This window comes from Lytechinus pictus, chromosome 2 (genome assembly GCF_037042905.1).
Source record: "Lytechinus pictus isolate F3 Inbred chromosome 2, Lp3.0, whole genome shotgun sequence".
NCBI classification, from domain to species: domain Eukaryota; kingdom Metazoa; phylum Echinodermata; class Echinoidea; order Temnopleuroida; family Toxopneustidae; genus Lytechinus; species Lytechinus pictus.
Window position 1 is genome coordinate 25,839,029 of NC_087246.1, and position 144,179 is coordinate 25,983,207.

At 35.7% G+C, this 144,179-nt stretch overlaps 7 protein-coding genes across 12 annotated transcripts in view; 3 read left to right on the forward strand and 4 right to left on the reverse strand.

The window, feature by feature from the left end:
* Window positions 1-1,071: 1,071 nt before the first annotated feature.
* LOC129254503 (arrestin domain-containing protein 3-like) lies at window positions 1,072-22,961 on the reverse strand. Of its 2 annotated transcripts, none has more exons than XM_064114268.1 (7): window positions 22,323-22,961; window positions 18,731-18,865; window positions 11,497-11,729; window positions 10,251-10,433; window positions 9,317-9,511; window positions 7,679-8,060; window positions 1,072-7,016 (listed from the first exon to the last, which is right to left on the reverse strand). In XM_064114268.1, exons 1-7 carry the CDS (start codon window positions 22,441-22,443, stop codon window positions 6,787-6,789), a joined length of 1,479 nt encoding a protein of 492 aa, XP_063970338.1. In that variant the 5' UTR covers window positions 22,444-22,961; the 3' UTR covers window positions 1,072-6,786. The 2 variants fall into 2 exon arrangements, with proteins under 2 accessions (XP_063970338.1, XP_063970346.1); XM_064114276.1 differs by lacking the exon at window positions 22,323-22,961 and adding an exon at window positions 21,438-21,527 and having other exon boundaries at window positions 6,134-7,016.
* On the forward strand, window positions 22,300-40,023 carry LOC129254504 (N6-adenosine-methyltransferase catalytic subunit-like). Its single transcript, XM_054892967.2, has 13 exons — window positions 22,300-22,862; window positions 23,770-23,918; window positions 25,591-25,658; window positions 26,336-26,468; window positions 27,038-27,128; window positions 27,501-27,577; window positions 27,982-28,018; window positions 28,415-28,470; window positions 29,370-29,483; window positions 30,114-30,301; window positions 36,126-36,273; window positions 37,593-37,771; window positions 38,785-40,023. Exons 1-13 carry the CDS (start codon window positions 22,772-22,774, stop codon window positions 38,894-38,896), a joined length of 1,443 nt encoding a protein of 480 aa, XP_054748942.2. The 5' UTR covers window positions 22,300-22,771; the 3' UTR covers window positions 38,897-40,023.
* A 5,070-nt stretch (window positions 40,024-45,093) lies between these two features.
* LOC129273303 (aquaporin-1-like) lies at window positions 45,094-87,055 on the reverse strand. Of its 4 annotated transcripts, XM_064114292.1 has the most exons (5): window positions 86,570-87,055; window positions 83,710-83,845; window positions 73,643-74,211; window positions 48,091-48,171; window positions 45,094-46,698 (listed from the first exon to the last, which is right to left on the reverse strand). In XM_064114292.1, the coding sequence occupies exons 2-5, from the start codon at window positions 83,768-83,770 to the stop codon at window positions 46,507-46,509; spliced, it is 903 nt and encodes a 300-aa protein (XP_063970362.1). In that variant the 5' UTR covers window positions 83,771-83,845; window positions 86,570-87,055; the 3' UTR covers window positions 45,094-46,506. The 4 variants fall into 4 exon arrangements, with proteins under 4 accessions (XP_063970362.1, XP_063970366.1, XP_063970377.1 ...); XM_064114296.1 differs by lacking the exons at window positions 83,710-83,845; window positions 86,570-87,055 and adding an exon at window positions 79,880-80,107; XM_064114307.1 differs by lacking the exons at window positions 83,710-83,845; window positions 86,570-87,055 and adding an exon at window positions 77,634-77,776.
* LOC129254501 (aquaporin-2-like) lies at window positions 68,181-72,354 on the reverse strand. The gene has a single exon (XM_064114319.1). It carries the CDS (start codon window positions 68,892-68,894, stop codon window positions 68,304-68,306), a length of 591 nt encoding a protein of 196 aa, XP_063970389.1. The 5' UTR covers window positions 68,895-72,354; the 3' UTR covers window positions 68,181-68,303.
* Window positions 87,056-92,681: 5,626 nt separating the features above from the next.
* On the forward strand, window positions 92,682-105,572 carry LOC129282289 (probable E3 SUMO-protein ligase RNF212). Its single transcript, XM_064114338.1, has 16 exons — window positions 92,682-92,790; window positions 93,935-93,996; window positions 94,931-95,005; window positions 96,610-96,666; window positions 96,970-97,028; window positions 97,468-97,560; window positions 98,423-98,490; window positions 99,643-99,712; window positions 100,954-100,990; window positions 101,405-101,474; window positions 102,403-102,460; window positions 102,843-102,893; window positions 103,053-103,081; window positions 103,585-103,634; window positions 104,530-104,564; window positions 105,370-105,572. Exons 1-16 carry the CDS (start codon window positions 92,682-92,684, stop codon window positions 105,398-105,400), a joined length of 954 nt encoding a protein of 317 aa, XP_063970408.1. The 3' UTR covers window positions 105,401-105,572.
* Window positions 105,573-107,909: 2,337 nt separating this feature from the next.
* On the reverse strand, window positions 107,910-137,463 carry LOC129254500 (TBC1 domain family member 31-like). 2 transcript variants are annotated; one of them, XM_064114324.1, is made up of 23 exons: window positions 137,020-137,463; window positions 132,728-132,883; window positions 130,235-130,350; window positions 129,481-129,659; window positions 128,375-128,523; window positions 127,732-127,891; window positions 127,160-127,360; window positions 126,330-126,545; window positions 125,628-125,710; window positions 124,582-124,728; window positions 121,548-121,681; window positions 120,666-120,799; window positions 119,517-119,696; window positions 118,826-119,005; window positions 118,221-118,426; window positions 117,620-117,755; window positions 116,695-116,787; window positions 115,926-116,066; window positions 114,658-114,774; window positions 113,203-113,280; window positions 112,409-112,487; window positions 110,807-110,890; window positions 107,910-110,268 (listed from the first exon to the last, which is right to left on the reverse strand). In XM_064114324.1, the coding sequence occupies exons 1-23, from the start codon at window positions 137,094-137,096 to the stop codon at window positions 110,129-110,131; spliced, it is 3,186 nt and encodes a 1,061-aa protein (XP_063970394.1). In that variant the 5' UTR covers window positions 137,097-137,463; the 3' UTR covers window positions 107,910-110,128. The 2 variants fall into 2 exon arrangements, with proteins under 2 accessions (XP_063970394.1, XP_063970397.1); XM_064114327.1 differs by having other exon boundaries at window positions 110,807-110,887; window positions 137,020-137,461.
* The window catches only part of LOC129273293 (derlin-1-like), a 10,186-nt gene continuing 2,932 nt past the window's right edge, over window positions 136,926-144,179 (forward strand). The window contains exons 1-7 of the mRNA XM_054910312.2: window positions 136,926-137,586; window positions 138,193-138,304; window positions 138,919-138,983; window positions 139,898-139,924; window positions 140,420-140,568; window positions 141,065-141,175; window positions 141,807-144,179. The exon at window positions 141,807-144,179 is cut by the window's right edge and continues 2,932 nt beyond it. Coding sequence (XP_054766287.1) covers window positions 137,428-137,586; window positions 138,193-138,304; window positions 138,919-138,983; window positions 139,898-139,924; window positions 140,420-140,568; window positions 141,065-141,175; window positions 141,807-141,951 — 768 coding nt within the window. The 5' untranslated portion in view covers window positions 136,926-137,427 and the 3' untranslated portion in view covers window positions 141,952-144,179. The remainder of the gene's footprint in view (window positions 137,587-138,192; window positions 138,305-138,918; window positions 138,984-139,897; window positions 139,925-140,419; window positions 140,569-141,064; window positions 141,176-141,806) is intronic.

A 144,179-nucleotide genomic window follows, 5' to 3' on the forward strand; every position in this document is an offset into this window, starting at 1 on the left:
ACAATTTTAATTTCAGCCCAGTTGACACTGTAGTGAATTATATTGGTGACATAAATTGAGGTTATAGAATTGAAATTGATGAAGAAATGACATAGAAGCATTTTTTGTGATTTATGAATAAATTTCATATAAATTAAGCATAAATAACTTTCAAGTCAAAATTTATAAACTCTGTGTAGAACCTTGGTGAACCTCGTGTAGCTCTCAGGCCTTTGGGCCGTATGAGCTTAAAAACAGGCCTTATCCTATGAATTATACAGTGTGTCCCACAAAAAGGGAACCCATTTTCAGAGATAGATTTCACAATTAATAAATATGTTTTACTATAAATTTGACAAGAGTGGAATCTCATCTCTGATTTGAAACTAAACTAGCAATCCTTCACACATGGCAGATTATAAACAATAAATACTGAGGCATATCCAAAACAATTTGCACAGAAACTCATGTGTGAATCTGAATCCTTTCAAATTTCAGAGATCAGAGAATCTTAAAGAATACAAAAGAAATGCTAATGAGTCAATCGTCAAATAAGCATGTTCGTTCTATCACGAACCAATCTTGTCCAATTTTTCTTCGCAACCTGGTTTTGACATTAAAATTTCAAACCCGTATTGCTCATTAATACGTGAAGTGTTCGCCACATATTAGGTATCAAATAAAGAGGAATAATTGAACTACCGGTATATGATTATGTGACTTAGATATAATAATTCATTTGCCTTTGAAGAAAAAAAGACATGGGAATCCTGGTTACCTTTTTTTCTGGGATGCACTGTATATGTTGCTATGTCTGGCAAGACTCCACCTTTCAATTACATTGTAAAAATGTTAAAAAATTTGTTTGAACCGTTTGCTCTAAGCAAATATTGTTTAAACTCATAAACAGGTTGTTAAAACTTTTAAACAATTTGTATTTACAAAAATTTTAACAATTTTGTAAAAGTTAAAACAAAAGTTGTTAGAAGGATATGCTTGAAAAACGTGCTTTATTAGTGTTTTTACAGTAGGCCCCATCAGTAGATTGGTTTATTGCAAGTTGTAAGAACACACAATACATTCAACTATTGGTTTGATTAATATCAGCAATTTTTTATTACTAATAAAGTTCAAATCATGTATTCCACATGTTACAGATTTATGATAGTATAGAAACTGAAAAAAAAAAAAGAATTAACGTGTAATTCCGTGCTATTCAATATCATATACTTTAAAAAGAAAGGTACATGTATTTGATCTCTAAAAATATGACACTGATATGAACTAATGAAAGAATGGAATAGTTGTCAAGGTTCATACATGTATATCACTGTGACAACAATCACACTAAAGAGCACCAAATCAAGTACTTTCAAAGTTAGCCTCAACAAGAATTTTTTAGACAAATCATATTTGTATAATAAACAAGCAGAAATCATCACATTTAATCAAAGATGTTGCATACAAAAACTGTTCATGATTGTTTTAGCTAGAATTTTTTTCCTGATTCAATTTTTGTGAAGTGATAACAACCCCCCCCCCCCCAAAAAAAAAAAAAAAAAAAAAAAAAACATAATTTCTAATATCAGGGAACTGACTTTGTTTATCAAGACATTTAATTCATGGGCGGCTTTACAGGGGGAGTAGGGAACATATGATTTTCAAGAGATTTGTAAAGAAATGAAAAAAAAATCAAGATTTTTTTCACTTTAAGTAGTTCTTTTCACACCCCCCCCCCCCCCCCCATCAAAATACTTTGGTGGCATACCTGATGTCGTATCAGATTTCATCTTTCAAACAAAGAACATATGTCTTTTGTGATAAACTATTTCATTTCATCTGACAATAAATTCAACTTTTAAAATGAATAATATTAAGATTTACCCAAACATACCTACATGCTTTAAATAAGTCTCTCCATTTTATACTTAAGCACATACATACATGTAAGAGAAGCATCAATATCATATATGACCTTAACATGTCATGTCAGCATTTAATTCAACAATTTGTTTTTGTTTTATCAAATTATTCATGGCTAGCCTATTACATGTAGCTATATTTCAGTTGTGTTCAGCCTGTCTTTTGTTTGTACATGATACATTTGAATCGGGGGCAGATCCAGGATTTTCCAAAAGGGGGGGTGGGCAAATTTTTCAAAGGAAAATAATTTGACAACCAAAAAAAAAAGGTCTTCAATTACAAATAAAGTATATTTCGTACCCCAAAAATTTGACAAGAAAAAAAATAGGTTTCAACCACAAATTTTGGGTATTTCTTGCCAGAAAAAAAATGACAAGCAAAAAAAAGGTTTTCAACTACAAATAAAGTATATTTCGTACCATCCATTGTTTTTACATTATGCACAAAAGCATTTTGCAGTCTGATATTATGTTTCACTCGTAATGCATTATCTTTCATGCATTTGGAAGTGGTCAACTATAAAGCCGAAAGGTCGGGTCCACTTTACTCAATGTTTCGTGACAATTATAGCGAAATTCTCAAATAGTCGGGTAAACTAGACACGACATTTCGGGAATTTAGGTGGACCTTTCTTTGAATGGTCGGGTAGACGTGATTACCCAACACGATAACCAGATGTGATGACACAAGCCAAGCTGATCTCTAATGAAACCAACAGACATCGCAATCATAGATAGCACAAACAATAGTTGCGCACATTTATATAGTATTGATAGACCTTGAATTCCGAAATACATAAATTTAACCTTATCTTCTCTTTGTTTTGGATTAATTAACTGATGAAAGATTTTAGCCACAAGTTATTTCACTTCAAAAGCAGAATGCTCTCATGAACATGTAGTTAACAGTCTGCATATTCATTATCTGCTAAATTACATCTAATGCCATCTTTACATTTGGTCTACATTCATCATGGAGTGACCCTTAACTGATCATATAACTCTAATCACATGATCACCCTTGGTAGGCATACAAACATTAGTATATATACAATTATCATGATTTTGTTTAGCACAAGATTACACAAATTTTCAAAAACCTTAAGATTGTAGCCATGAAAGATATTAGGATTTTGTATTAGAATATATTCATATAACCTCACAATCTCCTTGCCACAATCATACAATATATCTGTACAATATCCGTATGGGCTCTTCATGTACCATTTCAATTCACCTGGGTTGAGTGCAGCACATTGTGGGTAAATTTCTTGCTAAAGGTAAACACGCAATGGCTTGGAATTGAACCCTAGTCCTTTGATTGAAAGACAATAGTCATAACCACTAGATCACAACACCCCCACAAACTATATTTTTAATCTGTAAAGCTTACATTTTAAAACAGAATAGTTCAATTGACTACATTCTATCAGCATGTATACACGATAAGTGGCACAAGGCATACTAGAGTATAACAATGATTTAGCACATAATTCAGCCAGTAGAAGAGAAAGTAATGACATTATTTACACAACAAATTTTGCCTTACAGAAGTAATATCAGCATCATATATACATATAAAGTAAAAATATATAGTACAGACCATATCATAACATTCCATCTAAAAAAAAAACTTTACACCTATGTGAACACAGGCAAGTCTGATAGTGGCTTGCCATAAGAATTAAAAAGTATAATGAAAATTTCAAAATAGTACTGACATTAAAAACCTCTTTGGTGAGAATATCATAATTTTGTAATATTCTTCAGATTAAAATATGATAGATAAAAAAAGGTAAGGTTTTATTTTCACACTGTAAAATAGAAGTTGTGATTAATACCCCTGCCCTCTGCTGCTACCAACACACAGAGTGAATATGTCTTGCCCATCTTCACCCAAGATCAATTTGTTACCATGGCAACATGATTTCCAACACATGCAAAAATGTTCTTGCATATCTTTACCTCAAAACCAATATGTGAGCCAAATTTCATGAGCATTGGTTGAAAACTGACAAAGTATAGTAGGGATATTAAAATGTGAACTGTCTGATTTGCATAAAAATCAGTCTTTTCAGAAAGTATGATTCACTTGAAATCAATCCCTGTTTGCTCTCATTTAAACTGGGTAATAATCAGGACTTGCTTCAAGGTAATTGTATTATTCTACTGACACAATCAGAGTAAATGTAAAGAACACTCTGAAATAGTTAACTGGCAAGAACAAGGTGTTGATTTCACATCTATAAATGACATCTGAATTTCACTCACATAACGATGCCCTGCACATCCATCTGACCATCCCCATCTCAGCCTTTTCAATTCGCTGATGATTTTGTTGCCCATGTCTTGCTACCATAGGTCATGCATTTCCTCACTCAGGCATCATGCAATTTCCCTTTTACTTTGGGGGGCTACCCTTGAGGTGAGAAAGGGAGGGAGTTCATGAAACTTCTTCCACGCACTGTGAGTTTGTGTGGCCTTAGATGCTGACTTGCTTCCTTGGGAAGCTAATGTATCACCAAGTTAGCAGAACTTATTATTGCTTCAAGCTTCCAGCCACGGAGTTCATGTCCTTTTGCAAAGTCACTAGTACCTCTCATTGATTGAAGCGGGTAATTTAAGTTTACTGTAGAATACATCTCAAAGCAAGTGAGAATACATCCGGAAAATAGTTTATGTATAGATCATTAAACACACATTAGACAGGACTGAATACTACACAAGTAATTATTGTATGTATTGATGAAAGATAGAAAATAACTTGATATATATTACACAGTACATCAAATTATTTTAAACACTAAGAAATTACTAGTAGATTGAAAACTGGTAAAGGCAAGATAAATACTGACCTTAAGTAGGCTACTAATAATATATTCATATCATGATTTTAGATTACTATGACATTCATGCACAATATGAAATATTAAAACATTATAACAAGCATATGAAAATAAAGGCATTTAAAAAGAGAAGTATGATATTACATAAATCTAAACTTTTCACAGTACTAACATATCATTTGATCTGATTTGTGCAAATACTTATATGCACCATTTCTGATTCACAAAGCATTTTGGTAGATGATGATGATGATGACAATAATGATGATGATAGTAATAATAATAAAGATCCAGACTTGTACAGTGCACATCACATTGTCATTTAACATCTTTATAGCTATGGAATTACCCTGGATATTACTTTGGATATTATTACCCTGGCTTTAGTCGGGCAAACCTTACAGTGCACAAGCATTTCGCAGAACTGATACCTGCCAGGTACCCTATTACTTTACCTAGATCGAGTGTGGCAAATGTAGATTAATGTCCTGCCAAAAGACATTATCACTACCGCAGTGATTTGAACCTGGTACCTTAAGGTGCAAAGACCGGAGACTTATCAACTGAACCACGGCACCTCTACTCTACATAACAGTATGACAGTGATCAAAACAATTATAACTTAATACAGGCCTGCATAATGGCATTGGCAAGGGAATACAATACAGAAATTTTGGTCAGCAATTTGAGTTTTACCTGAGGGCTAAGAAAGCACCTGTAGAACTGAAAGTATTAGACCACAGGACTGATGGCTGTAAAACCTCACTAAGGGACCTAGTAACAAAGATTTATGTGAGTCACCTAGCACAAGATCACTGCTCTATCAAACAATTGATATAAACTCATTGGGTGGTATATTGATAGCCATCGTTAAGTTACTTAGAACACACTTTTATGGAGTGCCACTTGTCAACTCATTCACCAAGTACAAATTATCCTCATCCTGTTGCAACAAGTTGTAAAAAAAATCAAATGAGGAATGAAATGGGGAGAAAAATAGAAAAATTAGATAGATTTTAATGAATTGATACATTATAATTGCCTTAAATATGAGATAAATTTTATGAAAACCAGCATTCCATAGAAGTGTGATTGTAATATTAATATTAATGAACAAATACACTCCTGTCAGGTTCCTACGTTCATCCATCTCTGGTTCCCTAGTTATTCCCATATCCGTTAAGACATGGGGGGTTGGGCTTTTGCTCAGGCTGGCCCTGTTCTCTGGAACGTTCTTCCCCTGGTTATCCGTGAATGCACTTCCATGGACACATTTAAACGTTACCTTAAGACAGTCATATCTACCGGTATTCAATGCTTCCTACTCTTAATTGTTCCTGAATCTATTATTAATATATTTGTACTTTTCTCTTTCTTTCCTTTTTTCACTGCGCCTTGAGCACTCTGCCGAGTGGATTTGGTGCATTACAAATCCCATATATCATTATTTACTATTTAAAAGTCTAGTTTAGACTAGGGTTACACGTGGCCAAATTATTTCCAAACACTCCCTAAATGAGTTTTTCTCTGTGTGCAAAATAACCCCCTAAACAAGTTTTTTGTGGGCTTTATTTACAAGCTGTCGCCAGAATATGACCCCGGGGACAAAGCTTGGGGAAAAAAAACATACCCTAACACGTTTGGCTAGTCTTAAAAAAAAGCTTTTGAAAAAAAAAATACCCTACATACGTTTGACCTTGCAATTGACCATTGACTAGTCTTTCAAAACTACCCCTTTTTTTCTTTTTTTTTTTGATACCCTTAACAAGTGCACGCGCGGCCCACGTCCAAAACTGCAATAACACCCCTTTAAACACGTTTTTTGGATCACGCGTGTGTACATCAATATATTTGACTGGCACATTTTTCGGACTAAAAAACCTTTTTTCATTTTCAGACTAAAAATCATCTTGGTATATGGCAATGCAATTAGCATTTTCAGAAGAAAAAAAAACCTTCAGAGTCTTCAAACCTTCCGAATAACGAATCTTGCTCTTAAATGCAGGGACCCAAAGGATCCTAGAAGCATTGGGGCACCTCTAAGGATTAAATTTGACCTGAATTTCTTCTGCTTGTGTTGGTTGTTGGCTGAACTGAGGCTGGGTCGTGACAGGAGCATTCGGATCCTGAGATAGGATAGGCGGAGAGATTGATCCTGGGTTGTAGTAGGGGTATCTTGGTGCGTAGCTCGTGGTCCCAAAATTTCCTTTCTTGCCTTCTATCTGGATTGGTCCCTCCACCGCCATCTCATAGCTTGGAGGAGGCAAAACTATAGCAAAAAAAAGGGTACAATATGGACACAACTCATATTACAACTGTAATCAGGAATTACAACTCTAAATATGCTGGTATCATTTTCTAACCAAAAACAAAATATCTCCACTTCCATGATTGTACAGATAAAAGACAAATTTAGAAGGTTACAAGAATGAAGATATTACACAATGCTGAAAAGAGAACATCATTTTATGTCCTACACATCATGAACAATCTCAGAGGACATAATTACTAACACTCACACCCCCCCACACACACACACAAATTAGAGTTTGGGAGCAAATGTTGTTTACCTTAAATGCAATAGGAAAACGTCTTACTGCTATGATCACTAGATTCATCCTGAAATCACTAGTGTCTTGCTTTTAATTACAGAAAATGTCACATTTATCACTTGTTTCCTTTGGCCATAGTCGAAGAAGGTATAATCACTTAACCCATTGAGACATACGACAGAAATATCTCATTGAAAATACCCATTCCTCCTCGTAGCGTCCATCCGAGTTTAATTTCATCTTTGAGACTTGAGGTTTTGAGGCTGCGGAGCCCTTTGAAGATTATTACAGAAGAAGAAGAAGAAATCAATAAACTAGGCTCTACAGTAACTATGCATTACACTGAAATCGCATTGTGTACAACGGATGGAAGACTTACCTGGAGACTGAGGTGGATATTGAGACGCTCCTTGATCAGGAGGGTAACCAAACTGAGCAGGTGGCGCGGATGCACCACCGGCTGGTTGGGGTGGGTAGCCGGCATGTGGTGGTGGGTAGCCAGCTTGTGGTGGGTAACCTGGTTGAGGTGGCTGAGGTTGGGTGTAACCACCTTGGGGAGGGTAGCCAGGTTGGGCTGGGTAACCCGGTTGGGCTGGATGACCTGGTTGGGCTGGATAACTTGGTTGGGCTTGGTAGCCTGGTTGGGCTTGGTAGCCTGTTTGAGCTTGTTGAACCAAGTGAGGTAAGGCAGGTACTGTACCTATGATTATAGGTAATTCAACGGTTGCATCGATGGGTGTGCCTGAGACATCTGCTTCTATCTGTTATAATAACAACAACAAAACTCAAAATTTATATTGACCTCTGAGATACAAGCTACCATAATAATATAGTATGAAAAGCTTGACCGCATTGGTCAGATCGTGTCATGAGGACGCGCACTACTGCGTATCTATCAATAAGATCGCGCGTTGTATATCACGTACACGTCTGCATTTGCGACTCAAGTCATATTTAAATCTTTGTGAAACTCCCCCCCTGGTGGGTGTTTCATAAAGCTGTTCGTAAGATACGAATGACTTTACGCACGACTGGTACCATTTCTTGTGCCAAGTGATATATCCCTATGTCATTGAGTTAGGACCTAAGATCATGTTCCAGTCATGCATAAAGTTGTGCGTAACTTTACGAACAGCTTGATGAAACTCATTGTGGTTTAACAACAGCCATCTGTGACACAAATCTCTAACAATTAACACAGGTTCAATTTATCATCTCATCTTTCACTCAGATCATTCGTAACTGTCTGGGAATAATAAATGTATAAGTTTTTCTCTCTCACTATAGCAGAATGAAAGAGTTTAGTGAGCTTAAAGGGATGGTCCGGGCTGAAAATATTTATATCTAAATACATAGAGTAGAATTCACTGAGCAAAATGACGAAACTTTCATCAAAATCGGATAACAAATAACAAAGTTATTGAAGTTTAAAGTTTAGCAATATTTTGTAAAAACAGTCGTCATGAATATTCATTAAGTGGGCTGATGATGTCACATTTCCACTTTCCGTTTTCTTATGTTATTACATAAAATCATATTTTTTTCATTATTTCATACTTGTGTGATTAATATGTCTCCCTTATAATGAAATAAGTTGCAGCAATAAATATCTAATGCACTATTCAGTTGTCAATCCAATTTTTCTAGTTCTTGGAGGAACAAATTTGAATAAACCTAATTTCATATGATAAAATACAAAAGAACAAGTGGAGATGTGACATCATCAGGCCATCTAATGAATATTCATGACGACTGTTTTCACAAAATATTGCTAAACTTTAAAATTCAATAACTTTGTTATTTGTTATCCGATTTTGATGAAATTTACGGCATTTTGCTCAGTGAATTCTAATCTATTTATTTAGCTATACATACTTTCAGCCCGGACCATCCCTTTAAGGAACATACAATGTAAACAAAAAAATTTGACATATTTGGCTTTCCATATTTTTAGCACAGAGTTAAACCATGGCCCAAGTTTAACCAGACCTCAGAATACGGGCCTATGTATACACACCTTCACATGGTACATGACTTCAATGTTTGGACAGTTCTCAAATGAATTAGGAGCTATCGGTGGAATGGCCATGGGTCTCCTCTCAAAGACCATTGATTCCTGGGCGTTACAGTCGTCAAACGAAATCTCACAGATCTTTTTGGTGTTCTTACGGGTGTGAGTGCTTCCTCCATGTTTGGCATGGTAACGAGATTTCTGAAGCAATACAAAACAAGATACAAAAGAAATAAGGCTCCATGGGCACAAACGACAATAGAATTCATCTTCGGCATCTTGAAGCAGCACTTCCACTGGAGGAAGTCTAATTCAAATATGATTATTTTTTAATATAATGCAAAACCTTTTCCGTTTACATTAAATATCCTTGTTGCAAAAAAATTGAATTATAATCCTACCCATGAAATAACTAATGTAAAATTCAAAGTAATATTTAAATTTCTCAGGAAGTTCGATCAACAGAAACATGAAATATTATTACCCTAATAATGAGAAAAAACACCATTTAAATTAATCCAATGTTTCCATCCTTCAAAATTAACACATCTTTTTCTTGAATGATATTCAATCTCATAAAACATTTTTCTTCACGTTTCACTATTACTTCTGTCCGTCAACAAAACGTGTAATAACCAGTCACCAGAGTTTTAGAAGAATTGTCTGAGTTAGTGTACACCCACCATAGTACTTACCGTTAGGTGGGCGGGTGACCCTCTCCATCTCACATCATGTGTTCATCAGAGTATCAAAAACATATAGCAGTTTGTAACTTTAAAATTACATAATTGAAGACAATTTACAGGTAAGTCATTGTAAGCTCTTTGGGCCTAAAGTGAAAAGCACAGTGTAAGTGTACATGTAACTTCATCTGTTCCTATTCATTTCAATCTTTGCTTGTCATACCTATCAACTATCAAACAAGATAAATTTCACTAACCTGTATCAGTGCAGCCTTGAGTGAGACTAACTCTCTACCACACTGATTATTGAGCTCTACTGTAACAAGGATATTCTCTCCCGGTGCGTAACCACCCTTATCAATAGATCCACGGACGTTGATTGGTCCAGATTCGCAGCACAGACAACAAACAGTCTTTTCTGTGATCCCAACTGGACTTGTCTGAAAATAATGAAATTCAAATCAAGAAAAACAATTATAAATATAAAATGGGGATATGAAACTCAATCAAATGATTGGTTGAAATTTTCCAGGTGACCGGGCATTTATATTACCTAACAGGAAAATTTGAAAGTGACTACACTAGTAAATGACTAGTTCGATTGACCGGTCATGGTTTTGAGATGTACTAGATGGTTTAAAGAAATGACAAGGACACCGTTCTCACTACCTTCCTAAAACTAGTTTACTGGAAACTAGTTTAACGTGTAGTGAGAACGGTCGAAGCAATCTTGAAAGCGATCTTCCAAACTGGTTCAGAAATCCACCTCGCGATGTAGTTCTCACGATCGCTTTGCCTCGTTAAACTGGTTTTAGCGTAAGTGAGGACACAACCAATATTGGGAAGCGATCTACGCACATTTTGAGCGCTCTACTCCACATACGACAGGTGTAGAATGCCTACGCTGCGGTTTCAAATTTCGCGCGAAAAGTGTCACCCCAATGAAAGCATTTCCATAGCAACAAGATCGCTTTATGTTAAGTAATGGATTCACAACACTATCTTATAAAAGCATATCTATAGGTAATACAAATCATTTTACTCAGGCACTAGAATCTGTAATCAGGCTGTAATCTTAGTAATTACGGCTGCCAAGCTACAGCTGGGGTAATAATATCCAAGTCCTTTGGAAGCGCATAGAGACATTATTCATAATCGTGATATGCGCTATACAAGAACTGTTTATTATTATTAGAATATAAATACACACATTTACACATACCTTTGAAACTATCCAAACATTACAGTCCCAAAAATGATCTGACAAGTAAAATTAACAGGTTTTTCACTATTAATGGGATGGGGAAGGGGGCAATTCACAAAGAAAGATAAAAGGAGACGGGACACAATATACAATTAAGTTTAAAAAGTGGCAACACATGTTATTTGGTTTATAAAAAAAATTGATTGGACCACATTTTTGGTGACATTAAGACATGCCTCTGAAACATTTGTGTTGAATTTATAAATATACCAATATCAAGAATTTCTAGATACACTTACTAATATATTAGGCAGCAAATTGAGGTCTTTCGTAGTCCAGATACTGAAGAAACGTTGAACTTTATGATCAAACTTCCATGGTCTATCTATGGTGGCCTTGATATAATATCTCACCCAGCCCCACGTGCCTTCAAACGGTGGTGGAAGGCCCTCTCTGGGTAACTGGAATTGAAACGGGAAGCGATGATCTCCCATGGGTAGTTTCATTCTGCTCGCTGCCTGGTTGTTCTTGCCTGGAGTTGCAAAAGAAATGTCAAGAATAACGATGAAATAATAAGGAGCATATTTTTAACCCAATTGGTTATTCACAGAACAGAAATGTATGTTAAGTACCTGGGCCCGTATTCCATAAACGAGATAAGCATGCTTAAGTCAAAAATCTAAGCATTTTGTCTTATTTTTCTGTCTAAGACAAAATGCTTAGCCAAAACGCGTATTCCATAAAGAATTGGCTAAGAATTTTGTCTAAGAATATGGCTAAGAAGTTTTGCGCGACTAAGACAGATTTAGGATGAATGGCTAAGTAACTTTTCTTAAATATGCAGAGTCTGTATTTCATAAATACAACATGGCTAAGAATTTAGCCCTAACTTTAAGACAGTTGTGAGCTGTCTTAATTGTTGTAGTTTCAAGGCAATTTCAGCCAACACAATTTTAGAATTTATACCTATATTGCATTTCGAGCTCCTATCTCATTTTTTAAAACCGATTTTCATGAAATTTGGAACACACATTAGTCTTAAGGTAAGGAGGTGGAAGATTTTGTTCTTTTTTTCTTTTTCAGAAATTGTGTTGCCATGGTAACAATATATTATGGCCCAAATTTTGCCGTTTAAAATACTTCATTAGTCAAGTTTATACCAATTCTCATGAAAGTTGGCTAACACATTGGATTTGAGGAAAAGATGTGCAAGACACATTTTTGCATGTGTCGGAAAATGTGTTGCCATGGTAACGGTATATTATGGCAAAAAATTATGTATAAATCTCGCTGTTCCAACTATTTCTCTAGTTTTTAACCAATTTTCATGAAATGTGGCACAAACATTTATAGTCATTATGTGAAAATGTGCAAAACATGTTTTTTGCCTATATAAAAAAATTGTGTTGCCATGGTAACAAATAAAATACAAAAAATAAATGAAAATCTTGTGATTGAATTACTTTATCAGTTTTCAACTGGTCTATTCTCCTAAAAATTTGGCATACACATTAGTCTTGAGTTGAAGATGTCTAAGACATATTTTTGCCTGTATCAAAAATCGTGTTGCCATGGTAACAACATATTATTTAACGAAAATAAGGTGAAAATCTTGTAGTTTGAATTCCTTCATCTCTTTTCAACCAATGCTCATGAAATTTGGCACACACATCAGTCTTGAGTTGAAAATGTGCGAGAATATTTTTGTTTGTATCAGAAATCGTGTTGCCAAGGTAACAACATATCATACGCCAAAATAAGATTAAGACAGTGGTCAATGCTAACTTTTGTTTGGCTACATAGAAAACTACATGTAGCTGTGGGCTTAGTTATCGTTTTTAATTTTAGGATGGGGGAGGGCTAGACCTCTAGATCTCAAACTACAGCCCCTAGCTTTAGATGTAAGCCAAAGATCAAGATCCTTCAGTCCTAGAAATAATCCAATGCTATATCCCTAGCTTACTTCCCTTTTCAGGCCTAATGTTAGATGAATAGATCTAGACTAGCCTACATTTACTATTTTTTAGAACTAGAATCTATATTTTGATAGAGTATACAAGTCTCTACTCTAGTTCTCGACCTATTACTTAGATTGATATAGTTCTACTTCTAGATCTAGATAGGGTCTAACTTTTAGTCTTAGTCATTAAGTCTAGATCTAGGCCTACGTTAGAGATTCCAGATCAAACAGTAGACTAGTCTGACTAGATCAGCCAACGTTAGGGCTACCGGCTAGGCTAGAAATAGAATCTGGAATGAATAGAAGAAAGTATAGCCATACTAGGCTAGGCCGCCTAGATCTTAACTAAATTTTTATATAAATCTAGCTCCCAGTCTAGACTGAGTCACTTTCACTGAGCTGTTGGTCTAGGTTTTAATTTAGGCCTGTTTTGTAGATACCTAGATCTAAACAAACTCCCCAAAATGTATATAATAAAAACTCCTCCAAACAAACAGATGGACCTAAAAAAGAAGTAGGCCTAGAATGCTAGATCTAACTTAGTTAGATCTAACTTTTTACATAGATTTCTAGGTCAGGATTATAAGTTTAGACGTAGTTGGCAAGCAATGCATAGCGATAGGTCTAGCAGTAGCACTGTAACTTGTTAGACAGGAATATCCATTGTTTCTAGGGATTTATTTAAAAGTTTCTGACATTTACTGTCATGTCACATTGGTGAGATTGGGGTCTAGGCCAACGTAATGTTAGACTGTCGAGTGTCTTACTCTTACTCGTAGTTTAGCAGAAAACCCAAAATACAGATGGAGACTGAAGCTTTTGGTCTAACGTTAGGCCTAACTCTAACTAAGTCAGATAGTGAGATAGGGCCTAGTCCTACATTGACATGTAAATCTATCCCTGTCCTAAGCTAAGTAAGGCTAAGCCAGGCTTAGTCCCGAATGTTGTTCTAGGCCTAGACCAATACTATTTAGGTCTAGATCTATGTACTATATGTAGCTTCAGTCTCGGTTGCTCCACTAAGTATGGCATCCCACTGGCACTAGACTAAATAACATTGTAAGTGTAACAGAGTTACGTTTTGCAGCCTTCCTTCATGAAAGTAAAAAAGTCAAAACAATGTTCAATTCTCCTCAAAACAGACATATATTTTATAGATCTTGGGCCTAGGCTAGATCTAGGCCTAATGTTAGACCCAAGGCTAGTCTCAAAAGTTACAAAAGTTTTCCCTTAGGGAGCCTAGGTCTACTTAAACTGAAGTTAAAGTAAACTGTCGAGAGGAATTTATAGTTTATATTTTGACAAATAACAATACATGAAAAGTAATAAATGGGACTGATACACAAAGAAACTGTGCAAGTCACTCGGTTTGGGATGAAATGTTTTGGTAATTAACAAAATATATATAATTTTAATAAAAAGTTCTTACCATATATGGGTGATAAATGCTCTTCTCTTACTACAATAGTTGTAATTAGTTTCAATAAAATCCAAAGTTTTAAGAAAAAACAACTTCAGTGACATTTTTGCAAGTTTGTTGCAGTCACCCCTGCAGCAATTTATTATTGAGAAGGTCGCTGAAGGTCATAGAATTTGAGACTTTGGCTTAGCCATATCGCCTGACTTGAGACAAATGTCTTAAAGTTTATAGAATATCGCTAGGGAAGATTTCTTAGACAAGCAAAATGCTAAGACAAATTGCTAAGACTTAAGCAAAAAGCTTATCTTGTTTATGGAATACGGGCCCTGGGCCCGTATTCCATAAACGAGATAAGCATGCTTAAGTCAAAAATCTAAGCATTTTGTCTTAGTTTTCTGTCTAAGACAAAATTCTTAGCCAAAACGCGTATTCCATAAAGAATTGGCTAAGAATTTTGTCTAAGAATTTGGCTAAGAATTTTTGCGCGACTAAGACAGATTTAGGATAAATGGCTAAGTAACTTTTCTTAAATATGCAGAGTCTGTATTTCATAAATTCTACATGGCTAAGAATTTTGCCCTAACTTTAAGACAGTGGTGAGTTGTCTTAATTGCTTTAAGACAACGTTTAAATCCAACAAATCATGGCCAATTTTTTTTTAGAATTCATACCTATATTGCATTTCGAGCTACTTCCTCAGTTTTTAACCAATTTTCATGAAATTTGGAACACACATTGGTCTTAAGGTAAGGAGGTGTAAGAATTTTTTTTGCTTTTTCAGAAATAGTGTTGCCATGGTAACAGTATATTATGGCCAAAATTTAAAATTTAAATTACTTCATCGGTTTTCTACCAATTATCATGAAAGTTGGCTCACACATTGGATTTGAGGAAAAGATGTGCAAGACACAATTTTGCATGTGTCGGAAATTGTGTTGCCATGGTAACAGTATATTATGGCAAAAATTATGTATAAATCTTGCTATTCCAACTACTTCCTCAGTTTTTAACCAATTCTCATGAAATGTGGCACAAACATTAGTCTTGATGTGAAGATGTGCAAAACATATTTTATGCCTATATACAAAAATTGCGTTGCCATGGTAACAACATATTAAATAACGAAAATTAGGTGAAAAATTTGTGGTTTTAACAAGTTTACAATATTTCAACCACTTCTCATGATGTTTGCCACAGACATAAGTCTTGAGGTAAAGATGTGCAAGACACATTTTCGCATGTGTCGGAAATTGTGTTGCCAAGGTAACGGTATATTAGGGCAAAAATTATGTAAAAATCTTGCAGTTCCAACGACTTCTTCAGTTTTTAATCAATTCTCATGAAATGTGGCACAAACGTTAGTCTTAATGTGAAGATGTGCAAAGTATATTTTATGCCTTTATAAAAAATTGCGTTGCCATGGCAACAAATAAAATAACAAAAACTAGATGAAAATCTTGTAATTTGAATTACTTTATCAGTTTTCAACTGGTCAATTCTCCTAAAATGTTGGCGCACACAATAGTCTTGAGTTGAAGATGTCTAAGATATACTTTTGCCTGTATCAGAATTCGTGTTGCTATGGTAACAACATATTATATAAAGAAATTAGGTGAAAATCTTGTGGTTTGAATCCCTTTATTAGTTTTACCAATTCTTATAAAAGTTGGCTCACACATTGATTTTGAGGTGTAGATCTGCAAGACATATATTTGAAAATTTGTTGCCATGGTAACAGCATATCAGATCAATAAATGTGTAAACAGCATGATGTGTATTGAACTACTTCTTCATTTTATGACATTGGCCTATATGTCCATGAAATGTAGGTTTTGAGCTAAAATAATCTGCAAGACACATTTTCTCATTCATCAAAATATGTGTTTGTATGATAACTACATGTATACGCCAAAAAAGATTAAGACAATGGTCAATGACAATGCTAACTTTTGTTTGGCTACATAGAGAACTACATGTAGCTGAGGGCTTAGTTCTAGTTTTTTTTTTTTTTTTTTTTTTTGGGGGGGGGGGGGGCTAGACCTCAAGATTTCGAACTACAGCCCCTAGTTTAGATCTAAGCCTAGATCAAGATTCTTTAGTCCTAGAAATAACCCAATGCTAGATCCCTAGCCTACTTCCTTTCTCAGGCCTAACGTTAGATGAGTAGAACTAGACTAGATCTAGCCTACATTTACTATTTTTAGATCTAGAATCTACATTGAGATAGAGTCTACAAGTCTCTAGATCTACACCTATTACTATGACCCTATGTACACCTAGATTGGTATAGTTCTAGATCTAGATAGGGTCTAACTTTTAGTCTAAGTGAGTAAGTCATTTAGTCTAGATCTAGGCCTAGGTTAGAGATTTCTAGATCAAACAGTAGACTAGATCAGCCAGTCCTAACGTTAGGGCTACCGGATAGGCTAGAAATAAAATCTAGAATGAATAGAAGAAAGCACAGGCTAGGCCGCCTAGGCCCTAGATCTAAATTCTTATATAAATCTAGGCCCTAGTCTAGACTGAGCTGTTGCCAGTGTTGGTCTAGGTTTAGGCCTGTTTTCTAGTCCTGGAAACCTAGATCTAAACAAGTCCTCAAATTCAAAATGTATAAAATAAAAACTCCAAACAAACAGATGGACCTAAAGCAGGAGAAGATCTAGATAGATGTCTAGACTACTACTAGGACTAGATCTAACTTTAGGCATAGGCCTAGTTGGCAAGCAATGCATAGCGATATATCTAGCACTGTTGACAGGAATAACCGTCGTTTCTGGGGATTTATTTAAAAGTTTCTGACATTTACTGTCATATCACATTGGTGAGACTAGGCCAACGTAACGTTAGACTGTTTAGTGTCGTACTCGTAATACTAAAATAGCGGAACAACCAAAATACAGTCGGAGACTGAAGCTTTTGGTCTAGGCCTAAGTCAGATCTATTCTAGACCTACATGTAAATCTAGATAGATCTATCCCTGTCTTAAGGCTAAGCCAGGCTAAGTCCTGCATGTTCTAGGCCTAGACCAATACTAATATAGGTCTATCGTTAGATCTAGGCCTAGTATGTAGCTTCAGTCTCAGTTGCTCCACTACGGCACTAGACTAACAAAGTTACGTTTTGGCTTTTGCTTCAGCCTTCAGGAAAGTAAAAAGTAAAAACAATGTTCAATTCTCCTCCAAACAGACGGATATTAGTTGTAGATCTTGGGCCTAGGCTAGATCTAGGCCTAATGTTAGACCCAAGACTAGTCTCAAAAGTTACAAATGTTTTCCCTTAGACCCTAGGTCTACTTCAACTGAAGTAGAATAAAGATGTCGAGAGGAATCTACCCTATCCCATTTAGATTTTGACAAACAATACATGAAAAGTAATGAATGGGACTGATACATAAAAAACTGTGCAAGTCACTCGGTTTGGGATTGAAATGTTTTGGTAATTAACAAAATATAGAATAATCTGAATAAAGAATTCTTACCATATATGGGTGATGAATGCTCTTCTTTTACTACAATGGTTGTAATTAGTTTCAATAAAATCAAACTTGTTAAGAAAAAACAACTTCAATGACATTTTTGCTATTTTGTTGCAGTCACCCCTGCAGCAGTTTAGAAGGTCATAGAATTTGACTTTGAGACTTTGGCTTAGCCATATCGTCTGACTTGAGACAAATGTCTTAAAGTTTATAGAATATCGTTAGGGAAGATTTCTTAGACAAGCAATATGCTAAGACAAATTGCTAAGACTTAAGCAAAAAGCTTATCTCGTTTATGGAATACGGGCCCAGCTGCCTGTGATTTTTTTTGGGGGGCAGCAATTGTTGTATATTTGGAGACCAATGAACATTTATTCAATGAATAACAAGTTATATATTGATAAAACAAACATAAATTTACAGTGTAAAGTTCACACATAGGCTATGCCATTTTAAAATGGATACATTATTTTTTAAATAATAAATTCTCTTATTTCTTATCTATGACAATGCATATCAGTAAATAGTTAAGTATACATGATCAGAAAATTTATTCATTTAGAAAAATGAAATATGTGTGAAGCAAAGGAACTGAGCTTGAGAGTATCTCAAATACATGTCCATTAAAAATAAATTATAGATGAATCAAAATTCAAATGGATGCAAAGAAATATTAACCTGCTCCACGGAGAATGACTTCTTGCTTGAAGAATGGAATTTTCCATGTGTAATGGATGGTTCTTCTGTGATCTCCGGAGCCTCGTGTTTCAGTCCAGTGAGTGTAGGACTTGCCTTTGCATATTACCTTAATACCTGCATGTAGTCATGAGAGAGACAGAGAGAAAAGGGGAGGAGAAAGAGAAAAGGGGAGCGAGGAAAATTGTAACTCTATCACTTTTTATTTCCATGAATGAAGTTTTTGTCAATTCCGCTGGTTACATATATATGCTCTGTAGGTATACCAGAATATGCAAAGCAAAGTATTCATTAATTCTTGTTTAATGCATAAACCTAGTAACAGTTAGGTCTTTCCTTTCTGCAAAATTTTCATTCTGTGATTGGCCTTTAGGCTTAAAAAAAAATACTCATCACTATATTTGCATTAGGAACATGTGTACTACCATGGATGGAGTAAGAATTGCACATTGGTGAAGATGCGCCGGCATGATGCAATTATTCTTTTTTAAACTTAGATCCATTTCCGGGGATCCATTTGTATTTTCAAGGGAAGGATTCAGCAATCAGTCATATTATAAGTTGGATATTTGTAATCATATTGGTCATGTTTTTGGACTGGAGCAAAAATGAAGTCAGATAAGTGCAGACTTTGTTCTTTATATTAAACTAAGTCAAAATTAAGGCATACCCCGTTACTAAGAGTTGATTGGGTTAAGAACTTTATCTTGATGTCCTGCTCCAGGGGTGGTATTGAGGTATTCTGAGGTAATTTTATCTTTAAAATATTTCATTTTGTCTTCAAAAATGAAATTGGTTTTCTGAGATGACATTTTATCTCTCAGATAAAATATGAAATTTTAGCAAACTTAACTTCATTAGATCTACATATCTAAAGATTATACGCGACAGAGCAGAGCCTACATAGAAATATCCATCGCGTATCTAGCCATTGCTACGCAGATGATGTGCGTGTACCCACGTTACTTTGAAGAAGAAACTTAAAAAGAAACTTAAAATAGGGTGGGGCCTCTTTTATCTCTGCGTCGTCCAATCCAGCATGGTTTCTAAGTGAATTAGCTCTAAAAGCTTGAAGACAAATTTGAAAGAAAAATTATATCATTGAGAGTAATAGTATAATACCTGAACATTACTCCTGTATGATAAGGAATTATTTCATAATATTTTCTGGACTAATAATTGTCTCTAAAATGATGCTGGTGATGATGCGATATTGACATTGGGACTCTGTGAGTATTGTCATATTTTTAAAAGAAATCTCTGTAAAAATGCCCTAGCGCATAGTGCAAGCGTATTTGAATTCAATAAATTGACATAATCTTGCTCCTTTGCCATACCTCCTGGCGGAATGGATATCAATGATTAGTTGAGTGAGATGAAAGTGCTATAATTATAAAACAATTGATGTTTCTCACTTTCTCATTGGATATTACTTCAAAAATAGACATGATAGATGTGTCTTACAGAGATTAAATGAAGATAAACTGGTTCTCAGAATACCAATTTGGAGAGATTTTATGGATATTTTATCACACTCATTTTAACGAAGATAAAATATTTTATTTTATCTGACTCTGAGATAAAATGGATATTAGAATTCAGAATACCACCCCTGGGCCCCAGTACAGTACCACTACAGAGCTCTGCTGACGCTGGACCCCAGGAAATGCGGACCTCTTTGTTGAGGTCCTGGGGACGATTCCACGAAAGGGTCTTTGCCAGAACGGCATTATCCTGGTTTAAGTAACCACTCCATCTCCCATTGACTATGTACACAAAGAGCGCACACACACACTGACACACACAAGAAGAGAGGTGACTTATTTCAAGATAAGGCTGCAAGAACCGTCTTCCGTGTCGCCCATTTATGATGCGCCATGTGAAACGCATCTTAAATAAATTATGATGGTCACCGTGGTCCCTATAAGTCTGCGCACCTAGCTACCGGTATATGAGTTAAGATTTAACACGAATTTCTTTCTATTTCACAAAATCTTTCAGTTAGCCGGTAATGATGTTCCTGATATTATATTAGGAGTATTAAAGTGTGCCAAATATCTCATAAAAATTTGAAAGAATATATAGGATTTTCTTGGAGAAATCAGAATGAAAAAAAAAATGGTACCCCATGTCTGCGCACCCCTTCACTTTGCACACCATTCGGGGATTTTGATGACAAAGGCTGCATTTTAAGGCCGTCACATGAAATGCCCAAAATTCATTATTTTTCCAATATTTTGAGTCGGATTGTTTGATGAATATCTGTCTATGTATTGCATTTGTAAAGTCTGTGTTCGTTGCGTATCTTCTTTTACTAGAATTGCGCAGATAAGCATGTGCGCAGACAAGGGGGACTGCATGCGCAGACTTGGGGGAACTTGCCATACCTGCAAACATATTTTATTCATCCGATAAAGTAAACAAAAATAATAATCTTTGTTTATGAAATGATGTGATATATCTTGAAATTGTATACAAATTGATTTAAATGCTATCTCACAAATTTTATTTGTTTATCATACATTTAAGAAATATGCCGCATACAGCGGCCTTGACCTTGGTCTTGGAAAGACCCTTTCGTGCAATCGGCCCCTGATGATCTGATCTGACATGCATACCGCAGTATGGTTGGAACTACCCCTTATCGACCATCTAATCTTCTAAGCATCGTATCTGCGATCAATTTTACCCAGTTTTCGTCTCATTTGTGCAGAAAATTGAGCAGATCAGATTCCCATGTTTCGCTCGGCGACTCCGATTCAATCCGCGTATATATCGACGAACAACGAATACGACGATTTTACATTTGCTCATTTGCACCCGTCTTTTGAAACCGACCACCCGCGGTACATTGAGTTTACGACCGATTCTTGTCGCGGTGGCAAAATATTTTTACTCTTCCAAATCAGTTCTATGATGTCAACATGCTAAATGATCGTCTCACTACTTCCACTGCGAGCTCCGACACATGATTGAACGATTGACGACGGATATTTGTTCTAGAGCCGTTTCCTATTGGATTTCTTGGTTTTTCAGCGGGGTTTAATTGGGTCTGGTCAATACAATTTTGATTAATTCTACTAAATTTTTACTTCTTGTTGCTTCTTTTTTTCTCGTAAAATCAATTCTTACCGTTTCTATGGACACTGCGCCTACTCTCCCGTGCGTATCGTTAGTAATACGCAATAATTTTAACGTGCGCAAGGTGGTCGGTTTCAAAAGAGGTGGTCGATATGTGGTAGTCTCACCATACCCCTGTTGACCAAGCCATACCCTTAGTTCCAAGGCAATTGGCAATTCCTCCTACTTTAGTAGGATGGGGGGTCGGGTGTCCGGACACTTTATCTTTTTGAAGCCTTCTTTTTTGTCTTTGGATTACACTAAAAATATGAATTCAATACTTGTAATCATCTTCTGTTTTGTTCTTTATAATATTTCCTAACGTTTTGTACTAAAAATTGATGAAACTTCGCTTGTAATTTTTTCCAAATGACTTTCTAAAATTGATCGTCCGGACACACAACCTGTCCGGACACACAACCTGTCCGGACACACAACAACTGGGTATACTTACCTCGAATGTCTCCCTTTTCTCCCGTCAAAACTATCCTTGCGTGTCCCTGGATGGTATCCCCTGGTTTGAACACTTCATTGCTACCTTCGAAAACAACCTCAAATACCTGCAATTTACCCATTATTGAGTAGGTCTAGCTAGACCAAAGTCAAAGACAAAATGATTTGTTGACGATAGAGATCGCGTCACGGCCACACCCAAGGTGGTTCCCCATGTTCCTCTCGATCTCGCGCTCGATCCGATCCGCACTCGCGCCGCGGTGCCGCTCTATCCCTCTCTTCAAGCCGTGCATGCGCAATGCAATTCTTATGCAGATATCACGATTCTGTGATCGCAGCTATTGAAATTACATGTGAGCTGAATTCCCAACTGAGGATTAGACTGTTGTTGAATGGCAATACTGTGATCATATTCCTCTTATTGTAACACTTTATCGCCAATCAAGGACAATGGCTAGTACTTTGGAGGCTCTTAAGAAAAAGAGAGAAGATTTAAAGGCCAAGTTGATGCGAAGGAAGGAAATTACAACAGGAATAACTGGTGAGTTGGAAAGGACTGCCATGACTGTAGTCCCATAAGTTGAAAATTATGTAAGGCGGCATACCGTAGATTATTCTGATATTGATTTTAATTTAATACATACATTTTATCACAAAAATATATTTTCCTCCCAAGGTTATGTGACTCAAGAGTCAAGATGGTTGATTGTTCGATCATGTTTCATCATTTGGAAACTGGATTCGCTTTTGAAAGTGAAATATCAATGTTCTTTTGTAGAAAAAAATGGAATTGGAAACTTTTCAATCATGTTTCATTATTTTGCTTTTGAAAGGGGAATATCATAACGTTAAATGTCGACTTTTTAATTAAAATGCAAAAATTATGTTGCACTTGCAGGGCTGCCAACTTTTGAGTAGCATGGCATTGCATTGACACTCGATCGCTTGTTGTGCCTCGCACAAAAACCCCGCTTCATAGTAAAATTTCGACGTCACCAGCTCTCATATACTAATATAGTCATACACGGGATACAGTAAGCCAATCGCAACTCAATGTCTTGTCTTTGCGCAGCAAACCGAAACCAATTCGCATTGATGGTTTAGCTTTGCGCTTGTGTGGTTAAAAACTTTGAAACTTTTGCCTGTCCGGGTTATAATGTTATTGAATATCCGATATAGGCTAATAAACTTTTTTCTCTCTATTTTCGGGGTTCAGCGTGAGAATCGGGTGAATTGTGTGAGACTCACGCAGATTGCGTGAGAGTTGGCAGCCCTGTGTTGTTTAATTTTTTCACTCTTGAAAGAAAATGCATGAAAACTCAGAGGAAAGAATATTTCATTTCCACATGACTGTATGAGCTTGGATTTAGATAAAGAAAACAAGTCCACACTGTAGTGGTTTCTAATGCCTCTGTATTGATATGTCCTTTTTCAATTATATTCGTCAGAGAACAAACCAGTTTCACTCAAGTTGGAAGTATCAAGTTCACCTATTCCACCTGATAGTGTGCCTGCACAGAGTAGTAGTACATGTACCTCATCAATACAAACAGGAATAAAACAAGAAGATGGATCAGCTCCAGTTCCTATTCCAAAGGTATTCTACAGTTGGTCAAGAAGGTTTAGAATTTATGGTAGTATACTGAATAGTGTTCTCATCGTTTATCGTATCATTTATAATCTTGGAAGTCAGCAGCAATTTCCTAGTCCCAATTTACTTGACTGAGTCAGAGCAGACATGGTTATCTATTTTTACCATTTGCAGTAAAATTGATTGTAGACATAGTCAGATTTTGCTGACATTGCATATTTGTAATGTTTGATGTATTTTCTAATGCAATACCTGACTATTCCCAATGTACTACCACAATAAATTTTTATGAAGTGGCCCTAGAGGCCAAAATCAATGAAAAATGTATTTGAACAAGACAGTCAAATATTGATAACTCTCAGAATAAATTCAGTCTTGCTTGATTCCTAAGATAATGTACTACCATAGTCTAAAAATTCTTTACCCTTAATTATATTTTAACCATCCAATATTGCCTTTAAACAAAGGAAATGTATGATTACTGCTGTAGATGTTGAATAGGCCCGATAGATATATTTAAGGAAAAAATGGTGTTCTTGTCAAACACAGCTCATAAGATTGGTTGAGTTTGTTGTTTTACTCTTTACACACCAAACATCAAATCAGTTTGTGTATTTTCCTTCTGTGCAATCAGAGACTTTGGAGGCATAGACTCAAACACAACTTACATTGCAGCGAACATTTCTGTATAAATGACAAAAATCCATTTTGCAGATATAATTGCCCCTATGCAAGATGCTTTACTTGGTTTATGGTGTAGAACTGGCCCTGGATAGATCACTAAAATATATTTTCTAGATATTTGTCAAGTTTCTGTCAATTTCTTTTTTAAATTGCCCATATGCAAGATGCTTTACTTGGTTTATAGTGTAGTACTGGCCCTGAATAGATCACTAAAAGATATTTTGTAGATATTTGTCAATTTTTTGTCAATTTTTATTGAAAAAACCCCATTCTTTTGCTATAGCTTCTTGCGGTAGATACAAATGATAATATAAAAGCTGATAATGTAAAGAATAATTGTTTTTCTTTATGGTGGTGTTTTTCTGTAGAGCATTGCTGTAGTTGTTTGATAGGAATAAATCATAAAATCATGCATTTTAACACAAGGTACATGACATCCCTTATAGATGAAGTATATATATTTTGTAGATGAGAGGATACAGAAATTGCTGAGAAGATAAAAATATAATGTGACTCATAAAAAAATGATCATGTTTCAGAGATAAATCGCTTGAAAAAAATATTACTTCAAAAAGAAGGGCACTTGTCTGAAAATGAGGGACACATTGCAAAATTTATGGCAAAGGGGGATGCCACCTGTGCCCCATGACCCACAAATTACTGATAGTGTACATGTAGGTCTTTCAGTAAGAATACACTTGTTCCTTTGATTTTTATCCATTTTTTATTCAAACATGTGTTGTAAACTTACAATTGCATTGTAATGATCATACGCATATTTCTTAGAAAATTTTTCCTCAGTTACACTACTGTTTCAGGATTTTATATTATCTTGTAAATGTTAGAAAATATAGATTTTTCCAGGTCAATGAAATACTGTATTTACAGGTTTAAGAACCTGTGTTACTTATCTTTTTTCTTTATTTTTCTGCCCTCCAAAGTATGTCGCTGATCAGTTTACTATTCATTTCATTTTTTCTTCTTAATTTACCAGAGTACTGTACCTGCAGGAAGTCAAGGTATCTCTGATGGGACTGAATCCAGGAAAAGAAAGAGAGAAGAGTAAGTCATAAAAGGAAAAGATTTAATGAATCCACTCTGAACATGAAGCATCACTTCAGTTCAATGAGTAGAGAAATGCAGTACCCTATTGACTTTTCAGTGGTTAAAGTAGGATCTATCAATTATATTCTGTTTACCCTATTTTAAGAAGTCCAAACAAATATTTTCATTACCTCTACCGCTATGATACTGTGCATCAGATCTGTGCCCAAACCAATTAATTTTATAAGGATAAAATTTACAGCTCAGTTTTTTTTTTTATTATATAACTACTATTTGATAACAATTTTGATGTAAATTTTCAAGTCTTTGATCTGTGTCTAAGAACAGGGGTGAAATGAATTGTACTGTACTTTTTTTAAAACAATTTTGGGACCTAATATTTCTTTTAAATATTAAAGATTAAAGTGGTTTACCATAGTAATTCTAGTGGGTATATATATCAGATAAGATTACATGATCAAAATATAGCATTCTGAGAAAGGAGTGTTAGAGTGAGCAATTTGAAACTCAGGGGGATATTGTACTACCTTCAAGGTTTAGCATTCTCGCAAATAGTAATTTTGTAAATTACAATAAATGACAGATGAAGTTAGTCAATGCTTAATATCTCTCTTAAAATGGACCAGCTTTCTCCCATTATGAACTATATTATTTATTGATTTTTATGTGCATAGATCTGATTCAGATCAGGATATTGGACCTACTTCTACTGCCAAACAGTCAGCTGTAAAATCAGAAAAAGAAGATGAGGTTATTGACCTAACTCTAGAGAACCTTCTTACCTCAACATCATTTAAAGAACAAGAGGTAATATATTGGTGGCTTATTGGATTATTAATTGTTCATATAATTTTTTTGACAAATATGTTTTGATAATAATAGATTACTTCAAAAAAAAACTTTATTAATGAATAATAGAAAATATATTTGTATGGGTCAAATGTACTCATCTTTTAGGGATGTTTCTGTACCTTTTTATTTTAAAATACTAGTAATTGTACAACAATAAATGGAATCTTATTTTGTGTAATTCGAAGTTATTTTATCATAGGTTTATTGCTTTTGACTGATTGGAGATCATTTATTTTGAGTTTTCGGGAGAAATTATTTCAAATGATACAATAATAGATTATTAGAGCAATAAAATCGTAAGATGAAATTGTACCCCTCCCCCCCCCCCAATAAAAAAAAGGAATAGTTTTAATATTGAAATAATAGTAATAATGATAAATCAAGAGATAGGAGAAATTCTGAAATGGTAGGATTATTCAAATCTAATGTAATGAAGGTATATCTGAGTCTATTTTCAGAAACAAGTACAAACTTGTTATGCATGCTGACCGTAAATTAACTTGATTTTATTCTTGTTTTTACAGAGTAAAGAAATGGGACAAGAGATACATGATCTATTGAGTATGCCAACGGCTAAAGAGAAGTCAATTAAGGAGGCTTTTAAGTCAAAAGGAGGTTTGTTCAAGTTCATACTTTTTTTCAAAGATAGGTAAAAATTAAAGCTGATCGGTTTAAAGAGCTTGGAACAAAACAGCTTTCCACACGCTTAATTTTACCCATGTGTGGAAAAAGGCTAATAGGAGTGAAGTCTAATAATACCTTAAATGTCAATATTTTTGGTTGCAAGGCCACTTTTTTATAGGGTACATTTCTATTTTAGGCCCCTACTGCCTAAATGGTAAAAAAAAATTGAAATGTAGAAAATAAAACAACAAATCTCCAAAGCCGATGAGAGGTGATAAAGGCCAATCAACGATCGCGGGCTTCGATTAATTTTAGCTCTGTTTACCTTACTATTTTTAAAATTCTTTTCCTTCAAATTGTCAGGTACTGTTCATGAATTCTGTTCGCATGGTACAAGAGATGAATGCATAAAAGTTTCTGGAGCATCAAATTGTAATAAGGTAGGATTTGATCTTTAAAGTCTTCATTATAAATATTTAAAATATAATTATGTACACATGCAAACATGTATTGTGCTTCTACTTGTTTTCATTGGGCCTTACCAAGAGACTATTTGACGTGGAGAAATGTTTTTTTAATGTTTGTTACTTGTTTAATAGATATGCATACTCTGCTTGATTATAACAGAAGGTATATTTATGGATATCAGAATGAGGTTAAACCTTGTTTTGGTCATGTTTTATTATTTTTCAATTCTTGTTTCAAATCTCTATTTTTTTTTCTATTCAAATTTCACAACCAATTTGATAAAATGTATTTAAATTCTATGTTAATGATTGAACGAACAGTGATATTTAAGAATTCTATTAATTTCTAACTTTTTCCTCTTTCTTTTCATTTCCAGCTTCATTTTAGGAGAATAATAAACAAACACACTGATGGTGAGCTTTTATTTATCTATATAATAACATTGTATGTAATTGGTGTGCTATTAGTGTCTTGGTGTTGTTTACTTCTTTTGACTTTCCCTTGTAATCAGAGGGTCATGTGATCAAATTCCATTGATGCAATAGTGCCCTTTGCCAAGGCATCAATCTATACTTAGTCAATCTCCACCTATGTAGTTAATAGGTACTAGTAGAATGCAAACGTCAATGTTTGTTGGATAAGCTATTTGCATGGGTTGACTGCTAATTGCTGGAATAATAATAGGGTTTTTCATAAATGTAATTAGTTTCCAGTATATATCTTTTTTTAGGTCATTGAGACGAGCATGCATTTTGATGAATACTTTAGATATGATTGAGTTTATATGTATATCCTCTTTTCCCATCTAGAGTCCCTTGGAGACTGTTCGTTCCTGAATACTTGTTTTCACATGGACACATGCAAAGTAAGTACAAGACATCTGAATATTTATGTTTCATCCATTTTTTTATTTAAAAAATTAACCAGTATTGTTTTATAATAGACTGTCTATTCTGAAAGTTTCTAGTGCAAGTGATATTCTATTTGCATTCAGAGGAGCTTTGATATCACCATGAAATGTCATATAATTGAAGTTGATTACCCATGTAGTATGTATATTATGAAGATAAAGAGTCTAGCCAGAGTGGTGATCAGATTTTGCACTGTTATGTTTTTTTTTACCATATAGTATGTACATTATGAAGTTGAAGAAGGCTAGTAAGAGTGGCGATCAGATTTTACACTGTCTTGTATTTATTTTCACATGTAGTATGTACATTATGAAGTTGAAGAAGCTAGTAAGAGTGGTGAGGAAGAGAAAGGCTCATTCAGAGGAGCTTTGATATCACCATGAAATTTCATATAATTGAAGTTGATTACCCATATAGTATACTATTATGAAGATGAAGAGCCTAACCAGAGTGGTGATCAGATTTTGCACTGTTGTGGTTTTTTTTACCATATAGTATGTACATTATGAAGTTGAAGAAGGCTAGTAAGATTGGTGATCAGATTTTACACTGTCTTGTATTTATTTTCACATGTAGTATGTACATTATGAAGTTGAAGAAGCTAGTAAGAGTGGTGAGGAAGAGAAAGGCTCATTCAGAGGAGCTTTGATATCACCATGAAATTTCATATAATTGAAGTTGATTACCCATATAGTATGTATATTATGAAGATGAAGAGCCTAACCAGAGTGGTGATCAGATTTTGCACTGTTATGTTTTTTTTACCATATAGCATGTACATTATGAAGTTGAAGAAGGCTAGTAAGAGTGTAGATCAGATTTTACACTGTCTTGTATTTATTTTCACATGTAGTATGTACATTATGAAGTTGAAGAAGCTAGTAAGAGTGGTGAGAAAGGCTCTGGTCCAGTAGCTCTACAAAGAATGAACAGTAAACTTGGTCCAAGTGTCATGACGCCCCCGCAGGTAAGCTCACAAATCAATCTTTGGTCTTAAAAAATTGACAAAGCACAGATGGTGGACATGTTTGATTTTTTTTAGTCTGCATTTCATCAATGATACATGAATGAAAGGAAGCAAGGAGTACAAAATATTGTGAGAAAATAGTGATTACTCGAAATAAATAGGCAAATTCTTATTTATTCAACTGTCTTCTTGATTATTCATTTCTAAGTTTCTTCATAAATAGTCAAGTTTCTACCATGCACTTATATACAGTGGTGTTTGAAAGTTAATGAACCCCACCAGAAATGCACTCCTTCGTACTGAGTGTTGAATGAAGACAACAACAGTACAATGTTCAGCGAGCACAGAGATACAAACTTTATTGAAAGTAATATTTTATCACCTGATTTCACAATGAAATATCTAAAACGTGGCAAAAACCTGAACACTTGAAATATGTTGGGTTTTTTTTCGGAGGGGTTCACTACCTTTTTAGCACCACTGTGTATTCCTCATGGTTTTTATCTGTCTGTCACCGCTCTTTCTTCCTTTTTATTGTCTATAATCCCTCCCTTACCCAGTGTACCTGTGTGATAAATGTGATTGTTTCCTAAACTTCATTATGATTATCTTGTTTCTATCTTGCTTTAGTGGGTTCAGTGTGACCTTAGGAGCATGGATTTTGAAGTACTTGGCAAGTTCTCTGTGATCATGGCTGATCCACCGTGGGATATCCACATGGAATTACCCTACGGAACTATGCAAGATGACGAGATGAGAAAACTCAATGTACCCATAATGCAAGATGAAGGCTTTCTCTTCCTCTGGGTCACAGGCAGGTCAGTTACCTTTCAACTATCAGAGTGACTTTCTGTAGTGTAAACTCAATGTTCCCACAATGCAATAAGATGTAAGCTTTCTCTTCCTCTGGGTCACAGGCAGGTCAGTTACCTTTCAACTATCAGAGTGACTTTCTGTAGTGTAAACTCAATGTTCCCACAATGCATTTAGATGTAAGCTTTCACTTCCTCTGGGTCACAGGAAGGTCAGTTACCTTTCAACTTTCAAAGGGACTTTCTGTAGTGTAAACTCAATGTTCCCACAATGCAGTTAGATGTAAGTTTTCTCTTCCTCTGGGTCACAGGAAGGTCAGTTACCTTTCAACTATCAGAGTGACGTTCTGTAGTGTAAACTCAATGTTCCCACAATGCGGTTAGATGTAAGCTTTCTCTTCCTCTTGGTCACAAGAAGGTCAGAAACCTTTCAACTATCAGAGTGACTTTCTGTAGTGTAAACTCAATGTTCCCACAATGCAGTTCTAGATACAAGCTTTCTCTTCCTCTGGGTCACAGGAAGGTCAGTTACCTTTCAACTATCAAAGTGACTTTCTGTAGTGTGTAAACTCAATGTTCCCACAATGCAGTTAGAAGTAGGCTTTGTCTTCCTCTGGGTCACAGGAAGGTCAGTTACCTTTCAACTATCTAAGTGACTTTCTGTAGTGTGTAAACTCAATGTTCCCACAATGCAATTAGAAGTAGGCTTTCTCTTCCTCTGGGTCACAGGCAGTGGCGGACTGTGACCCGGAGGAGACAAAGCATTGGAGGGGCACTGTATTGTTTGTGAACAATGCTGTGCCCCTCCAATGCTTTGTCTACTCCGGGTCACGGTCCGCCACTGGTCACAGGAAGGTCAGTTACCTTTTAACTATCAAGAGTGACTTTCTGTAGTGTGTAAACTCAATGTTCCCACAATGCAATTAGATTTAAGCTTTCTCTTCCTCTCGGTCACAGGTAGGTCAGTTACCTTTCAACTCACAAATTGACTTTCTGTAGTGTAACTTGAATGTACCCACAATGAAATTAGATGAATTCTAGGTCACAGGAAGGTAATTGGCATTCTGTAGTTTAAACGTATTAAATCATATTCTGAACTTATGTATAATAGAATTACAAAATTTACCTTATTCTCGGGTTCTAATTTTTATGCATCCACCTACTTTAATGCTTGCTGGAGGCATTTTGTTTTCAGGCTGTCCTTTCATCTGTCTGTCTTGTTTTGGTTCTTGCGATATTTGAACTAATTTTAGTGATCAACTGCAAACTTTGGCCAATGGTCTGATTAGATTTGTGGGTCTTGCTGTAAGAAGTCACAGAGGTCATTATAATGTATTCAATGAAAAACCTTGTTCTCATGCTAACCAAAGAACTGTTTTAAGAATTGGCATGCCATTGCAGTCTTGTTGACTTATTTATTGCATTGAATGAAATTGATTTTTTATAGCCACTATCCTCACTGTTTAATGTCAATATCACTTTATATTCAAAGAGCACCCTCTGTTCTTTCTTTGAATAACGGTTTACCAACGGCTCTGAAATATGAGTCTGTGAAATTGGTGTTGCAGATCATGGATTTGGCTAGGATCCAAAACTGCAGTACATCTGCCAATTGTTTGTTTTTTCATCAAGGAAAAGGGGATATTGATTTCTGCTCTTGTGTCCACAATCTTGTTTTTGTGTTTTCATAATTTTGGAATTCCTGTTCTTTAGAATTTCTCAATTGTAATGTTCATTCTATTTTCTTGGTTTTTAGTACTTTGATGGGTATCGACAAGGGAGTTGATTACTCAATCAAATTTTACAAACCTATATGTCCTTGGCCTTGTTTCATTAAATATACAATCAATTTTCAATGTAAGCATATCTATGAGTCTGTGATGGCTTAACATGTACAATTGTTACAATAAATTTTAAATTCAATTATATCAGTTTCAGTTTATTTCCATAATTCACATATATACAAACATTTTACATTGGTTGACATGGGTATAACATACATGTATCATGAAATGAAATAAATGGTTCTTGAGACAAATAGGAGTTTATACACAATAAGAATTAAAACCAGTGAAGAATGGAGGGGCTATCAAAGATGAAAGCATAGCTTGTGAGTTATAAGATCTTTATCTTATTTGCCAATCAGTTAGCCTGGGATGGTATTCTGAGGCACTGCCCTGGCACGTATCATCTTGAGATGCGCAAGATAAAGATTTATCGCAGATGAAATTTCAAATTTTATCTGAGATAATATATCTAATCTCAGAATTCCAATTTCAATTTAAAAGATCAAATGAAATATGTAAAAGACAAAACGACCTCTAAATTCCACCTTGTTTAATATAGGCCTAACCTTCTTTTGTGAACACATCATAGAAAGCTTGGGCAATGCCACTTTGTATTGCCAGTATTCTAAGAAATGTTGCTCTTGATTCCTATCCACATTAAAAAACATTCAAATCCACCTTACACCACATATATGAAAGATATTTACAAGTATTCAGCATATCCTCAGTTACATCAATTCTTTCATTGCTCTAAGATTATTATAGAAGCAGGTGGGTGTTTTATAAAGCTGTTCGTAAGTTAAGAGCGACTTTAAGAACAACTGGTGAACCTTTCTTGTAGTAAATAGTATATAGAATTGGCGATGCTTTAGCGCGTAAGAAGGGTTCACCAGTCGCTCTTAACTTACGAACAGCTTTATGAAACGGCCCCCTGGTCTGTTTATAACCATCCCACTATTAACACTTTAACTTCTGAATTCCTCTGCTACTCTAAGGTTATTGTAGGAATTGGTTTATTTACAACCATACCAATAATAACAGTTAAATTCTGAATTCTATCGTTGCTCAAAGCTTATTATAGAAACGGGTCTGCTTACATCCATCCCATCCCATTGCTTTAAAGCATATTATAGAATGGGTCTGTTTATGTCTGTCCCACCATTAACACTTTAACTTCTGAATCCTTTCATTGCTCTAAACTTATGATAGAAAATCGGTCTGTTTACATGGGCAATGGGTTAAGACACAAGTCCTTGGTAGAGTATTCACCTGAAGTGCTTTGCAATGACCCCTAGTTGCACCCCCGTTGAAGTAGGGATCTGTGCCATGTTGGAAGGGCTGTCAGCTGCAGAATTCCCCTAATCCATCCCCGGGGAGTGCTACTTACCTTGACCTTTGACCTTGGTTTCATCCCATAAACCCCTCTGTTTATCCTCCTACAGGTGTTCACTTCTTCATAAAATACACCATCTTTCATTTCTTAAGCTGCTGTACATCAGAGCAAAAAGGGCTTTAAATCATTCCTTTTACTCTGAATTTATTCCCTTCTGGCGCTCACCTGTTAGTGTGCTGGTGTTCTTTAATGGACGTTTTGAACGAATATAGAAAACTCCATTTTCTCAATCATTGGATTATCTTTGATGCAATCTCTGACATTCAAAGAGATGAATGTAAACTAGTTAGATAATAAATGTCAGTCAGAAGTGGCCAATAAAAATTGCCATGTTTTAAGAACTTTGAAGTTGTATTGCTGCCACACTGAGATTCATTTGGCCCTTCAACCTGTACTAATAAATCATGAGCTGGTGTAAAAGTGTTAAAACCAGAAATATCATGACTTAAAAGAAGAAATCAGGGTAAGACAAGTACAGAAGAAGAAGAAGAAATGAATAAAGTGAAGATCTAGAATATAATCCATTCTTTTTATCTACTGTTTGTATCCAATCTCAATCCATTATATACTGATCTAATGATTTGGTCCTTAAGTTAGAACTTAGACCTATAATATTTTCAATATCATGTTGAAACATTTCTTCTGAGCGCAATAATTATGTTGTTAAGAATTCAGGAATCATTAATAGGTGTTTCTGTTGGGCCACAACACAGATTTGAAATGAGACCAGTACTAGGACTGATGTCATTTGGTATTTGACTATCATTAGAAGAATGATTTAACTTCATTTGAAGAATATATTAACCTTTTATTCCCTGTCATGTGAATTGTTGATACATCACTACCTATACATGTATGTACATCACCTTATTGATTTTCAAATAATAGAATAAATATTTCTTTAAGACACACAATGACAAATCAAAATCATTATTTTGAATACAATCCAAATTGATTTCCTTCAAAATGAAGAATGGTGTAGGTATCTGTAAGTGGGTGGCTTTTACCGTTTTGTTCCCTAGATATTAATACCCCAGTTCCGTGAACATGACCCAGTATCTCATAGTCTCCCACGTGGGAGATTTATGATAAGTTTGGGTGTGAAGAGGAGAATCAGGTTTTATGACATACATTTTTCTTTCTCAATAGACAGCTGAGATTTGTTTACACTAGTATATATTCTGTTCCAGATCTTTTTTTTTCGTACTCCTATTCTCTTTATGCTTTGCTCCCCCTCCAATTTTACATCTATTTTCTCTCAATTTTTTTTTTCAATTTAGTTTTTTTCTTTCTTTTTTTATTACAGAGAGGGATATATCTCTTTCGATCTCTCTCTGTTCTATTTGTGTTCTTCTTTGCATGGTGTCTTGAATATAGCTGCTTTAGTTCAAATGTCAATTATCATTATAATTGCAGTAAGTTATACAGGGGCAGATTTAGGATTTTGAAATAGAGAGGGTGCAAAGAGCAAATTTGGAAATAAAGGGGGGGACAGGTGACAATTTGATAGATGTAGCCGTATTGATGTGTATGTTCTTTGGGTTAGCCTCATTAGTAGATGCAGCGTGCACCCCTGCTAGGATCAAGGAGGTTGATAGACCCAAGTGATGGGATAAATGGGAGATGCATTTGAGGAGGATCTGTTGATTACCTCCAAGGTTCACTGTCTTGAGGAGAGATCCGAGGGGGGGAGCACTCACATCAGACCTAATTTTCAATTCTCTAGATACTCCGAATGACAAAAGTTCCGTTCAGAAGCTCCCACCCCGCTCACAAGACCCCTGTTATGAAACTCCTCAGTTCCCTAGGCCCTGCCAAAATTGTCCAGCGTGAGCACCGCATGGGAGAGCTCCGTGCACGGCTTCACAACTCCCTCCGCTAGCAGCTCCTTGCACCGCTAGCGTTCACCGTACCCACTGTACCGCGATCGTTCCATAGACCCTGTTTTTCACAGTGCCCAGTATATATTTAGTTCACAAGACCCCGTATTTTACCCTTGTGGTCAGTTCCTTAGACCCCCATTTCAGAGTTTCATGAGGCACACCCCCATCAAAATATAACTTGAGTGCCCTCCATCCCCCTCCCCCCGGGGGAGAGATATTATGACCCTGGGATTCTGGTGTACACAGGCTTATGACAGGTGCGTCTAGTTTGCCATCCTCCCTTGCTACCAATTAGTTGCCTTCACAAGGTGTAAGAGGTTAAATCATGAACTCAAGATGACCCAACAACGGGCATACGTTGTGATATGCACATTTATGACACCTACCCCAGTAGGATGTAATTACAGAATACCACATGAGTAGGGCTCTGTTTACATCCCATTTGCTTTTCACACCATTTTATGCGGAAATACAAATTGATTGTCAAAGACAAACGGTGCGATGCCGAAATTGGAGGTACAGGTAGTTGCACATTTCGGCGCTTTGTTAGTTCTTGACATTATTTATTCCAAATCACGATGTGATCATGAGCAACTTTCAAGAAGTCATAATCATGCCTCACTTTTACTGAAACAAAAGTTCATTAATGAATCATAATTCAATTATGGGTAGTGTACTTTGTAAATGATGAACTAAAGCTTTATCTTAATGATTATAGCTATCATTTTATCAAAAGTTAAACTACATTTTTTGTGTGGTTTATCCAGAGCTATGGAGCTAGGTAGAGAGTGTTTGCACCTCTGGGGATACAAGCAAGTAGAAGAATTGATCTGGGTCAAGACTAATCAACTCCAGCGATTGATCAGGACGGGTCGTACGGGTCATTGGCTCAACCATGGCAAGGAACATTGTTTGGTAAGATACTGTAGATATTGAGAAACTTTGGGGGCCCCTTAAAGTGCTTCCGTTCTGGTCAACAGATGCTTCTGAGACATCATTGAAATTAACAATCAAATCATCTGCACATGCGTTGACTTTTTGGTTTTGTCAAATGTCGAGACACTATTATTTTCTATGACTTTTTAGGTAAATCATATGATACCTTTTCGTTATGTCAATGAGAGTATGTCCTTGTCTTAAAAAACAAAATTATTAATTCATGGATGATAACACTTATTACATCCAACAGAATAAAGTACCCGTCGTCCAAAACATTTTTTTCATTTGCCAGATGTGGTAGTTCAGTTTTTACACAAAGTAACACTATTATTTGTCCCTTATACCAGTGGATAGCAGTACTTTTCAGGCCCCCGTCTTACAAAGATTTGCGATTGATCCGATTTAGTCGCAACTATGGAAAGCCAGCAAAGTCAACATATAAGATGCACGTTTGTTCAAAAAAATTTCTAGATATGAATGTATATTCATAAATGTATTGATTTCTTGACAATTTGGTGTGTTCTCCTTTGTTTTCAAAGAACATTTTGCAAATTTCCTTTTGAAAAAATTATGACACTAATGGATTTCCAAAGAGATACGATTGATTGGATTAATCGTAACTCTTTGTAAGACGGGCCCCTGATGTCTTGTGTGATTTAAATGGCCAGCACTCAATCATTGAACTAGTTTGTGTTGGACATCCAAGTTTACCAAGAGGGGTCCAAGTTCCTCAACATATATAGTTCAAGACACTCCAGGGGCCGCGGAACCGGGGGGGGCTGGGGGGGTTTCAGCCCCCCAACTTTTTCCAAAACCATGTACAAAAACGTAAAAATTACCACTATATGATTTTTTTTTGCATGGTCAGCCCCCCCCCCCCCCCCCACTTTGAAAACCGTTCCTCGGCCCCTGCACTTGCATCTAAGCCTCTGAATCACACCTCACTGGTGAACTCCGTTCTAGGCATATATCCTCGTAGTATTTGCTAATAATCATGGTTTGATTTAATTCATCCTTTTGTAGAGTACCTGTTGTTCATTCACACTTGAGCAATAAATTCTCACTAGCATCCCTGTATGTATACAAAGCTATTGACACCTTGTCAATTAATCTTCCCCGAGATATCTGACAAATTATTTTTTTTTTTAGATTCAAAGATCATTTATTATTTAGAAATTCAACCATTCACATGCAGAGAGGCTATTTGTACAGGTTTGAACTGAATATTAGTAATATTATATATATCTAGATATATGAAAAAAAATTATTGAATATTAATAACGTTCTCTTTTCAGTGTGGAGTGAAAGGTAATCCAGATAACTTCAACAAAGGTCTTGATTGTGATGTCATCGTTGCTGAGGTCCGTCAGACGAGTCACAAGCCAGATGAGATCTACGGTCTGATAGAGAGGCTTTCACCGGGTACTAGGAAGATTGAACTCTTTGGCAGAATGCACAATATACAACCAAATTGGTAGGCCAAGTGTTATTGTTGGGAGCTTTCCATGAGAACTTTGTCAGTGATTTTCACTGCCAGATACTGTAAGCTACTGCAAATCCTTGAATCTGATTGGCCGAGAGGAAACCAGTGAAAATCAGCGACAAAACTTTTCATGAAATGCTCCCCTGAAAATTGCACAACATTTTAGAGATGTCTTTAGTTTGTGGCTAGTCAGAGCTATCTTTTAGAATATACTTTAATCTTTTTAATAAAAAAAAAATTATTCAAAGAAAGAACCAGTAAAGTGTTCAATTGTTAACCATATTATAAGGTTGAAGGCATACACGAAGCTCGCTAGCTGGCGAATGTGGATTCTGATGAATCCACCCATTACTGTCCAACAGGGATGAAACTCCATTTTGACTTCTGATGAACTGACTAGCTGGTAGAAGCATTTTTTTTTTTAAACTTTGCAAAAAAAATCTAAACCCTTGTTATCATTTATTTGAAACATTGCAGTTTCGGTCCTGTATTTTGTTTCATGTTCCATAGTATAGTGGTTCTGACTCTTACCTTGTTATCAGAGGGTCATGTGTTCAAATCCCATCACCACACTGGTTCCCTTTTGCAAGGTGTCAGTTTACACTTTGCCGCTCCCCACCCAGGGGGTTAGTGGTTGCTATTGTGAACCCAGTATGTTGGTGATGTAGCAATTTGAGTGATTCAAGTGCTCATTGCTGGAATACTGTCAGGAAGTGGAAGTTGTACATACATCATGCATAATGCAAGCTAGCTGGAATGTGATGACTGGGGTGATATTATATCAGTAAAATGCTTTATTTAGATTTCATTGAGATTTTGATAAGCACTACATTAAAGTAAAATGTTATCATGATTGATTTACTATTTAAGATTTTGTGTTCCCTTCTCTTTTTGTTTTGATCTTTTACTAAGCACTTCATTAAATTGGAGTATTATCATGGTTGTTTAACTCTTCAAGAACGTATATTCCATTCACCTTTTGCTTGATCTTTTACTGATTTCAGGGTGACGTTAGGGAACCAGCTGGATGGCGTACACCTCGTGGAACCAGAAACCATCAAAAGATATCAAGAGAAATACCCGGACAATAACGCTCTGAAAGCATCCCAGAAATGACCTCAGACTTAGTTCCCAATCTCCTTGAGACGTACTCCATCCCATGAAAACCTCAAGGAGTGTGTTTCCAATCAGACCTACTCTAGGAAATGCATTGGATCGTTCCCAAGAGAAGTTATATCCCAGGAGATAGATCTAGGTGGGTCAGGATGATGCCAGTGTCAGCTCCCATCCTGTGATTGGTTTCCTCAACTCCTGTTCCCTCCCTTGAGGTCTATCTTCTTTCAAGAGACTCTACAGAAGCCTCTTGTGACGTAAGAGATGATGAAGATCTATGCCATTCAGAATGGCACCAGAATCCACTGCCAGCCTGTTGGCATCATCCGATCCTTCCAAGCTCTCTTTCATTTAAGACCTGATTGAAACTATAAGAGATTCATCAAGATGCTACCTGTAAATGACATTAGAGACAGCCGTGTCTGTTTCGTCTATACTACTTGTCATTGAATGGATTCTTCAAGAGAATGGTTTACGGACATCTGTCCTATGTGTGTTACTGTTACTGAAGCAATGGACCTCTGATGATCCAAAATACCCTTCAAATTGATAACCAAAGTCAAAGACTGTATGTAATTTAACTATCCTGCCTTACTCTTACAAAAGGAAACTAGAATTGGAATTGTTATTTCGTTTAAAAGAACAAACTGTGTCTGTCATTTGCAATGTCATCAATGCATGACGAAGCTAATGTTTCACATAGATTTAAGTGTGCCTTAGAGTTGCACTTAAATTCCCAGTTGAGCATGCTACTGCAAATTAATTCAAAAGACCGCACATTAAACATCATGTACTTGTCAGTATTTAAACAAGGCTTTTCGTCATGCTTATCTCTTTGTGGAACACCCAACCCCCCCCCCCCCCCCGATGGTTAACCAGTCATATCGCTTTGCATAACGAGTGCTTTGGTATGGATTTTTCCTGGAAAAGGAAATTGATTTGTAAGGTGTTAAACATTATATATCACTTGCTTCCTTTTATCAAAGTATATTGCTTTTCACTTTGGTCCTAGAACTTTTACAATACCACATGGTTTACTGCATTAAATGAATTGAATGAATACTGAAAATCAAAAGTACATTATATTTAAGCAAATAAAGATTTACCAAAATAGAAATCTGGAAATGGACATGTATTATGCAAATTTGATGTCTAAAGCTTTAAAATCAATATAGCAATATTGATAATGACATTATTAATAGTAGAAATGATTATTATGATAATAATAATAATATTAATGTTGATAATAATATTGATAATATAAATAATAATAACCAGGTATGACTTAGAATTATGGTATCTCTTACCATTATATTACTGACTACCATGTTCACAATGGTATGTAGGGTTCAGCTCAGCATAAAGGCAGGGTTTATGTAGTGATTATAAGTCTTTATGAAATCAGGCCTGATGAAATGGACCATGGTGCTACAAATTATTAAATCAATAATTGAAAATGAATAGATATTGATGTCAACTGCAGTAAAATGCTAACATCAGGGGTTTGGTCTGTTTTAGGAATAGAATATGAAAAGAAGTCTATTTAGACAATAATGCATGGCTGGTATGATGCTTCTTAGATTCAAACCTTGTTGAGACATTTGACAAACTTGACAAAATACAGTACCTGTATTCAGCACCTTTAAAGGTCAAGTCCACCCCAGATAAAATGTTGATTTGAATAAGTAGAGAAAATCAAATTAGCAAAACGCTGAAAATTTCATCAAAATCGGATGTAAAATAAGAAAGTTATGACATTTTGCTTATTTTTCACAGAACAGTGATATGCACAATTCAAATGAGACAGTAGATGATGTCCCTCACTCACTATTTATTTTGTTTTTTATTGTTTTATGTTTTAATTATACAATATTTCATTTTTTATAGATTTGACAAGATGGTCAAACTTGACTGAATCATATAGTATTAAACAATGCTCACTCCACTTGTTCAGGGAGGACTAAATCGTTGTTTCTCTTGACAATGAGGAGAAAAATAGAATATTTCCTATTTCATATAATAAAATCAAAAGAAATAGTGAGTGGATGATGTCATCAGTCTCCTCATTTGCATAACCACCAGGATGTGCATATAACTGTTTTGTGAAATTAAGCAAAACTTTAAAATGTCATAACTTTCTTATTTTACATCCGATTTTGATGAAATTTTCAGTGTTATTCTTGTTGGATTTTTCTCTTTTTATTCATATCAACTTTTTGTTGGGGTGGACTTGTCCTTTAAAGAGACGAGCAGGTGAAACGTCCTCCCCTTTGGTTGCTGCAAAGTTTTGGAATCACCTTCCTGAAGACGGCCTCCTCTGTTGAATTATTCAAGAAAGCCATTCAGTCTCTTCTATTTTGCTAAAAAGCACAATGAATTGCATGGAATAAGCTGACCATTCTGAAGTGTTTAATGTTTAAAAACATGGAGCAGTGTGTGCGTAGCGCTTTGTAACCGAAAGGAAAATTATCCTGTAGTAGAAAGTACTTGTCACAACCCTTAACACTAAGTGATATCTTGAGATACAATCTATGCTTTCAGCATACTCTTAGTTCACAATCAGATTTTGTTATACCTTGAATTTTTATTTCAAGATATGATGTGAGTCATTTTGTAAAGAGTTCTGACAAGTTATTATGAATAAAAATGAAAGATAAAGGTTCTTATGTAATAAAAATTATATAAGACAAATTCTACAATTCGAAATTAAAAGGCAAAATGATTTTTCTTGATAATTTCCTTATTAGATATTTCATTTATCTGCCAGTTATTGGTTTTTATTTCAATTCATCTTTTCTGTATCACTTTTTTATTTCATTTTAGTCTGAATTACATTAATGAGTTAATTCATTTTTTTATTTATAATGGAATTCTAGAAATTTAGATATTCAACACATTTAAGAACAGCATTTGTGGGTTTTTTTATGTGAAAACAATGTTCACTTTATGTATCAGATAGGATAAAACCAATCCCCTTCCAATCAAATGAACTTTTCTTGAACTTTGAGAATGTTTTTCACTTCTTGCATTCTGTCCATTGAGATGCAGATAAAACCTGGAATGGTTGAGATGTAACTCATAAAGATGCTAAGGGGATGATGTGTGTTCAGACGGATTGGTGATTCTATATTGCAGACAAATCTTCCTGATATGTATTCAGATAGCTTCTTAACCATGTGATATCTATCAATAAGGTACCTAGCTCTGGCTATGAACTATGCCAAATGTGTAGTGTACTAAAATCAAATAATGCTGAATGGTCTAATTCCTGTTCAAAGTGTGCTTTAACCCCTGTGCGCATTTCGAAATTCCTCACATGAAATTTGTTGGTCCAAAGTTGCAGTTCAACTGTTGACAAATTATGTGCTAATATTTAAAAAGTGTTGATTGGTTCACAACTTTTTGCAGCAAGGAGACAATATTTTTTCTGTAACCTCACACTCTATTGTCTTTTTTTACACAAAATGTTTCTGAGCCTTGATAGAGAGCTTTGTAGGTCTATGTCTGAACGTGACTTTCCTCCCTAAACTGAGTAAACTTGGGATGAACTCTTTTGGAATTGTGCCAAGATAGCACCCTTGGTAAATTCTTGGTCTCAAGGTTTTGAATCTGGAAAAAAAAATTATTCTCTCAATTGTCTTGATATATTGTAGTAATTGTTACCAATTAAATTTCATTGATTGTATTGATGAATGTGAACATTTGTTTTTCATCTGTTTAGTATATTTGTTGTAGCTGGTTTGAGATCTCATACTTGTAGAAGGGACAAGGACTGGAATTTGTTTGTTTCACCATATTCACCACCTCTGTCATTTCCATTATTGTTTTCATCATCACTGTTATCATCATCATCACCCTCACCATCATCATCACCTTATTGTCATCACCATCATCACCAACATGATCAAAACTATCATCATCTTAATCATCGTAGCCATCATCACCAACATCATCAAAACTATCATCATCATCATCATAGCCATCATCATCATCGTCATAATCACCATCATCATCATTATAGCCATCATCATCATCATAACCATCATCAGAATTACTATCGTCATCATCATCGTCATCATAATCATCATTCTCATCACTGTCATGTCAATCATCACGGCCAACATCATCATCACACCCTTCATTATTATCATCACTGACATGTCTATGCCATCGTCACTATAATTATAACTATCACCACCACCATCATCGTCGTCATAATTTCCACCATTTTCTCCTTTCCTTCCCTTCTCCTCCCCATAAGACTTTCCTCCTCTTTTACCTCGTCGTCGACCACCTCCATATTCATTCCAAACTCTATTTCGAAGAAACACAAATGCGTTTTGGTATTAGCAAGGTATGCGTTTTCTTTATTTTGCACGTCGAAGCAAATCCTTTGACAGGCTGGTTTGACGAACTGTGCACTAAAATGATTTATGGAACATCAAAAGATTTCAATAGATCACCAATTTCTTGTGGGCGGAGTGGGCACCGGTACATTCGACCTATCTTATTTGAACATTTATAGGCCCTACTCCTTGATTTTTCGAACCTTTAATATTGCAAGGATATATATCTTAATTTCACGATATTTCATTAGCTGCACTCCTTTATTTTTGTCTCGCCTGCATAGCAGAGCGAGACTGTAGGCGCCGCTTTTCCGACGTCGGCGGCGTCGTCGTCATCAAATCTTAACCTAAGGTTACTTTTTTGAAGTAACATAACTTAAAAAGTATATATACCTAGTTCATGAAACTAGACATAATCGTAATCAAGTATTACTGAACATCCTGCCTTGGTTTCAGGTCACATGACCTAGTTCAAATGTCATTTAGGGTAAATGAACTTAGACCATGTTGGGGGATCAATATCAAAATCTTAGCCATGATGGTTAAGTTTTTGAAATGTCATCATGACTTAGAAAGTATATGGACCTAGTTCATGAAACTTTCACAATAGGGTAATGAAATATTTCTAAACATCCTGCCTGAGTTTCAGGTCACATGACCACGAAGAATGAACATGCAGTTTCGTCTATAGCGTTCAGAGATTGTTTCTTCTCCACTGGGTTGGAGAACTTCATTTTGATGATCGATTTAAACATGGCTTTCCAAACTCTTATCAAATGATATTCTCAGTTTGACTGAATATCCTTAATTATTTTATTGACCTAAATATTGGATAAACAAAGTGATAACAATTGCACGTAACGTCGGGGGGAGTAGCTCATCCCATTCCTTCAAATTATATATCTGATGCCACGATGGCGAAGGTCAGCGTTATTTCCAATTTTGACACCAGCTTATTTACTTGTCCTAGGGATTACACTCGCAAGGGTCATCCCTTTTTCTCCCCGTTTTCTTCCACTCCTTAGTTGTTGTTTTTCTACCCCCCCCCCCCCCTCCTCCCCCACCCAAGGATACACTACATCTGTTTTTACCGATGGGGATCTGTAAGCCCTTCTTTGACATACTTTTGAAATAGGTAATAGGTCGGCGAGTCGATATCTTGTTTTTGAAACTCGATCGCGTCAAATCATTCTTATAACCTAAGATTATGATATGTGTTCTGTCATTTTTGTTTGTCATAAAATCGTCATGTTTTATAGATAGACATCGGAGTATCACGAAGACGATATGGAATGATGGTAAACAGACAGGAATAGAAATATGAAACGTATACCCAAGTATCTAGACTATGCCAGAATAATCCCATCCCCCAAGCGAAGTGCACGCATGTTCTGATGGCAAGGTACAAATTACAGCTTGAAGAGGGGGACGAAGGGGGTAATAGTCCGATTGGTTACAGTTATATTTTGTTTAATGTTTATTGCCGTATGAGAGGGTGAGTTTTTTTTTCAGTTAGGACTGACACACCTACAGACTCTCCCCTCCTCTCTCTCCCCCTCACAATCTCACACACCCACAGACTCTCCCCTCCTCTCTCTCTCACATCCACACACACACACCCATAGACTCTCCACTCCTCTCTTTCCCCCTCACACTCACACACACCCACAGACTCTCCCCTCCTCTCTCTCTCACATTCACACACACACACCCATAGACTCTCCCCTCCTCTCTCTCCCCCTCACACACACCCACATACTCTCCCCTCCTCTCTCTCTCTCACACACACACCCGCACAATCCCCTCCTCCTCTCTCTCTCTTTAAAATAGAAGATACATATTTTTAAAAATCAATAAACTTAACTTATCAAATTTTATTTCAAATATATACTTATCATGCTTATTATGCAGACATGAGGAGGGTAATATACAAATATATGACATCATGGTTCAGGTATAATGTGAGGGTGCCTCTATAATGTCTCTTTAACACAATAAATGTACTGAACATAGTATAGGAAAACACTCTAATAAAGGGTTGTGTAAAAGTTAACGTGAATATATTAACTGATATTTGATTAACTTTTCCGCAACTGTTCTTTCAGAGTGCAATCCTGCATAATATTCATATTATATTTACAGTTTGAAGGTAGAAAGGAAAAATAATACAAAAATACAATTAAATGAGATAAACAGTAATGAAAGTAATGAAGTGATATAATCAGCCATAAATGACTTGGAATTCGATAGAATAATTTACAGATATCAACACATTGTTTACACATAAATTTATCAAGCGTGAGGGATGGAGATTTCATGCATTATGGAAAAAAATACAAAAGAAACTCTCTAAAAATATATATATCAAAGCAAGTTAAATTGTTAATCTAATTATCAAGCAATATGTTATTAGTACTTTCATGCATCCAAGACCGGTGAAAGTATTTTAATACTAGAGACTAGTTAATATAAAAATAGGATTGAAATAATATTCTCAAATCAATAAAGATTTTTCACATTTTCATTGCTTCCATGTGCTATTATGTAAACCTTGTTTAGTTTTATGAATGAAACATTACCAACAAGCATCCTTGAAAAATAAATCAAATTATTACTAATAGCGCAGTCACATTTCCCCTACGGCGGCCGTAAGGCGAGTCGAAAACAGCACTGCAGTTTTAAATGTTTTTGTGCTAGCTATGTATAGTTAGGGGAAATGTGACCGCAGCATTAATATTCATTTTTATTACACATTCTTTACTCTGAATTAAATGTAGGTACCTTCTCATAAAACTTTACCTGTTTGACGGAAACATGTTTGACATCATCGGAACAGTTTGAATTTCTGAGCAATGTCAAACTATTGTAATACAATAACAAGGTTTATGGCACCCGTACCCTTTTCTTAAATGTTTTATTTTGGAATGTATCTAGGCCTACACTAGATCGTTACAGGGAAGTTCATCAATCAATGACCGATGTACTCAACACGCTTATCATGTAATTCCATTCCGTTCTCCTTCCTTTTTTTTGTCAATGAAAAACTTCAATTCATGCCAATATATAATTCCGTTTTCATGAAAGTGATTTTTTTCTTATTATTGTGACACGCTTAAAGAATGGCCATACAGGCATATAAGCCGATGTATGTTATTTTACTATAAACGATAAGCATCGAACCGGATAAAACTGAATCGGTGGGAGGGTTGGTGCAAATTAATGGTGATTGTCTTCGATGGTGACATCGAGATAGTTGGCACGAGTCGTCTATTTCGGTTCAGATGACGCGGTCTGGATAGAGTTAAGATTCATCTCATCGGAGGTAGCGTAGTCCTCCTCATCGCCGTACTCGCAGGTAGTGCATCGTCGGAGTCGGCTTGCACTGACGTTGGGATCGAGGATGTAGTCGTACGTGATCGCTCCTAGCAGTCCACCAATCATTGGTCCAACCCAGTAAACCTGATCAACATAAAGATGAGAAACGTATAAGCACATAAAATTGAAGGGGTACTCCGGGCTGAAAAAATATATATCTGAATAAATAGAGTAAAATTAAAAATTTCATCAAAATTCTGAAATTCAAAGTTTAGCAATATTTTGTTAAAACAGTTATATTACGCACATCGTCATGAATATTCATTGGATGGACTGATGATAAAAGTCACCACTTTTCCTTTTCTTATGTTATTACAGGAAATCATAATTATTTTATATTTTCATACATGTGTGTATGATATGTCTCTCTTATAGTAAAATAAGTTGCAGCAATGAATATCTAATGCATTAAAGGATCCGGGCGGAGAATATTAATATCTAAATAAATAAATTAAAATTCACAGAGAAAAATGCTGAAAATTTCATCAAAATAGGATAACAAAATAACGATGTTATTGAATGTTAAAGTTTAGCAATATTTTATGAAAACATATATATGCACGTCATCATGAATATTCATTAGGTGGGCTGATGATGAATTTTCAATGTCCCAAGCAAGGTTGGTATGCCTCACAATAGAGTTAGTATCAAGGTAGCCGAGTGTTGCTTTCTAAGATTGGTTTCTATACATATAAAGTATCATCGATTTATTCTGTATCATTTCAACAATTTAATTAGCTTCATCATCCGAATATAATTTTGGCCAACACTTTATGAACGGTCATCATGGCCATCGGAAGTAATCGTTATCGATAAATCATCAGTCAAAAAAATGAATGGAGGAATACATTTTCCCCGATGATTGACATCATGCCGTATGCTCTCGAACACTTGAACTTGGAGAGTACTTAAGAAGGTCGTTTGTTCTTTTTTTTTCAAATCGAAAACATGCATTCAACATCGGGTAAAGGAAACACACCAGTAAAATAGAAAATCGTTCAAATTGGATCGGGAATCAGCAGCATAATTTTAGGGGATAATTAAATGTACATTGTTCTTTTGGTAGACCTCTCGGTCAATTATTTGAAATTTTCAAATAGCGTATTTTATAGCATCAATTTTGCAGACGCTTTCTGCAATATTCAGAATATCTTGAAAATGCCCGTCAAATCACAACGGATAGATTAGAGGTCATTGTCGAAAGTTGGTGTAACGGGACAGCATATCGTCTTCAGATTTGGATCGGAAAAAAAAATTGCAAAAATGTCGTTTGTCCAGAGTCCAGGACGACACTGCTGTTTTGATTCACTGATTTTCGACAAAGACTGCTTTGTTATGAAGGGGTTTTGACAAAAGATTCTCTATATACGTTATAGAAAGCGTCCACGAAGTGATTGCTAAAATGCCCTAATCAGGTTTCATTTAAGCGAAGAGAGGTTTGTGAATTGATGGAAATCGAATAAAACCAAAACATACCCAGTGCGCAGTCCATACTCCACCGACGACAGCCGATCCAAGACTACGAGCGGGATTCATACTAGCACCAGAATATTGAATCTGTAAAAGAAATTAGAAAGATATCATTAAGTTGGTAATATTTTGCAAGTGTTATTCACTTACTTACAAATCTGTGTATAAACTGGTGAAGATGTGCCTGTGCCTTGCATTATGTATAAAGCTGCCAGTGGCAAATGGTCTGGAATTTCTAGCCGAGTCAGGCTTTCACCCAATAGACAGTCATTATCACCAATACTATTCACCACCGTCATCATCACCATCATCATAATCAGTATCATCATCATCATCACCATCATCATCATCACCATCATCATCATCATCATTACAATCATAAGTAGTAGCATCAGCATCATCACCATCACCATCAACAGTATTACCATCGCCATCACCACCAATACGACTACATCCACCACCATCGCCATCATCATTATCAACATCACAATGTCATCATCATCTGCAATCGCGAGCACCATAATCACCATCGCCAGCATAATCATCACCATAGTCAACTCCACAACCACCACCGCCGTCGTTAAAACACCCCTTTAAAGCATAGCTAGAGTAAAACATTTTGTTTGAATGTATTTGCCTATTAAGTTTTAAATGAGAGAAAGAGATGTAAAAGGAGATTCGATTTCACACCCTTTTAATCCTCCCACGATATCCGCGGTCAAGATGTGCATGTACATATTAATCATGGATGCGTTCTTTAGAGCATAAATGTTGTCACGAGAATGTTATGATATCAACGAGTGTAAACGCTGCTCCAAAGTCTGATACCATCATTGTGTTATGATAGACGTAAATGGCAATATATGACCATTTACTGCAGCTTTTTATAAACCAGTCTATCTTATCTTATTGAGAACAAACAAAATACAAAACAACATTAGAGCACAAGCCGCAAAGCTATTTAAAACAGCGATTTCATGTAAATTTGATTGATTACAAAAAAGTCACATTGATCATTGACATCTCAGTGATTTTTCGAGGGGAAAAAAGTTTTAATTGTCACACTTGTAAAAAAAATAGTCAGGATGAAATAATACTCATCATGTACATTTTTGATCATTTTCCTTTCTGAAACTCGGTTATTATAGTGATATCATTGTCAAACACCATGTCCAAGTAAAAACGACATCAAGTGTGTATTGGTTGCATGGGATAAAGTGGCCTATATGATTTAATTATTTCCCGCGATAATTTCAAACTGACAGCCAATTAATCTTTGTGATTGAGAGATGAAAAATCATCTGTTGCAGTGGCGGATCCAGGCCCCCCCCCCCCCCCTTGAGAGCCATAGTCCAAACTTTTGATGGAAATATGCCGTTCTTACACAAGTGTGCCCGTTGTAAAGTCACAACATATATTTTTTAATGGGAATATGTCGTTTATACACAAGGGAGAACCTTTTTTTTTTTTGCTTGTCAAATTTTCCTCGGGAAAATGTGCCCCCCCTCCCTTTGAAAAAATCCTGGATCCGCCCCGGAACTGCTGAATAAAGATATTCTTATTTACATCTTGCAAAATCAAATAGACGCTTTTATGTCACATCGTAGCACCTTGATGTTAACTTAAAGGACAAGTCCACCCCAACTAAAAGTTGATTTTAATAAAAAGAGAAAAATCCAACAAGCATAACACTGAAAATTTCATCAAAATCGGATGTAAAATAAGAAAGTTGTGACATTTTAAAGTTTCGCTTAATTTCACATAACAGTTACATGCACATCCTGGTCGGTATGCAAATGAGGAGACTAATGACGTCATCCACTCACTATTTCTTTTGTATTTTATTATATGAAATATAAAATATTTTGATTTTCCCCTCATTGTCAAGTGAAACAACGATTAATTCCTCCCTGAAAATGTGGAATTAGCATTGATTAATACTATATGGTTCAGTCAAGTTGGTCCTTATTGTCAAATCTGTAAAAAATGAAATATTTGTTTTTACTGGTCCAAAATTATGGAATTCTTTTTCAAAGGATATTATACAATGTAATTCAATACACAATTTCAAAGGAAAACTTAAAAAATATCTTCTGAATTCATATTAGATTATCGTTTTTTCCCAAAGTAATGTAATTCAGAACTTAATATGTAAATGTGTTTATTAATTTCTCTTTGTATATATGTTTAATCGTTTTATGATTTCTGTATACAGTGTATACTGAATCATTTATTTTTATTATTATTTATTTATTTTTATTTTTATTTGTTTATTTTTTATTCATTTTATATATATATATATATATATATATATATATTGTTTATTTCTTTATTTTATCTTATTTTTTATTCATAAAATTTACTTATAAAAGGGGGCCTTTACCCTACAAGCTCTGCTTTTTAGTTGGTCTCCTTCCCTTTCGATTTCATGGTATTATTGTATTATAAAAAAATGATTTAAATGTTATATTTTGTAAATATGTATATTGAACTATCATTGTAAATGTAAAAAGATTGAAAGAGAAAATAAATGAATTGAATTGAATTGTATAATTCAAACAATAAAAAACAAAAGAAATAATAGTGAGTGATGGACATCACCGACCGGCTCATCTGCATGTCACTGAGTTGTGCATATCACTTATTTGTGAAAAATAAGGGAAACTTTAAAATGCCGCATAACTTTCTTATTCTACATCCTATTTGGATGAAATTTTCTGCGTTCTGCTAGTTTGATTTTTCTCTATTATTTCACATCAACATTTTTCTGGGGTGGACTTGACCTTTAAAGCACGTGCATATACAATAGACTTTAAACCGTAATGATAGCTATATTAAACCATATGACCTAATCCCTACATCTGAGAACGTGCTGGATATCATCAACAAACCATGCAAATTGTCCACAGTGACTTAAAATACTTTAATTCGAAAATATTTTGAAATCGCATCTGATATTTATTTCGTGAGAAATACATCACGAATCTACGTGGGAATCACGAGAGTGAATATAACATAGATACATGTATAGTGCAAATGACGGGCATGGAATATAACCGCATAAATTGTCATTCCTTTTTTTTTTTTGATCGGTCATCGCGAGATATTGGCAGAGTGCTATAATTGACTATATAAATATTGACTGAGTTGGTCTAATGCATACATGTGATATCCATTTCCCAGGGGTTAATATTGACAAAGATCAACCGAACAAAAATATTTCACACTTGACCTTTATCAACATAAAAATGATACCAAACATCATTCGTATATGATCAATGCTTTGATTGCAGTGATGCTATTCATATACATGTAACAAAGTTATTACCCCATAATTGTAATGACACGTGGATGTTTAGGTGCAAAGAATAGCTTTATATCGTATCGTTTATCAAAATCGCTATATGTGTGAGACCAGTGAGAAAAACGTGATATTCAATGATACTTTTATAGCACAAAATAATAATACATAACATTTATAAGGCACCTACTATATATACCATGCAGGCGTTTCTAAGCGCACTGTATTATGTTTATGGTTTATACTCGGGGAAAATGATAAAGAATCATATCAAATCATAGAAATCATAGAATTTACCATTTCTTAAGTATATCATTTCAACTCTTTCCACTTTCGCCTTCTCCCAAGAAAAGATGGCATATCGTCGTATCATATTAAAGGGTGTCATATTGGCCCGATGTACAAAAGTATCCTCTCTTTAACCTTCTCTCCAACATTGTTCTTCCAATAAATCTGTTTCTCACATTGCAAAGCAAGAGTTAAAACAGAGAGTAAAAATTGATAATTTTTTATATAAAAAAATCTACAGCGAATGTGTGCATGTGACTATAGGGAAGTTTCACGCCTATAGCGTGCAACCATTTTTCACCTCTCAACTCCGAAGCAAGCTTCAGAACCTGACAAACATTCCATATCATCATAGATGACTGTCATAATGAAGGATGCGGATGGATTATTGGTGAGGCAACTGGTCTCGATTCATGGCGTACTTCTTCGGATTACTTGGCAAAGAAGACATTCTTACATCCATCATTATTTTCATAAAACCACATCATTAACCAGCTGTGGTCTCGGATATAATTTTTGTTCTCTGTAATGACGTTTTGAATTCATCAAAATAAAAACGATTTGACAAAATTAAGCTGTTTTGAGGCAGGGGGAGTGGCGGGAATCACCGCTCCATGAACATGCAAAAATGCGAAAGGAACATTCACTAACAGGTATCATTTTGTAGAGGAAGGGGACTGAAATTCATCAATGCAATATATAGCTCATCGTCTTTTATGAGTTATTTGGTAAAATATTGTCTTTGGACTTAAATAAATAGTTGTATGTCGATTCGATACTAAAAGTTCACCATTTACCATTTCATTATCTCCTTACATTTAGTTAAATGACCATAACTTTATAATTGGTCGACTTTGCCTATAACCATTGTTAGCAAACGACTCCTTATAAGTGACATTATGAATGACTTATTAAAACACCATAACAAAGACATTCATGAATATTATGGCACAAGAATGCTCTAGTTTTCTGACATGACCTTGGTTCTGAATCGTAAAACTAGATGTGTCAAAGACGTAATAGCATCATCTTTGTAGAAGTATGGAAAGTTGATGCGATTTATGTTTTACAGGCAATAATACAATGACACGTATACCATAAATCACGATTACATTTATATTTGTTAACGGAATATAGAAGCTTCAATTTTTTTCTGATAACACCACGTGGGGGGAGGAATGTAAAGATTATATTTCAAATAATGTAGGAAAGTCCCTCGCCCCTCCTAAAACGATATTAATTCCATTGCTATATCTTCGATCATAATTATGGATTTCGAATCTCACTCTCTATCTCTACCATTCATTGAAATAAAGAGTTACAAAGCTTTTATATATTTGTAAGTAATAACAAATCAATTTGCAATTGATTGCTTATGTTCAGCATCAGTCGACAAAGATGGAAAGTCACTCAAAAGTGTGTGTTAGAAACACAATATTTTTTATTAACAATAAAATAGATACTGATAACTCATTTACATGCACGATTTCGACATGCTTGCAAAATCGCGATCTTTTCACTGAATAAGCATGATAAACAAAAAAACTTGAATGAAAAATGAAATTGAACCAAATCGTTACACTATAAATCGAAAATTTTTGGTTACCTTTATCCACCAAGCGACACTGAAAATACATTCTTATTTTAGAAAAGCATGTAAGCACAACTGCATTGTCACAATACAGGATAGAGGAAAAAAGTAACCAGAATTTATGACTGTGACTGCGAAAACTAATAAAAGGATATCGAAAAAAGCAACTACAAATTTAGGGAATACACTATAGTTTGGCAAGCATCCCAATCTTAAAAGGATTTGCATCCCGTTTTGAAGTTTGTTTTCACCGTAGTAATGATAACAAACATAAATCAGTGATGTGAATGAACATCTACTCAATATTCATCTTTGCAATTCCTATATTTGGGGCAAGTCCAAATTTGCGCCCCATATACGTATTTCCTAGTATTAAGTGTATATTTCGGGGGTTTTAAAAATAAATCCCCCAAAAGTAACTGTCACTGTCCTAGATAATTATCAGGTCCTCAAACCTCCTATTTGTGTGGATAATAATGAAATTAAACAATAACGTGTTTTGTTTATGTTCTACATCCTGTGAATTTTATATTCACAAACTTTGTCTTTTTTATAATACAAAACAACTTTAAAAGCACGGAATGGACTGGACAGTGCAAGACATAATATTTGTTTCTTCAAGCATTACACTTTGGAAATAAAATGTTCCAAGGGCCCAGAAATAAACCATGAGAGGTTGCTAGATATTTTCAAAAGCAAAATTCTTATTTTTACAAAGGAAAAAAAAATCGGCGCCTCGGACCCCTTTAAATTCCTTCCGACGGGCATGTATAAAAGGTATGTGTATTCGGAACACACGTGGTCATTTCCCATTTTAGCATCCTGTATCAGTATCTGCTGGATGAGATGGAGGTATATAAAAAAAAAAAAGGTTGAAGTGACGTAAATAGATAACATAACTTAGACTTAACCGAGTTCCACTTCCCCGGTTTCGGCTCCAGGTTTTAGTGAAAGTTTAAAGCAGCTGGCTAAATTCAGGTTATCACGAAGAGACAATATAAAAGCTCCATATAGACAAAATGATAGTTCCAAAATTTTGCAATTACAACATTGCCACGACTGATCTCAAGATACATGAAGATCTGACAAGATTTGACACGATCATTTCGATTACTCCACAATTTTAACCACGGTGTCAATCGTAGCGTGAATCGCAACAGTGGGAAGTATATGCAATGCATAAACTCCGGTGTTGATTAAACACCAGTCCGGAATCTATATATCTATGTCCACACCAGAGAAGTGTTAAACAACACCACTTTGGTTTTGGTCTAACACCAGATATGTGTTTATATAACACCGATTAGTATTAAAACAGCATCGGTTTGATTCCAAACTGGTGTTATTTCAATACTTCTCTGGTGTGGACATAATAGATTCCGGGTTGGTGTTAAATCAACACCGGAGTTTTTGCAGTGTGTAAGGGCGACATAAACCGCACCCTTAAAGATATATATGTATAAAGATTCTTGGGATCAACATTTGCACCAAACATTTGCTCCAAACATTTACTCCTAATGCACGATTTGAAATTTACAAAATCACTCTCTGTATGTAAACGTGTGTAGATTTTCTTTCTAAGCTAATAGTCCAGGAAAAATAACTGATTTTGGGGGTCAACCGCAAACAAATTGCAATAGAATTTTTTTTACCACAATGCATTTCCCTGAAGTCCCCAAAATGACATACTAAAAGTCCAGAAAAATCCCAGTAGTGGAAAGACGTCTAATTTGCATAAATCCAAAATGGCCGCCAAATTTTCAGAAAATTTGAATTTTCGTACATAGATTTTGACATGAATATGTAATTGCCACAAAATTAGTGTCATATGAAAGAGAAATAAATTTCCTACAATTTGGTACTATTTATAGGGGATAGAAAGATAATTTGGCTGAGATTTTTTAGTAGAAAACTGCATTTTTGTCATTTTTTCTCAAAAATTGAAAATTTTGGAAATACATGATTTTACATAAATCTGAGAAAAATTAAGCAATTACCTTGAAATGTTTCAGAAAACTTTACTGATATACTATTATCATGTGGATGCAATTCTAAATTGGTGTCATTCTTTTTAACAAATTTATAAGGTATCAAAGTTGAATGTTCAAATTTTACAAATGTCGCTTTTTGTATGCATTTTTGTAGACTAATATGTATAACGTGTACAGTACAGTAGTGAAAGATTGTATGCATTTATCTGCGCTTTTTAACCACTTAGTTAAGATTAGGCTTTTTTTATATCTACATAAAAAGGTTGGTACATTGGCGCCTACCCCTCTCAGGGGGCTGTCAAAGTCACGCCTGCTGGCTATATCATGCTGTACAGTGTGTGTCAAAATAAACGCAACCACATTTTATTCCAAATTTGTGAAAAATTTGTTAGCTTTAAAGTCCAGAAAAAATTAATGATTTAGGGGGTCAACCTCAAACAAATTGCACAATAATTTTTGTACTGCAATGCATTTCCTTGAGGTCCCCAAAGTTTCATACTAAAAGTGTTTTAAAAATCCATGTAGTGGAAAGTCGTCTTATTTGCATAAATCCAAAATGGCGGCCATCGCAAGAATTTTCAGTAATGTTTACTTATAGTAGTACAAACACTTGTCTTATCATAGCACTTTGAAAAGTTATGATTTCACCAGTGTTATATCTTACCATAGGCTTCGTCTTAAAATTAGGATGCAAGTCAGATTTGGCCTCTGCTGACCTCTAGAGGTCAATGACCTCAAGGTCAACGACCTCAAAATATCAGAAAATTAATGTTTGTCATCATTAGCTCATGATAAATATAATAATAATGCACACATATTTATTATTCAATATTGACTTTCAAGGTAACCTGATATTCTAGAAAGATTTTTGTGTATTATAAATGTTGACCTTTGACCCTGGAGCAATGGAAAAGGTCAATAACCTTAACATATTACAATATTGATACTTAGCATCAGTGGTTTATGATAAACAGGCCTCTCGTGAAAAAAATACAATACAATTTATTTCAGCACAATGCATTTCCATGAAGTCTCCAAAATGGCATACTAAGAGTCCAGAAAAATCCATGTAGTGGAAAGACATCTAGTTTTTGCATAAATCCAAAATGGTGGCCATCGTGAGAATTTTTCATTTTTACAAATAATGGTAAAAACACTGGTCTGATCATACCACTTAAAAAATAATGATAAAAGCATTTAACTTTCACCAGTGTTTATCTTACCATAGGCTTCATTTTAAAATTCAAATGCAATTCAGATTTGACCTTTCCTGACCTCTTGAGGACAATGACCTTAAGGCCAATGACTTAAAAATATTGATGTTTTGCATCCAGAGTTCTTGATTAGCATCATGTTATCATTGTGTTTGAAATTTGAGGATCTCTAAAGAAATTTGACCTTAAATGTAAAAATATTGGTACTCGGCATCACTGGTTGATATGATAATGTTTTGAGGTAATTGACCTTTCACTTTCCTCAGTAGTCAAATGTTGAGATCTGCAATCTTTACCCAAATGGTCTGTTTAAAATAACAAAACCATAGATGTATAGTTGTAAGTTTGTAACGCAAGGGGCACGTTTTATAAAGAGTAACTTTGCCATTATGGCAACTACCATGGCATTAGGGTTCAGCAGCCAATCAAAATCAAGGTTACCATGGTAGTTGTCATAATGGCAACGTTACAACATTTGTAACTCTTTATGAAACGGGTCCCAGGTCTTCTTTGGCTAGTACATTCCTGACTGAGGTAAGAGCATTGGGAGGTATTGAAATGATATCTGAAATGCCTCAATTATTTTTTTGCACTTATCTATGTGTACTTCCCTGGTGTAGTTGCTCATTAGAAGGGAGATGCAGCTTACCACGATGCTGGCTGGCACTGCACATCTCTTCCCATAACTTGCATAATGGTGACTCTGTCAGAGGTTGGACAGAATTAGAAATGTTTCCTAGATTTTAGGCTTTTTCAGCTAGTTTGGCATCATAGATTTGATGGACGCTATATCTTCGCTGAGAGCTAGCTCTGTGGTATAGCTACTGGTCTGCGTATATCAGATGGGCAATACCTGACAGGAAATACAGACCCTTCACATTGTTTTAGCTTTAGATAGTTTGCGATAGCCCCACAAGTGTTGCCTAGAGGTAGATGTGTCCAAGACAGCACATGTACACTCTGTAGCAGAGTATTGGTGGAGGAGTTTGTCAGTTCCGGAGAAGGTTATTATGGATCCTCATTTTCCACCTTCACTCTAAATGTGACTGATCAAGGTTGACACCAAGATATATTGCATGGTCGCAGTGCTGGAATGGAATTAAAACCATAGGTTGTTTTGAGTTTCCTCAAAGCATGAGGATTGTGGGGATGAAACAAGCTAACCTTGGTCTTTGGGTTTGAAGACTGGACTCAAGCAAGAACACTACCCTGAGAGAGTCAGTTCTTTTGAATTCTTTACCTGCTGGTCTTCCTGTTGAGCTCCATAAAGAGATGTCTGTTTTCTAGTAGAAGTTTGATGACTTTGGTCAGATGAATGTCATCAATGATTTGTATAGTTGTACGAGTAGACCACAGTATCAGATGCAGCTGCTAATTCAACAAAATTGTTTACACCCGTTAGTTAGTTACCGTATCAAGTCGGAAGTCCTCAGTGAACTGAGTCTGGTTGAGAACCTAGCCTGTATATTATTTACAAAGTTAAAACCAGCCTGGTTAGGAATATGATATGTTGTTCTATAATGGGACCATTTTTTAGGATGAGATGCTCAAGTAGCTTGTAGAGATATCAGAAAAGGGCGATTGGCCTGTAGCTTTTAGGCACATTTGGATCTTTCCCAGGTTTGATGAATTACTTTAGCCTTCCTCAAAATTTCTGGGAGATGGGACTGTGTAGCACATTGTTAAACAGGCTGACAAGCCATTCTGAAGTATGGAAGCTTAAGATGTTCATATAATCATCTCGTCAGGTCTACATCTCTTAAGGAAAAGAGATAAGATGTCGAAATCTCGGATCTCGTCATGTCTACATCCTGTGGGAGAGATGATCAGGTGACAAGATATTGGATCTCGTCATGTCAACATCTTTTAGAAGAGATGATCAGATCTGTGATCTCGTCATGTCTACATCTTTTAGAAGAGATGATCAGATGAAAAGATCTGGATCTCGTCATGTCTACATCCTATAAGAGAGAAATGATCAATGACAAGATCTGGGATCTCGTCATGTCTACAACTCTTAGGGAAAAGGATAAGATGACAATATCTTAAATATGATCATCTCTCCCACAGGAAGTAAAAAAAGGCGAGATCCAAAATCTTGCCATCTGATCATCTCTCACACAGCATGTAGACATGACGAAATCTAAGATATTGCCATCTTATCTTTTTCCGTATGCAGACATGACGAGAAATCGGAGATGATCAAATGAACATCTGGGCGGCAGATCAAAATGTTTCATTTACTCAGAGTGGTGTCACCGAAGCGTGCTGCCTTTCCCTTTTTTGTTCCTTCAATTTCAATATCCAGGTGAAGTCTCCATTGGACTGGTCCCATGGAAGATATCCACTTAGTAAACTAGTTAAGTTAAGACCGGTGTGTTGGCTCAGTTGGTAGAGCGTCCGTCTCACAACCGGGAGGTCGGGGGTTCAAACCCCGGCCGCGTCAGACCAAAAGACGTTAAAAGATGGGAGTTGCTGCTGCCCTGTTTGGCGTTCAACGATTAAAGGGATAGAGCCTCGTCGATCTGGCGCTGCACAGCGGCTGCCGGGCCGCGAAATTATTTTTCCCACCGATTTCTGCACCAACATATGAATATTCATGACTTGCGTCTTCGGATTAAGTGTACGCATGCGCGTGGACTTTACCTCGACCGTACCAGTGCCGCGATCGTAAGCATTCACGTTCAGTTGCTCAGAATGAATTAGCATCGTCAAATTACCGGTACCCTTATATAGTTACATATATAGGCCTTACTGGCTTAGATCTTTATATATATATATATATATATATATATATATATATATATATATATATATCCAATTCTTAAACACTTATCAAACTAGCTGCCATTAATGGCAAGACATGTGCTAGGCTAGCACTCGCTTAGGCTAGCGCATAGGGCCTACACCTCAAATCTGGACCTGTCTAATGCCTCATAGCCGACTAATGCCATGGTTAACTTCGAACCAGTCAATTCCGAACTTAACGTTTGATTTTATTTACCATGGTTTAATATGTCTTGTCCGTATACAGAACGAGTCCTAGATCTAAAGAAAAAATATCTTAGTTCTAACGTTAGTCTAGTCTCTAGATCTAGACTCTGATCTACGCTGTATCAGCATGGAACAACTAGTGTAGCAAAGGGGAGGGGCAGACTGCCCCCTGACAATTTACAACTGATTCAGGGGACGTGCCCCCCTTTGAGAAGCCAAATTCATAATTGTCAAAATGCAACAAAAAAAAAGACTTATTCATTCACCCTATTTTTAACGTGTTTTTTTGCTTGTCAATTTTTTTCAGCTAATAAATCCTTAATTTGGGTGAAGACGGGGATCAAGATCACTGACGTTGGTTTGTGCCTGACGTTATACGTTCCATGCACTGCAGTGGCGTAGCTAGGATTTTTTTCCTGGGGGGCACTGGGGGGTCCTTGCTTTTATTTCCTTGAAACTGTAGAGAAATGAAATTCACTGTTGAACGATATATGATTAAAAAGAAGTAAAAATTTTCCCCCTTTCTTTTGTCAATCTGACCCAAAACAAATATACAATTTAGAAAAGAGATAGAGAGAAGAAGAAGTTCCACCACCAAAAATAAACTTAGACAAGGGGGGAGGGAAAGGAAAAGATGGAGTAAATGTGATATTATTTTTAAAACAACCTATTGCAAAATTTGTTTTTCCTCTAGAAATAGGGGGACAAATTTTGTTCACTCGCTCGCTTCAATTGCTTTCTTCTTTTTTGACAGAAATTTTGCTCTAGCCATGCTTGGCCCCTCAAAGTTTCTGGCTCATCATGCCATTGAAATAACCCATTTGGATATGACAAAATTGAAGACTGTGTTTAAGTTTACCAAATCTTTTCAGAATATCATTAAGACTTAAAGCATTTGGCCAAAGGAAATAATACAAGGAAAATCCTAATGGAATAGAAATCAACTTTCTTATCGTTCTTTAGAGTTAGCTATGTTTAAAGTATGAAAATTGTTGTTGAAATTGCAGTCAGATGTCAAATTTATTCTTGTCATCAAAGCACTATTATCTTGATCATGATCATTCTTATTTACTGTCATTATCATCATTAGTCATGATTACAACACATTACCAATACATAATGCTATTTTTCATAACTGATGTAATCTTTGTTTGAAAATTCTTGATAATGCTGGTGACAATTACAATTGATAACACTGCTAGAACACTTACTACTGCTGCTGCTAATGTGTTACTGGTGACTGGTAGTATTGACCATTAGTGTCATTAAATATAAAAATAACAATTGAAACATTTATAATTAATTATTTAAAACAAATGAAAGTACAAAATACAAAATGCCTCGAAAAGGCCTTGAAAATGCCTTGAAATTTCAAGGCTCAAAATCCTCAAGACCAAGGCTTTGAAAAAGTAGGCCTTAGGCCGAGCATCAAGGCACTACAACACTGATTAGTACTAGGCATTAGACAGGTCCAGATTTGAGGTGTATGCGCTAGCCTAAGCGAGCCCTAGCCTAGCACATGTCTTGCCATTAATGGCAGCTAGTTTGATAAGTGTTTAAGAATTGGATATATATATATATATATATATATAAAGATCTTAGAAGCCAGTAAGGCCTATATACGTAACTATATAAGGGTACCGGTAATTTGACGATGCTAATTCATTCTGAGCAACTGAACGTGAATGCTTACGATCGCGGCACTGGTACGGTAAGGTCGAGGTGAAGTCCACGCGCATGCGTACACTTAATCCGAAGACGCAAGTCATGAATATTCATATGTTGGTGCAGAACTCGGTGGGAAAAATAATTTCGCTGCCGGCGGGCCCATGATCGATTGGGCAAAGCAAATTTTCCTAGTACTTCATTTCATGTCTATTTCGAACGATAAATTATGGATTTTCAAGTTTAATATTCTAAATGAATTGACCTTTGAAAGTTTCAGGGTCAAAGGTCACAACTTTTAATAATCGCACATTTTCAAGGGGCCTTATAAGTTAACGAATTGTTTTGATGCAAAACATAAATTTTTATGATATTCCGACGTCAATTTTCATTGCTTCTAGAGTTCAGCACAGGTCAATTCTAAATTGCATTTGATTTTTAAAATGAAACCTAGATGATAAAATATAACAGTGATGAAAGTTTACACTTTAATCATATTCTTAGTGTTATGATCAGACCAGTATTTGTACTACTACGATTAATCATTTTGGATCACTTTTGATGCCAATAAGACGCTTTTCCACCACTTGGATTTTTCTGGACTTTTGGTATATCATTTTGGAGACTTCATGGAGATGCACGAAATAGTATTGCAATTTTTACACATTGAGGCCTGTTTATCATATATGCTTAGCGTCAATATTCCAAAATATTAAGGTCATTGACCCTTTCTAGCTCTCCAGTTTTCAAAGGTCAAAGCTTATAACCCACCAAATTCTTTCTAAAATACGAGAATACCTCGGAATTCAATATTGAATAATTTTGTTTTCATTATTACTGGACAAAAGTCCAGAAAAATCCAAGTGGTGGAAAAGCGTCTTATTGGCATCAAAAGTGATCCAAAATGATTAATCTATTTTTATCATGAGCTAATGATACAAAACATCATTTTTTGATATTTTGAGGTCATTGACCTTAAGGTATTTGACCTCTAGAGATCAGCGGAGGTCAAATCGAACTTGCATCCAATTTTTGAAATGAAGCATATGGTAAGATATAACACTGGTGAAAGTTCAATGCTTCAATAATAATTTTTAAAAGTGCTATGATCAGACCAGTGCTTGTACTAATAATCATGAAAAGTTTTCATGATGGTCGCCATTTTGGATTTATGGAAATTAGACGTCTTTCCACTACATGGATTTTTCTGGACTTTTAATATGTCATTTTGGTAACTTCATGGAAATACATCGTGCTCAATTGATTGCAATTTTTACACTAGAAGCCTGTTCATAAATCGGAGATGCTACTTGTCAATATTCTAAGATGTTAAGGTCATTGACCTTTTCCAGCTCTCCAAGGTCAAAGGTCAAGATTTATGGCCCACCAAATTCTTTCTAAAATATCAAGAAACCTTGAAAGTCAATATTGAATCATTTTGTTTTCATTATAACCATATTTATTACGTACTAATGATGCAAAGCATCAATTTTCTTATATTTAGAGGTCATTTACCTTAAGGTCATTGACCTCTAGAGGTCAGCGGAGGTCAAATATTACTTGTATTCTGATTTCAAAATGAAACCCATGGTAAGATATAACACTGGTAAAAGTTTCATGCTTTCATCATAATTTCTAAAAGTGCTATGATCAGAACAATGTTAGTACTACTATCAATAATCATCAAAAATTCTTACGGTAGCCGCCATTTTGGATTTATGCAAATTAGACATCTTTCCACTAAATGGATTTTTCTGGACTTTTAGTATGTCATTTTCGGGACTTCATGGAAATGCACTGCGTTGAAAAAAATTCTATTGCAATTTGTTTGCGGTCAAACCTTATTTTTCCTGGACTATAAGCTAATGCCCAGCCTGTAACTACGACTTAAATGATGGCCAAAACAATACAATAATAATTCATTCTCATACCTCATGTGTTCGTTTGTTTGTTCATTGTTTGTTTTGGGGAAAATCATATGGATTTATATAGACAAAGATCATGATACGTAGGCTCTGTGTAAAAATCAGCATGCGTGATAAACAGGGGGGGGGGGGCTAAACACTTCAAAATTTCTGTCATTAGACCCGATAAAGTATGAAAATCACATAATTCACTCTCCGCTAAGGTTACTGCACCAGTGCACTATGTCTACCATGAAAGAAATATACTATGGTATTTTTGTAAATAATATTCATCGAAATGCAACATAATGGATATTTGGAATGATTTTCATTTTCGAAAACATTCGATATTCTGTTATCAGCATTATGACGAAGCAATATAACATACGTCTTTCAATATCACGCACTGCATGGGAGCTTCGGCACAAAGATCTTATTTTATATAGTTTTACAAAATATATATGGGTATATGCCATACACCCATGCATACTTTTAAGGTGACAATAGGGATTTTACTTCTTGTTCGGAAGATCCGAATATAGGACTAAAATAATATTTAGAAACCTTTAATCTGTATTATCTACATAAATATTAATACGATATTCGAATAACGGTTGCATTAACATCCATTTCAAATCACCCTTTCAGTAATTTACATAATGGTTTTAAAAACACTTTTTAGTATCATTTCTCATGTTACTTCCACTGAAAAGGGATTTGCAAAAGTATGTTTACGAACTCTGTAGGATTATGACATCATTAGCATCTTGATTCACTCATTGCAGTCACGCCTTACTTTGGCGCAAGTCAAAATTTACATCACTTCAAAGAATAGGCCTACCTACTGATTTGTCAAGTGTGAAGACATACCATATAAATATAGTATCAAATTAGTTGAGAGATAATTTTTCCATATGATAATGCGTTCATGACATACTTTTTCCCTTAAAATGGGGATTTGTGAGGTGTCATTTTTTTTACTCATACAGAATATATATATATATAATATATATGGGCAATTCCATAGGTTGGTGGACATGAGCTCAATGTGTTTTTGTACATATAGCCCATCTAAACCGTAACGTGAGTAACCACTTTATCTGCACCCCTAGTAAAAACCATGTGTTCTTTATTTTTTTTAATTATATACAAATTTGTCTCCCTAATATACTTCTTTTAAATGGATATATCAACTTTCATAAAAGCCTTGTATGAGGACACTTTTCACTTATGTCCACTTTTCATTTTATGCATGTCCAAATCATGTAACATGAGTAACCGACACATTTCAAAGATTTGCCAGGAGCATGATGAAATTTCCCAAGTTTTGTTTTTATACAAAGGATAGTCAGACTGCGTACTATGTTGTGATAAAGAGATGTTTAGTTCCTTTCAATAATAATGGAGTTACAGCTCCAAGTATGAGTCAAGGTGTCTCCAAATGTAACGTGGGTAACCGTGGAATAGCCCATATATATAGTTTTCTCCCTATCTTTCTTTTCTTCACGAGAAGAAGAAGCGATGAAGACGTAAAAGACGAAGAAGAACAAGAAAATGAGGATTTGGAGAGAACGAGGGAAGGGGGTGGAAGGAGGAGGATGCCGTTGATGGAAAAATATAAAAACTTATTTAAAACACATTCAGCCCATGTAACGTATATCTTCTTATTCTTGAAACTATAAGTGGCGGGTTATCACAAGCGATGGATCGGTACAAAACCCACTTGAGAAATGCCAGATAAAAGCGGGTCATCCACTTAAATCTATAAACTGATTACTCTAGTGCTATACCTTCGCCCCTCTTTATGGGTTTTCCGACAAATAACGGTAGGGGTGTTTCTAGAACGAAGACATGACCTTACTTTGATGTGTACAAGCACACCATGAAAGCTTGTTTAGCGTGTTAAGGGGGTTGTACGGTCTATCAACCAATAAATAGGATTATGTGTAAATCCCAGAGAATCTGCTAATTGACGGCGGAGGTTTCAATTCATAATGCCTTTGACATTGAAACGTATACGTGATAGAACCTTTGAATTAGGAAGGAATATTGTATGCGAGTGGCGACACGCAACATACAAACTCCGGTATAGGCACGATGTGCGATGGTGTGCTATAAATTATCGTTTGGTAAAATCAACCCACGATATGGGAATAACAATAGGGATAAGGATGTGAAGAATATGCTGGTAATATTACAGTCAGAACTACCATGTAAAAGTATTTTCGATTTACATGTGGTTACAAGAAGCGATTGAAAAGGAATGAGTAAAACATATCCCTGATCGCACAAAACAACAATTCTATTATCATTCGACAAACTGAATATAGATGAAATGAATATTTGAGTTTCTTTTTGATACTGAAATTATAACTCTCTCGTCCATTCACAAAGAATGCTTGGCCTACTTGCTATCCTGCATTCGATTGGCGCATACTTTTCAAACTCTTAGCCAATGAGCGGAAAGAACGCATTCGTACACTGTATCAATGATTCAAGTATGTACTATAATACCATGAAAATTTTTTAGAAAGCTCGAGATCCAAACTTTGTAACTTCGTGGTAAACAGGTAAAATTGTGACCACTCTATAAAAAGGAGAGAAATTAAAACGGATAGCTGTTCTGTTGATTTTATGAAAATGGTTGAAATTAAGATCAGTAGAGATGACCATGGACGTGTTGTAAATGAGTTTGAACCGGTAAGAACAGGGATGTATCATCTCTTTGGTTTAACCGTGACTCAGAAAATCAAACGCAGACATTTAATATATTCGCTTCTGATTGTTTGAAAATCAAACGAACTTCATTAATTTTGATAACATTTCTTTCAACGGAGGGGGCCCCGGAACATGCAGGAAATGTGATTTTATAAACAGTGGTTAATAAAAACGAACTGATGATTGTTAAAATAGATACTTTTGGTTGATTCGTCGCCCTTTGGAATTAAAGAGAGGGCGGGGAATGAAGGTACATGAAAAGTGGGGAGGTACCGAGGAAGGAAGAGGGAGGGAGGGGAGGGGAGGAGGGAGGGAGGGGAGGGGAGGATGAAGGGGAGGGGAGGAGGGAGGAGGGGGAGGGGAGGAGGGAGGAAGGAAGGGGAGGGAAGGAGGGAGGAAGGGGAGGGAAGGAGGGAGGAAGGGGAGGAGGGAGGAAGGGGAGGGGAGGAGGGAGGAAGGGGAGGGGAGGAGGGAGGAAGGGGAGGGGAGGAGGGAGGAAGGGGAGGGGAGGAGGGAGGAAGGGGAGGGGAGGAGGGAGGAAGGGGAGGGGAGGAGGGAGGAAGGGGAGGGGAGGAGGGAGGAAGGGGAGGAAAATCAGCACTCGTAGTGTGGTCCCTACAAGCACTGTAAGTGCTAAATTGGCACTTCATTTTTTACAGTCTATCAGATCGACAACGCTCAACTCTCTCTCCTCTTATATAAGAGGAGAGAGAGTTGAGCGTTGTCGATCTGATAGACAACACACATCGCATGATTTTGTGACGGAATAAAAAAAATAGCGATCACAACCATTATTGAGATGGAAAACTGTAAAAATTTGTTTTGAATGAGAGCGTTTTCAAAAGCATGCATCTAAAATGTCCATAATGATGGACGCATGAATGTATTCTTTTGTGAATCATAATTGCAATTCAATGTCAACCGATTTGTAAATTTATGTTTCGAGCATGGACGGCGTTCTTGGGGTGTCACTTTTGAATGTCGAGTTTTGTAAAGCAGCCTATGGGAGTGTTCTCCCCCCCCCCCCCCCGAATGACCAACAATCTTACGAAAACGCTACGCATGATTTAAAGCGTTATAGGGGCAAGTAACGAACGCATTTATACAAAAAATAATATCTTTTCTTAATGGAAGAAAATAAATAACTTACAAGGTTGGTCTGTCATCCATTTCTGACATAAACATATGAGTTGCCATAACGTATTGTTTAACAACAAATAGCAAACGATTGAATGTTTCAACATTTTGTCTGAGGAGGGTGGAAGAATGACTACATTTAGATCTGTACACATTCCAAGGTTTTCACTAGCCCTTTTTCTAGTGCTGCTAAGTTTAATTGGCTGGAGTCATGAGGCATTATTGGTCTATAATAACTGTCTTAATTATGATTATTCTATAGATCACTTGATACATTGGGTTATTTAACATTTAATTTGGAGAAAATGCCGGTGGCCGGCAGTCCATGGGCCTTTTGTGGCACTGTGTCGGCCGGTCAGGGGCCGTGTCGGTTTTTCAATGCCGGTCTCTGCCGGCCTAAGTGGCACTACTGGTACGTACCAAAATGATTGAACGCCAACTTGGGCTATTTATGTACCAAGATCAAACAAGATACTGGGTTTTGTTAACAGATGAACGGAATGAACAGAACTTTCTGATTGCCTTATTTCGCAAGGGTTGATTAAAGGTGTTTGATTGAATCACCATTGTATGGCGCCGTCTACATGTGGTTTTAATTGTTTAACGGTGACGAGTATTTGGGAGCTACTTGTAAAATCTAATGGTTAGATCTCCGATAAAAGTCACAACTCAGCTCAAGTTGTCGACCTCCAATCATGATCATTTTAGTGCTGAAGATGAACTTAAATAAAAGATATTCTGAAAATTTGAACTCACGATTATAACACTGATGTAGCTGTCCCATTCGTTTTGTTACTTGAAATTAACGCAGCATTAATTAGGTAGAAAGCAGCTCAGCGCAGGGAATGGTTTCCAAGGGAAAAGCCACCAAAACAAGGATTGACATGCTTAAAATATGAAATGATATAGAGAAAACTTTGCCACCTACCCCCTTCCAATCCACCACCACCAAATAATATAATTGAATAATAAAGCAATATAACAAATGTCATCCTTGTAATATAGAATATTTACATATTGGAAGTAAAAAAACAAATCACCAACGTCATCATCACCAACACCATCATCACTAACATTACCACCACCATCATCATCATCAGTGGCGTGGTGAATCAAGAATTTGGAGTAGAACACGAATGTTGTACAGGGTTCTAAATAGCCGCGAGGTAGCAAAGCGAGGGGGCAAAACATTTGAAAATGAAGTCTATTTAAAAGAATATCTAGAAAATAGTTTCATATTGTACTCTTTTCCTCTTCATTCGCTTTTTTATTTTTTTTTCTTTCTTTCCCCCCTTTTTATAGATCATTGACCTTTTGGAGAAAGGATTAGGATTAAAGTACCACCAGCCCATATTATGTTTACGCCGGTGATCATCATCATCTTCTTCTTCGCAATCGTACTAGACATAATGATGGTCATAAGCAACATGGGCAATGAATATTAAAATGAATGATACTGACCGCTGCAAGATGAGCAACGAGAACAGCGATACCAATGGCGAGTGGACCGGATCCGCCAGGGCTAGCTCGTTTACTATCAACCGTTGAGAAGATGACTAGCACCAACTGAAATGTCAGGCAAACTTCCATGAGGAATGCCTGCCAGTCTTGAACCCCAGAACCCGGTGTCGTCGGCCCTACGTTATTGGAGACACCGGAAGGTGTGATGGCATAGACCATACCGGCTGCCGCCATGGCGCCAAGGCACTGAGCAATGGAGTACGCGAAACATCTGAGAGGGGTGATTCTATGAAGGAGCCAGAAGGCAACGGAGACCGCCGGGTTGAGATGTCCACCGCTGATGTGAGCGGTAGCGTGGACGAAGGTCGCCAGGGCCAAGCCGAAAGCGAGTGAGATCTGAACCTGACTTGGAATGACGGGAGGAGCCCAGCTGGTAGTCGATGAGATACCGATAAAGATGAAGAAAAACATGCCCACCATTTCGGCAATCACTGCTTGCCAAAACTTCAATGACTTCAGCTCGCTGGCCATCGATTCATCTGCCATGCTGATCCAAGTTACTCGTTCAACTTCAAACTATCACAACCAAGAAAATGTATAAGATCAAGACTGCAAAGGAATCGCATCAACATCAAGTGAAACTCAGAATTTGGGTTACAACTATTCCTTCAATGTTATTATAAAATTCAGAATCGAAGATGATCTCACAAGGAAAGGGTACGTATAAAATATGAAGAGGATTCATAAGACGATATTATTTTTAAGCATGGGCTCGTGATCCAAACTGAAACGATGACGAGAATGTGGTCTATCTGAGATGAACACCGCCTCTATATCGAGACGCGGTATTCGACGTGCAGTACGTAAACACGGTAGGTTGATGTGAATGAGAGAATGGACCATGCCCACTGAAACTAGCCAATCAACGCAAGACATGAAGGTGACGTGAAATACTTCTCCACCAATCACATACGGCCCGTCCAAAGTTTCGGCAAACGTTACGTCGAAAGATCACAATAGGTGAGGAGACCAAATTAAAGTTTGTATTTATTCATATTGTCAATACTAGGATTCTGTTCGGTTTGATATTTATATTTATAAAGTGACAACTTGTCAATCTGATCAATCCCGCTCAGGGAGCCAAAGTCCAACATGAAAACAATATTATGCACAATGCTTGCCCGTCCCAAAACTCCAGTGAAAAGAATTTGACGTTTTTCCATCTCTGTGTACACTGTAAAAACTGTGGTGTTAAAACTGACACCGGTGGGTGTTGATAGAGGACCACACCCTCTGGTGTTACAATTACACCCTAGAGATTGAATATAACACCAAAGAGTGTACATGTAACAACCAAAGGTGTTGCAATTACACCTATAGGGGCTAAACTAACACTGTCAATTTAACACCGGTGTAAAATCACTGGTGTGGTCATCATGTACACCGGTTAACACCGCAGTTTTTGCTGTGTAGTAACACGGCGTTCGGTCCAGTTATGACATATAATATTCATGATATTAGGAGAACTACACCTGATCATGGCGTGATCATAACTATGAGTTAGTCAATTAATCTCGCTTGCCAATTCGATAGCTACCATCAACACTACAATACAACATTAATATCATCTGAAGATAACCTCTACTTCTACGTACGAGAGAAGCGTATGGAGTCAATCAATCAATATGAATATTTTATCATTTACCAGTTCATTATTAGGACGGATCCACGTATCTTCAGCCTTCTCAGTTGAAATACTATATATACAACACTGGAGAGAAGGAAATTATATTTCATACAGTTTAACCTTGGGTTAATGGTGTACATCTATATAGTATGTGCATTCAGTTAATACTACACGTCGTCGCGACGAAAATTAAATCAATGTACTGATAGTAAAAAGATAAAAGATTTACAGATAATAATAAAATATGTTAATGAGAAGGATAATGGTTTTCATGGTAATGATGATGATAAATGTTTTAATGATATAAAAAAGGAAAACAGATTATGATGCTTGATTACCTCCTTCATTATGAGAGAGAGCAATTCAATTTTGATCATTTTATTTTGTCTCCTATTAATCCAAGCGCGAAATAAGATGTAAGCTTTGACTATACGACATGAACACTTTATTGGAATAAAAAACAACAGAATACATGTACAATTCTTTATTAAACCAAGAAGATTCTATGACTGGAGTTCCAACAGGCAACAAATTTATTCAAGCAGCTGTTCATTTCTAAAGAAGCACAAAAGAAAGAACGGCAATAAGGACCTTTTTGATGTCCGCCTTCGAAGCCGCCAGTTTCAACGAAGAAATCCGAGGGGTGAAATTTTACGAATATTCATTTGTATAAATTTTTCATGTTTCATATTAATAAACAAACTGAAATTTGAATGCATGACAAATCATCAATAACCAAGCACTATTACGACGAGATATTTGCCCATATTATATCAATTAACCTTTAATTAGTGTAAAAAAAAAAGGATTTGACCTTTACTGAAACCAGATTTTAACACTTTTCCGATCGTTTGCGGCGAATGAAAATTTCAAATGTGGTCGGTGGAATATTGTTATTCATTACTGTATATGCCAGATGAGTGCCCGCACATGCCCAGTCGAGCAAATTTGAGTCATATTTCAAAACATATTGCATAGTTTATTTTCGCATGCCTCCGAATTATGTATACTACACATAATTATAACCAGACCAAGATGCGGCGAAAAAGTAAGTATCATCACAAAAGCATATTTCCCTTTATGTATGACCTATAGCTGCGGAGTCATGCGGGAATAGTTTTGTCTACACAATTGCAAGAGATGTTGAGCAAAGTGCATGCCTGACATACTTTCTGCTGGCGGTTTTTAACCTTGTTCAAAGAGATTTTATTTGCTGTTACTCCATCTCATTTGAAACCTCCTTGATTAAACATGTTAAAGGAAGATGGCTAGAACTCATACAGCGAAAGAAAACGAAATATTTTTTTAAATATTTATAATGAATATAGATAATGGACATCACGGACTGATGCAATTAGCTTTTGAGGGGAAACTGTCACATCAGAGTTTTGGATTAGCGGGAAGATTATTCAAACTAAATGACAAAGATAGCTTGCTGTTAAGTTTTAAGAATAACAAGTTCTTATGATCAGAGTTGAAAGAAATATGTTATAGACTATGCGGGAGACTATGTTAGGTGAATATATTTAAACGCGATGGGAAAAGGTCATCTGAAGCCTTTAAAGTCATATTATTATTATCATTAAAGATGAAAGCATCGTCTAGATGCTAGAGATTTTTCAACCCATATAAACGACTAAAGTAATACCCTGATTGACATATGACTGTAGGGATTCATTTATTCCTCATGCTGAGTTGATGTACATGTACCATGTACAGACGGTTCCATAATCACCATAGTAACAGATAGCAAAATATAAAAAAAAATTAATACTCGATCAGTTCATTAAAACGCAGTAAATCTGTCATTTTTTAAATATCGAAATGCAGGGGCCGCTGGGAAAACAGTTTATCATCATTATCATCATTGTTATGATACACTGAGACAAAATGTCTAGAGGTTTTCGAGTACACGCTCTCAATATGATAACAATAATAATAATATTGCATTTATAGAGCATTTAATATTAAGATCTCTAAGCGCTTTACATTAATTAGAAGACTTATTGAATTACGATACATGCTCATGGTCAACAATACGGAAATTAGGTAACTCGTAAGTAAAATTTAGAATGATGAAATATCTACGTTATAATGTTACTTCCATGATAATGTCATCGTCATTATCGAAACAATGGCGATCGGAATTTTCATGATCATCATAACCACGTAGTTTTCATGGTGTGTTATCATTCCCATTGCAACTTGAAATATACAAATTTAAATTAATTTGATTGTCATCATGTTTTCAGCAGGATGATTTCGGCAGCGCGCAGTTCGACTCCATCACAACCACCATCACCTCTAACATTGCAAAGTTCATTCAACATCACTCATTTTCTTAGTATCATGTTTCTCTGTATATACAGTTGAGGCCAAAAGTTTAAATATACCCATGGAATTCAGTGAAATTTGTCTATTTGCTAAACATCGTAAAATTCACTATATCTTCAGAAATATAAAAACTACCATGACGATTGGTATCAAATGAAAGAGCGTATTAAGCTTTTTCACTTGATTGGGGTGCCGTTGGGATTTAAGTATATTTCAGGTGAAATTTTCTTTGAAGAAAAAAAAAGGAATATTCGTGCCAAATGTATTCTATTGTTTGTTATTATATTTTCAAAAATCGTTTCAAAGTTTCATAGAAATATATAAATGTCAAATATATGATTTATATTACATTTTCTATCATGATAGTCACCACTGAACAAAAAAGTGTAATCTGGTGGGTGTTTCATAAAGCTGTTCGTAAGATACGAATGACTTTACGCACGACTGGTGATCCTTTCTTGTGCTATGTGATATCCCTATGTAATTGAGTTATGACCTAAGAACATGTTCCATTCGTGCGTAAAGTCGTTCGTAACTTTACGAACAGCTTTATGAAACACCCACCTGAAATGTTTGTGTTGAGAAGTAACTAGCATAAATATGAAATGTTTTTGTCCAGTTATTTTTATTTCTCTACAATATGAAGATTTTAGGGGGAAAATGACACATAAATATTTTCAGCACCTGATGACAAAGCAATGTGATGAAGGGGCATGACATATTTTGTTTGATATCAAATAACACAAATATTTTATAAGATGCAGTAAATTTTGTGATGTTTGGCAAGTGTCAACTTTTCTTTTAATTTCCTGGGTGTATGTAAACTTCTGGCCTCAACTGGGGGCCGTTTCATAAAGCTGTTCGTATTAAGTTAAGAGCGACTTTAAGAGCGACTGGTGATCCTTTCTTACGCGCTAAACCACAGCCAATGAATCTACCATTTACAAGAAAGGATCACCAGTCGTTCTTAAAGTCACTGTTAACTTACGAACAACTTTATGAAACGACCCCCAGTATAATTGATGATCCGAATAGTAGTTTCGTCCCAGAGCTAACGAAAAATTGAAAATAATTACGAATCAAGGATTGTACTGCAATTTTGATTATCAAATTTTCGATATAGACTTCTTTGCTTGTTTATTTGTTTTTGTCATGACGAACATGTGCCGACAATACATTCTGAAATCCTGGATCCACCCTAGCTCCTTTGAATGGCTATAACATATAAATAATTCCAATAAAAAGGATAGAACATCGTGAATAATATACTTACAGCACACAAATGAGCAACCAGAACAGCGATTCCGATGGCGAGTGGACCCGATCCTCCAGAACTTGGACGACGCTTATCGATGGTAGCAAAGATCACAAGGACCAACTGATAGGTGATGACGAGTTCCATGAGGAGTGCTTGCCATTCCGTGACATCAGTCCCGGGTGTAGTAGCTCCGAGGGCATTGTTGATATCGGCAGGTGTGATGGCCCTGACCATACCAGCAGCAGCGATTGCACCAATCATCTGAGCTAAGGAGTAGAAGAGGAACCTTAGTGGGGTGATCCGATGAAGCATCAAGAACGCCAAGGACACTGCAGGATTGAGGTGTCCACCGCTGATGTGGGCGGTGACGTGGATCGATGTAGCCAGTCCAAGACCAAAGGCAAGGGAGATCTGGACCATGCTAGGGATGTAAGGGGCGTTCCAGCCTGATATGGAGGCCAAGGAGATGAAGATGAAGAAGAACATACCAACGAACTCGGCGGCAACGGCCCGCCAGAAGTCGATGGACTTTACTTCGTTAGCCATCACGATAGTATGACGTGAAGGGGGCTTTCTTTGAAGATCTGGAAATGTAAAAAAAAAAAACACACACAAGATGATTCATAATTTATTAACCGATCACATCCTTGGAAATTCCCTTCGAATGGTATATTTTAAAGAGATTTCGAAAAGTATTTCTCCCTTGGTATTTCATGAAAAAGGATTGAATATCCCCCAAAAAAAAAAAAATATATATATATATGTATTACCAATTGTATTCTATGATGTATCTACAATCAAATAAAATATGCAAGCGAAGCGAGCGGAGGAAATAATGTCAAACTACACCTTATTTAAAGGACAATATCATTGCAGGGTTCAGTGAGAGAAATAGAATAGAATAGAATACAAAAAGAAAAATGCTAATGAGCCAATCGACGAATAAGCACGGTTGTCGTATCACGAACCAACATTGTCCAATTTTTCTGCGCAACCTGATTTTGACATTAACATTTCAAATAAAGAGATGATTTAATTGTAATGAAATATACTTATTTTGCCTTTGAAGAAAAAAGATGTGGGATTCCCAGTTTCCTTTTTTTCTGGGACGCACTGGATATGTTTCTACGTTTTTGCAGATTTGTTGAGCTGAATATGCTCATTCCATCTAAACCAAGTATTGTTCCATCATGCATAATGAACAAACAAATTATTAATTTCTGACTTGAAATTTCCAGCCATGTACTTGTAGAGGAAATAGTGGTTAAATAGGCCAACAGTGATTGCAAAATGCATATCAAACTTACCAACTGTATGCTTCACACACTAACGCTTTACAAAGTTAACAATAACTTGTCTGATGTCCAACTTATTTTTTTCCTGCCTCGGAACGTCTTTCCCTCACAACACCGCTGTAAGAACTGAACTCTTTTAGCACCTCCTTTCTAAATAATCCGCTTGACACAACACCGCTTACTCATTAGAACACCGTGGCTATTAAAGGTATTTGACACCATTCGTTGTTTTGATTGAATCAGGTAATTGTTTGATATTACTCTTCCGCGAAGTTCTCCTTTATTGATATATTTAGAATTTCTGGTAGTTGTGAGTCTTAACAAATTTTCAGACAATGAACGAGACAAACTCAGTAAGCCATTTCTTCACCAATTTTGAAGACCTATATAGCCCCCAATCCTGGATTAATGAATCAGCACATAGAACTTGATGCCAACTTAACAAGTTGGTCGACAATGAACCTGATTAGCTCATTCATTTATTCGGATCGGTGCGGATCTTAACGAATTAATCCTCCGTAAACTTGATATGATCTTAACAAGTTGGCAGACAATGGACATGACCAACTCATTCAGTGATAATAATAGAGGGTGTTCCTTTATACCGAGAATAAACTGATAAGTCATAAAAATGGGATTCTGTAGCCTAGAGATGTCTAACAACAAACAATTCTATTCCACAAGGATCGTCAAAACTAACAGAGGAGGGGTGGTACAATGTTTATATTTCAAAAATAAATATAATTTATTCCTTTTATAGAATCTATAGAGGCTATATTTCCTTGTACACAAATCTTTAAAATAAATAAAAATCTCGTCAAGATTTGATGAACTTTCCGATGTACATCCCGATCAATTTGGATCGTATTCAATTTGATTGGTCTGTTTTTGTTGTTGTTGCTGGGTTTTTTGGGGGGTGGGGGGTAAACGCTTGAAATCTTCAAAATTTTAAATGAATCCTTAGTTATCAATGCAAACGATTTAATTGATACATCAAACAGACCTCTGTGAGTATGCAAACAACGTTCTCAGAAATATTTAACCAACCTACCGGGTTGGTTACATAAGCTTGTTACGATCGTCTGCGTTCGCTGAGCGGGGATGGAGCGGGTGTGGCCGCACCCTTTCGAGAAAACCGGGGGAGCTTTTCTCGAAAGGGTGGGTTGAGGGAGGGGAGTTGAGACAGCCGAGGAGCTTTTCACGAAAGGCTGTGCTGAGTAGACTCTTGTACCAGTAGGTATATTATTTTGTGTGTCTGTGTAAGTTTGTGTGAGGGTATGGAGGTATATAAGTGAGGTAAGGGATGGTGGGTGTGTGTGTGTGGGAGGGGGTGTGTGAGAAAGAAAAGAAGGGGAAACACGCACAATTTTTGTGCATTTTGATTTTAGGCTTATAAATTTTCAATAGTCTCGGCGGAGCATTAGCGGCGACCAGGTTGCCATGGTTGGTTGCCGAACATGCAACTATTATACTACTACTATCTGCTTGCCATGAAATGCCAGTTTTTAAGTAATTTGCTTCAGTGGCATACAGATGGAGGTGCTTTGGGATGCTTGCCCCCTCAAAAAAAAGATATAAAGAGAAAAGAAAAGAGCGAAGGTTGAAATATGATATTATTTTCTGAATATTTTGTTATAATTGACTTTTTTGTAATCAAAATTCTAGCTCGCTCGCAACTTTTGATAAATTTTACCTGATACGCCATATCTTAAAATTTTTTGACTCACTTCACCACTGATTTGTTTCATCATACTTATACAAATGCATATTTATTAATAATTTATCCTAATAATTAAATTGTTCTATATCATGGCTTTGTAGAATTGTTGGGAGAGATTCTAGAATTACTTCATTAATTGTGCAAATTTATTCAAAATCACGAAAAACTGCAAGCTCTCTTCTTTTTCTTCTTATAATTAGTGGCGTAATGAGCAAAAAATATTGAGGGGCCAGATATATGTCGCGTCGGGCAAAATCTAACAAAAGTTTGTTTTTTTTGGGGGGGGGGCAAGCGCCTCAAGCCCCCATCCACTGCCAATAATCTATTGATATTGTATTGTTGTTATCATTTGATGAATATTTTTCATAGAAACGATATAGAAACGACTGGTTCAAAAAACGACTCCCCTCCGCCAGGTCCCCTCCCTCAACCCATCTTTTCGAGAAAAGCTACTCCGGTTTTCTCGAAAGGGTGCGTGCGGCCATCCCCGCTCATTTCCCGCTCCGCGAACGCAGACGATCGTATAACACGCCGTTAACATGAACTGTTGGTAAAGAAAAATCCCCATTCGTTTTACTTGCAACTCTCTTTTGTAGGTTGCAAACCCAACCATTTTTTCTGAGAGTATAATCTACACATTATTGGAGAGCTCCCGTTGATTTCAGTGGCTGATTTCCTAACAAGTTTAATAAAGTCTTATTCAAGATTAGGATACATTTATCCCGGACATTATTTCATGGCCCTGGGAATGCGTGTTATATTCTCCATAGGCAGCACCCCAGGTATCCTGGTAGATGTGTATAAAAATCGAAAAATATAACCAAAATGACCTTCAATTTGTAGTGAAAAAGTGAGGAAATTATTAATTAAAAAAAAGTTAGAGCTATATTCGTATATGTACATAGGCAGAAGTTAGCACGTTAGAATCTACACGATCACAGCTTTTCTTCTTTTTTTGGCGCAAAATCAAAATAAACTGACAACAACTTACTGTCAAACTGCACACCGATGTTCCATGGCGGGAATCAAAAAATGCACGTTACACACATATCACAACTTGATTTCCTCATCATGTAAATGCCTATTTACCCCGGAAGCACCCCCACCTCATTCAAAGAACGATCATTTCCAAGTATTTTAACCCTTTCTTTAGAAAACAATGTCAATGAAATCGAATTCCCGTCTCCATTATCTGTGGCTATGTCTGACAAGCGTTCATGTTGTCAAAAACACTTTTTTGTCTTTGCTCAAATAGGTATGCTTATATAAGTGATTCAAATTTATTTCGTTTCTTCCCAGTTTCCTGGTAACTTAAGTACAATGTATTCCTTTCACCTGTTAGTGGTATAAATAGACTACAATACTTTGAATCAAGTTTGAATACATATACATTAATTGCTGATACATGTATGTGTAAAAAGCCTCTGGCAAGCTTTAAGGGTTTAAAAAAACAACAGTTATGTTTAAATAAAAAGTATTTACAATAGTTGTACTTGACAACAATATATTCTCTAGAAAGCTTTCGGATTACAACCGTTGCTTTAAAAAAATAATGCATAAAATCTTAATGCATAAAATCTGCAATAAACACGAAAGCGTTTTATCTTGGACCCGTTATGGACATTTTTCGTCGCGATTTTAGCTTTAAAGTCCACTCCAACAAAAAAATTTGATGAAAAGAGAAAAATCAAACAAACATAACGCTGGATAATTCTTCAAAATCGAATGTGAAATAGTTGTGACATTAATTAAAGTCTCCCCCAATTTCACAAACCAGTCAAACTGCAAAATTAGGGGACTGATGACTTCATCCACTCACTATTTCTTTTGTATTATATCACGTGACAGATGAAATATCTTATTTATACTAATTATAATGGTAAACAAGTTTTGATTCCTCATTGAATGTATGGAATTGCCATTATTACAACCTACTTTGATTCAATGAATATGCTTTGTTATTGTTAAATATGCCAATAATTCTAGTAATAAAACACGACAAAATAATAATGTGTTACACCATCGACTCTCTCATTTGCATAGCATCCTTGTTGCGTATTTTAATTGTTCTGTGAAAACAAGCAAAACTTCCTTACTTCACATCCGATCTTGAATTTTCAGCAATTTTCTTGTTTGATTTTCTTTATCTATTTTATTATTGTTGGGTGAAACTTGTTGTTTTATTCAATTAGATACACCACACCATCTATTATCTTCACCTGTCAACAATGGTGACTAAACGTATACGACGGGATAGAAGGTGTGTTTTGTGAGGCAATTTCGGACATAAAACTGTTATGCAATTGGGGACTGTCAAAATTAACAGCTGGCAGACGATTTTGGTAATACCGATTCGTGCGTTTTTGCGCCAGGAATCAGTGATTTGAAAGAGTATGAACTATTGATGAAACGACCGTTTGACGAAGACAATCATCAACTTATTAAAAAACGACTAATGAACATTGAAGATTATTATAAGGGATATTATAAGCAAATTTTTGTAATCATGATACACTAATTATATCGGCGTTCGATATATCGGAGCAGTTGCTTTGAATGAGATGGGATTACCCAGGGCCCCCCCCCCCCCCCGCACACACTTTTTGGCTTGTGCATCACATCGGGTCGGGCAATCGCGATTATAATTATACCCGACCATTCGAGAAAAGGGCATCCTGAATTCCCGAAAAGTCGGGACCAGCTTACCCTGTTTTGTGAAAAAAAAATGTAGCAAAAATCTTTAATGGTCGGGTAAACTGGACCCGACGGTTCGGGAATTTAGGGGCCCTTTTCTCAAATGGTTGGGTATACGCGATTTCCCGACCCGACAACCCGATGCAAGCATACTTTTTTCCAAACCGTGTCCAAAAACGTAAAAATGACCACTTGATTGTGATTTTTTGCATGGTCAGCCCCCCCCCCCCCCATTTCGGCTCACCTGCTATTTGAAAAGGAGTCGGGTCTCACCAGAGAATGCATTTATGTTCATTATGGATATGGATGTCTCTATACATCGTTTTATGTTAAAATATATTATCATAATTATGCAAGGCGTATTAATCAATACATTGTACGTCATTCGAATTCATTACATCCCAAAACATGATCACCCCGTAATCAGGGTTATCAACCCATTGTATATAGGCCTATGTAGAGGGTTAGTTATTGATTTATTTATTTATTTACACACAATATACCACTCTCATAACATACATGTAAGTATATTTTCATACTTACCATTAAAGAATGGACATGACATCTTTATTCGATCTGTCAATAAACTATATATTCAATCCCTAGAATTTCACTTCAGTCTCATCTGATATATCAACTAAAACAATAAAGACCTTTTCACCCAGTGGTCGCAATATTAGACAGGACATTGGTAAATATTGACACGAAAAAGCGCATGTAGTTGTTGTCTATATAGCGCAGTATTTGTTATTTGACTATTGACTGGTATACATCAGTCTGGAGTCTAGTCAACGCCCCCTTTTCAACGGATCAAGGAAATCAAAGGTCAAAGGGCACATCCACGGTAATGTGGAGTTTGTAAGATGAACAGTTTCCAGGAAGTTAAACGTCCTAACCTAGTTCTATACTATCGGAGAAGAACTTTTCCCAATTCATTTCCCAATTCATTCAATATATCCGGAGAAAGACTTAAAAACAAATCTTGATAAATGACTTTGGGAATACTGATAGATGTTTACATTTTTCCATCATCATGCACTATAATAGATAAATTCCTGCATCCCTTCAATGAAAATTCTACTTATTTGATGACTCAATCCCGATAGGGCCGCGGAAAGGTTTGAAAAATGGGAGCTGATCATGCAAAAAATCACAATCAGATGGTCATTTTTACGTTTTATTACACGATTTAATTGGACAATTCAATTCAGTTCAATTTATTTCACATCTCTTAAAAATTACAAACACCTAAACGAAATAATATACAAATAATAAAAAAACAAATGAAAATAAAGGATGGTAAAACTATTATGAGGCGGATGTGAGGGGCAGACAGGAGTTTGAGGACTGAAGCCCCCCCCCCCTCCCCCCTTTCCCCTCCAGCCCCCGGTTGTACGAACATCAAAGCAGATTTATAGGAGAAATTTGAATGGCTAGCAAGGGTAAAATATTAATCTGACAATAAATGTTGCACTGCTCCCCACCCCGCTGGAAAAAAAACTAGAAAAAAAATGGAGGAGGAAAGGAAAAAGACAGAAAATTAAAAGGAAATTGAAAAAAAAAATTAAAAGGAACTTGAAGGGTGAAATGTGATATCAGTCTTTGATTATCAGATCGAAATCAGAAAATTATATTTTCATGTTGCCGGAAAATGCTAACATTTCGTCGCTCACTCGAAACATTTTCAGAAAGTTGGCCTGCTATGTCATGTTGTGCCCCTTTTCTTTGGGTCAATATTACGCAACTGCTCATCAATAAAATAAATTAGACCCTAGAAATAATACAGAATAATACAGAATAATACAGAATAATAATACAGAATAATAATAATACAGAATAATACAGAATAATAATACAGAATAATAATACAGAATAATAATAATACAGAATAATACAGAATTTGTGATGACTTTCAAAAAAATAATGCATCTACTTTGACACTCTTTGAAGTATAGACTTTACCACTAAATGCGCTGGAGACGAAGGACTGTATAGAAAGGGGAAGTGCAACAAGAAATATATAGGCCTAGGCCTACTCACAACTCGTTTGAACATTTAAAAAAATTATATTTCATCTTTTCACTTTTATCCAATGAAAATTAATGTCATAAATTTCGGACATTTTAGCGTCTGATTTGTAAGGCTTTTTATCTACTTAGAATCCTATATGCCTATTAATACGAATTAATATAAATAATGAATACGTAGAAGCCAAAATATACTTAGCCGTAAGAACCCCCCCCCCCCCATCCACATCATTACCAATACCGTATCATCACAAGTCACCATCATATTTTCATCCATGTGATATTGCTTATAAAATATGAAACACATACCGTTACCGGTATCAGGTGACATTATGATGGATGGTGTCGAAGAAAGTTGAAACTCCAATTTGGTTTATAACCAATATCAGTCAGTAGTTTTGGAGGTGGTGTAGTCACTTCAGAACAAGATAAATAGCCCTAACTAAAGATGTTTCGTAGCCTCTGACACGTGCTGTCAGAAAATTTAGATTTTGTGAAATGAAGATGTTCAAATTGTCACATGGCGCAATAATGCATGGCGCGCGTGCGCGTGATGAAATGCGCAGACAGATCTGGCAAATTAGATTTGTTTTTGTCCATGCAGCAGCAAAAAATAATTTAATAAAATTATTATAATTAATACTTTTTAAACACTTAAGTAAAACGACGACGAATTAACTACACTGCGTGCGCCGTATACTGTGCGCCTTGATACGCTTGATTTCGACGCGCAATTAGGACAATTTTTGATAATTATGTAGGTCATTACTCGACCTGGCATGCTGTACAGGCATTTCTTTAAGGAATTAATTATTAAAAGGAAAATAATTGAGGGGTGGGAAATAAGTCACACACTGTCAGCAAATGATGAATAAGTATTTTCTAGTAATTATTATACTTTGTCTTTGTTTTTTCGATATCTTGAAAGAATGAGAATTTTAAAAAAGTTTTTGTTTTGTTCGTCAATTCTCACCAATTTGCTAGCTGAGAAAGCAAACTCACAAAGAAAGACTTGAAACGAAATAGGCGGGGGTCCCGAATATGGGCAAGTATTACCAATAAAGAAAAAAAAACAGTTTTAAAAAAGGCACAGCAAATTGTTATCATCTCGCTCGCTTTGTTTGTAGGATCTTTTCAGACGGAAAAGAATATACCATTGAGTCCATTGACTACAACGTGTATTTACGTACATCGCTCCGGCTACGAAGACCTGAATTTTACGAGAAGTCCAAACTAAGCAAATGTTACAAGAATAGGCCATCAGAAATCGGCAATTTAATAAACAATATTTCATACTTTATGTCTGGAAACCCGTATAGACTTATAAGATACCCAATAAATATAGAAAACAATGATTCTCGTGAGTAGTGCAAAGGAGATGGCGTAATGAGCCCCGGAATGAGCCCAAAAAAAAATCGGGCGAAATGTATAAAAAGTTGCGAGAGAGCGAAGCGAGCAAGCAAAAATTTCATTTCATTTATTTATAAGCAATTAAGGGTCCTACCTCAGCCGACCGTTCTTCCGCAAAGCCTTGCAAATGAAAATATAGGCTAAATTCAAATTAATATATGCCTATATGTCAAACATTCATCATGATGGCAAACAATATAGATACAAACTATAAAAAAACAAATCAAACATAAAAAAATAATATACATACAACATAAAACAAGATATATACTGTAATCACAAATGATGGTTATATAAAAGACTACAAACTAAAAATGACAAATGACATAGAGGGTAAAAAAAATTATTACAAAAATCAAATTTTGTGATAGATATTTTGACATAATATTCAGCAAATAATATCATTTCCACCCTTCTCTCCGAGTCCTTTTTCTTTTCTTGGTCATGAATGGTTTTTTTTTGGGGGGGCATGCAAGCGGCACAAGCCCCCATCTGTACATTGTTAAAAAACCCTGATTTTACAAAAAAAATGAAGATTTTGCAGAAAGCAATAACAGAATCATTTTGTAAATTCATACAACAGGAATTTTTCTGCAATTTAACAGAACAGGTCTGTTTAAAAATGGGGAAAAGTGTGTTTTATTAAAGGAAACTTGTAAGGTTCCATACACCAAATACCAATTTCCTGTAATTTTACATGCAATGTAAGATTACGCGATCTGGTAAGATTACAGGTGTTCTCGAGACTCTGATGCAGGAACTTCTTTTTTTAAGGATAAATTTTCTAAAAGTGTAGGTCATCCGTAATTTCCATCCAATTCTTACCAATGCCCTCGATGATATATGTATATTAAATTATAATGGTTGTTTTCAGAAATTGGTAAGCATATGAAGATGGATGCTGACCTTCTCCTTTGACCTAACAATACGTCTTACCGTCATCTTGTGTCCAAGCCTTCTTTGTCGGCTCTTCGACTCCTTTCACTGCTTGAGGCATGTTGGCCGCCAGAAACCAGGAACAAGAAGACAGAATAGATCTTCGTCACGATGAACGTGACACACTCTCTCACTCCTACATGGATCGAAGAGGAAAGGAGTCATGGGTGGTTCAAGAAATGAGAGCGAGAAAAGTAAAAAAATAATTAATAATAATGAAAATAATAATAATAATAATCACTGGCAGATCCAGGGGGACACCCCCCCCCCCCCCTTGAGAGGCACAATTAAAATTTTTAATGTAAAAATGCCGTTAAAAAAGAAGTGTGCCCCCTTTTGAAAGTAAAGATTTTTTTCTGGGCTTACCCATTTTTTTCGTGGACGAATTGTCCTTAATTTTTGGTTACAAACCTTTTTTTTGCTTGTCAAATTTGTCCTCGGAAAAACGTGCCCCTCTCCCCCTTTTGGAAAATCCTGGATCCGCCCCTGATAATATAGGGCACTTTATACGGGTGTTCAAAGGGCACAAATGCTTGTCAATATTATTATATAAACAAATAGGACTGATGGCTGATGAGATCCTCTCCGAGGGACCTGATACTATGGAGTAGGGAAACAATAAGGAAAGAAAGTGAGAGATAACTTAACTGCAATGCATGATTATCAGAATTTTGTCTTTATATGGTGGCAAAGTCACCACACTTTTCAACCACCTTCAATATAACCGTTTCCTTTTAAAAAGTGTCTCTTTTATATTTGTATTATAAGACTTTTTTGTAAAGTATTTTTTTTATACTGAGTCTATGCACGTCTCTACTTTTTTTTTAGCTTACCAGTTTTATCCATTCTGTTCTAGATGCAATGAGTTTTTCAAAATGTTGTTCTTATATGATTTTCTTGATAAGTTTGACTGGCAGAGATTGCAATTGACTTTGTTTTTACTATTACTATCTATTACTATGTTTATATTGTATATATATATATATATATAGGTCCACTTTGGACCATTCCGAGAAAAAACATGTTTTTTATTCTCACTTATTGCAATACTCTTATGATTAACTAAATTGTATAATGTACTACCATTTCATGTGAAAATAAAATTGGGTATAAAAGAAATCTACCTGTCTTCAATTTTTTTATATATATTCTTTTAAAATATTATCGTTTTGCAAGCAAACTGAAATGAATCCAATTTCTTTTGATTAAAAAATTATTTTTCTTTGCCACTTCCATTCACGTTTTCACTTGAATTTCAAATTTTCTTTGGTACCATCAGAGTGACTAAAAATTTAGAGGTATAGAGACAGAAAACAATAAATGAAAAATGGACCTAACCCATTTTTGACAAATGAGTTCTTCAGAAGAGTTTGGTTGCAAAAGGGGTTAGGTCCACTCCAAGAAAATATTTTTTTTTATTCTCCCATATTGCAATATTATTATGCGAAACTGAATTTTTATGATACCCTACAATCAGAACATAAAATTGGGTATAAAAGAAATCTACCTGTCTTCATATATTTAAACATATTCTTTTCCAAAACAAATTATGTGTGGACCTAACCCATTTTACAACTAAACTGAAATAGACCTAACCCCTTATGACAAAAAAGGGATTTTTCTTTGCCATTTTAGTTCACTTTTCAATAGGAATTTCAACTTTTCTTTGGTATCATCTTATAGAGCTACTAAAATCTATACATTGAGACATAAAAATCAAATTTGATGTATATATATATATATATATATATATATATATATTATTTTATGTGTCTTTATGTTATGCAGGGCCCCTTTGTAAAATAGTATACTGATGGGGCTATCCTGTTGAAATAAAACTAAATTAATAAAAATATAGATAAATAAATTGTTCATATATATTGTTACTTTTTGTTATGTATTTTGTCTATAAGTTCATGTAGATCGATCTTCGTTAAATTGAACAGACCAACCCTATAATAAACCCTTAATAAATATAATACAAAACAAAAAATTATATATAATACTGAATGAATGAATGTAAAAATGTGCTGTTGTTTTTTTTTATTTGGAAAGGAAAGAGAGAGATAATATTATATTATAACATTATGTTAACCAAACTTCATATTATGATGTTGCCCAATGCGTAGAGAAATATTATTTGATAAAAATGTATTGTAATGTAAGATCATTGAAAGGGCATGTAGGTGTATGAAGTACGACCTTTCACCTTAAAAGTCTTTCAACCTATACAATAACTGTACAATTAGTGATCATAATATGCCTCTTGTTTTTGTGTAATTAGTGAATATATGGATGTGTATGTACCATTTGAAGATAGTGGTTTTGGAAAGAGACGCTTTGAGAGATAGAGAGAAATATAAATATTGGCTGTTCAAGAAGAATACAGTATTTATATCATTTTATTTTCAGATGAAATATGAGATCTTGTGTCCATCATGTTACTGATTAACTTTCGAAATTTTTCAAAAATATGTTAATTTCAATTACAGAAGTGTGATTGGATAACAATGACTTCTCCCCTTGAATTATGATATTCCACATCAACGATCCAAAATAACATGCTGTTCATGAGGAGTCGTATATATACCTCGTGCTTTTAGGCCTATATAACGGATTGTTGTTCACTAAACTGCTCACTCTTACTGTAATCCAAATTTGATCAAATTTGCCACCCTTTTGCTATGTAAGTTGTAAATGAATATATCGTTCACGTTGGCTTTACATTTTGTGAAAATTTTAGAATATAGTGACCCTATTATAAGTAAGCATAGCTGCGGTACATTATTTCTATTATGTTCTCCATAATGTTCCATGACCCGCCCGGAAATAAAAAACATAAAATGACATGTCTTCTTACCTGAGGGTCGATTCTTAACCGTAATTCAACAACATTCCAAGACAATACATTCGATCCATGTTCTCATAAATACTAAAAGGAATACAAACTGTTGATAATAAAGGAAGATGATGGACGTTTCCCCATAAGGCCCAGCAACATAAGAGAAGGTTTAATTTTGGTTGAAGTGAAACCAACAAACATGTCTTACACTGCTAAATTCTTTATAGAAACATCTTTCAAAACTGCGTGAATTCGTCTGTCTATACAAGCTTATTTCAGCTATACAATACCCCCTCAGGCGTATAGATTATCTATTGTCCGTGGAGGCGAGCTAAAGGGGAACAATGCAATGTCACCCCTCCCCATACAATATACACCGTGGTTACACTTTCAATTCATGCCAATCTTTGGGCATTTTCTTTTATTTTTTTGAAGCAACTAAAATATAAATATAGACAATGAAATTTTCTTTATATAATTCTCTATAGTCTTTATAAACACTCTGACCTGCGTTACATTGATGGGGAAATCCTCATGATGGGATGTTTGTTGTTTGTTTATTTGTTTAGAGATTGAGAGTTACGCAGGACGGGACTGAAAGCTTGTATTGATCCATCCTCGATACATTGAGTGTTTGGTTTGCCGTTATTCAGTTGTCCCTATTTTTTTTTCTTTTCTTTTCTTCTTTTTCCCCCATGAACACTTGCAAAACCATCTTCCGTACATGAATATATGAATTGTTCACATGTCGATCAGTGTGCTTTGGGTCTAATTAATGAGGAGACACTCAATGTATATAAGAGAAGTAAGGTTTAGATAAAATAGGCCTTATAAAAAAAATGGAGTAAAACAGAGAGCAAAGAAGCCGAGGAAAAGACGAAAATAATAAAGAGGCCAAGTTTAAAGAGAATCCCCTCTCTATATGTGCCCTTCTCGGCAGTGACGAGATGGGCAAAAAAGAAGATGGCAAAACATTGACGTATGAAATAAAGAATAATCGCGACTCGCAATTGAAGAAATCTGTGATAAATTTTAATTATAATGCGAATTTCCCTTTTGCCGTCGCTTTTTTTTTTTTTTTTTTTTTTTGGGGGGGGGGTATCAACCAACCCGCTGTCAGTCAAAATAATGGCCGCTAAGTGAAATTTGGTCCATTAAGTATCATGGCGGCAATCCTAAACTAGTGAGTTTTTAAGGTTTAAAGATGAATGTGACACTTCAGAGATTATCTAAAGGGTTTATTATCAAGACAAAATTTTAGTTTTTATATCTTATTCTTAATAACCTCAAAGTAAGTCTATAGAGCCTATAATAGGAATAGGCCTGCCAATTATTCCGCTTTCCTTATGTTGTTCATCGTTAATCCTCTTCTAATCAATCTTATGTTTTTTCTCCCAGGGGCGGCGATCCTGGGGGAACAGTGCCCCCCCCCATTTTTGAAGCATTGAAAAAGTGCCTGTTTTACGCGAGAAAAATGCCCCCTAACAACATATCACGTATAAGTGCCGATTTCTTTCCCAAAAATGTCCCCTCACGGATGTGTTCTGTGCCCTTTTCTCCTGAGAAGGACCCGTTTTATGTCGTGAGCTAGTGCCCTTTTGCCATCTTACAGGTGCCCTTTCTCATAGCATTGCCCTTTTAACCCAAGAAAAGTGCCCCTAACTCACGAACGTGTTCTGTGCCCCTTTCACCTGAGAAGGATCCGTTTTATGTCGAGCAAGTGCATGCTCCCTTGCCTTTTTGTAAGTGCCCTTTCTCGAATCAGCGCCCCCTTTTCCCCAAGAAAAGTGCCCTTCACGAACATGTCCTGTGCCCTGTTGTGCAGGGGCGTAACAGGGGTCGGTGGCCAGGAGCCAAACTTTTCCCGGTCATCATGGTATGAACATGATTTTTTTATGATTGTGCCCCAAGCATTAGGGCGAAGCTCAATGCGTGATTAGTACAAAAAAAGAGGGGGCACACTCGAGGCACTGCATGGCGCGGCCAGCAAAGAGTTGCTTAATATAAGTCCCGAGAGAGCGAAACGAGCAAGAAAAAAATCACCTTTTCATAAGAATCTAACTTTGAGATTGATTTTGACATGGTATTTAGAAAATAACATCATATCTTACATCTTCATTTCCTTTCCTTTTTTTCATCTTTTATTTTTTTATTCTCGGTTGGTAGAACTTTTGGGGGCCAGTTCTATGCAGATCGGGTCCGGGGCAATGGCGGCACCAGGATTTTTAACCTAGGGGGAGGCAAAATAACATTGTGGGGCAACACACAAATATTTTGCCTATTTCTCAAAATCGAACGAGAAGCGCGAGCTATTTTTTTTAATGTACACCTTGAAAAGGGACCTGTTAAGGATTAGCTGTTTGCATTGGGTCATGAAAATGATATCTCACCAAATAAATAATGCGAGCGCGAAGCACGGGCTGAAAATTGTTGATATTTTGAGATGATAAATAGAAGTTCTAAGCACTTTTTGTAATCATGAACTGGATGGCTATCTAATTAAACAATGATGCGAGCGCGTAGCGCGAGCTTAAAATTTTTCAATTATGAAAATTACGAATATGTAGGATGTGTATCTCGCTAAAACGAATAATGAAAACTCTTATCGCATATTGAAGCATATTGACTTGAACATTGGATGTTTAAGCTCCATGTGAACAGATAATTTACTTATCTCAGTCAACTGTTACTACGAGCGACATTTTGAATTTCATAAAGACCAGAAAGATTTATGTTAGTGACAAAAATTGTTGGGAGATAACAATTTTTTTTAAATTTAAAGAACGAAAAGGCTGTTTTGAAGCACTTTGCAGCTTTAGTAGGATGCTTATGACAATATTTACTCTACTTTTTTATTTTTCAAAATTTCGGGGGGGGGGACAACTCACTCCCCCGTGCCTAGCGCTCCCCCTTGGTGCGGCCACTGGTCTGAGGCGGAGCACCCGGAACCTCGAGATATTTTCAAATATTGCAGATGGCCACTTTTTTTTTAATTATCAAATCGCGGATACATCCACAACACATATCAACTTTAACGCAGTTACGGATAAAAAACAAAATATTTTTAGGCAGCACAACAAAGCAAATGTGGAAAAATTTATAACAGTCGCCAGCGAGCGAAGCGAACCAGAAAAATTTGGCCTTTTCTTTCTGTCTTTGTTTCTTTCTTCCTTCCTTCCTTCCTTCCTTCCTTCCTTCCTTCCTTCCTTCCTTCCTTCCTTCCTTCCTTCCTTCCTTCCTTCCTTCCTTCCTTCCTTCCTTCCTTCCTTCCTTCCTTCCTTCCTTCCTTCCTTCCTTCCTTCCTTCCTTCCTTTCTTTCTATCTCTAGATCCGCTAGAGGGGCAGCTTGCCCCCTGCCCCCCCCCGCCTGTTACGCCACTGATGTTGTTTGTTAACAAGTGTCCCTTTGCATTCTCATAAGTTGTCATGAAAACCATTCTTTTCGTGCCCGGTGAGTGCCCGGTTTCTTTATTTAGCGCCGTCCTGCTTCCTTCTGCAAGTGCTAATGAAAAAAAAAAACCTTGTAAAAATAATCCTACGTGCCTTAAGGTTCATGAGTCATGTGAGTGGGGAATACCTTTTATAGATTAGTCATTTTTCTTTGTTTTAAGATCATGGCCTTATGCAGCGGGGGGGGGGGGGGCAGCGGGGCAGTCCCCCGGGGCAGTCCCCCCTCTCGAAATTTTGAAAACTCACATTTTTTTAAAGCAGAATTTCAAAAAATTCACTTACAGCATGCACAAAATCCATCAATTTCACAATAACAAAATGCCAAAGCACCTCAATGATAAGCTCGGTAGCTTCGCTCCCTCGCTTTTGATTTTTTTTTCAAAAAGTTTTCGCATGCTGCCCCCAGCGAAAATCTTCTGCATACGGCCATGTTTAAGATAGTGCCCTTTTCGAAACAAAATTTCCCTGTGCCCCCCCCCCCCACTTTCAACTTCGTTCCAATGCCCCTGTTTTCTCCTCTACTTCCTTTTCCTTTTTTTCGCCGCCATACGGATTAAGGGGGGCGATCAATTCGCGGCACTCACGTACACCAAAAAAAAAGCAGCGCATGCGCGCACATCTACGGTACGTACGTCGAAGTTATGTTAGTAACGTCGTGTGATTAGTCATGCAACATTAAAACTTAAAAACAAAGTAAATCTAGGCTTGGATCATTTGAACAGTAGATTTCAGGAATTTTGACTTCTGGGAAACGATACGAGGTGAGTACTGGCGCGGTACCGCAACATCAGCAAGCCAAGGCCCAAGGAAGGCAAAAAAAAAAAAAAAAAAAAAAAAGGGCAAGGCCAAAGCCAAGGCCAAGCCCCGCCAGGCCCAAGCCAAGCCCAAGGCTAGGCGCGCAGGCCAGAACCGGTCGAGCATGCATGCAGCGCAAGGGCGCGGGCAGCTCGCAGGCCAGGGGCCCGGCCAATCAAATCATAACAATGATTAATAAAACGGGCTTATTTGGGGGGAAATTGCACAATTGTGGGGGCGATCTGAATTGATTTTCAACTCATATTAGAATGTATGGAAAGATAAAATCAATGCTAAGGACAAGTTTATGGGATCATAGAAATGAGAGTCAAAATCAAATGCCAAAAAAGCCAAGGCCCAAGCCAAGGCCAGGGCAAGGCCCCTGACTGACTCCTGAGTCTGACTTGAGATTGCCATTTCCCCATATGCCTGTGTTTACCTAAAAAGTAGGGGGTCTATGGGAAAATTGAATTTCTGTTTCGCACAATTTTTGTTCACTTTAAATCTGACACTGGCACGGCACTGGAGTGGTGTGGTCTGTGGACAAGTTTTTGGCATCAAGTCAGATTCCAAGAATAAGATAAAGAAGGCAAGAAAAAATAGAGATCTAGAGTCTAACGTTAATTCTAAGTTAAGTTACTATAAAAAAGTTACAACTCTTGAGACTTGTCTATGGACTTGGTATGGAAGCTAAACATGCACAAAAAAAAATGGATTTGTGTGTGTCCCATTTAATTAACTAGAATCTAGGTCATATTTGTAGGTCTCTAGGCTAGATGATAGGCCTAGATCTAAGACTAAGTTAAGTTCTTTTAAGTTACACAGCCTATGGCAGGAAAATGCTGAAAACCTGTCTGATCTAAAAAAAATTTGCAACCATTGGAATTTTCACAAAAATATCACATTTCTATTATTCTTAAGGTTGGGCTAGGGTCTAGATCTACATGTAGATCTGTTTCTCTTCAAATCCACAAAGCAAATTTCATATTTTTGTTTTAATAAGCAAAAAAAAATTTATTTAAATAAGCAAAATATTTGTTTTCTCCCAAAACCCTCCTAATATTAGTTATAAGCCCCTAATAAAGTTAGAGGTCTAAGACTAGGTCTAAGTTTCAAATTTTTCACACACAAGATTTGGGCTGTCATGGGGGCAAAATCGCCCGTCGCCCCCCGTGTAACTCTGACCCTGTGGCATGTAGAGACATTGGGTGATGTGCTGATAGCCAAGGTTTAGTTAAACCTGGGTTAACTACCACAATTTTATGGAGTGTCAGTTGTCAACCTATTCACCAATTAATAACTATTCTTTCCCTGCTGCCAAAAAATACAAAAGTAATAAGGAAATAGGAAATTACAGAAATACGAATTTTAATTAGTGAATAATTAAGAATATGAAACAAATATCATGGATCCCATCATTCCATAGAAGTTTGATTTTAAAATCTAGTTTTAAATATCATTAAACCTCGGTTTAAATTATCAGAATACCATCCCAATTGACATTTTTGCAATTATACCAATGCGATGACAAGGTCAACAACCTTCCAAATTTAAGCAATTTTCTAGTTTAATTTAGTTCTTTGGCCATTGGCATGGAAGCTACATGTGTATGTGGAAATTTATAGGTCTGCAATGTGTGATTTTCTTTGGGTAAAAATCTTAAGAAGTTAAGAACTTAAAAAGTTTAGTCTGGCCAATACTTTATTAGAGTTGTCTGACATATTTACATGTGAGGGGGGGGGGGACTTTCAAACTAAATTTCAAATTCAAATTTAAACTGTATGATTACTTCAGTTTCTGTGTTTTTTATCTGCAGGACACAAGGCAAAGTCTTACAGAAGCTACATAGCCAAGTCTTCATGAAGTTAAAACCAAACTGACCATAATGACAGACTGGGTTCATTGCAACACATGCTTCAGACAACCAGGGAGTGGTCCAAAGTTTGCCCTTACAAACTGTGGTCATATCTACTGTGGCGACTGCTTGGAAACAAGTGAGTGGGTTTTTTTTTTTTTGCATGGGGCATTTTCTCAACATTTTGTTTTTACAAGTTAAAAAATAAAAAATATAAGAAGGCGGGCATAAAACACACACGATTTCGTCGATGGTGAAATGGTGTTATCTTCAGTAGATGTGGAGTCACTATTCACAGATGATCTGTAAATGACAAATGAAAACAATAAAAGAGATATCAATCCTATACAGGGATTGATATTTAGGAAATTTGGAAAGATTGGAATACCGGATGATGGGGATGGTATGGGGTAGGGGCAGCACCCACTTGTAGAAGCACCGAGGTGGATTTTAGAGAAAAAATTGTCTTATTTCACTTAATGTACTTTGCATCTCGTAAGTAAATCTGGGTAAATATAACTTCTATTTTTTTATATATTTTTTTTACTTAGTTTATAGTTTTTGGTTTTTTTCTGGGGGGGGGGGCAACATCAGCATCTAAATTTTGTGTCTTTAAAAAAAAAATTATTGGAATGCTAAAACATGAGACCAGGGGCCTGTTTCAAAAAGAGTTGCAACTGGTGTAACTTTCCATTATGGCAACTACCATGGTAACCTGATTTTGATTGGCTGCTGAGCCCTGTTGCCATGGTAGTTGCCATATTGGCAGTTACAAAAGTTGCAACTCTTTCTGAAACAGGCCCCTGAAGGCCATTCATAAGCTGCTTGAAAGTTACTGGTGACCCTTTCTTGTGGTTAATGATATACCCAACTTTTCCATATTTTCACATAATGGGAGTGAATTCATTAAAACCCCTCAAAATTAAAATTTCAAATCCATTGCTTGTTAACAATGATAATTTTGATATCTACACAAAAATCTTGTCCAAAAGATATGTTCAGCTTTATGAAACTTCACCAAGATTAATATATACATCTTTAAATGTATTAGAGATGCACATTTATATCAAAAACTAATTTTCTTTGTCTCGTATTCATGGTATTGGGTATATTCTTTTTTTTTTCATAAAGGAATGTAAATTGTCTCAGATAAGCTTTAAAAATCCCTGCAGTAAAATAGGATTTTAAGTGCAATATATGATTTTGTGCAGATGGATTTGAGGAATTAATTGTGTTATTGAATCCCTTTTATTTTTTTGTTTTGATTTTACTTCACTTCAAAGGTACAAAAGACAAATGCAAAATGTGTGGAAATCCATGTACATCAATTACGCTATCAGCAAAGGTAATTGTTACATTATTAGACAATTCAGTGTAAGGTGTTCTTCCAAATAATCACTATACATTGTTGTTGATTTACATTAAATTCAATTAATAGTGTGTAGTATATTCACTGTACTGATGCTTGTTCCTCCTGAAGATCATAATCAAGTATTTATTTGTTGTCTCTTCCAAACTATGAAACTAAAGTTTGTTGCTGTATGGTTTTAAAAATTTGAATGTTCAATGAAATGTGGTTTGATATTGTTGAGATTTGCTTTGTTATACACACAAATATACACCTTGTATTTTAAATCCATGATAGATAGTCACTCACTCATCATATTTTATTTTATTATTTTCCTCAGTAAGTCCATTGAATTTAATGTTTTCTTTTAAAAATGGAAAAAAGGGATTTCCTAACTGTTTGTATTGTGAGAATGAAGTTCTCTATGTCCTGTAGTAAGTTTTCTTATTGGAATATTAAAGTGCATACATTGATTTTTCATTCATTAATAAAAATGAAAATAGCTGTCCAATATTACCATGTCTGATTTTGAGAAAATGTTTGGAATTCAAGGAGACAAATTCTGAACCTTCATATTTTGCTTTTAAGATATATGTCCATTGCTACAAATTTGGTATCAAACCCCCTAATTGTGTGGAATATAAAGCATACTTGACGTGTGTAATTGAGGATTGAGTATTGAAAACGATAAGTTAACTGTCTTCTTTCAAGAGTGGAGACTGTTTGATATAGATAAATTTCCCATTCACGCTTTCTTCATATGTACATGCAGCTATAGTGCTTTGATAACACTTTGTACTCATTTGGGTGACTCACCGCTGCTCTAATTATGTTATTAATTTTTTCAATTCTGTGATCTCTTTTTTTATTGATTTGTTCAATAACACCTTGAAAAAAGGCTGAGTCATATGTTGACCTCTTGATTCTGCAGATGAAACCTGATGTTGAGATATACTTTACTGATCCTGCAGAGATATTGAAAAAACATCAGAAGCAGCTTATAATGGTAAATATACCTTGAAAAATCAGTACTCCAAAGTTGTGATTAGAGCTCCTTTGTAGGTGATTGCCCACAACTCACCCGCAAAAACGTTTTGGGCAAGTTCAAAACTTTTCTGCGCTCCTGCGTGTGAGAGGCGTGCAAGATACTGTCAATGCAGGCGACCTGTGGGTAGCAAAAATAGTCATCCGCAAGGCTTGCACGGAACAATGTGACAGGGCCATTATGATGTTAGTGATATTCACATAACTGATTTAGTCATCCTTTACCAAATCTTTACACAGACTTTAAGTTGATTTTAAGGTGATGAAAGAAGGCCTTCAAAACCATGCTGCCCAACTTTGGCCAAAAGAAGCATGTGACCTTATTGCTGTTTCTGAAACACCCTTTGTATGTTGGACGTTCAGGCCAAATTTGGGGAAGAAATGATCGTTCTATGGAAAGATATTGAAGGAAATATGCTGTTAAATTGCATTGACGTCTATGTAAATGATGAACACACATTGCTTATTTACAACAAATCATATTTTTGTGACTTGCTTCCTTTTGCCAAGGTACGGCAGCATGCATCCAGAGCCCTGTGAATTAGAGTTTAGTGATTGAAAGTAGGACTGATTTTGGCAATTAATTCTTTATTGCTAAGGTCTATGTCACTGGGCCCAGCAGTAGTTAAGAAACAGGAAAAGTATGGTTAACTGTTCCTGATTTGCTTCAGCTTCATTAGAAGTGAAAACCCCATTGACTGGTGCATTTTTATATCATACAGGGAATAATTTTTTTCTGGTATCGCATCGCAATTTGCTCCACATTTTTGAAAGACTGCTATGCAAAAAGTCTTTTGTATGGCATATTTTTACATAGGACTGTACATTACTTAGTTGAGAGCTTTTCTCTTATGACCAAAAATGCTATTCAAATTTGTAAGGCGAAATTATTCCCTGTCATGGGTGTAACAACAAGGGCGGGGAGGGGGGGTGCACATGCACCCTTCCGCTGAGGCAGAGAAGTTCCGACACTGGCAAGCAAAACAAAATTTGTACCCCTGCTTCTGCTTTCAACAGCTGATTTTCCAAAATTTAGTTCCACCTCCCCAAGTTGTGCACCCCCCCCCCCCCATACCATTGACTAATAGTTCCAACTCCACAAGATGTGCACCTCCCCATCCTCAAACCAGTCTACGCCCTTGAACAATCCATACATAATCACTGTTATTGGGCTCAAATTATATGATTCGTTTTACAGTTTAAAAAAAATACCAGAGAGATGAAGCAAACATATGTATATGATGTTTTTCACTCTGTACAATAATAATCGATTGATAAATTAAACATGCATAATGTTCTCTTTCTGAATAATTTGCTATGCTATACAATGCTGTAACAAGAAGTATTTCCCCTATTCAAACCAAAGAATATTCCAACAAAATGACACATAGCACACCAAATTCATGTTTTATGATAAGATGTCATTTTTTATGGAAAAGAATAGTTAAGCAATGTAAAATAAACTTGTTTAAACTGATTTCCCTTCTGATTTAAAGAGACATTTTTCTGATTATTGGATTATTGAATTTAAATCCATCTTATTTCATATTGATTATTTCTATAAAGGTATTGGATTTTCAGAAGAACCACCGACAAAGGTTAACAAGTAACAGGAGAGAAGTAGTAAGCAATTCAGAATATTCATGTTTATATTTGATAATTTTAGGTGACAATTATCTGTGGATCGACTTATGATTTGATTCCCTTGAAGATCTTAAGTAAAGGATGACTGCATGATTGACTTTGTCTCCTTCAGATCATTATAACAAATACTATCACGTTTCAATTGTTTTGTTGTCTGGAATGATCATTGTAAGATGAGTTTTTATTGTTGACATACGTGTCTTTTGCTACAAAAGAATATCACATTGCAATAGGATGGATGAGTTTATGTAAGTCTGCTTTATTGACAAATGAATTCCACAGATATCCAGGCATATTTCAATCCTCGAGTCTGCCAAGGAGAGGATGAAAGAAATGGACTGGTAAGCTATATGCTTATTCTAGTCTGGTGTTTATAACTTGGATTTCTTTGAATTGATATCAATGCAAAATATTATTCATTCATAGTTTAACTCCTTTTGATGAAAAGCTTAAATCTAATTATCAAAATCTGAAAACAAAAATAGTTTGGAAAGCTGATGTAGGATTGGCTGGCCGATTGATGACATGGCAGATGTGAATCTTTGGTTACATTAAGTAGCACAGATGGGCTTAAAAAACAGAGTCAAGGGGAGAGGAGAGGAAGAGATGGAGAGAAAGCGAGGGAGAAAGAAAGAAAACAAGAAAAGAGAAGTGTTTACTGAAAGTCACAGAGGTAGAATAATGAATACGCAACATACATTTTAAAATTTGAGACTGAAGTAATGTAGGGCCTTGATTATTTTCCTCAAATCATGATGAATTCAAATAAATCTGTTTCAGTGAGATAAACCGTTTGAGGGAAGAAAATAGGAAACTAAGAAGTCTAGTGTCTGGTTCACCTGGTCCCAATGCACCTCTCAAATGTTCACAAAGGTAAGAGAAATGAAAACTATTGTGAAAGAACCTGCAGTATTGAATGCTAACAATACCCTGTAAATGTATTGCTCATTCACAATATTTTTTTTTTAAGTTTTATTCAAAATTAAATTTTTGCACCCTCCTATATATAAAAAACAATTTTTTTCAGAGTGAAAAGAATAATTTCTTTTTTCAGTACTATCAGCGACAACTACATTTCAGTAGAATTTTAAAAAAAATGAAAATTTCAACATGTTTTTAGATCAATGTGACTTTCTTTCTGAATGCCATATGTTGAAAGTTGCGTCAGATACTCGCAAAGTATGATAAATTGAGATGTTAGTCAATTTTCAACAGACAAATAAACCACTCCTTCCTGAGTAATGAGCTTTTATGACATTCCACCTGTGTCGAGTCAGATCAGTCAGATTTAAAAGTTTATATTTTGTTGTAATCATTTCATAGATGTATTGACCCTGGCCCAATCTTTGGGATATGCTTGGCTTTTTTTCATTTGAGAATCATAGCAAGTGGTTCAAAATATCATATTGTTCATTCAGAGTTTACTGAGCCCTTCTTGAACATTTGCTTGTTATTTTCAATATCTGTAAAAACGTAGATGCATACATGCCTTATGAATTCCCCCTTACATGATAATATTTAAATTGGAACTGGCTCGGGTTGGATTTGTGCCAGTTACTTACTTCAGTATCTGTAGGTCAAAAGTTTCTCTCCCGAGCGGTGTCTTACCCCTTGAAATTGTTTCACTCAGATGCCTGCATGGTTAACATTGCCCCATTACAGAGTGAATTAGATTTGTTTTGATTTTGTGATAGTAATATTTGAAGTCCACTCTCTTTCATTTGTTTTGATTTAGACAATTGACACCAGGCAGAGGGATGAATAGTTCTCCTGCTTCCTCAATAAGCAGCATGGGCAGAATGGGTAAGATTAAAAAAGGAAGAAAAAAAAGAAATAAGTAATTTGCCATTTGGTCTACACCCACTTCGGCTACATTCCATTGGGTCTCATCCCACATGGTCTAATCCTACTTCTTCTAATAATAATAATAATAGTTGGATTTATAAAGCGCTTTTTGCCAGAGGATACAAAGCGCTGCTATTATTACCCCGGCTTTAGCTCGAGCTACCATCACCGGCGCTCAGTGCATGCAAGGAATTACTCCTGCCGGGTACCCATTCACCTCACCTGGGTCGAGTGCAGCACAGTGTGGATAAATTTCTTGCTGAAGGAAAATACGCCATGGCTACGATTCGAACACACGACCCTCTGTTTCAAAGACGAGAGTCAGAACCACTAGACCACGACGCACCCACAACCAGTTTGTCCTCTAACCATATGGTCTAATGGCCCATTCAGGAATTTGTGTTGGGCTATAACCATTTCATCAAATTCCACTTGGTCTTATGCTTTTCACTCTAAATGATTAGATGAAAAGTGCACAGAATTGAGTAGCCAGAGTGGAAATTTGACCATCATTGACAATTTTTCCTTTATAATGAATATCAACCCAAGCGAACCAAACACATAAGGAGACCAAGTGGGTTTAGCCATGGTGGTGTTCAAGGATCTGCAAAAGTAGCCCATCTGCTGGTATATACCTCAGTGATAAAAATCAAGAATTGACACTGATCACTCTCTACACTTTCAAATATGAATTAATGACAGAGTTGAATTGTCACCCATTTTTCTGCTCAGATAGACTGTAAATATGCATGCAATAAATCAAATATGTCATTATCTGTCATAAAAGTTCTAAAATTGTTCATTTAAATCACAAATGCCATATGGCCTTGTACAGAATGTATACATAATCTAACATTTGTAATATACCATGTGCTTGTAGCTATCCAATGTAGATATTGAACTATTATGTAATATCTATGAATCATATAATGTGATCCATACATCAGTGTATTGGAATATTCTGATATTAGTTAAGGCATGGAGGAAGAATATTCAGTAACTTACAGAAAATGATGATTTTTACTTTGATTTTGGCTATTTACAAACAGTTTAAAGGAGTCAAATGTTAGTGTGTTTTTGTTTTGTTTTGTTTACAATTGGTATGTCTAGCTCACAAGACGCCATCACCTTCTAAGGGTAGAGGTAGTTCACCATTCAACAAGCGACCATATCCTACAACGTGAGTATGATTACCCCCCCCCCCCCATGTTTGTCTTTCCATCATTGTCTGTCTGTCTCACTCTCTTTCTCTATCTCTGTATATCTCTTTTCTCTCTGTGTCTGTATGCCTGTGTGATTTTTTTTTATATGTGCTAAAGGTCGTAGCTTAAGGATAGCTGTCTCATCAAGCTTTATACACTTTAATATTCAACATTGCTGCTACTAGTTCTAGTTCTTTGAAAGCATGATACCAAATTATTTCCCAATTATATTGCATTCAATTTATCAATTATTTCTGAGCTTGCATGTTTATCTTTTCAGTCTAGTGCACTGTACACATAAATATATTGTAAATCAATTATGCTCTGATAAGTGAAGTGCTTTGAAATCTGCTTCACAAGTGTAATTAGAATTCACTGACAGCAGCAATTCACGTCATAAAGACCAGGGGCCCGTCTTATAAAGCTGTTCGTAAGTTACAAATGACTTTACAAAGGACTGGTGATCCTTCTTATGCTACATGATATCCCTATGTAACTGATTTAGCGCCTAAGAACAGGTTTCAGTCATGCGTAAAGTTGTGCGTAACTTTACGAACAGCTTTATGAAACACCACCCAGGGATCCCCTCCATAAAGACCTACGAGCTTTCACAAGCAAAACTTTGTCAATATGTTCATGGAAACCTTGATATTGAAACTAGGCCTGAGGGGGCTGCTTCACTGAGTATAAGTATGACTAAAGTTATGCTTTTAAGTGCCTACTGAGACATGGTTTTTAACATGTAATTTCAATTTATATGCAGTAGCACAATTCACCTGAGCATGATTGTACCAAAGAGGTGATACATTTCGTACAACATTAGGAATTCATGCAATTTAACTTGTAAAAACAGCCCTGAAGATCACTGAACATGGAATGATGAGCATATTAAAAATATATGGAACTTTAGCAGTACATAAATGTCATAGTTCATCTCAGGTAAAAAAAAAAAACGAAACTTATTGATGTTTTTATTTATGGATTGTAATATAAATGACTATTATTCCATACCTAATTATGGCCTAGGGCAGTTTACCCATTTATATACTTTTGTATTTTAACTATTATGGAACATATAAACTTGGTATGAATTTAGAAATTCCAGATTGTGTTGATCAGATGTACTTGAATGAATCCTTGTTTAATTTTCAAAATATGAAATGAATATGAAAATGTGTAGTCTAGTTATCATTTCAAAGCTTATCTTTTTCATCTTTAGACCAACAGCCATGGATGTAAGTAAAGGATCAATTCAGGTAAATACTATCTTCCTCTCTCTCTCTCTCTCCATTTCACTCTATCTTTCTTTCTATTTACTCTTTCTCTCTCTTCTTTTCTGTCCATCTCTCTTTCTTTCACTACTTTCTGTTTCAACTATGTCATTCATAAAGTGATATAAAAACTGGACACACTTATTTTTGTTGATTATGCGTTATGAACTTTTTGTTATCACTTTAAAACAATTTGATTTATCTGATATGAAGTGAAAAACTGCAATTGTTATACTTCATGAAGCATACTATAGATCAAACAAAATTCTTTACAATAATAGCGTTTATTTGAAATGATTTTCTGTCGCTATCCAGATAGTTACACCAGTTTCTTTGTTAAATCATTTGTGGGATTAAAATGAAATTTTACATTCATAGCATTAGTTTTTTTTTTTAAAGAGTCCGCAAGTTGTGACCCCAGGCCCAGCAAGGTATTGCATACGTACCCCACCCTCAGGAGGCAGAATGGGTGAGTTCTTGTTGCAGCATAGAATTCTCTTTCTAATTTTCAATTTTTTTATTAAAACAAAATAGTTCGTTTCGCTCTGTTATTTCAATGTTACATCTATCGGAGGGTGTGATTATGACTCTGATCGTTTTTCAATCTGAGGAACGTGGGTTTGATTCCTACACTGTAGGAATCAACATTATTTGCAAGAAACCAATTTTGAAAGTCATATCAGAGCATTCTGTTAAAATGTGCAATTTTCTGTCTCCTCGTAACTCATAGTTCAATACCTACTTACATAAAGGTCTATGAGAAGTTCTGTGTTATATCTCCCAGGTAGGTTATATAGGTATTAGGATTCATTCTTTTCATTCTGCTGTTTGAATGGTTAAGAGGTAAAGTCAAGCTGATAGTACCAAACAGGCTTTCAAAAACAAATAGCTTGAATCATCATGTCTTGAATTTGCATCTGTATCTAAGCTTGAACAGCACCTTAAAGGTATTTTGTTGTTGAAGTGCACATATCAAAGTAAAACTGACTGCATTTTCTCCCTTCATATTTTCTTAATTTAATTTGCCTTCGTTGGATAAAGTGGTATAGGCATCTCATAATGTGCTCGATAAATGCATTAGCTTGTCAAGAAAACAATCATAGTGAATGTGATACGCCCCCGTTCTATGTACTACATTGGAAAAATCTAAATATTATCACTGATTAAGATTGACAGTGAATGGATATATAAGGTGATCCCTGTCATTCGATATTCCATTCCCATCTCAAAACTATGACTGGTCAATAGAATTAGTCAATACTACATGTACCATTCATTGGGAAATTTTTCTGTCAGCTCAAATAAATGACTGGTCATGTGATAGATTTCAGCCAATCATTTGATTGGGATCTATATCACCATGAACATGTCTTGGATCTGTCTCCTTTTTTTTGCAGGTACTATAACACCTACATCATGTGGAAGTATGATGCCTTCCAAGATAAATACTCCAGGGTACGCAATTACCTATCCCTCCCATCTTTTGTATCGTTGTTTTACGTGTTGTATTGTCCTATTGTCTTGTCTTGTTTTGTCTGTTTTTTTTTCTTGCCTCATTATGTATATTCTATGTATATCTTATAGTAAAAAGTCATGACTTGCACATAATTGCCATTTCGATGCATAATTTCTAATTTGCCATAGATTGCAAATTGGTATTGCTATAGAATGTAAATTGAAAATTGCCCTCTCCTTTTGAATGCATCTATCTCATCTCTCTTCATTACCATTCACTTGGGTTCTTAGTTAACCTTGGTTCACTGAGGGTTGATTGTTATGTCTATTTGTTTGATTTCTTGTGTAAAAACCTGATGCAATTTCTGTATTTTCATTCCAGCACACCTGGTTTATCGCCCATTAGCAACAGTCCTACTGCATACCATCAAAGGTAATTCCAAGTTATCAATTCAACAACAAAAAAAGAAGATATTTCATGATCCAATTTAAGTGATATTCCGATTACAGTGTTTTCGGGGAAAATTTCATATTTCCTAAAAAAATAATGATATAAAATTAAAATTTCATTCCTTTTTTTCTCTCTGTATAGGGGTGGTTATGGGACACATGAGAGGAAAAGTAAGTACCATTTTTTATTATTCCTAAAAAGAGATGTTTGATACTTACTTGAAGTGTATAAAACCACAAATGTACACTGTTACTTAGTCATTTCTTGTCACTTGTGTCTTATTTCTTCTTTTTAACTCAATAGTGCGTTCTTGAACATGATTGAAATTCAAATGAAGTTAGATCATGGTACATTTCATCAATATATGCAATCTTGACGACTTTCCTCAGGTTTTATTAAAAGGCACAGGTGTCGCACTGTTGCTATGGTAACTGATAATCAAAACTTATCAGTGCTGAAAAGTGAAATATTTCATGAACATTGACCCTAACTGGTGCATTACAATGCCTCATATATCTTCTCAATGGTCACATTGCACAGGCATAATTTTCATCATGAATTTAATTTGTGCAAATTGATTGGCGACTGTAATTTACTAATGCTTGTTTTAAATGACCTTCTCAACTTGAGAATGACATTAAATATTATAAATATTATTTTGTTTTTATTTCAGATACACCAGGGGCTGGAGGTGATCATGCAATGGGTCGAAAACAAATTCAGGTAAATTATGTCTTCCTTTAATTATTCATTCCCTTTCTCATAAATTTAATGACAATGATAATATCATCAACAAAACATAATATTGCATATTTGTGATGTGCTAATACCTGTAACCACCATTGATGTCCCTTTATTGTAGAATTTTGTTTTTCCCAAGATCTGATATTATAATTGTTTTTAATACAAAAATCAATTATTGTAACTGAAACAGATTATTCACAAATTACTCCTAGACAAGTAATGGTGTTAATACAGTATGCTGGTATTATAAACAATTATGTCTTGAAGAAATCTTCTAAAAGCCCTTTATAAGGTGTTGTACTATTGTTGAATTGAATTCACGTGATTATAAAAAAAAAAAAAAAAAAAACGGTGACCAAGATTTATGTCTAATTCTGCAGGATTTTAGAAATCATTACCATAGAGAAATGATTGGATGAATTATCCTTGTATTTCTGAAGCCCAAGTACATGAGATGTATATATTGACAAAATAAGAATCATCCATATCCATAGATCCAAAAAGTTAACGTTATTTAAAATAATACAATAGCAGTTATCAATTTTTTTGTTCTTGGAAGCAATTGAAACGGCTCCAAATCACAAGTATTCTGCTCCATTCAACTTTAACAAATATTTATATCTAATGGTTCATTACACCATGGATGAGCATGAATTAGTTCATCTACTTTGTTTATTTTCACAATTAGCCCTTTTCTTACAATTCAAGGATAAATGGGAGACTTTGAGGGAAATGTGACCTAAATTGCCCAAATTAGATCATATTGCCCTAGGCATACTTCCTGGTATTACAATAGATGATCACATTGTTGCTCTCATCTGAAGTAAATATCACTATCTGTTTTTTTTCTTTTGTATTCTTGACACCACTGTAGTTGAACTACACTCCAAATAGGAGCCATCCAGTATTGTAAGTACAGCTTCTGTAGTATGATTGTGTGCATGGTCAAACTTTTATATTTGTACAAATTAATTCAGATAGATGCCTGGGAAATACACCAATGCATTTGCTCTTTTTATGTATTTATAGTTACAAATCACATTGTACAATTACTCGATATAAGCTGCCAGCATTAATTCTATGCACCTTCCATATGAAATTCACAGAAATATTGATTATCTATACAATGCAATTCAATATAAATACTCAGAGTGAAGATTTGGACAACATAAGGTAAAGTTTGAAATTGTTTTTAAAGGCTAAAAACTCAACATTTTTGGTAATTCTGAAGTGTGAAATAACGTGGTATTAATCTGATAATCTGATTATTACTGAAGAAGACTTGTTCCTCTATGAAAAAAAACTATATAAGCCAATCGGAGCCTACAGTAAATGTTCATTGTTCATATATATGGGCAGTATCAGCTACCTATGGCATGGTAGAGGTTAAGAAAATCTGGAAAATTCAGATCATTATTTAGAATTACAGAATTACCAATAATTCAGAGCTTAAACACATTGTTAAGGGACACTAGCTACACATCATAAATTTGAAATCTTTTTCTTTCTTTCCCCTCATATAGGGATTACCCATATTCTATACTGAGTTCCATGAATTGTTTTGCATTCTTAATCTCAAGCTAGCCTTAACAGTAACATCCTTTCTTTCTTCTTCTTCTTCTCTCTCTTTCTCTCTTTGCCTATGTCTATGTGTGTGTATTCCTCCCTCGCTCTTGCCTTAATTACAAATATATTTCTCCCAACCTCTGTGTAGAGGGATGTCTGTGTCCGCAAGCCAGCCTTAAACCATCCTACCCGATCAAGAAATGACACTTGAAGTATTCTTTAGTAAGCTACCATGATCTGTCCAGAGGCAATCTTAAATCTATGCTTACATTCCCTGCATTCACAGATAACAGCCCAATTCACATCAGAGAATGTATTGCACACATTTGCTTGTGTAAAACAGGAAGAACTATCAGCTCTAATAAGTTGTTGCAAGAGATTGGCGATCAATTGCAAATAAAAAAAAAATGGGGTCACCAAATCAATCGCAACTAATTTCAACTTTTCATTTAATTGCTGATGTGCTTCTTGCACTAAAAAATAAAACAAGAAATGTAAACTGGGTCCCGTAACACAAAGGTTAGTGATTAATCGTACGCTTGATTTTCACGATTGATTGTACATTGTAGTCAATGGAATCAATCGTAGAAAAATGTTCTATGATCATTGCTAAGCTTTATGTTACGGGCCCCTGGTTAGCTATAGCTATAGCTAAAATTGGTCTATCAATTGTAAAATTGCAACACAAATTGATCGCAAAGTATTTCTCGCGACACCCCTCAGATCACTCGTTTCCATTACATAAAAGTTACTATTATGGTGACATTGCCGTTCCGTGGTAACTACCATGGCAACACTGCTTAAAAGCCAATCAAAGTTGGTTCCATGGAAGTGACCAATGAATGGAACAGGGCCAAGAAGAGGCTATTTCTCCAAGACATGTTTAAATGGATAACCTGGATTAAGTAGCCAAAGGTTTATATTCATTACCAATGTTAGTGTTACATAACTTGGTTTCTGCACAATCTGCTCGGAATTGAACCATTAATGAATTTATTTCCATGGACCATTATCCATCCATACATTTTTGGATGATAATAAACATTCTTTGCAACTTCAGAGTATTTCAAAACTTGAGCGATTTTCAAATCTGTGCAAACACATATTCTTTTGGACAATGTGAAATTCCCAGAGTTGAAAAATGTGAGAATGTTCAGGTTTGGTGTTTTTGTCATGTGCTGTGTACCCAAACATAAACAAAAAACTCAAAAGACCAACGCAGTGCGGTTCCGGGAAGTGTTTTGTGAAGAATCTTGTCAATGATTTGCTCTGAGTCAATCAGATGAAAGATTTTCACTAGCTTATAACAAATACTCAGTTAAATTGACTATATGTTTTATAAAATTCCCCCTTGTTCTAGTGTGGTAGAGGTAGAGTATGCTTTATTAAAGTCTTAATCTCTGCCAGTAAGCTGAGGTTGCTTTTAACATTGGAAGCAGAGTGTGCCTTTCAAATTGTTAAAAATAATATTAAAGAAAAGTGTAAAGCTGGTATTCTGCATTTAATCATAAAGTGAATGGTTTAAATATCCAGAGTTATTTGCTTCTGTTTGCACAAGGTGTTCTTCAATCCCGAATTAAAAAGATGAAATGATCTGGTCCAATGGATAAGTATCTGTACTTTGAACCAAAGTTGCATATGTTCAAATCCCTACTGCTGCACGAATGTTCCCTGGCAATACATTAATCTACCTTTGGCACATGATAAATGGATACATGGCAGGAATTAATTCCATTAAATGCTTATTGCTTTTAAAGGCTGCCCTTGTAATATTATCCAAAGTATTTCTAAGTGCATAGAGACATTATACAAATAGCGAATAGGCATGAGTGCGAAGGTGCAAGATTTCTCATGATGTAAAAGAAAGATGCTCTATTCAACGAGGCGTTACCCGAGTTGAATAAAGCGAAATTTTCTTTCACCAAATGCGAACAACGCCTCTGAGTTTAGCGAAAATATGAGAAAAAAAAGTTTTTCCCTGCAGTAATCTGTGAAAAGGGAGCAAAAATATTGAAAGCGAAAGGCAAAATCCCACAAGCGCACTTGACCTCGGGCAGCATTGCACATTTAGCCAGCAGGCTGTACGCGTATTTCACCTTCATTTTTGTCTCGCCTTGACTTTACAACTGACTTCAGAAATAGTTTTGAATAAAATTACCTGTTTTGCAATTGTATAACTAAGATTTAATGGGAATTAATGTACTTATGAATTACTTTGCTTTACTCCAATGATGATGTATGACTACATTACCCCAAAGTATATACAATCTATTGATAATCATTGAAAATAGTTCTTTTGTTCAACTATTCCAAGGATTTCTGTTTATAAATCCTATTTGGTGTCATTTTTATAAGATAGATTGAATTCAGTCTTAATGTGGTGCATCAACCTATACAAAATGTTATATGAAACCGAGCCCTCCTTTATTCTTTGACTTGGTAAAATTTACTGTGTACTTTTACACATGCATCAAATTAAAAACTCCATTGACCATTTTTATGAATTACCATGTTTTTTAGCATAAAATTCATGAATGATGTTCAAATCTTGCAATGTTTTAAATCATAAGAAATAAACTCATGGATTTTGTACAGTTATTATAAAATTGAGTTTCTCCATTTCGTGTTCATTGTTATGTGGTACCTATTCAACAGTATTGATTTGTAACAAATAATATGCAGTCTCCAATTGGATAGGTGTTTTCAATTTATTTTCACAACCTGGGAATGTAGGTTGAAACAAAAACAAAATTCATTTACAATTTATACAATTAATGCTTCAAGCTTTATACAATATCTACACATAACTTTTCATATAACTTTTGCACAAATATTTGTAATTTTACAACTTTTTACATTTGACAATTAAAAAATACCTAACATATAACATGAAAGATCACAATATATTCTCTCCCATCTCATAATATATGTTCTATATATATTGTTATACTGTCCTTTTGCTAATGAAAAAGTGGAATTAAACTGCACCTACAGGAGCATAACGTTTGTGAAGTTTTTCAGGTAATACAAGTAGTTTGTGCCATTTTGCCTTAAAATAAAAGTGATCACACAAATATTTCAAATGGTTTTTCTGCATAAATAAACCTTAAGATTCTGTTTGCCAAAACGTTTTTGTAATGCAAGTGTCATTTTCCTTTAATATATATTCTTCACAAATCTAATTTTGTCAATGACACCACAAAATGGAGTTAACATGCAAGTGATTTATTTGAAAAGATCAATGGAAACTCCTAGAAGTGAGATGGCCAATACTTGAAAAATCTATTTAATAATACGTCCTTGTAATAGCCAGTGATACGTTTTTCTCCAAGTATGTAAAGTAATACCCAATATGTATTTTAGGAACCAACAAATGTTTTTTTTTTCATTTACAGATTTTTTTAGTATATATGCTCTTCATACATCTATTGTTGATTGGGATTATTATATATTTGTGTGGGGACTGGGGAGAGGGATATCTTATGTCACAAGCCTATAGTAACATTGTCATTAAACACAAAACTACCACCTCATGCGGTACAGTGTTAGCCTGAAAGAACTTTTGGTATTGGAAAGAGTTGCAAGAGTGGGAGTAAAGGTTAAGAGACAGTATAACAGCATGTGTCCATGTGAATCTCTGTCAGGTAGGATCCCCATGAATAGATAGAGAACAGAAATTTTGTGTTCTTAATTTGCATTGGTAATAGATAACGGATGAAATCATGTTTCAACTGTGACCCATCACTAACAGGTAGTTGGGACATTCTAAGAAATATGTCACAATTCATCTTTTGACCCCCAGCCTAACACTCATGTACGAATTAACACAAATAGACAAGGTATATTCTGCATTTGCACTCCGTGACCAGCAACTCCCTAATCCAAATAAAAAGCAGATGACAAGTTGTGTGATGGATCTGAACAAAGTGTGTGGATCTAAACAAATTCATTGACATACTGAAGCTAAAGCACCACTGGCACTCAAGCACCGATGCAGTACAAGACAAGTCTTCCATGTCATTGTTTTGACAAAATGTCACAGAAACTGAAATATTTTGGCAAAATGATGAATGGGACAATTCGACTGATATGAATTTTTCAATTATCCATACTCTTCAGCTATAAAGAGCTTTTTATATTAAAAAAAACTATTGTCAAGCGCGGATCCAGGGGGGGGGCTGAAGGTGGACGAGCCCCTCCCCCCCATAGGATTTATATTAAAAAAAGAGACAAATTGACCTTACATATAGGTGAAACCTTTCTTTTTCTTTTTTTTTTTGCTTAATTTTTGTTTGGCTTGTTAATTTTTTGGCAGACGAATGATTGACCTTAAATTTAGGTGACAACCTTCTTTTTTTTTTTGCTTGTCAAATTTCCAACAGGTAAAATAGGGCACCCCTTTAAAAAATTTCTGGAACATGTAGCACCCTGTAAAATTTCAACTCTGGATCCGCACCTGATTGTCATCTTGACAGTTGCAGAGGGGCAAATAAATGTTGCAGAACTTTGAGAGCCTACTTCCAAAGTATGAATAAATTGTAATGTTTTCTGCTAATGACCCAGTAGATCCTTCATTCATACAATACATACAGATTCTAAGGCCCATATTCTTGAAAGAAGTTTCAATTGTGCTATGGAACAAAAAAATGGTTTATGCAGATTTGTGTACATAACTATGCTTATCTCATAGTCTATACCAAGAAAAAATCTAATTAAATGCACGCTGTTGGCAAAGAGTGCTAAGAGGGAAGCACGATAATACGAGAAATCTGCATAAACCATGGTTTTGTACCATAGTACAATTGAAACATTTGAGAAAAGGGGCCTAAATCTCCATTTCATCCACTCTAAACAGGTAGTAAAACTTTCCCTCATGAACTACATACAGAATTTAAGAGTCCTTTCCATCAGCCATCTTCCTGCCCGTATCTTGGGGGTGGTTCCTTTCTGATAGCTTCAGCAGCTATCTTCCGCCTCAGCTCTCGAACCTCGTGAAGTAATCTACGTTCTCTCTCTTCAAACGTCTGTCTTCCTCGATCAAGAGATACTGTAAGATTTAAAAAACCCATCATATTCAACCTAAAAGTCACTCTTGTATGAATTTGTTTAAGACGTTAGGACCACTGGGTTCTCGATACTTGGTAAACAAATACTTGGTGGTTCTCACTCCCACGAGAAATGGAGCATCTAAATATATATGAATGGTATCCAGTAATTTTCACACCACAATACTGTTTGGTGCTTATATGAATATATGAAACTACTACTTTGACATTTACCATTGGTTAGTTTGTGCCTATTTCTGAATATTACAATGGGGGAGGGGGGGTAAATCGATATGAGAAATGATTGCAAGAGTTTAGGCAAGAGGGACTTTTCATCACATGTTGAGGCATTCATTACAATCGGAACATGGTATTATTATCCACCCTTCCCTCAACAGAAAGAAACGTGGTTTTACATTTCATCATTCAAATCATTTTAATATAACATGTGAGGGGTACTTTATGTATTAACCACTGGTGCCATTGGTAATTGATGCCTTTGAAATAACACCCCCCAAAAATCTAGATCTATTTACTTACTTGGAACACTTCCTTCTGTAGATGTACTAACATCATTGAGGATAGGCCTCCCTTCTCTTAGCTCAATCTCTCTCCTATCATCTGCTAAATAAACAAAGAAACTTTCAGCAATGAAAAACCCCAACTGACTGAAAATGGGGTGCAACAGAGTACTGAACTCAGTAAATATTGCTGAAAATTCGAAGAATACTGATGTTTTCATGCAAGATACCGCTTTCTAAAGTGTCATTTTTTATGTGTTGTCCTAAGGTATTTCTCTGTAAATGCTGATTTCGTCACCAAAATATTGATTTTTACACAGCTTTTAAAACGCTGAGATGTTCTTGATCAGGTTGGCAGCTCTAGTGCAACATAGTGGTGTAATAAAGATGCAAATGACATAAATTTGGCTAGGCAAATGGGATTTAACATAAAAAAAAGAATAGATATAGACAATACAAAGTTCTTGAATTGAGGCAGTCCTTTATGTTAACCTTATTAACCCTATCCAACCCGGGGGAGGGGGAGGGCAAAAACAGCCCCCCCCCCCAAAAAAAAAATTTTATGATAAATCTGTAACGTCAAAAGATCGTGCTGTGACATTTCATGACTTTTTCTTCAAGTCACACGCAACTTGTAAGACCAGATTCACGACGCTGGAGTATGCAGTTCTAAACTTATGTAACGTTTTGTAAGTCATTTGTCAAACAAAAAAAGCTCAAAAACTTGATTTCATGTACAAATCCAATGGAAATTCTGTATATAGCCAAAATTCCTAAATGTATCATTACTTTCATTTTTACTGATTAAAAGCAACAGATTTCATGTTATTTATGACTGAAATAATAAAGCTGACGATTTCCATCGAAAAAACAAAGAAATACACAAGAAATTTAAAAAACAAACTACAAAAGAAAAATATTTGATATTGCCGTCTTTATTAATATACATTTGATAATAATCCTAAGAAAAGTGTCCAGACCAAAATCTAGCAGTTTTTGGAGCTATATTTAAAGATTTACAGGCAAATTATAATTTTATGCATTAATTAGCATAATTATTTATTTAAAAATACTTTAAATAATTTTGGCACAATTGACAATTGAATTGTGGAGCTTTTGGAATAATAAGGTAGCCAGAAGTGGATGAGCGTAAAGACCTACTTGGTCTGTAGCATTGGATAAAGGAAAGACTGTGCTGTGATGCTGATCCATGAATACTATGAAAAGCAAGCAATTGAATTATTATTTGGCAACATTAAATATAAACAACAAAATCCCTTTTAATCACATAAATGTACAAAATTTAAAGCCAGGACCCCAAAAAAGCAACTCATGCTTGTAGGTGTGGCCCTACAGTAACATATTACCCCCCCCAAAAAAAAAAAAAAAAAAAAAAAGATAAAAATAATATCAGGGGGCATTTCATAAAAGTTGTCAGCACTAAATAATTGTTATTGCAGACAATTTCAGTGAAATCCTTGGTTTTGATTGGCTGAGAGGCACTGGCCTCTGAATGTTACTATAGTAACAGTCAGAGAAAGTCACCTTGTTAGTGCTGACAACTTTCATGAAACTGTCCCCTAATCATTGTTACTCTTTACAGACATATATATATCTTTACCTTGCATGGAAGGATGGCCAGATTGGGACTTTGATTTCAGTTGATCATACTCGTGTTGGAGGTGATTGGCATGGTCACGCTGTATTGAAAATTCAAACATTGAAGTCGTGTATAATGTTTAAGGTAAAAATACTTGAGGACCAACATGGTGATATGAATGGATAGATAGAAATATAATAAAAAGAATAAATGAACTACAAAATCACACCTCCCATGATCCCCCCCCCCTCAAATCTTTTCTGTATTCCCACACACACTTTTTGCATTCCATAATCAGCCCGAGCATACATCTAGAAATTATGCAAATATAGCGAAAAAAGTGCAGCTTTGAGTCAAATTTTTACAAGGTGATTCTACAAGGTTTAATAAATAAGCTTCAAAATCTTTTAAAAATCTGTTGAATATTTCATAAGTTATCATGCAGAAACCAACTCGCGTATTTAATGAGCTGTGACATTTGACCTGCGGATTCCGAATTCGAACTTAGCCTATATTTTGGTGTCATCTACCTACACACAAATTTTTTAAATCCATTCAATATTTTTCGAGTTATTGCATGGAAACCAAGTGGGGGGACGGACGGACAGAGGCAACGCTTAATGCCCCCTCCGGACTTCGTCTGCGAGGGCATGAAAAGAAATGCAAAGAGTGTGATGGTATTGACCCTGTGTTTATCCTTGAGGTGTGAGTTACATACATGTATATCCAAAAATATAACTTGAACATAATACGGGTTGAAAATATCAAATTATCAAGAATAAAATGAATTAGAATTGAATTCAATTATGATGTACCTTTGCATCAGCTAGTCTGTGTAGAACAGTCTGGACCTCTTCTTCTATCTCTCGATTCTCGTCATTCAATCTAGACAGCTAGAGAAGACAAGAGAGAGGGAAAGGATGGTAAGTTGGAAAGTGGTCAGTCAGACCGCAGGTCCCTATGCTAATGAGCAAAAAGGCCAGATTCATCCAAATCATCTCGTGGCTGAATCCTCCTCCTTGCAAAATCTCGTGATTCGTGAGATTTTCTTTCTCTAAGAATTTACCTGTTTTAACCTCAAGTTAAATGAAATATTATTGCACCATCAGATACAGTAAATGTTACTCTTTCATATTGGTCATTTATTTTGTATACAATATTTCGTTAAAAAAGTAAATTTCTGGCCTGAAAATGTGCCTCAAAACTGAATTTTCTTCCTCTGTTTTCTTTTGCAAATTGTGCAAAACTTTTTATTTTGAGCCGCAATGATATCTATATCACCATAAAGCTGAACTTCTGTACTTTCTCACAATGCCACTCTTGATATGCGGCACCTTTTAATCGGGTCAAGATCACACTTTTCCCACCAAGGTACAAGACGAGATTTCTGAAATTGTGTACTTGCATGAAATCCAGAGTTCTGATTGGCTGGATAAGGTTCACAGAACAACAGGCGCGGGGTATTTGAGGAGATTACCACATGGGAAGTGTGACCTTCCCATGAACACAGGCACTGGAACCGTTGGAATTTGCCACCGTGTGGTCTCTTTGACCAATCAGAGTGCAGTATTCTTGTTTTCAAGCTGCTTTATGTACTTGGCAAATGAAAAGTGTGATCTTGACCCGATTAAACCAATTCTTATTTTGAAACCTATATCATTTTAAAGCATACATATTCAGCTTTATCATGATCTAAAAATCATTTGGGCTCAAACAAAAATAAAGTGTGAAAATAGCAGCTTTTGTCAGGTGAAAATAATTTTTTTGTAGCATATTTTGATCAAAATTTTAACCTATATTACAAAATCTTTGAATAAATTCAAACACATGACCTGAAAGAATGATTCTTCTTCTTTACAATGACACCAAATGCATGAAATTCGATGCACAATTAGAGCAGCAATGACCGAATGAAAAGAGGTGTTTTGGTCCGCATCAGGCTCATTAAATATGCAAAACATCTCAAGTCATGAATATCACTTGGATGAAAGAAGCCACTTTCTTGGGACCTGCCGTCTGACTGTGGTAGTGAGTGAGAGAGAGGGGGGGGGAGAGAGTTGTGACTAACAAAAATAACTTCTAGGTGTACTCAATGAAAAAAAAAGGTCTTTTTATCAGAGATCATTTGTCCACAAGCAAGTTAACCCCAACGAGTACAGCTAGAATACAGTAAAACAGAATACAGTATAATTCATGGCTTCACTTTGAATGACTCATAAATATTGCTAATTTGTAATCATGTGTGTAAAGTCATAATTGTAGTGTATTACCTCTGCATTTCTGAGTTCCTTTTCCAAGTCATCCAGTCTCCTCCGAACCTCTTCATCTCTTCTCATAGACGTCTCTGCTAGTTTCAGATTGGCTCGAGCTACGTCAGTCTGTACCACCTGGAATCGGGATCAAAATCCGAAGAGTCATTGGCCCGTATTCTCAAAAGAGGTTTCAACAGTACCATGGTGCAACACTATGATTTATGCAGATTTCTCTTATTATCGCACTTTCCTTTCAGTCCCATAAAAGCGTGCATTTCATCTGATTTTTTTTAGTGTACGCAATGAAATAAACATAATTATGTACAAAAATCAGCACAATCCATGGTTTTGTACAATTGAAATCTCTTTCAAGAATACGGGCTAGAAGAAGTAGAATTTAAACCATAAGATATTGTTTCACTTTTTCATGTATCAATATCACAAATGAATTAACAATAAATGTTGGTTGACTATGCAGGATCTCTCGGCACTTTCGCCCCCACAATCTGGCGATCTGGAATAAAAAATTGTGTTTCATATTCATAATACCTCGTGTAAATTGCACCATTATTGTGAAGTCAGTATACTGTACTCAATACCATGCATTAATCAGTGTTTCTCTTTCAAAGTGATTACAAACTCCATATTTAACACCATAGTTTTCATGTGATTTCACTTGCAGTTATTTCTATTCATTGACCCTTATTCTCACCCAAGTTTGGGATTCATCTTTTCCGTTAGATATTTCTTAAATTGTTCAATTTTCACTTGAAACCCATGCTATTTTTGTGTCTTTGGAGAGAAACAGTCGTCAACCAACATGCATCTCATGATAATGAATTCTGATGGTGCATGTATTATGAAATGCAACAAAAAAAAAAACACCTGTTTACTGCCATTTGGTTTGGCATGAACTGAATTTTTTTTTTAATTGCAAAACAGTTAAATTTTTCCAAGTTGACAAAATGGGTCTGGTGATCAAAGTGGATGGTACAAATGGTTAATACTTTTAATTTGTAAGAGTGGTTTGATTTGAGATTATTATTTTTTCCTTATTTGTATCAAGGAGCACTGTTGTTGAGCTAGCAGCATGACTGTCTCTTGACATTGCACGCGTGTAAATAAGTTATTGTTATTATGATACGTCTGGTGTAAAATGCCCATCCTCCTTGACTACAAAGTTTTTGTTAACTTGTTCTAATCAGTATTATTGTTATCATCATGATCATCATTATTATCATCATCATCATCGTTATTATCATACTGATGATGTAGATGATGCCTACCTTTCTCCGTCCATGTAACAGATCTCTCTGACTCTCCTCCTGCCTAGCTTGTCTTCTCTCTGCCAGCTCTTCTCTCTTTCTCCTCATCTCAGCCTCTGCTTGTTGCTGGTACGTGGATGATGATGCAGTCTTCGCAAGCTCCTGTGAAAGAGAAAATTGTTAAATCAATACATACATTGAATGAATGCATATATAAGATATATCTTGTCTCACCATGGTATAGGGTTTCATAAGAGAGAATGGGAAATATCACAAAAACGATCAAATTTTTGCTTTAATGAAATTGATTAATTACCAAAATTTTAATTTTCCGAGACCATAAACAAAATCAGCTCATAAAGCAACACCCTAATTATCAACATAATTGTCATCATCATCAATCACCATCATCATCAATAACCTCACCATCATCACAGTCATCATCATCATCAATAACCTCGCCATCATCACAGTCATCATCATCACAACCATCATCATCACAACCACCACCATCACCATCAAATGATATAAACTTGTATCGATCAACATAACCATCATCCTCCATTTCCTAATCATTACAATTGTCATCATTATCTTAATAATAATACTAATCATGAGAAGTAGAAGGAGAAGGAGGGGAGGAGAAGGAGCAGCAGGAGTGGGAGGAGAAGGAGGAAGAAAAAAAGAAGAGAGAGAGAAGCAGTACCATGAAGATGAGGATTATCATCATCACCATTACCATATTATCAATGTTAACATCACTATTAGCCATGGGTAACAACCAATTTACCTGTTCAAGCTTTCTCTTTTGCGCCTCAAGGTCCATTCTTCGAATCTCAATATCATCCACGGCAGCCTTAGTCTCCTGTTCTCTCAAAATACTCTAATATAAAATAAAGAATAGCCAGGCATGATACACCTGGTATCTGGAGGGTGCATTTCATAAAGTTATTTGTATGTTACACACAAACTTATGCACAACTGGTGATGCTATCTTGGTTGCTAGATCAGATTCTCAAACATATTGATCTCATCAGCTAAAGTTGAAATCATATCTTAGGAGATTAAAATTCCAATTCTTGACAAGTATCTATGTTGAAAATTTTGTTATGTTCACAGTTTGATCAGGGGGTCATTTCATAAAGCTGTTCCTAAGATAAAGCAATTTTAAGAACGACTGGTGATCCTTTCTTACGTGCAAAACCATCGCTAATGAATATACAATTTGCCATGAGAAATGATCATCAGTTCTTAAAGTCGCTCTTAACTTACTAACAGTTTTATGAAACACCCACCAGGATGGTTAAAATGCACTCTCATTTAGATGTTTTAAAAAAGAAAATTGGGATTGCTCTTTAATCACAAGAAAGGGTCATCAGTCGTGCATAACTTATAAATAACTTTATGAAACAGCCCCCTGGTCAGTCTCAACAAATTGCCTCCTCCTAAACATTGAAAGAATAACAATTATTTCAAAGTGAATTAAACATAACTCTAAAGCATATCATGTAAGCATATTTGAATTATACATATATTACAACCCCCTTTCCATAGAAAAAAGAAACAGTAAAACAAAATCAAACAGACAAAACATGTTCAAGACACACCTCTTATTATCAAGAATTGACCAGACTGGAGGATAAAGTAAAGAAATCCTAAGTAGAGTAAATTTAAAAATTGAAAGAAAGGGAGTCTGTTGGATTTTTATGTCTTACCTTCCTTGCTATCTCATCATCAAGTCTCCTAAGTTGCGTTTCTTGCTGGTTCTGTTGATGATGAACAAACTTCCTTTGAGCTCCATCTAATAGCTGAAGTTCCTTCATCTGTAGCTCACGCTTCATTGCTTGGAGTCTAGAAAAGAAAGAAAGTTTCAATGCAATGGGAATGTGAAATACATTAAAGCATGTCACACTGCAAAAAAGGAATACAAAATGCCATCAAATTAATGAATTTGATATTAAAAATTCAATCAAAGAATTCAGTGAACTCTCAGAAGTCTAAAACCAAGATACAAAAATGATTGATTTTCATTTAAAAGTCTCTACACCATTAAGTAATTACTTGTAGGTTTGTCATGATCTGGCGGTTCTGCCTCTCATCTTCCAAACAGAGGGTTGTGTTCAAATCCCAGTTTTTTAAAAGGTTTTTTTTTATATTTAGAATAGAAGAGAAACATTAATGATTAATGGAGTGTTGAATACACTCCTGTCAACCAATCGCTCAGGATTAATTCAACGGAATGATGTGGCGCAAGAATTGTAAAATGAATCAACAACTTTATGTAATCTAGATGACCTATCTAAATGAACATCGTACCTGATCCTTTGATCCACCAGCTTTTGTTCCTCCTCTGCAATGAGCACTCTCCTCTGTTCTTCAGCCTCTTTGAGTAGCTCCTGTTGTCTGTACCAGGCCTCCTCCTCGGCCCGTCTCCTGGTTAGCTCTGCATGGAGCTCTGCTGCTGCCTCCCTCTGGTGGAGATACTCCAGCTCATCTTCGCGGATCCTCTCCCTCTCCTGGGCCTGGAGAAAAAAAATCATCATAAATCAAACCTCAAAGTTAATTGTTTCAGACTTTATAAAGTAATAAAATATTATTAATAATAATAATCATAAATAATAATTATATTGGACTTATGTCGCACCCAATCCACTGTGTAGAATGCTCAAATTGATGGATACATAATTTCTACATGTATAATAATAAAAACAATAAGTTACATTTATACAGCACTTCATACGTTGGTTTCTAAGCGCTTTAAATGTTCATTGTAATCATTATTACCCTGGTCACAAGATTCATCAGTGTCCCACACATAAAGTGCACCATCTCCACCCCCTGGAGAGTATCCTGGTCAGGCAACTGTCAATCATCTATCATTTCCATCATCTCTACGGTTTGGTATAATGTTTTGTACTGACCTGATAGTCTACAATGAACTTGGGATACTTGTTGAAGACTGGATACTGTCCTTTGGTGAGCGGTTTGAGATCATCAAGAAGCTTCTCTGGATTGACGTCATCGGGAGTGCCTTCCTGGATGCGATACGCCTCACCTATCATGGAGTTGATGTCGATCGCATTGCGGTGATGAAAGAAGTACTGTGAAATCAGAGGAATGACAAAATGTAGCTTGAAGTATTGATCTACGCATGCTAGTGCTGATCAATATTTGATTTCAAAGTTAGTCGACTATTGCCATCAAAATAACAATTTATCACTGAGTTTGAAAATTCATTATATATATTCAATGTGTGCTCCAATTCTGTGAGATCAGCTGAGGGATATGAAAAGAAGGCTTTCATGGGTGCTTGTCCATGAAAAGTAGGGTACCAACTTACTAAGTTGGTTTAATGCAATTACAGAGCAGCTTTATTGGTCAATAAAGAGTGATTAACTTTTGATTCTCAACAATATTTTGGTAATATAACTGCGATATATCAACATATTCATAAACCCTTGATCAAATATGCAATATGTTTTCAATATTGCATGATTTCAATAATATCAAACTATTGCCCAGCAATAGCACATGCTCATGTTCACTTAGGCCTAGATTTCCAAGGCATGAAGGTTTTGAAAAAGAAGAAGTGTACTGGCGCCATTTCCTTACCTTGAAGTCATCCTTGTTGTTACATGCCATCAAGGCTCCCCTAGATCCAATCAGATAAGCTACAACCAAGATGAGTAGAAATGATGGATGGTTGGTAAAGACATGATCAAAAAGTTTCAACCATTCTTCTTTGGTTACTACCTCAGAGAAGAGTGTCTGCATGATTGGCCAGGCATACAACTGCAAACCAAAAGAAGATGAGATGGTTTTTAGTAAACATCTGTATATATACAATTATACATGATATATATCATGAACATAACAGAAACACTACATTAGAAAAGAGTACACAAAGTAGTTTTGCCAAAAATAGGAGTGAAAGAAATATCTAGCATTTGCGGGAAAACAGTATCAAGACGGTGGAATCCACCAAAATCCGACACATCGAATCACCATCAACAAAATCCAGCAAGATGTAGCAAACCAGCTTCTCAGACAAGAATTGCACAACAGGAAAAAAAAATCTTGTTTCTTTATGGTCTCCCGAACAAAGCAGACAAGGATGTTTATGAAACCGTTCATATGGTGACGTCGAGGCTTCTTAAATTCCTATCGAGTCAGCGCAGCAAATCCCAATAGTAAACGCTCACATTCTCTCCACCAGAGGAAAAGCGTCTCCGACCCGAACCCGATAATCGCCAGATTTTTAAAGATGGCAGACCATGACAAAATTTTGCGAGCCTTCAAGGATTCAGAGCGAGCAAAGGGCCCAAACCAGTGATGTGATCTCCTTGCAGTTATGAAGAGAGAACGTGGTCGTCTGACATCAATTGCTTACCACCTTCATAAATCAAAGTCTCTAAAAACCAAGATCAAAATCCAAGGTACATCAGTTATCCTACTCACAAAGCCAGCAAATAACCCGTGAGCAACCTGGTAAACTTGGACGGAATAAACTACTTCCCACAATCCAGTCAGGGAGGTAATGATATAATTTGCTCAAATTGTTTTGTTATTTACCGATAACTTTTGTATAATATTTGTAACTGAAGTATCTATTATGACATTTATTCTGCTTTGTATATTTATGTTTGTGGTTATGTTTATTATCTGAAAATGAAAATAAAGTTAATTGAATTGAATATATCATAATCTTGATTGGGATTTGCATAATAAACAAAATTAATTCGACTTTCCTTGTATTCCTACCTGTGATGTGACATCATATGAGACAAAGTGTTCTAATAGCTTCCTATCATGGTAGGCTAAGACATTCTCTACCATCCCTAGAATGTTGATGGGTGGATTAGGGAAGTACTCAAACCAATGCTGACACCAGTTCACTGTTTGACAAACAAAATAAATATACAAATACTCAAATCCACTATCTACAGTCGGGGTTCATGGGCTCGAATTCCCAAAATGTGGTTTAAAATCTGTTGTCTGAAACCACTGATTATGCAGATTAATCTATTGATGCTTAGTTAATCTGGTATAGTGGGATGGTGTCCAACAATGAATGCACGCTTTTGTCACAGGGCGCTAAATTTACGCCTGTCACCAACGATACTCCATAAATGAGCCAACTGTTCATATAAATTGATTAACATAAACAGTGTAATTATTAATTTTAAAAAGATGTCATACTAATATTAATAATATAACCTTAGCAACAAGCATCAATTTAGCACACTGTGAAATATAGGACATTTTCTCATTTTACACGCTGTATTAATAAATGAATGAAACCTGCATAACCATTACAGATTCAAACCACCTTTGTAAATTTGGGCCATCGACTTTACAGCACTCATTTTCATTGGTTACCTGATCAACATAAATTGTCATCAATTCATGGGATTTATCCAATAAAACACATGTCCATTTCATACAGCCCATATCATAACTGTATTGGGGCACACATATTCATGCAATATAGTAATTATTTGGAATAGTGATAGCCCTTTTGAGGAGATTTACCAAAACTTTAATGAAGCTTTAACCACTTTGATTAATTATAAAGAGAAGGCTATATCAATAGCCATTGTCAGTGTATGTTATTAGACATGATGGAATCCTGGTTTGATTTACCAAGGATAGTTGCGATGACTTCAAAGCAGACAAGCTGGTTGTTCTGGAAGAGTTTGATGAATGGAAAGGATAGCAGAGGAAGATAGTCCATCTCACCAAACAACGCTGACCAGTGAGCAAGAGCTGACAGGGTTCTGAGTCAAAGAAAATAATAAATTGAATTATAGTGGAGCGGTTATGTGACAAAAAATGGCCAAGATGCTCGGATCTGGCAGAAAGTGTGAAATTTGGCATACAGGGGTATTTTTGGGCGCTGATTTAAAAAATTGCCGGCCCCAAGCGATTTGACCATCGGGTCGGCCGCCATTTTGAAATCCAAGATGGCCGCCATGAAAAATCATATATGTCATTTTTTTTAGTTTTACATGGCATGTGACACTGAAATTTGGCATATATGGGTATTTTGAGGCACTGATTTCAAATATTGCCAGCCCCCAGCAATTTGACCATTTGTCCGGCGGAAAAATGGCCGCCATCTTGAAATCCAAGATGGCCACCATGATATATTATTGCTATCATTTTCTCGAGTTTTATATGAACTGCGGTATTGAAATTTGGCATACATTGTATAGGCCTAATTTGGGGTGCTGATTTCAAAAATTGCCGGCCCCAAGTGATTTTACCATCGGGTCGGCCGCCATTTTGAAATCCAAGATGGCCGCCTTGAAAAATCAGTAAATGTCATTTTCTTGAGTTTCACATGGCATGTGACACTAAAATTTGGCATATAGGGGTATTTTGAGGCACTAATTTCAAATATTGCCGGCCCCCAGCAATTTGACCATTTGTCCGGCGGAAAAATGGCCGCCATCTTGAAATCCAATATGGCCGCCATGATATATTATTGCTATCATTTTCTCGAGTTTTATATGAACTGCAGTATTGAAATTTGGCATATAGGCCTAATTTGGGGTGCTGATTTCAAAAATTGCCGGCCCCAAGTGATTTTACCATCGGGTCGGCCGCCATGAAAAATCCAAGATGGCCGCCATGAAAAATCATTAAATGTCATTTTCTTGAGTTTCACATGGCATGTGACACTAAAATTTGGCATATAGGGGTATTTTGAGGCACTAATTTCAAATATTGCCGGCCCCCAGCAATTTGACCATTTGTCCAGCGGCAAAATGGCCGCCATCTTGAAATCCAAGATGGCCGCCATGATAAATTATTGCAATCATTTTCTCACGTTTCATATGAACTGCGATATTAAAATTTGGCATATAGGCTTAATTTGGGGAGCTGATTTCAAATATTGCCGGTCCCAAGTGATTTGACCATCGGGTCGGCCGCCATTTTGAAATCCAAAATGGACGCCATAAGAAATCATTAATGTAATTTTCTTGAGTTTTACATGACATGTGACACTAAAATTTGGCACAGTTTGGGTATTTTGACGCGCTGATTTCAAATATTGCCAGCCCCCAGCAATTTGACCATTTGGTCAGAGGCAATATTTGAAATCAGCACCCCAAATTAAGCCTATATGCCAAATTTCAATACCGCAGTTCATATAAAACTCAAGAAAATGATTGCAATAATATATCATGGCGGCCATCTTGGATTTCAAGATGGCGGCCAGTTTGCCGCTGGACAAATGGTCAAATTGCTGGGGGCCGGCATTATTTGAAATCAGTGCCTCAAAATACGCCTTTATGCCAAATTTCAGTGTCAAGTGACGTGAAAAACTCAAGAAAATAACATTTAATGATTTTTCATGGTGGCCATTTTGGATTTCAAAATGGCGGCCGACCCGATGGTCAAATCGCTTGGGGCCGGCAATTTTTGAAATCAGCACGCCAAATTAGGCCTATATGCCAAATTTCAATACCACAGTTCATATAAAACTCGAGAAAATGATTGCAGTAATATATCATGGCGGCCATCTTGGATTTCAAGATGGCGGCCATTTTGCCGCCGGCCAAATGGTCACATTGCTGGGGGCCGGCAATATTTGAAATCAGTGCCTCAAAATACCCCTATATGCCAAATTTCAGTGTCACATGACATGAAAAACTCAAGAAAATTACATTTAATGATTTTTAATGGCGGCCATCTTGGATTTCAAAATGGCGGCCGACCCGATGGTAAAATCGCTTGGGGCCGGCAGTTTTTTTAATCAGCGCCCAAAAATACCCCAGTATGCCAAATTTCACACTTTCTGCCAGATTCTAGCATCTTTTTCACATATCTACTGGACTATTAAGCAAAGGATACTAGGAAGAAATAGAGGCATAGAGGAAGGGGGTGTGAGGAAGGATGGGTAGATTGGAGGGAGGGAGCACAGAGGAACAAAAAAACTTAGATAAAGGACTAACAAGTAATATATCAGAGTTTACTGCCACAACACTCAAAAGAAGCACTAAGACAGTCAAATCTTTCTGTTGGAGCAAAACAGACTCCATCTCTCATTTTGGAGAAAAAAAATATATACATTCCGACTTTTTAATCATTTTACATACTGACACTTTGCTTTACACATTACACAGACAGTATCTCAAGTTAGCTCAATGTCAAGCTACCAGTAAGAGTATTTCTCCATGACAGAAGGTACTTATTCAGAGTGGGGGAAAGTATTGGCTCAAATACTTATAGAGAGGCTTCCGAAGTTGTTACTTAATCAACCAATGCTACATGATTCCCTTGTTGTCTTAATCAACACTGTCAGTGGCACTAATTTGAAAGAGCAATTCTGATTGGTTCCTAGTCAGTCTACTGAGCAAAATGCACATACAACAATATTCTTAATAAGCCATTTAATTAAGCGCTAACTTTTGTGTTACGTGGTCCTGATCAGACAAAACTAAGAAGGGGCGAACCCCTGAATTCTTTGTCTGATCAGCGGGAGTGTTTCATCAATATTTTTGTCCGACAGTTGTTGTAAGATCTGACAACTTTCCTTGATTTGATTGGCTGAGAAGCACTGTTACTATGGTAACTGTCTGATAAAACGCCCGACAACTCCTTTCACGAAACACTCCCCGGAACATTGCAGTAGCACTGAACACTACCACTATTATAGTTTGGTAGTCACCTCTGAAGTACTCGTAGTAGTTTCCTGCTCTTGATTGGGTAGTTCTCATGAACCTTAGCCCAGGCTAGATGGCTACCTTTATCAACCAGGTTACTGAATGCTACATGATTCTCAGGAAGTCTTAGCATTGATCGCCAGATAAACATCCTGTAAGACGAGAAGAGGATCAATCAAGGTCACACAGTTTGAGTTTTAGTTTGACTCATAGGCATCGATCAATTGAATGCTTAAAATTTCATCAAGGTTTAAATTTTGGTTTAGTTGTCTACATTATTATTTTCAACAATGGATAAACAGCAAGACAAAATTGGCCCTAATAATGAATTTTCAGAACACATCCTTTTTAATGGAAATTAGAATAAAGCTGATATGATAGTGTAGTAGGTTTCACGGTACACCATGTATCTTTCTTGCACAATTGTTAGTCCTGAAAAGGACCACCCAAACTCTGCTGATATGATCATAATTTCCAGTTTATAACAAATGCCATAATTTTTTTTCTTTTGATGGGGAAGTAAGGAAGGGCGTGGCTCAAAAATTCCAGCCCTACCCTACACTCTTTGATGGGGTTTTCAATCTTTGTTTCTGGCCTCACTGAGTCCTGTTTCTGTCATCAATACTAACATTTTGACTTGCCTTGAACTGGACATATAGGCCCGTATTATGAAGTCGGGTTTAACTCAAACTCAGGTTTAAAGTTGTGGTTTAAGTATGGACAGCCAATCGTTACATAAATCATTACCAGTTGAGATATAATATTTCACCTCATTTGGCTCTCAAATCATTCATAATTGTGTAGGAAGTATAAATAGATTATTGTCTGCACCATCAATGAATCAGGAAAGAGCACGGTAAACATAAGAAACATACAACTTAATAAAAATTTTGACACATTTGGCTTCCCATAGTTTTAGCACAGAGTTAGACTGTGGTCTAAGTTAAACCTGACTTCAGAATAGGGGCCATACTATTTACAAGACAATAACATTTATCACTAATATGATTAATGCGTGAAAAGACTTCCATACACTTTAAAAGTGACTGACCTGTATTTGGCAGGGTATTCCCCGTATCCTTTCAAGATGGCTGCCAGTCTGTTCATACTTAACCCATCTGGCAAAGATGAAATCTGTTAAGATTATATCATCAAAGATGGTATTAATTATAGTGATGAAAATGTTGAATATTGTTTAATTTCTTGATACTAAGATGATTCAAAGTATACACTGAAATATGATACAAATATCAAATAGGTAAACAGGGTGCTACATAACTTTTTAGAAGCACTTGCTCAGTCGGGCAAGTATATTATTCAAATAGTTTGAATATACTTGCCCCATAATCTATTTCACTTGCCCCAAAAAATCCTTTAAAAAAGTTTTACCTCTTCAAAAGAAAGTTTTGCGGTTTTATAAACCATTGACCCTTTTCTCTCTTTTGACATGAACTGATCTACCTGCCATGGACAAAATTAGGGTCAATATCATATATTGACCCTAATTGTGGTAATTCTACCGTGAGAATTTTGCTTGCCCAATTTGGGCAAGTAGTTTTGGTCTTTACTTCAAAACACTTGAACGACTCTAACTTTTACTTGCCCCGGGCAATCGGGCAAGTGCTTATGTAGCACCCTGGGTAAACTTTAACAAAATACTTCAATGTTGATATATAAACAATTACTAGGGGTAATGACATAAATCACAGTTAGGTTTGGAGAAAATAAGAAATGTAAATGTTATTCTACCAACCTCATTATCATCTTCATCCATCTCAACTCTAATAGTCCCACCTACTGTCTTTCCTATCCTGGCATCTGCTCTCGACATCTTATCAACCTCGGAGCCAATCACTGACTGAGATCCAACAAAACTAGGTGCTATCGATCGTAAGGTTGATCTTTGTCTACGAGATGTCGCGCTGCTACGATTGTGATCTGCTGTGGCCTTCACAAGTGGTGGAGGTGGCTTAGTAGAAAGACAATCAAGAAAGAAAACATTCCTAATCATGCTCAATTCAATGGTTTCTAAATCAAGAAATGCTTATACTCTGAACATCACTTCAATTAAACAACTGAAAGCAAGCTTAGATAGGACTGATCACAGATAATTCCTTCAAGTTGGTCTTATTCACAACTTGACAATTAAACATCAGTGTCTGCATAGAAATGTGCAATGAGGTAAGTCTTGCATTTGAGCTTGGAAGCTCTTGCTGGATTGCTCCCCTGGGAGTACCGAAGGGATAAAGTGCATACACTGTGTGTGAACACGCAAGAGTCCGACGAACAGATAAATAAGACATCTGTAAAGCGCTATGTAAAAGCGGAGTATCATTATTCACTTTGAGGACTATGTTGAGCATTCAAAATCACGAATCCCTTAAAAGGGTGTTGATGGCATTCTTACCAAGGCACACTAGCAGTTTTGAAAAGGAAGACAACCATTTTCATAAAAAGTCTCATTTTCTATACAACTATGCACCATTATGACACTAACCTAGATGATAGTAATCAAAAGCTACTAGTTGTTATAGTAATTCGATGGGAGACTAAAACGGAATAAAATATGGCTTTGATGAATACCTTATTGAAATCAGACAGGAGTGCAGGTATACTGTAGATATTCATACGTCCACTCTCCATGATGGCCACAATGTTACGTCCAGATGGACTGACCGTGAAGTGGATCACTCGGTCGTCTAGGCTACCTAGATCACAGAGTAGCTTACAGCTGTGGATGTGTACGATACGCACCAGACCATCTTGACTCAAAACACCAACCATCTACAAGAATGCAATCAAGAGGTATATCAGAATCAAGTTTCAGGAATTAATCATTTTGATTAAGCACAAAATGATATCAAGGCTTATCTTTTTGACAGCTTCTGCAAAAATATTTAAAACTAATTAATCTTCAAATCATCTCAATCCATTGATGTATGAAGTGAAGGGATGATTTTCTCAGATTCTCACTTTATATTACCCTACATGAGCCAACTTTTAATGAAGTAGTTTTACTGTGTGAATTCAGTCGGACAGTACGATCGGGAGCGTTTCACGAAACGATACATGATTTACTAATTCATTAAACCATTCAATAGATAGCAATAAAAAAGTCAGCATATTTCAAATACATGAATTGAATGAGCATTCACCTGACTAGCACCTCCATCAAAGCTCTCTGGAAGGAAATGAATCTGTTTGACAGCTCTTACTTTAGAAGGCATCTCAATGACTCTCAGAAGAGATCGGGTATGCAGTGCCCAAATATGAAGAAACTGGCATTTTCCACCAGCTACAAGCAACCTTCCATCTCTGATATAACAAACATATAAATATGATTAATAGAGTCAATGTAATGGGTATTGTGTCCAGTGCCCAGCTATTCATCTTGCTAAAATATTTAATACAGTATAAGAAGAAATTTTTTAATATTCATTTCAATAGGGTAACAGATTTGTCAAAAGAGGTATGTTTTTATATAATAATTTCACTTCATTTTCATAGTTTTTCACCTCATTTAAAATGTACAATGTAGAACTTTACAAAGGTAAATTAATTTACAAATAATAAATAAAAGATCAGGCATACTGTATATCACAAGGGGAAAGATCTTTTAAAATGGCATGACTTTAATAGCTGACTGCTAATATTAATTTCTGCTGTTATGAAAATTATAGGCTCTTAATCACACACGAAAAAAGAATAGAATAGTTTGATATTAATAATTCCAGATACATCACAACAGCAATCCTGTAGATTTAAATCTGATTGACAAAATCCCTTATCCCTTCTTACCTTGGAGTAGCAAATGCTTTGTAATGTGGTCTGTCACCAGGGGGGATGGGAAGCTGGTATTTACACTGCAATGTATCCGACTCCCAAGCAAACATTGTATCGTCACGGAAACAGGTCATTATAGTGTTACTCATTGGGAGGAAAAACACCTTGGGGAAACAAAAAAAGAACAGTCAACTTTATCTTTAATACCATACTTTATAAAGTACCCTCATAAAATTATGTGAATAAGTGATCAGAAAACAAAAATTAATCTAATTAACAACATGACAGGATATAGAGTATAACTGGAATAAAATCATACTTGCATACCACTTTATAGATGAGTTAGCGTGTGACATTTCAGTAAAGAAACATAAATCAGAGAACTTTAATCAAAATTCAAATCAAGTTTACTTCAGCTAGTAGAGATGCTGTAGCCGAGTGGTCTAAGGCGCCTAACTATACATGGAAATTCCGGTGTTTGATCCCTGGCCGCGGCACCTATGCCTGTGAGCAAGGCATTTAATTGACAATGCTCTTTTATCCCGTACTTAAATTAATGAAAATGCTATACGCATTCTTGGAAACTAGGTGTGCACTTGTGTTTAAAAAAAAGAAAAAAGGTTTACTTTAGCTACACAACAACATGTTTTGGAAACTTAACTTAGACAAGGAAAAATTTAACTATAAGAGTCCTCTTTTATTGGAAAGTCACTCTTTTTTATGTGAATTGGTCTAATAGTAATAAAAGAAATATACAAAAGTCATAAATCGTAAGAGCCTTTAATAACTGTTATACTTTGATATCAAGTTTATTGTAGAATATTTTGTAGAAGAAAATTGCATTTTAAAATATGGCCATATAATAATAATAATAATAATAATAGTCCGTTCTTGTATAGCGCATAACACATTATGAATAACATCTCTATGCGCTTCCAAAGGACTTGGATATTATTACCCTGGCTGTAGCTCAAACAGCTTTTACGCGCATATGTAAGCATTTTGACAGGCACTCATCAGATAAAATCACATGAATGAACAGAACAGCAGAAACAAATCAATAATATATGTTTTAAGAATAATAGAATATTTCTAATATTGAAAGAAAATTACTATCATACTTTGACAATGTTGACATCATCTTTGACATTGAGTTTGCGTTTCCTGGTGAATGTGTCAAGATCCCACAGAAGAGCTGTATCATTGGAAGTGGTCAAGGCATAGCGGCCAGAGGCATGAACGGACAGAGAGTGGACAGGAGTCTGATGACCCTTCATACATGCTATCATCTCTTTTGTATCTACACAGGAAATGGTATTCATGGATATATTCAAACAAGGCAATCTAAAATAGAGATCATAAATACTATCATGAGGTAAAAAACGAATAAAAGGTGCCCTTTCCCTTTCAGAGGATAATACCAATTGAATTTCTTGCAAAGCAACTAAATAATCTTTACAAATCTCTAAGCAATGTGAAATAAAAATGCATATTTCAATAATGTAACAGATTTGATTAGATGATTTGAATCCATAGACCAGAATGTGGAGAAGGAAAGAAGAGCTATTAAGATTAATCATTTCATGATGAATGGGTTAGATGCAAATCAAGATGGCAAAAACATATGCTTGGGGGAGGCTTTCCAGAAAACTTAATACTTTCTCATTTATTGACTGCAATAATTTATAACTAATATTATTAGAATATTGACCGTTGTCTCATTACCAGTATGCAATCAAATCATTCAGCAAAGCTACAGTGGTACTATGAAATTATTTGTAAAATCATGTTTCTGTAGTCTGCACATGTAAATGATTTCCTCAGAACCCAATAATAATTATCCGATTAGAAGTTATACAAAGATTAAATTCCTACCTGTGTCATAACATTTCAGTGAGCAGTCTGAGAGTGCAACTAAATACTCTGTTTTACGTCTTAGCGTGAAGGCTATAGCAGTACATGAAACTCCTAACTTTTGTACCAGTTGGAATCTGTGGGAACAGTTTCGACAGGAAATAAAATCATGATTTGTTTCAGTGACTCAAATTGAGGTGACCCTGCAGCTCTGCCCAAGAGTTGATTGCAACTCTTTCCACAACATAAACATTGCCCTAACCATAACTTTAATTTTGCTGTCCAATGGAAATTTCATGGAATTCTTGATTTTGATTGGTTGTTGAGCATTGTTACCATAATAATTACAATTGAATGGCAAGGTTACAATAAATCTTTTATGCAATGGTACCCTGTTTGGGATTCAGTCTAGACATGAGTGAAAGAAACTCATTCTAAAGAGCTGGCCTAGCACTTTCAAATTCACTCAGAATATTTTTTAAATTACCGTACATTATATCATATATTTTTCATCACATCAGCTGAAAGGCAAAAAAGTAGTGTTGGTTGATATTGATTTCTATGTTAGTTGATTGTCACTAGCAAACTTTCGGTGATAACACACATTATATCGCCGAATCTGAAAATTCATTATCTACATGTGCGTTCATTATGAGATGTAAAAATCCTAATAGGACAGGAAAGGGAGAAATGAAAATAGGGCTTTCATTGAAGCTTGATGATGATAATGATGATGCACAGCATTTGTATAGCGCCATATATCTGTCAAAGACATTCAAAGGCGCATTTTTGTAGGAGCCAGCGAATCTGGGTCGCCTAGAAGGGCGCGCACACAGAACTGTGACCCGCAGGACTCTCCTCCCGCTTGTCCATGATAAACTAACATTTGGGTACCAACTTATGAGGTTCTGAGTTGTTTCAAAACAATACAGACTACAGAGCAGTATTTATTGTCAATAAGCATGATAAGTTGCCAGGGATTAAGCATTAATTTCATAGTCAACAGAATTTGGGTCACATCGTGTTTAATACTGCGCTATATCAACATAATCACAAAACTATTATCAAATATTCAATATCTTTACAATATCGTAGGATTTTGATAATATCAAAATATCACCATCACCCAGCACAACAAAGTATTCATTAATGGATGAAATATGGTAAAAGACCAACTTATAGAGCTATAATTTGCTTATCGACATGGATGATGTGAAAATGTTCTCTGATGTCAGAGATTTCTGCTGGGTCTACACGGTGTCCCCCTTAGTTGATTTCTAATCTGTATAACTTCCTTTTCTCCCTTTCATCTAATGAAGATGTGAACTTGGCCCTGTGAGTATTCGTCAATTGACAACTTAAATGACAGTATTAAAACTTAAAAAAAGGATAATCAATCTCAAATAGTCAAAATAAAAACACAATGAATATGATGGTGCTTGTATAATGCATATCCCTGCCCATAGGCGTCCCTATGCGGTGAGGAAAACAGACAAGGAATGAAGAGTGGACTAAAGCTGTTATGTACAATGTAGACTGTCTCAATAAAAAGAAAAAACGCTTACAGTAATCACCTGATATCATGAGTGAACAACTTGTTTTACGTATACTCACTACTTAGACCAGATTGCATACTGATGTATGGAAGCTCTCTTTCCTAAAGCTGACATAGAGGGCGTCTTTGACTCCCAATCCTCAAACCCAGTAAGGAGGGGAGATGAGGGTTTGGTACCGGATTGAATAGAGACTGGGAGTCAGGTGACCCTATGTGCCAGCTTTGCGAAATGGGAAAGAAAGCTTCCATACATCAACATCCAATCTGGACTAATGTATACTATAAATATCTGACCCCTCTACTTGAAATGTTAACATTTAAACAGAAATTTATTAAATCTGACAATAGCATGTCACATAAGACTATTCATTTAAAGGACAATTCCACCCCAACAAAAAATGATTTGGATTAAAAAAAATCCAACAAACACAACACTGAAAATTTCATCAAAATCGGATGTAAAATAAGAAAGTTATGACATTTTAAAGTTATGCTTAATTTCACAAAAGTTATATGCACATCCTGGCCGGTATGCAAACGAGGAGACTATGACGTCATCCACTCACTATTTCGTTGTATTTTATTATATGAAATATTCTAATTTTCTCCTCATTGTCAAGGGATACAACGATTAATTCCTCCCTGAACATGTGGAATAACATTGTTTAATAATATATGGTTCAGTCAAGTTGGTCCATATTGTCAAATCTAAAAAAAAATGAAATATTGTATAATTCAAACAATAAAAAACAAAAGAAATAGTGAGTGATGGACATCATCGACTGACTCACCTAGTTGTGCATATCACTCTTTTGTGAAAAATAAGCGAAACTTTAAAATTTCATAACTTTCTTATTTTACATCCGATTTTCGATGAAATTTTCAGCACTATGCAAGTTTGATTTTTCTCTATTTTTTCAAGTCAGCATTTTCTTGGGGTGGACTTGACCTTTAATTACCTGTTTCTATGGAGATCAAAGACATATATATTTCCTTGATGATCTCCAGCTATGAACCTATCTCCACTGGCATCAAACCCAGCCTGCAAGAAACGGATGGCATGACCTTGAAACTTGAGTGCTGCAGAAGATTCCTTGCCAATCTGAACCATCAACCTAACAAATAAACACAATCAAGACATTCTTATTTCAAATTCGGGCCTTTCAGCAAACAGTGCATACCCCCGCTACATGTACATGTAGATCTACTAAAATGAATGTCTACATGTGAGACAAGAATAGGCTATACCAATTTTTGCCAAGCAAAAAAAATAAAATAATACTTCCTTAAAAAAATATAGGTATAGTGACTGTACGGTATAACAATAAATAAGCTAAGAATAAGTTATCAAATCATTGATATTAAACTTAATTATGTTTAGGTGTTACTGTTTTCAACTAAAAAAAAATTGATCAACATTAAGATGGATTTGTTGGGCATCAAAGATATAGCAAGAGTTCAAAACCTGCCTGGTAAATTTTGGTTAAAGGCTGATATAATTTTTTTTTCACGTCAAGAAAAGGACCACAAAATCATAAATAACTGAAACATGAATGATTCAATAACTTAATCTTGGCTTATCCATTGGTATAAAATGTATAAATTGTATTTATTAAGTGAGAATGAACTAATAAGTCATATTATAATTTAGACCAAAAGCTTAGGTCTCTGTTATGTTGGTTGTTCCGCTGAACTCCGTTGGCTCCACTCACCAAATACAGAGACCGAAGTTCTAGCTCCATCTATACAGGGACTCAATGGCCATATGTTTATGTATTAAGTTTGGATAAAACAGGGAAGTGAAGTTGCGCGACAGCCGAAATAAGTCACTGTTTTTTCTCCTTTTAAGTTTATTTTTCCAAAATAAAGATTAATATTCCGTTTTGGTGCATTTCAGGCCAAAACGGAATATTAATCTTTATTTTGGAAAAATAAACTTTATAAATAATCTTTATTTTGGTACAGTTCTTTTTATATATTTTTATGAAATAAAGACAAAAATCGATGAGCCCCGTCGGTGGATTTTGCATTGTTAACCCCCTAATGGTGGCTGCACGATAGCCACTCACACGTATTGCGAGGTTAGTATTACTATACTATTACCTCGCACCATGTACCGCATTTGGCAGTGGATTTCTAACTAGTGGGCCGCGCGTGCTGCGACCCCACTTCTGGTGTCCACAACACACGACATCTATGGCTTGATTTTTCTGTGTGCGGCGGCATGTAATGAACCCTTGAGTGCACGATAGCGGTGTACGAGGAGAAATTAAAAAAAATATTAAAATGTTAAAAAACTCCTCGAAAGAGACGGCTGCCAGCTGTCTAATTATAATTTTGCTTGGTCCAGCCAGAACTCGGCATCTAGTCTTACTTGAACTTGAAGATATTAATGTTCTAGTTTGGCATCAACTGAAAACAATCTTTCAAAGTCAAGAGAATTTTTCTTCATATTCTTGATAGACTAGACTACATCACCCACGGGTACATTACCGCCGCCGTGCACAGGATAACCACTGGCACGGCACTTGCAATAAGTTTATTCCTCTTTTGTAAAAATTAGAAAAATATCTACATTTTAAATCAAGTAAGCTTTGGATATGAAACTTTCAGTACCAAACGATATGAAGCCAATTTCATTTCCTCTCTGTCTTTCTGGTACTTTACATGTATATCAATGATTTTCTTGATGTCGAAGCAGGCATGGAGCTAATTTGCTGGGGCGGTATTCTGAAAACGTTCTTATCTTAATTTTGTTCTTATCTACGTCACGTTCTCAAATTGGTATTCTGAAAACGTTCTTATCTTTTTCTTATCTTTTGTTCTTATCTTATCTTATCTTGCTTTCCATCCTATGCTGAGCGCGTAAATTTAGTACACGCGCATAATACAAAAGCGCGCTAAAAAGATAAGAACAAAATAAAGATAAGTGGTATTCTGAAAACGTTCTTATCTTTTATCTTTCTTATCTTTTACGATATCTATGATAATATTTAAGATAGCTAGAGGGTTATCACATCTCACGATGTTCGCGTTCTTTCTTGCTAAAAAAAGATGACCACTGGTAATAACATGTATTCTTTCCATCATTTCTTTCATCCACCCTTTATTTTGTTTTTCACCTTTTTTTCTATCCTTTTGTCTTTCTTTATCTATTTTCATTTTTTCTCCCTTTCTATCTGTCTATCTTCCTTTCTTTCATTCTTCATTTATATCTTTTGCTTTATTCTTTTGAATTTTTTAATCTCTTCCTTATGTTTATTTTACTTTGCTTAATTTATTATTCATCTTTCTTCCTTTTTTATTTTCCCTTTTCGTTATTTGTCTTTCTTTCTTTGAATTAACCTTTCTTTCGATTTCTTTCTTTAGTCTTTATTTTTGCTTTTATTTCTCTTTCATTGTTTCATTTTCCTTTTTCTCTCTTTCTTCACCTTTTACATTTTTGTATTCCTTCTTTTTCTCTTTCTTTTTTTCTTTCACTCGTTTTTTCTGTTTTTTTTTTCAGTTCTTTATTCCTTCATTTTATCATTTTAATCTCTTTTTGTCCTTTTTTTTTCTTTAAGTTTCTTTCTTTCCTTTTCTTCATTTAAGTTCTTTTTGCTTGCTTTCTTTCGTTTATTCTTTCATTTTTTTCTACTTTGTTCTGACCCTTTTCTGTCTCCTTTCTTATCTACTTACTTTCTTTCTTCCTGTTTTATTCTTTATTCGTACCTGCTTTATTTACTTTTTTTTCTTTACTTACTTTCTTTCTTCCATCCTTCCTCCCTCCCTTTCTTTCTTTCTTTCTTTCTTTCTTTTTCTTTCTTTCTTTCTTTCTTTCTTTCTTTCTTTCTTTCTTTCTTTCTTTCTTTCTTTCTTTCTTTCTTTCTTTCTTTCTTTCTTTCTTTCTTTCTTTCTTTCTTTCTTTCTTTCTTTCTTTCTTTCTTTCTTTCTTTCTTTCTTTCTTTCTTTCTTTCTTTCTTTCTTTCTTTCTTTCTTTCTTTCTTTCTTTCTTTCTTTCTTTCTTTCTTTCTTTCTATCGTTATTGTGCACGTGTCTCGAAATAATAATCAGTCATTGCGTATAAAATGCCTATTTCGCGCAATGCGCCAGAAACAGTGTACGCGCAGTGCCCATGTTATTCTCTTGACATAAGGAACGCTTCTATTGGTTAAACTGACAATATAAAGCGCATTTTGATTGGTAATATCCTAAAAATGGGTGTGTTGAAGATAAGAAGGAGGCAGTCCTTACAGAGATAAGAACGCGTTAAGAAGATTTTCAGAATACCGATTTGCAATGATTTTAACGTCTTCTTATCTCAATGAGATAAGATAAAAGATAAGAACAAAGATAAGAACGTTTTCAGAATACCACCCCTGGTTTTCTCTATACGCACAGAGAGGGCGCGCGATATTATTTAATAAACTTGCTTGTTTACGTCGTTTACGTCAGATCAGCTGTACTGCTGGTTGCGTTCTTGGCGCTCCGCAATTTTTTTCGCTGTTCAGCGTTATTTTATGATGTAGCGCCATCAGCGATTATACGTGAGATGCAACCTGTTGATTTTTTGGTACAATTTCCTATTACGCGCCGACGACTTGAATCTAGACTGTTCGATAGGAAAAATTCGCGTTTCGATGGTTGTTTGTGTAATTTCCACCGCAGTATTAAGGATCGGACGGAGTGTCTTGGCATAGATTTGGAGGTAAGCGTTTAAAATCCCTTTTTATAAATACGTTCGAGCACCATTTTAAAATTAAATTAAATGATAAGATTTAGATGAATAAATTTAGTATATTGTGAAGATTTTGGCGTGTTTCATTCTCTCACATTCGTGTGATGAATGAAAACGTCAAAATTCATAATGAAATGACATGCGTTGTGCGAGGTTAGTAATATTAGTAATACTAGTACAACTAACCTCGTCCTCGCATGCTTGTGTGAGTGAGACTACATGTACCAGTAGTTTCTAGTTTCCAAAATTATAATTTCAACAAAATATATCTTAAACTCTGTCTAATTCCTGGCTGTGTGTTTGAGACTGTCTGTGACTGTGTCTGTCATATTAATAATCACCGCACCGCCCCTTTCCCCACCACGACACCGGGTCCAGAATCTTGAGCGCAAGCGCCGCCGAAGCTTCGGGGGCGTGGGTGGAGCTCCTTGCTGAGCTGTCCGTGAGACTTGTTTGAGTCGAGTCGCTAGTCGAGTGGAGTAGAATCTTATCGCGATCGCGTTCAACTACCATCAGTTTGCGCAAAAATCTTACCCATTGTCACTTGATGGATTGGGTTTTCGATGCCATATTTTCCCTGAGCCTCTTCTATCTAGATCGAGATGTTGCATATTGTCTAGAATGTCTCCTTTGTTTTAAATATTGTTCCAACGAAGTTGATGCTAGTCTAGTCTACTACATTTGAAGTTAGCGCGTTCGCTGATCCTCGGTATATCATAATTGATAACTCCAGCATATATATAAAACGTAACATCTGCATCGATTGATAATTTTAGAGGAGCAGCGAATCAATATTAAGTACACGTCGAATTGCTTGGGAAATACAATCTTGACTGGCATCGATTTGGAATAAATGACAGACATTTCTCTGGCACTTTGCAGTAGGATTTTCAAGACTGATAGTGATACTTCATTTTTAGATCGCCAGAGTACTCTCCAATAATGTCTCAAAGTGATATAGGGGACTGGTATCGCGGAATTCCGCAAATAACTCGTTATTGGTTCACTGGTTCTATTGTAGTCCCACTCATAGCCCGATTTGGGCTGGTTAGCATGAAATTATTAATCCTGAGCTTTGAACTGGTTTTCTACAGATTTCAAGTAAGATGGTGTTAATTTTCTGTGGACACGTCCCCCAGTATTTTAGTTGTGTTTGTGTGTGTGCTGGGCCGGGGGTGTACAAATGGGTTTTGAGGTAACAACATTTAATTAAAACAGTTAAAAAGTATGAATCCCTGCACTGTCGCTGTCGCATCGACAATGCATGTGTGCACAAATTTCAATGAAAGGGTCTAATGATTCCATAAGATTTTAATTTGATAATTTTCCTTATATTCTTTTGAGTAAGTGTGCCAAAAAGTTCACAAAAAAGATTGAGACAATTAGAGAAATATCATTTTCTTGAAGTGCGCACCCAGTTAACTTTAGCTTTGCAAATTCACGGATTGATGAGAAAGGCTGCATTTTTTTTTTATGAGGCCAGACCCTACATGTATGTGTGAATTTCTGAAATTCATTTATTTTCCCACCGTTTTGACTCAGATTTTCCCACCATTTTGACTCGGATTTCAATGATATTTGTCGAGGTATTGCAGGTGAATGTTTATTCTGAAATATTATGAGTGGGTGATTACCACCGATAACCTTTTTTTCCCAAGAAGAGTGACTCATTAATATCTCTTTATTTCTTTCATGTTTCTGGTATAGATATGGAGGCCAATAACAGCAGTTTTCTTCTTTCCAATCACTCCAATGACTGGATTTCACTACCTAATTCAGCTTTACTTTTTATACAGCTACTCAACAAGATTAGAATCAGGTTTGTCAAATAACGCCAGAATAAGATTGTTGTTGCACTTTTGATCAGTTTCCAAGGACCAAGCATTTCTTCATTATTAAATATCTTGGCATATAAATGCTTGAAAATGTTAGACATGGTTTGAATGTTTCCTTAATATAGTCAAGTATAAAGCAGAAGCTAAATGATAAAATATGAAGATGTTAAAAACAACAAATGTATGATGTGTGGAAAAATACAGATATAACCATTTCGTGCATAATTTACGAATCTGCATTGTAAATGATTTGAAATTTGTCATCCTTTCAAATTCATTTTTTTTATCCAGGATGTAAACAGGGCTCAAATTGATCCAAGGCAATGGCCTGGGATCGATGCCCTTATGATATTGGCCTAAATACCCTAACATGTATAATATTTTCCGATAATTTGTACTGACTACTGTACTAATGTATTTGTAAAATATTCCCTTAAAAAAATAGGAAGTGGCCTTGCCATATTATTTATAATATCATAATTTCAGGCCTGTTTCTTATTTTAACCTTCAGGCCTACATTGAACATTTTATTTGTTCTAGACATTCACATGTTGACCTATTAAAGCCTTCTCAATCTTTTCTCTTTTTTTCAATTCAGGCATTTTTGATGGCCGACCAGCAGACTATGTTTTCATGTTAATATTCAACTGGATTTGCCTTGTTGTATCCTTTTCTATGCTACCGACAATGGCATGATACTCTCTATTTTTCGCAAAATGTATTAGAAATAGAATTAATATTGTATTCTTGCATTTTACAATTCAATATGAAAATTCTTTGTAGTGTGGTTTATGTAGGTATCTGGAATTTTAAGCAATAGTTTTTAGAAAGATTATTCGGTGGTAAAATTTTAAAGATTTCTTAGACACTAAGGCCCGAATTTACAAGGTGGTTTTGAAAACCATCCGTTGAACCCATGGTTTTTGTAGATTTCCTGTATAAATTAGGCTTATTTACCTCATATATTAACAAGATGTCCAATGCTGATGTGCACTTTTGTCACAGTGCAACAATTCAACGCCTTTTGCCCTGGTTAAGTACGCCAATTTATTCATGATTCCACTGTTATGAAGAGTGGACTCATCGATTCAAAACATTGGACTCATGAATAAAATAGCGTACTTAACCATGACAACAGGCGTCAATTTAGCTTACTGTGAGTGTGGCAGTGGTGCCAAAAAGTTTGTAAACCCCACCAGAAAATGAACATGTTCAAATTCTGCCATGTTTTAGATATTAAATTTTGAAGTCAGATGATAAGATATTACATTCAATAAAGTTAGTTTCTCTGGGCAGGCCAACCATTGTAGTGTTGTTGTCAACATTCAGCATGAAGGAGTGCATTTTGTGTTGGGGTTCACTAACTTTCTCGCACCACTGTAGACTTGTATTGAGCATTCTTTACTTTATAATTGACCCACATTCGGCATTTCTTCACAAAAGTTCACATTTAATTTTATGTGAAAGATGAAAGTGAATTCACTCGCAGTACACGGAATGAAAAGGGGAAAAGACTTTAAATACTATAGTGATCTTGTTGTTAATTATTCTTTCTTAACCATCATTTATTTGACTAGATCATTGGGTTTATAGCACCTTTATTGGTAAGTCAATATTTTCTCTTTGTATGTTTTATCATTTACATGGAACATGATATATTTTGTTTTATAAATGAATATCATTTCAGAATCCATTGTCTTTGAAAAAAATATAAATTTGTTAAAAAGCCTATGTTGATTTCTTTAATCTTCATAATTTTCTTTGATTTTTATCCAATAGTGATATTTACAAATTTTCAGAATGTTCTCAGATTCTCAATCAAATCCTTAACATATCATTTCCATTGAATATACTCAAATGTTCTCCCAAAATCCATTGGAAATTGCATTGTATTTCATTCTATACAAGAAATAAAAATTCAAGTAGTAAGCTTTTAAATGGTGAACTGAAAATATTACCATTGACTGCTGTTACTATTTTTACACTGAGCAAACCCTTGTTTGAAGTGAGAGTGTGTGACAATTTTGTTTGTGATCAGCCTTACAGGTACGGTAGGGATCTATTTCTGCTAATTTCATGCTTCTTTCTCATACTTTTAGATGCTAATGGAGCCGATGATTCTTAGCGTCCTCTATGTGTGGTGTCAGCTCAACCGTGATTCGATAGTTTCATTCTGGTTTGGTACTAGATTCAAGGCTATGTATCTTCCCTGGGTTCTTGTTGCTTTCAATTGGATCCTCAGAGGAGGGTAAGATGATTTAATTTGATTTATTGTTTCACATTCCACAAAAACATACATCTTGAGCAAATAAGAACATAATGACAATAATCACATTCACTGTATTACAAAGTAAAATAATGAGGAACCTATCAAAAAGCATATATGATACTAATGCACCTTACTAAAAGTCGAAGCCTTTCCACACAGTAATTTTGCAAGCATATTGTCATTACAAATCCTTGCACTTATCATGAACAACATGATTGTAAATGGGGAGACACCTTTCTGAATAATTCCTTGAATTTCAAACTGAATGTGCAATAATCCTCATTATTATCAATCAAATTTTCAGAGATGTTTTGTACATGTCTTGTGTCTCCATATCAATTAAATAGGCTATCATTGTTAATGTCTGATTATTTTATATTATATTTTCAAGTTTTGCTATGTATTTCCATCCCAGCTTTATCAAATATTTTTTTTCTTCAAATATGACTGTAAGAAATTTTTGTCCTTCCTACAGTGGACTAGCTGAGCTGATTGGTATTGTGGTTGGTCATCTTTACTTCTTTCTCATGTTCAAGTATCCTCAAGACTTTGGTGGAACCGCTTTTCTCTCTACTCCTCAAATCTTGTAAGTAATGAAACCTCTCATTTGTTACCCACACTTGCAGAGATGAGTTTTGTGTGCTTCTTGAATTGCATATTCTCTTATTAAAATTAAAACTGTCTAGAGATATTGTTAGGTGGTGGTGGTTTTTTGTGGAGGGAGAAATTAAGGACAGCAACAAGGTTATTTATGACATTCAAACAGGCCAGAATTCACTGAAGAATTCTGATAGCTGTATCTGCAGATTAAAAAAACTAAGGAATGTCGAATTTAACAAATCTATAGTTATTGTATTTTCTTTAAAGATATAGGTTATGCACAAGAAATTTGTAGATGACTGTATCAGGTTTAAACTTATGGGGAATCCACCCCCTAAAAAAATGTCCAAAGTGACCCTATTATTTAAGTAGAAAATGAGCTTTGTGAATTTTCTGATTGGTTTAATAAAAGAGTAATCTTGTTCCCCCCTACCCCATTTTATATATTCCCTGGGCCATATCATTGTGTTTCACTTTCTTAAAAAAAGGTCAACTGATTCAATTTTTTTTTCAGTGGAAAAGTACTAAATCTACTAAAGTGGTTATTTTGGTATACATTTGCTTTACAACAATTTTAGTGATTCTATCTCTCCTTTTTATGCATGTTTTTTTTATAGATACAAATATTTTCCAAACCGTCGTGGAGGAGTAAGTGGATTCGGCCAGGCACCAGCTTTCAGGAGAGATCGACCTGATGACAGAGGACAAGGACAGGGACGTCATAACTGGGGCCAGGGCCATGTCTTAGGGGGTGGCAACTAAAGTACTTTCATTGTAATTGTAATGTGAATGCTTTCAAAATATTTTGCCTCAAGATAATGTTGATTAATAATAACGAAAGTTTGGTATGAAACAGGTTAAAGATAGTCTTTATCTGATTTCTCAGAATCTGATCCATGGGAGAGTTTGTTTCATCAACATGTGTTGTCTGAGGAGGCAACTTTCTTTGGTATTTATTGGCTGTGAAGCACATGTGTCTGATTATTACCATGGTAACTGTCTGATAAGACAGACCTTTGTTCAGTTTAAACATCTAACACATCCTTTCATGAAATGTTCTACCGACTTTTTAATAAAATGATAGAAATGATCACATGTCATGATCGAGGCTACAGTTTGGGTGCTCAAATGATTTGTTTGCTGTTCCAGGTAAACTTCACTTTGATATCTTATTGACAGAAATGTCATACTCAAGTGACTTAAATGAAAGTTTTGCACAAAATTCTAATATTTATTTCTTTGATACTTTAGGTATTTCTGAATCAACTATGTTTGAATAAATATGACCTATGTTTGACGTTTATATGTGTAGTAATTTCATTTCAGGTGAAAACTAGTTGAATTTTCAATGTGCCAACTTTCCCACTACTGGAGCTTAGTTACCATACATTATTAGATTAATAAATTAATGTTTTTTTGTGAAATGATTAAAATCCACATCATTATTGATTTTTTGTCTCACCTGCATAGCAGAGTGAGACTATAGGCGCCGCTTTTCCGACGGCGGCGGCGACGGCGGCGGCGGCGTCAACACCAAATCTTAACCTGAGGTTAAGTTTTTGAAATGACAGCATAACTTAGAAAGTATATGGACCTAGTTCATGAAACTTGGCCATAAGGTTAATCAAGTATTACTGAACATCCTGCCTGAGTTTCATGTCACATGACCAAGGTCAAAGGTCATTTAGGGTCAATGAACTTAGACCATGTTGGGGGAATCAACATCAAAATCTTAACCTAAGGTTAAGTTTTTGAAATGTCATCATAACTTAGAAAATATATGGACCTAGTTCATGAAACTTATACATAAGGTTAATCAAGTATCACTGAACATCCTGCATGAGTTTCACGTCACATGACCAAGGTCAAAGGTCATTTAGGGTCAATGAACTTTGGCCAAATTGGGGTATTTGTTGAATTACAGCCATAAATTTGAAAGTGTGTTGGTCTAGTTCATAAAACTTGGACATAATAGTAATCAAGTATCACTGAACATCCTGTGCGAGTTTCAGGTCACATGATCAAGGTCAAAGGTCATGTAAGGTCAAAGAACTTTGGCCACGTTGGGGGTATTTGTTGAATTGCCATCATATCTCTATAAGTGTATTGGTCTAGTTCATAAAACGTGGAAATAAGAGTAACCAAGTATCACTGAACATCTTGTGCGAGTTATAGTAGTTTTCAAAATCAGCACTGCTGCTATATTGAATCGCGTGATGCAGGTGAGACGGCCAGAGGCATTCCACTTGTTTTTATAAAGTGACTCAAAAGATGATATTTGACAAGTATTCAGACGTGGTTTTCCATATTTGAAAATATTATTGATTTATACTAAAGATGAATTCAGCATCAGCCAAAACTGACTTTACTTAAAAGAACAAAATAAAACAAAACAAACACCACAGCCAATACTATTTTGATATGTGCTTGAAAAAAAACAAATTTAGCTTACTGCCATATCATTGAGGTTTCCAGCCAGGACCAATTCCTAATCTGTAATACATAGGAAGAACAGACTGTGATCTGTTGTCTTTTTTAAAAGGGAATCCAGCCTTGGTCATAAAATATGTTGGAGAGGAGAAAAATAAATAAAACAGAATGGTGAAAGTATGAAAGAAATCGGACGTGCAAAAAGAAAGTTATAACTGCTTCAAAAATTGAGATCCGTAATATTATGTAGATTTCAAATTGGCAACTGGGTAAGTAAATTATGACAAGGGGCCAGGACAACTTTCCCATAGGCCATGTACTTTATTATCAAGGATTTGTAGTTTTCTTTGGAGTACCCATTCCCCTGGGGTAGTAATATATAATATAACCCAGGTGGTATGTCATTTTATGTACTCGTGAAAGAAAAACATAATTTGGAGTAAAACTTTGGAAAAACTTGACATTTTAGCAATTTTATGTATTAGAGTACATGGAAGAGTATTCCTTGCCTTACATCATGACATCACATATACTGCCAATTTGAAGTCTCCATAGACATA

What these genes read in the sequence shown, in the direction of transcription:
- LOC129254503 (XM_064114268.1), bottom strand. Translation starts at nt 22,443, where the DNA reads ATGGGTAAATTGCAGGTATTTGAGGTTGTTTTCGAAGGTAGCAATGAA. An exon ending in AGTCATTCTCCGTGGAGCAG is followed by an intron (nt 11,730 to 18,730) that starts GTTAATATTTCT and finishes TTGCAACTCCAG; the next exon opens with GCAAGAACAACCAGGCAGCG. An exon ending in TCAAGGCTGCACTGATACAG is followed by an intron (nt 9,512 to 10,250) that starts GTTAGTGAAATT and finishes GTATTGCTTCAG; the next exon opens with AAATCTCGTTACCATGCCAA.
- LOC129254504 (XM_054892967.2), top strand. Translation starts at nt 22,772, where the DNA reads ATGGCTAGTACTTTGGAGGCTCTTAAGAAAAAGAGAGAAGATTTAAAG. An exon ending in CTCCAGTTCCTATTCCAAAG is followed by an intron (nt 23,919 to 25,590) that starts GTATTCTACAGT and finishes TTAATTTACCAG; the next exon opens with AGTACTGTACCTGCAGGAAG. An exon ending in TTCCTCTGGGTCACAGGCAG is followed by an intron (nt 30,302 to 36,125) that starts GTCAGTTACCTT and finishes TGGTTTATCCAG; the next exon opens with AGCTATGGAGCTAGGTAGAG.
- LOC129254501 (XM_064114319.1), bottom strand. Translation starts at nt 68,894, where the DNA reads ATGGCAGATGAATCGATGGCCAGCGAGCTGAAGTCATTGAAGTTTTGG.
- LOC129273303 (XM_064114292.1), bottom strand. Translation starts at nt 83,770, where the DNA reads ATGCCTCAAGCAGTGAAAGGAGTCGAAGAGCCGACAAAGAAGGCTTGG. An exon ending in TGGTTGCTCATTTGTGTGCT is followed by an intron (nt 48,172 to 73,642) that starts GTAAGTATATTA and finishes TTTCTTTTACAG; the next exon opens with ATTCAATATTCTGGTGCTAG. An exon ending in GAGTATGGACTGCGCACTGG is followed by an intron (nt 46,699 to 48,090) that starts GTATGTTTTGGT and finishes TATGTTGATCAG; the next exon opens with GTTTACTGGGTTGGACCAAT.
- LOC129282289 (XM_064114338.1), top strand. Translation starts at nt 92,682, where the DNA reads ATGACAGACTGGGTTCATTGCAACACATGCTTCAGACAACCAGGGAGT. An exon ending in TGGCGACTGCTTGGAAACAA is followed by an intron (nt 92,791 to 93,934) that starts GTGAGTGGGTTT and finishes TTCACTTCAAAG; the next exon opens with GTACAAAAGACAAATGCAAA. An exon ending in AAGCGACCATATCCTACAAC is followed by an intron (nt 99,713 to 100,953) that starts GTGAGTATGATT and finishes TTTCATCTTTAG; the next exon opens with ACCAACAGCCATGGATGTAA.
- LOC129254500 (XM_064114324.1), bottom strand. Translation starts at nt 137,096, where the DNA reads ATGCAACATCTCGATCTAGATAGAAGAGGCTCAGGGAAAATATGGCAT. An exon ending in GAATACCCTGCCAAATACAG is followed by an intron (nt 124,729 to 125,627) that starts GTCAGTCACTTT and finishes CTCGTCTTACAG; the next exon opens with GATGTTTATCTGGCGATCAA. An exon ending in AGTCATCGCAACTATCCTTG is followed by an intron (nt 120,800 to 121,547) that starts GTAAATCAAACC and finishes TTTGTCAAACAG; the next exon opens with TGAACTGGTGTCAGCATTGG.